This window comes from Amblyomma americanum, chromosome 6, assembly GCF_052857255.1.
Source record: "Amblyomma americanum isolate KBUSLIRL-KWMA chromosome 6, ASM5285725v1, whole genome shotgun sequence".
Lineage (NCBI taxonomy): Eukaryota > Metazoa > Arthropoda > Arachnida > Ixodida > Ixodidae > Amblyomma > Amblyomma americanum.
In genome coordinates, this window is record NC_135502.1 from 38,991,230 (window position 1) to 39,135,408 (window position 144,179).

General features: G+C 45.6%; 1 protein-coding gene across 1 annotated transcript; it reads left to right on the forward strand.

The window, feature by feature from the left end:
• The first annotated feature begins 19,378 nt into the window (after window positions 1-19,378).
• Window positions 19,379-118,114, forward strand: LOC144136644 (uncharacterized). Its single transcript, XM_077669154.1, has 8 exons — window positions 19,379-19,598; window positions 80,698-80,906; window positions 105,131-105,266; window positions 109,554-109,687; window positions 110,272-110,473; window positions 111,946-112,079; window positions 112,798-113,071; window positions 114,100-118,114. The coding sequence occupies exons 1-8, from the start codon at window positions 19,517-19,519 to the stop codon at window positions 114,189-114,191; spliced, it is 1,263 nt and encodes a 420-aa protein (XP_077525280.1). The 5' UTR covers window positions 19,379-19,516; the 3' UTR covers window positions 114,192-118,114.
• The last annotated feature ends 26,065 nt before the right edge of the window (window positions 118,115-144,179 follow it).

Genomic DNA, 144,179 nt, shown 5'->3' on the forward strand with positions numbered 1-144,179 from the left:
ACAAAAATTTCATTCAAGAATTTTCCTTCAAAGCATCTTCAAATACGCCCACAAAGAGGTTATCCATTTATTCCCCTATGTATGTGTTGTGTGTATTTGCCTCCCTGCTCTTGTCCTGCGTCTGTTTCGCTGGTTGCACCATTGCGCACTTCGTTAACGTGGCAATAACGGCAATTGTGCGAATTTAGAAAACGTGGTTGCCCCCACCTCTGTGGCCCAACAAATTTTGGCTATTTCGACGAGTCACGTGCAATGGAGAGGTTGCTTTGCCTGCAAGCTTCTCGAAAAGGCATGTATTTTGGCGAGATATGTAGCCAAAATTTGTTGGGCCACAGCACCGAGGGTAACCGCGTTTTCGAAATTCTAAAAACTGGCATTGATATTACTTACGATGGGCTACACGCCTCTCAATAGTTAAGTAGCCTCACAGTAATAGTTAAAAAGTATATTATTCAATATAGTTAACCAGCCTGCTAGTTAGCACAGATTAGCTGTGTACTGATGCACTACACCGCTGAAAATGTTATGCCGAAAAAAGCGCTATTTTAACTCAAAAAGCCTATTTTTAAATATTGTGTGAAGTCTTAGGTGAAACACCCTGTATACAAAAAGCCATCGGGGATGTTCCAGTTCTTCGCTAACTCGTGTCCGGCAATGCACCGACTTCTGGAGCACCGGCGCGTTTCAGAAACCATTTAGACGCTTCCGAACGCAAGTTTCTTAGGGGGCTGCCGTTACTCGTTTGCTTAACGCCTAGTACAAATATTTTACTGTCAATTCTGCTTTTGAACGTCTTGGCTTCCGTGCACGATGTCACGCTTAATTGAGCTCTTAGCAGCGCCACGTTAACTTTTGCGACAGCTGCATTCCACGTCGTCAAGCTGTTGTTTGTGTTTCCTTAACTGCAAGACGGACAAAAACTGCAAGCAGGTACGAAACGCTTGGCCTTTTTTTCCGCTTTGTAGAAAAGACCTGTCCGACGCAAAATCCAAGAGAAAGTTTCAGCTCCAAACTTCTCGGTTTTCTATAACGCCTTAAGCCTTTTTTTTTTTTTTGTAATGCAACTTTCCCAACTAGCCCAGTTTACTACATTTTCCCGATGTAGAAAGGCTCTGACGAAACACGTGCCGCATAAATTTGAATGAAACCGTTTTTATTAAATCTGCATATACCAACAGTTTCAACACAAACATTTAGGTTTAGAACCTTGAAGTTTTGTATACTGGGAATTTCTGAAAAGCGCAATTTCAACATTTTAATGCTGTCTTTTCGAACTGACGGCCAACTTTAACAAAAATAGATATCAATGCCTTTTAAAACGCAACTATTTATGGCGCATTAAATAAGGCAAAACACACATCTTTAACTACATTCTATGTGAAGCGTAACGTCAGTCGCCTGAGCTTTGCAAAAAAGCCGCATTTCTAAACGTATGGCAGTATGAAATACTAGTATTAGCTTACAGTAGCTGATATTCAGATGTTGTTTATCTCCTGTAATCTAGACAGGTTCACTCCACAAACCCACTAAGCCTATATTTCGGAGAACTCCGTAAAATATTTATACGAGCGCCGTGCCATATTGATTTGCACTTTTGTATCTCCCTCTGCATGTGGTGCGCCGTTCCGTTCGTTGCACCTGTCATTAGTGGTAGGAATTGTGTTCCCTCAACTGACAGCAGCACTAGACGAAGGCATCCATTCTGTGGTTTCCAGCGCACTTTATTACCGTGCATATCAGTAGCCGAGCGGGCAGCATGGATAAGGACAGCCAAGAGCAGCGCTAGACGACCTGGTTCTTGTGGAAGAAGAGTTTGAGCTCTCTGGAGATTCACCGGCGACTTGCGGAAGCGTGTGGCGAGAAGGCAGCATTCCGAAGAACCGTCTTCTACTAGGTGGAACGCTGGAAAGCCCTCCGCGTGTAAACAGCGGAAGGAGCCAGTTCTGGACGGCCGCCTAATGTGATAACGCCCGCCAATATCGCTGCAGGACTGCTAGTCTCCTACCCAGTGGAAGACTGCTCTTCGGGATGCTGCCTTCTCAGCACACGCCGCCACAAGTCGCCGGGGAATTTCCATATAGCTCACACCCTCCATCTACAAGAACCGTGTCGCCCGGCACTTGCCTCACCGGTCACTCACTGTCCATGCTGTCCGCTCGGCTGCTGACATGCACGGCAGTAAAGTGCGCTGGCAACCATAAAATAAGTTCCACCGACTCGTGCCGCCGTCTGGTGGTGAAAAATAATCCCCACTACTAATGACAGGCGCAACCTATAATACGTCATACCACGTGCTGCGGGAGATACGAAAGTGAAAATCAATGTGGTACAGCCCTCTAATATCATACTTTATTTTTAATTAATTTAGGCGCCAAACATTCAAGCACGGGGCACTAAATACATTTTTTAAATATGCACTGAAAGAAAAAAGTAAAAATGCAAACTCTCGGGCATTCAGTAGATGGCGCGCATTACAAATGCAGACTGGACAAAAACGGCGAAAATAGAAGACTGGATCGAAGTAACTCAAACAACACGTGCGTCTACCTTCTTCGTTCCTTGTCTCGACTATTGTTCATTTTCGCCGTATTTGCTTAGTGTGTTGAATTGCCAAGTCACCCAGCATCGAATACAGTCACAAATGTATATCGGGCATAGTCTGCTGACAAAAACCAGGCGCGCCAGATCGATTCTCCCGCCACTATGGAGCCAACAAAAAACTCTGCTTCATTTAAATGATAATTGGAGTCCTCGTGCACAACGGCACTGCGCACGTTCGCCTGTCGAAGCGTCTAAGGACGCCAGAGGGCTGCACATGTCAGCTTGCAAAGCGATTCGACAGCCATGGTTCAGCCACCGACGCCTTTCACGCGAACTCTAGCGAATATTTTTTTCAAATATCTGGTCCCAGACGTAGACAAACTGTTGGGCCACGCCAGTGTGCGCGCGTGTATGCGTGCGCTCGTGTGGCATAACACATGCAGGTCACGTGAGGTGGGTATAAGGTAACTAAACTACATGTAAGCGAAATTAAAAGGGAAACTATGCATTAAAAGGTAGGAGTCTTATTTAAGTTGGAATACGAAAGTGTTGCAGAGCTGCAAACACAGCTTACCCTAGCTGCGCCTCTCATGGTTGGCGTAGACTCAGCACCTCCGTGCGTGTTAGCTTCGTTGATAAAAACGACATATTCCAAAAAATGAACAAAAAATAATATGACTGATGCATTCAGAACGCTGAGCTTATTAAGATATATATCAAGTTCTACAGCTTTGTTGCTTGTGTTAGTAAATCGTGCTCTCAATTCTTGCCAAAAGTAGCAGCTTTTTTTTTTTTTGTAAACCTGGCCGAACAGCAAAAATGCACTCACCACTAAAACCCATCAAACCATTTCCTTTCGAGATGGAGTTGGTCAATGTCTCAAACTCTTAAAAAGCTCTTGCGGCCGACGGTTTCTTTCTTCTTGCATAATGAGCTGTAGATCTGAATACTGCAATCAAATTTGGTAGCTATCTTTGCTCCCATCTGGTTACTGGACTACATGCCATATCTAACCCTCGGTCAGCTGCTTGCACAATATTTCCTCGCAAACTCAACCTGCTCTCCCCACTAATACTTTCCCAATGGCCGAGTATATTATCAAAACAAAAGAAGAGAATTTACTGCGTTAACAAGATGCATAACCGATCAGCACTTATGACTTTGAGGGTCGCCACTTTGGATACGATACAATCTAATCGAATGCGGTCCGTGTTTCTTTTCTTTCCTGCACACTAACGTCTACCACTGAAAAGTAAAATTAAAATAGCGACTTTGCAGGTATTCAACTTTCGCTTCAAGCAGCGTTAGATTTTTTGCACGGTACTAAACGGCACTGCTCCAAGAACCCAACAGTATCTTCTGGGACTTGTCACACAATACCGCTGCTGCTAGTTTATCACGACGCATACTCGGTGACAGGTGATGAAATATTCCACCATATCTGGCTATATGAGAAAAAAAAAATGAGCGAAGAACAGACAGGCTCGAAACGGCAACGACAGAGCAAAGGACGCCTGAAAGGGCGCAGTGGGGAGGTACAGGACGATTTCCGCACCGTATGTAAATTACGAATCGATCGATTTCATTCGTCCGGGGCTATTGCTTATGTTCCATCGATCGTACCGTGGGGCACCATGACATTGCTTAACTTCATATACGGCAATATTGTACGCATATATTGAGGACTAACGAGAGATATCGCTTCCAGCTGAGCAAAACGGTGGCTTAAAGGAAACAATTTCGCTTCACTACATTGCGGGTGCATTCTGGTGTTTTGAGGACTACGGCGTACAAAATGGTGTGTTGTGGACTATCGGTACTGCAAATCAACCACAAACTTGCAGCGATGGATATGTTTGTTCTTTTCCTTCGAGGAGTGCATTATTTTTGTTGTCCAGTTAATGAAACCCATATGCACACTTCTATAAAGCAGCCACTCGAATGTAATGAAACTAAGAGCAGGAATAGTTTTTTTCTTGAGACTCACTTCTGTCGCTCAGTTGGTTGGGCCCACTCACGCACTCCTTAGAGCCATTCATTCTTTTCTTAAAATAAAGTTGTGCCTCCTCCTCCTTAGATTATGCGCGGTGTCAATCTTTACTTCGTTCCTTCTCTCTTTCTTCTTTCTCACCTCTTCTTTATTTTCATTTCATTGGCTCCTCCCCTGACGTTGCACGAGTCCACCTTTAGTGAGAAAGCTAATGCACATTACATTTCTTCACGACCTGTTCCGTCGAGACATGTGTACTATGTACAGCCAACCAGATTAGCTCGTATGAACTAATATTTTCCCAAGAAACACACACACAAAGTGCGCAGCTTTGAATGTCGTCCCGTTTTCTAGACAGAGAGTTTTGTTTTCAGGGAAAGCACTAACGAACAATACTCTTAGACACGCATGCAATTAAGCACATACACACACGCATACGACGTACACAGTAGCATGGACTGAACGCACACGTACACAAAATACAATTTCGTCGTCTTCACTATATTTACGCAGCCGTGCGCGCAGGTTGTCCTTTAAAAAAATCTTTGAGAATCAAAACTTGGCAAATCAACTGAGCACGTCGTTAATCACGAATGGGATCGATGTGCGCACTTTCCCGCAAAGCAGGAGCGGGCTGGAAGTTTGGCTTTCTTCTTCCCCCATGGGCACGCCGAGTGAGTCCGGCGGACAAGAGACGGATCCCAGTTTGGAAAACACTCGAGCCGGGACAATCTTGTCGTCTTGGTGGGCTCCGAGTGTTTGCTTTTCTCCGCTTCGTCTTTTTGTTTTTTGTTTTCTTCTTTCTGTCAAGCCCGAGCGTTCGTCTCACGGCTCGGCCTCTCGCTTGGCTCCCGAAGGTGCCGGCCGACCAGGGAAATACAGCAAGAATCGGTGCGCTGCGATTCACTCGAATGCGGAGTCGGTCTGAGGTTGAGTGGTGTCGGCGCTCGCTCCAAGTGGTGTCCGCCTTTCGCAGCGTGTCCCTGCGGACAGCGCACTACACGCACAAAGAGCAGCGTGATAAGGCTTTCGCAAGCCGCAAGGAAAGCATGTCTTGAAACTGCAAACGGAGGGGAGCCCTTGCTCACCAAGTGGAAGGGGAAAAAATATGGTCACGTTCTCTTCGATATAACCTGGAGTTTTACTAATAAATTCTCTTTATTCCGTGTTTTCTAATCAGTGCCAACTGGAGAAGGTCCTCAGAGGACTGCAGTTTTTAACCATCGAACCTCATCAAAGTCTTAACTCTTCGAACGTATTTTTTAAATTTTTATGTAAGTTATAATTGATTTTGACTGATTTTAAACCTGGTTTCTTTATCTTTACCAGAGATGATAAGACTATATACCAGCAGCATAGAGCTCATGATTAATGTTTACGTTTCTTAACAAACAGGCAGGCCTTGTTTCAGAAAAAAACAACTTGTGAACACACGCCGTCTGGGATGTGTACTAACAAAGTAGCACTGTGTATTGCGTGAAAGTGCCGTTTACAATGCTTTATTTCAGCGAAACACACTGTAGGATTACTTAGTTATTTCTAATCCGGTGTTCGACGATAAAAGCCGACGTGTAGTAATCCTTTTGTTTCATGTTTGAAATCAAAAAATCGCGCTGACCTAGACTACTAGTCCACTAGACTACGTGCTTACTACATAGATTAGCACATTTGTTTACGGATTAGTTTTATTCAAAAATTAAAAAAACACGTTTAACTTCAGGAGTGCTTGCGTTACACTGCGTATTCTCAGTTCAGTCACGACAGAAATGCATATTTCTTTAACGCGCGACGTAAGAAGGTCTATGACGTGACATTACCTACAATAAAGCTTCTTACCCGCTGGCTGGCACCACGCGCAAACCGTCGACTCCAATGCATCTCACCGCCGTTCCCAACCCACAACATCCGTGGCATGTTGGGAGGTCAATGGTAGAAACATTGCTAGAGCGCCGAACTTGGCGTTGAAAAAAAAATGTATACTCTGGTTCCATCTGCTTTTGTTTGACTAAAAGCATTCGCCACCACAGCTAGAACAGAATATTTTGACTTCACATTTCAGGCACTTTCATGAATATTTTTGTTTTTGTTTTTTGGCTGGACTTTGGAAGTTCGGGCTAACTTTTTGGGGAACAGCACTGCCACTCCTGCTGCAGTGAAAATCGATCGCACATCCGCTCCGCCTGCGTGGCGCGCTTACACATCCTCGGCTCGGCTCACGGCTCACAGAAAGGGGGGCGACGGAAAATAAAATACGACGCGGACGCTGGACACGGGTCTCCGGGGGTGCGCGCGTCCTCCTTTTCACAGGAAGCCATGGCCGGGAAGCGGAAGTTGGGGAACGGGGTTTCCGGTTGAGTCGGCCCTTTTCTTCCTGTCACTGGAGTGATCAGCACGGTGTGTGGGGACAGGAACAGGAGCGCCGAAATGGCCCCCCATTCGCCGGGCTGTCGCCGGTATGGGCCACTTCTCGCGGCTACCTCTTACGACCCTCCTGACGCTCCATGTCCGCTTTCATTTCCTGCGGCCCCAAGTGTTCGAGTATTCAGGCCTGCGCGATTCCCGCTCAGATCGAATTTTCTGTACCTCATCTTTCCCTTTTCTCGTGGTCGGTATAAACATCACTATAATCGCAACTATGATTGGGACTTGGATTTTCAAGAGCTCACAGACAGCCTGCAGTAATGGTTTCATGGCATTAAATGAAATAAGCGTAAGAAAGAACCACAGAACACAATTTCGTTCACGCTCTGCAGTTTTATATTTGTCTTCTAATTTCCCACGGAAGTAGAAAGATTTGGAAATGGTGGGCGGCGTTCATCCCGTGTCTAGGTACTCAAAAGCGAGCTGATAATTTACAATTCATTTTTTAAAATTTCAATTCCCTCCCCTCGTTGCGACGTCTGGTGCCGGTTTCTTCCGAGAATCCTGCCGTTCGAAGTCATGCAGCTCGGGTGACATCGGTTCAAAGGAGCTGGCATTGGTTTGTCAAGAAATGTCGCAGCCTCTCATTTCGAGAAAAAAAATGCAACGACGTCGGAAGACGTAACTTGCGAATCAGGCATGCGGGCGAAAGGCCAGTTTATTGGCGGTGGCTAGTTGCTATCTATCAGTCCAGCCGTGGCGGGGGAGCGATTAAGGCACAATCAGAGTAAACAACCGAGCTGGGCGACGTGTTCACTGGCAGAGCCTTGTCCCAGCTTATAAAAGAAGCTGTAGGCTGCGTCATGTTAGAGGCTGGGTAGAAAACCATCTGACATTCTACAAAGAAAAAAACGACACCGTTGCAGGTGTTACCTTGCGTGCCACGCGGACTCTATATATGTACCAATTGTGAAATTAGCAGCAGCAGCTGGAACATTGTACAGATAGTAGATGAATCCGAGATAAGAGTACTCCCCTCTCCACACAGGTTCAGGTGGAGAAGAGAACCTCGGCCGCACCACTTATGTATCGCGGGTTATGTAGTAAAACATTGCTAATCCGACCCAACTATATAAACGTTTATTCCTACTCAACACCCGTCAATAATCCGGACTGCCACCAGAGTCCCTTAAAACGCCCGTGCGCTGGTTATTCAGACGCACAGGCGCTGGCATCAGTCAATTCGGACCGACTCCCGAAGTGGTGCTGTGTCGCGGTATGACCTGCTCGACAAACTGATTGCCCAAATATCAGTCCCCAGGCCTGAACTGCATGCTACATAGCTTCTGGCGCTCCTCTGACATGCGTGCAACTGCAGGTGTTTTGACGAAAAGCAGGCCCCCGGCGATAGGCCGGCCGATAGTGTCTGGCCGCGTAGTTTCGTTTTCGGAGCTTCGCCGCCAGCCCGGAGCGGAGGAGGCTATCGGCCGCGCTTGTTATAGCCGCTCAGCGCTTGTCAGCCAGCCAGCCGAGTTACTCGCCGTTTAGAAGGATGATTACGTTGTTTCGGACATTTTTGTTCGTTTGTTTGTTTATCGAAGGCGTCTTAATTGCCGCTTCGGCAAGGCTCTGAAACCATTGCGCGCATCCCTCGAGACTGGCCGCGTGATACCTCCGTTCTTCCAGCGCGCCGAAATTCCGCGCTCGTCACGTGCTGTTCGCCGTTTGTGCATTTACTCACGTGCGACGCCACGCTAGAGCGTCGTACACTGAAAGAAGTTACGCAACGCGACATTTTGCTTAAAAAAAAGTGTGCTGGCTACACCCCCCCCCCCCCCCCCTCCTTGTTGTGAAGCTATTACGAAGTAGAAAGCCATCAGGTTGGCAGTTATGCGAATCTCAGCGATGAACTTGATGCAGAGATAGCTCGCATTTAGTTCTCTCTCCATCCTTGAGATGCGTGATATTTCATGCCGTCTTTCAAATCGCAATTTCCCTGTTATAAATATTCGTTCCAGGCCTCTTTCACGCCCTTTGTTGTGTCCTTGTGACTTCGAGCGAACGCAGCAGATTGAAAGGGGCTACATCTCAATGACAACTTCGCCAATTCATGCCGCCAATCATTAATCAACAATGACGAGATCGATCAGGAGGAAGTGAAATCAGCCCGATCCTGCCGAAGATTGTTTGCTCTCTTTTCATGATGTAATGAAACAAAAAAAGAACAATTCACCCCCCCCCCCAACTTCTGTTCCTCCTAATAACTATTCCGCACATTGTACAGAGTTCGCCAAAAGTCTCGGGCCACGGGGTCTGCGCCTTGTAGGGCGCACTTACGACAGGGGCGAATGCCAAAATTTCTGGAGGGAGAGCAGGAGCTTTATACTCACCCCTGAGAGGCTATAGATGGCTCCATAGGCGCTCCACGCGTCCAACTATACTGCTCAAAAGCATACCATGTGGTCTTGAGACTTTTGAGCAAAACTGTACTTTTAAAAATATACCTGTATGAGCAATAATACTAAATACTGGCCCATCATGCACGTCAGTGAGTCGCAGCTAAAAGCGCTAAGCATTGTGCTCTAGTATTCCGCGATGTAACACGGCAACGTTAAAGCGACGTTGCGAAAGGCAGAGAGGTGTCGACGCACGTGCTTTGCGCTCCGCCCTTAGGGAGCAATCGAAAGCCCCAGAGAGTATGACAGGCCACGTTTCTATTCGAATGAGGCACTCTTCCGAGCTGGAAGTTTGGTCACGTACCGAAAAGCTGCGAGCAATTCTTCAAAGCAAGCTGGCCGGCCATATGCTCGCTTTGCTCTTTTCTCCGTGTACATTCATTCGTGGCTGCCTTTTTTTTTTCAGTCAGTGTTGTGCGCCCATGGCGATTTTTTTTCCGGCATACTTCATCACTATCTAAAGTGAGCTCGTTTTTTTCGCTCGTGTCCATTCTGTTATGCGATTCGCACATCATCAGTCACTTCAGTTCTGCTTGTTCATGCTATGCGTTTTGCAGAACGAAAAGTCTAACTAAAAGTTGGGTTGAACGCGCGTGTCCAACCTCCTCCGATAGCGTGATCGAAGAGTAGCAGTTTTGGGTGGTGCTACCACGCCGTTTCCGTGTTATGATGCTTTCGTCCACCGGTTTGTCGAAATACACATTCTTATTGAGGTGACGGACGACATGTTGCATGTGCGCCCCATAAATGCACCCCTCAAAATGTTTGGGCCCGTTACCTATAGCTTCGAGTGAAGAGACTCTTCTTCGGAGGCACTTGTGATATATGTCCTTTCGACAAGATTAACAATTTTTACTCTATATAGTCCTTTAATAGTATCGCCCAGTACAAGAAAATTCTTCACACCGGACAGCTCTGCATGGCATCATCCAAATAGTATTATTCGCAATGCCGGACTAAACTCTAGCGAAAATGAAAAAAATGTGCGTGAAAATGAAAAAAAAAAGGAAAAGAAGACACCGAACACTTGTATAACTGCCGAGTTATGTGGTTTGTCTGAATTAGCGCATTTCCGCCACAGGTGCAAAATAAATTATTTCCTCAGCGCAACGGGACTAAATCCTCTGAGGTGTCGTCTGCCTGGTCAACACTGTGCGGTGAACTTATCATTAAATGATTGAGAGAATAACTCACGGTCCAGATAGAGTTAAGGCACTTTACCGAACACTGCGGGGCATTTAATTTATTAGCAAGATTAAATGCAACTCAAGTCACAAAACTCCAAATAGAATCCAACCTACTGTTTAATTTAGCCCCTATCATGAAAAAGGGTTCCTTTTAATTTAGCCCCTATCATGAAAAAGGGCTCTTCAAGAAGCCGGGAGATATCGGAAAGAAGCCAACAGTCTTTAATGCCAAGGAAAGGACAGATTAATGAAACTTTTGTGTAGTGGTGTTGAATAATGCAGAAAATGAACTCAGTAATGACGTCAGATGGTAGATAATTTTATTATTCTATAATTTATCTCCTGTCTGAAGCGATTAACACCCTCTCGGTGTCTCAGTGTCTTTGAAATGTTGCAACAAAGTTCAAAACTGCGAAATCGAATCTCGGCCACGGCTGTCGCATTTCGATGCAGGTGAGATGCAAAAACGCTGATATGTGGTGCAATTTTAGTGCAAATTTTTATAAACCCAGCATGTAGAAATTTATCATGATTTCTACCATGACGATGACCACGCACTTTTATGGCGCGAGGCATATATGGCGAAAGAGCGCCATTGCACAAGATGCTTTCGTGTGCTCCAGGGAGGGAGGGGGGGGGGGATCAGAAACCTATTTCTCAGGCATTTAAGCCTAAATAAACCGAGCACCACATCAATGAAATGCTTGTACGCATTGTAACACCGGTGGGTACCCGGCGACACTGGGGACTGAACCCCGCACATCCCGCACATGAATTGGATGCTCAAACCGCAAGGCCACCGCTCCAGTGGGTAGTCGCAATTAATCTGGCTCTACTTCTAACCCCTGATTCCACACACAACAAAACGATTGCCGTTAAATTTGCTTTATAACCAACACAGTCACAAACAAGCGGCATTCCTCTCTCCCATTCATGGCTAGCCGGAGTGTAGGGTTCTTCTCTCGAATTAATAACGGCCCGATTGACGCGCTAGACAGGGAGCGCTGCGGTCGCCGCACGGAACGGACGCGTTCGTATCGAGCTCCGCTTCTTAACCGCAAATCCACTGGCGTGCAAGAAAACGGGCAAGCTGCATCGCGTCGCTTGCATGGCCACGGCGGAGCCCTCCCAGGGAACGACCGGAAGGGTCGCGGTGGCCCAAGAGAAACAAACTGGCTCTGGGTTCGCCGCCCGGCCGACACCCGGCTCATCCGCACCAACCGCGCCCGCCAGCGACGCCTTTTCCCCCGAACGCACGGGCGGCCCGCTCCACCTCCTCCTCCAAGGGCCAACGACGAGAGGGAAACAGGGCTGCCAGTCACGCTCACACGGGTTACCGACTCTTCTCGCGTATACGGGGCATGTGCATACGACCATATCGAGTGAGCATTGCGAAAGAATTTCTTGTTAGCTTTCTGTCACAAATATATGTATATAATGAAAAAATTGGCTGGTGTTTTAGCATTGCTAAGCACTGCATATTGTGTGAAAGCACCGTTTTTTGCAGGTGGACACCACCGCCACGTATCTGAAAGCGCTATTGAGGTGTTCATTGAACCAGGGAGCCAGTTATGCGCGTCTTAACTATTTCATCGCCAATGCCAGTTGACCCAACGTAGCCACCCGCCACGGCGGCTCAGTGGTTAGGGCGCTCGGTACTGATCCGGAGTTCCCGGGCCCGAACCCGACCGCGGCGGCCGTGTTTCGATGAGGCGAAACGCAAAAGGCGCCCACGTGCTGTGCGATGTCAGTGCACGTTAACGATCCTCAGGTGGCCAAACTATTCCGGAGCCCTCCACTACGCAACCTCTTTCTTTTTTTTCTTCTCTCAGTCCCTGCTTTATCCCTTCCCTTATGGCGCGGTTGAGGTGTATGCCGAGATGTGAGACATATACTGCGCCATTCCCGTTTCCTAAAAACCAATTTAATTTTAATTTAATGTACGCCGGTGGCCTCTGCTCCAGTGCCGCGTTTCTGCAGCAGTGTTGTTAACGCCAACGCGTATTGCTCTAGTGACGTGTTTCTGCCACAACATTATCCACAGCAACGCATGCAGCGCACATCTCTTTGTCACTACCACAAAGCTCAAAGCGTGAATATTAGTTTGATAGTAGTAGTCGACGAAGAAGAAGATGTTCAATGCACAGCATAAGAGTGTGCTGCTGTTTAACATGAGGCGTGATCAGCCTAGTTGCGGCGAGTATATCCTGCCTTGGAAGAGCCACCTAGCTGGCTCCCCTACCTGTATGCATGTGTGGGCCTCCCAGACTTTTGATGTTTAGTAGGGGGGGGGGGGGGGGGGGGTTGTGCACGGTTATGGTAGCCTGGGTGTTTTGTGGCATAAGTATGCTTCGATTTTTCTTTTCGGCACTATTTCCATGCAAGAATGAAAAAAAAAACTGCGGCGATAGCCTAGCCAGCGTAGCTGATCTGTTCGCAATGCCGCAGGTTCGAATCCCAGTCTCAGATATTTATTTGATTTATTTTTAATTATTTATTTCACCTTGCACAAAGCCACAAACATCGCAAGATCTCGCTCGGGGTTTACCCATCCCAATAATTCTTTCACACTAATAACCTTCACAGCAATCTAACTTCCACTAAAGGAAGGTTAAATTGCGCACGACTAAAAGATGCCGAACAAGCGCTGCGCCTGACATCCTGAAAAGCGGTGGTACGATGAAAGTGACCAAGAATTAAAGAAAAATGCACACGTCCTCGACGTCCTCGTCTGTCATAATTGCTTCATCTTAATCTTCCCCGCGCAATGCATAATAGGCGGTGCTTTCTCTTTGCCTGTACATGTATTTCAAGCACCGGTGTAACATATCTGGAGATCTCGTGCCATTACAGAGATCCCGGTCACGTCTCTTATTAGTACTTATACCGGTATATAACTGCGCAGAGACGAGGATACGATATTCAATACCTGAGCTCTGATGCATTGCCCGAACCCGAAGCGCTTCGCATGCGCTGTATAACGCGGGTGCTTGCCGATTCGACCTTTGTATTTCCACAACGCAAGCTGTGCGCAAAAACCTCCACCGTAGACTGCCTGCGGATTTGTTTGTCTAAAGAGCCAGCTTCACAAATGTTTGGACCGTTTTAAAATTATAACAAAGTTCGCACAGACACCGCGTGTTTGCAATGACTTATTTGAGGCTGTCGACTGAAAAAAAAAACTTATCAGAAAAAATAATTTTCTTCAGTTTGAAGACAAACAACTTCGCATACGAAAACAGGAAAAGAAAATGGCAAGAAAAATCGTCAAGTCTACTGCTTAGATCTTATCGCGATTAAGGCAACACACAAATTCTAGCGTTCGGTGTCCGCTCTTGCTGTGTTGTGATTTCACGGATTCTGTCGTTTTAAAATGGTATATACAAAGCCACCATCATCTTCATATTTACATTTATGACATGTGGCTTAGTGAAATTCAATTATATTTGTCCAGTATAATATCGTTGTTTTCACTTAATAATGTTTTGACATGTTTTTATCAAAGGACTAAAAGGTATTTGCGGATCGGTTAGAAATCCCTATCAGTTCATAACATTCTATTAATTAAGCTATATTTTGTAAATCGTACACTCCTTCTATTATTTGGCGATTCTTCATATTCATTTTTTATTTTCCTTCCCCCTCGTCTCGTTTTGGCGATTATTAATAGTTCTGCCACATAACTTTTACACAAAGTAATTTAGCTGTTTCATGATTTTATAACTATCGGCGGGCTCATATGAGGTTTCCAATTTTCTTGTTGATAATAATGTTGCACATATTTATGCTCACTGCTCCACACATATACATATTTTGTTATTGTAATAGGCTACGTGGTTTTCTCTATAATATCTTGGAGAAGTGTTGCTGTGTACGATCATGCCAGAGGAATATTACTGGGTTTTTTTTTTTTCAAGTCGTTATGCCATTTTGCATTCCTCCACTTTCTCCCGCCAACTGATATCATATCTCTGCTTCCCTCTTCTCGAGATAAAAAAATTGGACGTTTGAAAGAATCTCACCATACTTTCATTATGCAACGCTTGTTATATTGCTTTATCAGGTATCTAATAATGGCTATTCTCGACCATATTACTCAACCCGTCACTACCCCCAAGAGTCATGTAAATATCAGTTAGAGCTCGACTGGTCATTTTAGGGACATTGGCAATTTTTGGGAATACAGAAATTTTTGTCCATCTCCGATGTCTTGCCGCTAGAACTCTACAAAACCTGCTCAAGACAAAACCTGCTGCCCTACAGTGGGATGAATTTACCAAGATTATTTTCGCTGATATTACTTTGTCTTCTCAACATCAGTCAGCCTTGTCTTTGTTGCCATGGCCGGCGGATGACATTGCTTTCTGGCTGCAAACGCTTATCTCAAAAGCGACAGCTACCAGTAATAAAGGAGTAGAACAAATCGGCAAATAAATAGCTTCAAAGTGCCGCCGAGGTTGTGTTCTCTTTCTACTAAGATGAAGGTTAGTACGGAACTGCCGACACGATAGTAAAAACACAGAGCAAATGCATAGTATCTTTGTTCAGTTTTAATGCCCCTTTTTATCGCGAAGAACTTGTAAAATCTATTTGTAACAGCATCTCTTTAATACATACAGAATTATATTCACATGCCGCGCAGGTAAGAACGAATCGAAAGCGACTGCGTCTTTCGAGGAGTTTCGCATAAAGACAGCGAGCGCGAAATACTAGGTAACTATTAAGTATACAGAACGCAATAGGAAATTACCGCAGCGGCAGTATGACCTGTGCGAAAGGAGGAATTCTCTATACAGAAACGATACAAGCGGTTCCCAACCACAACTCGCTTCACTTCAACTGCCCACAGCAAACGTTCATCGATCCGGTTATAGAAAGCGGTAGCGATCGTTTCCCGTAAAGAATCCTTTCGTAATGTTATCCTTGTCTATAAATTTATGGCGCTCTGTGGAACTAAATTTTCTACTGATTTCCCAGTCGGCTTCACTGATACTTTTCAGCCATCTGCTTTGTAACGAGCGACTCATTTGTCTTGACTTCGTCTATTTTTTTTTTATTTCTCCATAGAGTGCCTATTTCTGAAGCTCAATTTTTGCGCGCGTGACAGCCAAGTGAAATCGATGACACCCGGTCTATGTAGTAAATGCCTAGTTCGACCATTACTCGAATGTCAAATGGAGGTTTCGCTTTTTTGCATACTTATAACTTAGGTTGCGGAAGCATTTTTTTATGATAGCGTGTTAGCCGTTCCGGTCTTCTAAGGAGAAACAGGGGCCGCGTATGTAGTCCAATGCGATCTCTCGTCTATTCTGAGTCTAATGCTTCAGCTGTGCGCTGCAGAACAAAGTAGAATTAGCCAGCCCCTTCACAGTCTGATGCGAGGCTCTGTACAGCCTATGCTTGTAACTTAACTGTCTGCAATAATTCGTGAGCGATTCGTCCACTTCCTTTCCCACACAGCGTACGGCTCAAGGGATCTACACAGAGTCGAATCCATCATACGTACGTGTTACACAAGCACTGCCCAAAGACGATGTTCAGAAACTACAAGCTGAGACTAATTCTCTTAACGGGAGGCTTCTTATGCGAGCTGATGACAGTATTATTCTGCAACTGCCTGGGAGTAGTCGCCTCAATTGCTGTAGCTGAACACACTGAGCACGTTGTCTCCCCTGTAGGGTCCTTGTACCCTCCCCTTTCTCGCTTAAGCCTACGAGACCTCGTGCCATCCCCGTGAGATCAATATCGATCATCTCCCTTTGTAGGCGTCTAGGAAACAAGGCTGCTAGTCAATTTGAATCGTTTTGAACAATGAAGATAATCGCTTCCAGGTATATAATTCATGCACACGTGCACCAAAGTTATACATTTATTCGTTGCGAGCTTGCTTTGGCTGATTGATATTCCTCGACTCGCATTTCTTTTTTCTGCTCTTGTGACTTGATGATGATATTTGGCATACAACGTAATATTTAAGGAAAAACATGGCGCTAGGTGCCCTAATATGACAATATGGCAATAACTTTTCATCGCATAGTTCCCTGATAACCCTAGTTATGGCAAGAGTGGCGTTAGCCATAGTTTCCTCCAGAAGTATCGTCCAAGAATGGGATAAAAAAAATTTAAGTGTTGCTGACAAACCAAGCAAGTTTTGAGGGGACAGGTGCTTATGGTTACCTCGCAAATGACAGAAAATGCCAAAGCACGAGGTGGCAGACTAGCCAAAAAAAAAGAAGCCATTAGACAATTACAAACCAGGGCATTTCACTTCGTTCTCGTACAAAGGAAAGGCTGGCGGTAGCGGTTTCAAATTCCATTACAAAGGCAAACACGCAACTGAAATCATTCCGCAAAGCTTACCGCGCTATTGGGTCGTCGTGGCTACAGAACTTTACTCTTCCTTTTTTCGTCCTTATCTAACGTGCATTTAAAGCCGCAAATGTTTGGGATAAGCCGTGGACAACAAAAAACACATGCGTCCACAACTTCTCGGGCAACTCGGTGGTCTGCCTCACGCTGCAACGTGGTCCCGACACCCACACTGATGGGTTTCCGATATAATCTTCTTCTCCGCGGACATCGATCCTTCTTGAATGCAAGAGTCGCACTTGGAACTTGGCTGGCTGCAGACAATGGCTTCTCTCATTTCGCCAAGTTTCGTCCACGAAACCGGCTTGACTCCCAACCCTTTCGCAACGCGTCGCTTAGCAAGCGATAGGACGCGCGGTGAACCCGTATATGTTGTTCAACGTTAATGAATTCGAGCCGAGAGAGTACAGTGGTAATGCGAGGCAGGTAGACGATTCCGATCTGATAAAATTCCACGCACGTCCAACCGTGGAGCCGTAATGGAGCTCATAGCCCTGTCATTCCAGGTTAATGACTTTGCCAACAGTCGCGTCTATCGTCTACAGGATGCAAACAACACTTTTGCAGAGCTAGGTTTTGTCACGTTAGACACCAGAGATGCTTTAATGCTGAATGACGATTAACTCAACACTGTCCTTAAATAACACTACAACAAACCAAGTAGGAAAGGTAAAAAACAGCGCCGTCCTGTCGTATTCGTTTCAGAGTGTCATCATGATCGAACTACGTTGAAATACCTTCGTCGACTGCATTCTTCATTGGCCTATAGCACAATGTTGCAAAGAAGTCATTCTAGCTATTAAGTCATATTTTTTTAGTTTAATTTTTTTTCGGATAGCCCACCAGAATTTTTACCCGCTATTAATGTTGTGCCCAATCCCCGGCACATTTATTTCCTTCTACTGAAAAAATCATTTGGTTGTGGTCATTACCATATTGTTTTTATATACATAAACTCTTCCACTTAGCAGCTGTTACTTAAGTGGTGGGCTAGTTAGTGCTTGTACACAAAACCCTCATCGGTCCTGCCCTCAAAGGCGACTTGCTTGCTATTTGGAGGGTACTGCTCCAAACAAAGCAGCGTCAACCATATAAAGAACCCCCGCCACATCTAATTTGGGAGGATCACAGTTAATTCAGAATTCCATATTGGGTAGATGGCTCGAGGCCACTGAGAATCAGGGGATGGTGGTTAATAGTGGCTGGCTATGGCCACCTCGCATACGAAGCGATACAATGCGCATAGTGTCTCTGAATGCCACCCGCGCGTCCAAATTCATTCTTCATAGACCAGAATACAAGTTTAATGATGCTGTCAAAGGCAAGTGTCCAGGCCCTCGACACGGAACTCACTGGTGGCATCTGCTATACGTGCGACAACAGTTAAATTCCATCTTCTTTGGGAGTACAGAAGTCTGCAATCACAAATGGGCCCACCGCTGCACCACGTACAGTATCTGGTCCGGTAGACTGGATCGTACCAAAGAACGCCGCATGCGCTGAGTCACAGCTGTGTCTGCGGGCGCTCCACCGATATCGACCGCCGGAGGGGGATACACTCAACCAAAACACCTTGGAAGAAGGCTAGGAAGCCTCCCTAGCCTAGACAAAATTCATTCATTCATTCATTCATTCATTCATTCATTCATTCATTCATTCATTCATTCATTTTTTAAAGTAGGCTGCTACGCCATCTTGTAATATTAACTGAGGTTTTTTTTTATTAAACTTTCTTCCCGGAAGAAAAATGCGAAAGTAGTTGCTCGAATAGATGATCGGTTGAGATTTGTGGTGAGACGTGTGGGCCATGTATTTGATGGAAGTTGGCTGACCTTGAGAGCTCTGGCAAAAGTTTGCAACAAAATAATCTAGTGATGCGACAACAAAATGCAGTTTAAGTATATTGGGATTCTGACATCATAAGAATGAGTGGCAGATCGGGCTAGTTGGTAATTTTCCATAATGCGATACAGCGCGAATAAAGACGGGGACGAAGCGAAGGGCGCCCTTATAAAACGGTGCCATTAAACGAGTTCCCAGACGCATCTGTTAAGAGTTTCATCAATCTAAGCACTCTTGCGTCGCAGTTCTGAACAAAAAACTAGCACCATCTTTTTTTAGCTGTCGACAAAAATTAAAAAACTATTTCATTCTGCTTAGTGATGTTAGTGCTCGTGGAATGAACCGTAGGTTGTCAACATTAATCCGGATCCTTTCACTACAGCGTCTCCTATAGACCGCGTGCGTCTTCAGCATGCTTAACCATGGTGCGTTATCTTGCCAGGCGATAGACTGAAACTTCAGTAAACACCTCAGTAATTATTGTTTAGTGAGGACGCCGAACCGAGAGGGCCGAACTCGAGAGAGCCGGTCGAGCTTCGAAAGCGGAGTTCTCGCCTTCGCCGCGAGGGGCAGCAGGAGCGCGTCGGCGCGCCCAGAGCACCCAGAGCGAGCGCCCGCGGCCGGGAAGCGGCACTCGGGCTGAAGCGAAGGGGGCATCGGCTCGCACGGTGTGGGCGCTGTGTGCCAGTGCGCCTCCGCTGTGGTCGAACACCCGTGGATAAAAACACGCCGGCGCACGCGTGGCGCATCGGAGCCGTGTCTCGCGCGCGATGGCTCGCAGCGGCTGTCTTCAGCAGGGCTCGTGTTGGACCTTCTCAGTGATTGTTCTCTGCCTTGTCATCGGACTCGCCGGTGAGTTTTGCCACCAACTCAGTTCTGGGAATGCGCGGAATGTTATAACACGTGGTATCGGTGCTCTCCGCGCGTGTCTGTAGCGTGGTATGTTCTGCGATAGGAACGAAGCGAGAATGCTTGGTACCGCTGGCCTTGTCTTGGAAGGGGCTTTCTATCTTCAGTACCTTCCGAGCCTTTTTTTTGGTGTTGTTTTTGTTGCCCACCAAGAATCACCCGATCCTCCGAAAAGGAGAGAGGAAGTGATGAAATTAACATTCGCTCACGTCTTGCGGTGAGTTAAATTTCTACAAAATAAAAGTTTTTTTTTCCCTCTCTTTTCGCGTAATCCCATGAATAAATAAAGAAAACATGCGCATATCTTAGTAACGCCGAAAAGAGATGACACGCGAAATTGGAGTGACCTACCTACTCGACATCAGCTAATTTCTTTTGGAGACATGGCATTGGTGTCTTTTGTGCCCGGTTACGAAGTTATAAAAAAAAAACGGAGCTGTATAGGAGCCCACTTTTAAAAGGCCTTCACGTAACGGTAGTGCCAGAATTTTTGCTGTGGTAGATTAGTGATACAAATTCGATTTTTCTGTGTGTTAGGCGTGCGTTATGCACTTTGAAAGGCAGTCATTGCTCGACGTTTAGAAAATGCTGAGGGGTGTTACAATTGGCATGAAGCGACAATAGGTCGGAATTCAATAGTGTCAAGGCATTGTCTATGGACCAGCGTTATTGTGGAATGCGATGCGCTGTCCACTGCAGCTTTGCGTAACTAAAGCCCGCATAAGTATGTATTAATGCATGATACGGTAAAGTTATCAGCATTTTCACGTGCATTTTTCTTCATTTCATTTTCCTTGTTTTTTTTCTTTTCGTTTTAGGGAAAAAACTATTCTTGAAGTACGACGCTCTGAAGAACGCCCTGTATTTTCGGTGCCTCGATTTCTTTTATAATGCTTCCCTGAGTTCAGTAAGCCGTATGAATTCATACAGTTCAATTTTTAGGGTTCCAGATGATGATTTTCCTCACTTTTTTTCGGGAATATAAAGCTAAAACTGCTACTTTTTTACTCAGCGTCGTCAGCAAAAGCGGAAGGTGCTGCTTTTCTGAAAGCTGCTGCATGTACTACTTGGAAAAGAGATATAAGAATTTATACCTCGCCGTACTACGAATACAAGTTTTCGCACAGAAGCTAGATGTTGGTAGTGCTCTTGCCAGTACTGGTCACAAAAGAAGCTCATTAGCGAACTTCACCGATTCCTGCAAAAGCCCTGCCTCTTTTCCCGCTCTTCGGATACCGATTTAATGCAACAGTGATGAACATTACGAAAATATTTTATCAAGTTTCCCTGCATTACACTGGCTCGACTTCGCCGCAGTTGCTTTCCTTGTAAAATCTCTCTTTTTTTTGCATTTTTGATGAGAAGTTATTTTCGCTCACAGTTGTTTAAAATTTGTGGCGCTGAAAACTTCGTTTTAAACATTCTTTTTACATTCGTATCTTCACTTTTCATTATTCTGCGCGTTTTAGTGTACCTGTTTTTTTTTTTCGTTCGCTTACTTTCTCATGGTCTTCAGCGAAAAGCCTATGGGCACATACATCTTGTTTCAACTTTCATTACAGGGCATAATAAAGCTGGTTACTTGCATTCAATTCTCAATTTATCTAAAGAAAACCTTCACTTCTGGTTCTATTTTTTTTTAACTATCTCACTCCATAAAGTGACTGGACACGTGTTTCAATCAGCTTGGTTCCTTTGACGCACGCTAACGTCGCATTGTCCATAGCATTCCACACCCACCTTTGCCACTGAGACGTCATGGCGACTGGCCAGTTACTGTGAACATCATCGTTTCCTTGAGGTTTTATTGACGACACTAAACATTACTACACTGAATAACCTGCTCGCCACAAGCTGTGCATAATATGCGAGTCATTTTTTTCCTCGTTTGTGTATCCGTGTGTTTACTATGTGCACTCTTTTACTCGGGTGCAATCCCTAAGGTCTGGTTCCACGAAAGCCGTCAAAGCAAAAGTTACCGCAAAGCTGCTCTATAAAGAGGTACATGAGTCGTAGTACTAAGAAGCCACTCAGAACAAAGCTAAGAATATAGCAAAGTTATTTTAATCATCCTCAAAGCCTAACTCGGTGCTGTACGTCTCGAAGTGTTCTTCTTAAGAGAACATGACTCGCGACAAATTATGCGTACATGTCTAACAACATTCGAATAAGCTCAGAGAAAACGCTGAGCAGGAGCCTCCGCAGAAAATTTCACGTCTTTCCACAATAAAACCTGCCATCTACAATCCCGTAGAGCCACCTGCTCAAAAAAATTGGACGAATACGCAATTCGTTTAGCGTGTGAGCACCAGTGGATGTGCTCACACTAGGGACTGGCTAGCTTCTGTTAACATAATCATTTTCATGAGGTTTTATTGACGACACTAAACATTACTACACTGAATAATCATCCATCTACAACCCTGCCATCTACAATCCCGTAGAGCCACCTGCTCAAAATATTGGACCAATACGTAATTCGTTTAGCGTGTGAGCACCAGTGGATGTGCTCACACTGGCGACTGGCTAGCTTCTGTGAACATCATCGTTTCCATGAGGTTTTATTGACGACACTGAACGTTACTACACTGAATAACCTGCTCACCACAAGCTGTGCATAATATGCGAGTTATTTTTTTTCTCGTTTGTTTATCCGTGTTTTTACGCTTGTGCACTCTTTTACTCGGGCGCAATCCCTAAGGTCTGGTTCCACGAAAGCAGTAAAGGCAAAAGTTACCGCAAAAGTCTTCCAACGCTCAGCTCGGAAAGCTTCAGTGCGGCGTAGGAGGATTGTGCTTTGCGTGCCCCTGTTGTCTCTCGTTCCACCAGTTGTCTTAATGCGCCTATAGGTCAGTTCTGACAACCGTAAAGTACTAGAAGCCATAGTAACTTTAAATCAAACTTATTTGACTTTGGCGAATGGCCACAAATTATTACCCTGGCGTCTTGCATAATCTCTACAGTTTTGTCTTTCAAGCCAAAGTAGGTCCTCCATACATGCGTATTTTATAGTCGCTTTCATTACTGACCATTCAGCACGTCACAGAAATTTCTGAGGGCAGGACAAGCCAATGCGTTTCACACTAAAATAACTAACCACGAGGTCGTTGCCACGGGTTTTTGTATCTAGAAACCCCCGAGCGCCCGAAAAAAACGAAACAAAAAAAGCTTTCTCAAAAGCTCCTTTTTTTTTAGCTCGTCATCGGCTCAAAATAGAATAAAATTTGTGTGACTGAAGAGAGATGCAGGGCTAGTTAGCACTGACACAAGCATCTTGAATCTAAGCTAAGGTCATTTCTTGTGAGATCTGATCCTTAGCCGATGTCAAGACTGTCCTAACTGCATCGTTATAGACAGGCAGTATGATGAAAAGGAGAGTATTGCTTCTTACTGCTCATTGCTTATTACTGCTGGTAGTGTTTTACATTTTTTTTAATGACATGCCCAAACAGTCGGATATAAGCTTCGGTAATCTCCGCAGAATGAGCTTGAGTTCTGATATATCACTGAATAATTCTCCTATACTTTTTTCTTTCTTTCTTTCTTTATTTATTTCTTTTTTCGTTCCTTGTTTTTTTTTCTTTTATTTCTTAATCACTTGATCCAGCTGAAGATTACAGTATGGCTTTGAGTGTTGATGGCTCTGCAATGATAAAATTTAACAAAATAGTACACAATTGACTTAATATTGAATTCCTGGCGGTTTTATCACTTCATTTTGTAGATGGCAATGCCTCCTCACGAAGGGACTTTGAACTCGGAAGGCATTTTTGACGTCAGAAGTACAGCGCGCGCACACATCATGCGCTGCTATGGTTAGGAAAATGACCCCAGCTCTGGATATTAAGACACTTGCGGCCTTACCCAAAGAAATCGTTCTCGAACATAAGCACCATGAAACCCTTCCGCGCTCAATTATGATGTATTATAGGAGTTTGAGCTTTCGGCTCAAGTTAAAAAAAAAGAACAATAAAATGACACCGAATTCAATTTTCTAAATCTGGTTTTAACCGAAAAAGGTCAGTACAAATGATATGAATGCAGCAGATAGCTGGATAATGAGCCGGAGCTACACTGATCCTAAGGATAAAGTTAACGAAGTGCTGCATCCATGGATGTAGTGAGACGGTATAGCGTTGAATTATGAATCGCAGTTGTACGGTTTCAGGTATTGCTCCTCTGCTTCACACGCCTCTGCTGCCAAATGAAAGGCTCCACATTGTTGCCAGACACAGTCGGCTAGCGTGGCGCCGATCACTGTCATTTCGCCCTAACGGCAGTTAATTACTTGGTTAAGCTACATTAAGCAGGTTTCTCCACTGCATGAAAGTTTCTGGAAAATATGCATAGGTGTCGTAAAAAAGTTTTTTGTTCTGGCTACCGCGACGGTTCAGAGGCAGTTTCACTGCTGTCTTCAAAACGCAGACCATCTCACGTCCTTCCGACTCGCTTGACCTAGCGCAACAACCAAGCGATAATAGGCTACTCACCTTTTAAAAATAGGCTTCTACTTGTGTTTTTATCTAATGGCTCCATACTTAAGCTTCCACTACATTTTTTTACTAGCGATAGCATTTCCTTCTACGTGCACAGTTATGAGTCTTCACCAGTAATTAATGACAACTTGCGCGTTAATTGCAACTAAATGGAATGCTGGGGTTGACAATAAAGCCAATACATACTCTTAGTGTCTTTGGACGGAACAGGAATGCTGCAATTCATCAGCGGAAGAAACTGGTAATTTATTCCCAGAAAATAGCATTCACCGCAAAAAAACTAAAAGTGCGTTCGGAAATAAACACTGACAAAATTCCACCGAATTATAAAAAATAACACCTAAAAGTCCAACCCCTAGATGAATATAAAGGCACCAAAAAGACTAATCAAGAGATGCGGTCAGGGTCTCAAGCCTGAGAAAAAAAAAATAAAAAAAGATATGTTAGAGCGATAGTTGCATAAGGGACCCTTTCTAAGGTCAACGGCATCAGTGTCGTATGTCGCAAGGAAAACTACCTCATACAGTTACCACAGACACTTAGAATGCTACGCAGGCGGGCATGTGTAACGAGGGTCACACCGACTCACACGTAATGGGCGCAGCGCTCTCTAGAAAATGGGCAATTTTTGATCACGTGACACACGTTGACTGTGGAACGGGTGCTCCTGCCTGAAGTGTACGTGGTACACCCCCCTTCCCTCTTTTGTTTTGTCCCCTCGGAGAATCACGGAGAGTAGCAACAGTAAACAAACTACTTGCACCTACCTCAGTGGATGAAAGTTCCGTTTTTACTAGGAAATCACTGATAGTCTAACACCTGCGCCCCCCCCCCCCCGGAGATTTGATGTCTGTTGAAGTGAGCTGGCCAGCTCAAGCGAGGAACCATCCCTCTCCAAAAGCACAACACACCAGCTACCTCTTCACCGCACCCCTTATTAGGGTACAGCACACCCTCACTGCCAGCCTTGATCCGCTACCCCACCCCACACCAACGCCAACCTGCACCCTTCACAAGGCCCCCACCCAATAGAAGCCCACGCAGCACCGCCACCCTCCACTCACCTCTGCCCACCTCACCCCCAACAAAAATTCTGTCGCGTGAGCGAAGCCCGCGTTGAGAGTAAGCGCATTCACTAGAGCAACAGTATCAAAGTAATCATCCAGAGTAAATCCAACTGCTTTCGCAGAATTGCCCCGTCACATGTCTCATTGTCCCGTAAACTTCGAACCTCGAGCGCAGCTCAAACACACGGAGAATATCCCAGCAGACATAAGGAACAAAGTCAGAATCCCACCACTCCCAAGGAACATGCATCTGGTACACCATGAGGGAAGACGAAGGGAAAGAGCGAAAGCTCTACAAAAAAAAAAAACTAGCCAACAGACAGGACGTGGTTTACACCGACGCGGCGGAATACGAAGGCAGAACGGGTTTCGTAGCCCCCCGCAACCAGGGAGGGCGGAGACCGAGTCTCGTGCTTCAGCATCCGACAGAGGGACGCAACAGCGGCTGAGGAGGTAGCCATTGCGCTGTCCCTAACTCAACAGAATGTCAGGGTGATTATAACGGATTCCAAATCTGCTATCCGCAACTACAACGCAGGCAGCGTATCCGCCCAAGCAGTCCAAATTCTGACTGCCGGCCCGACACCGGCAGAGCTAATTAACCTTGTATGGACTCCGGCCCACGACGGCCTCCGAGGAAACGAGACAGCGCACGCATTGGCCCGAGGACTCACACACCTGGATCTCAATGCGGTCTCGTCGAGCAGAGATCCCCTTCAGACGGAGGAGGAGCTGAACACGTACCAACATATTCTTAGCCATTACAGATTAGGAAGACAGACAGTACCTGTAGCATGCAAAGGCATCAGCAGAAAGGAAGAGGTCATATGGAGAAAGTTACAGGCGGGGTTTTTTGCCCAACCAACTAGCACTAAGCAGATGGCATCCGGCAATCCATGACCCGAGGTGTAAACAGTGTAATGAAATTGCAGACATGATCCACATGGTGTGGACGTGCCCTAGCCACAACGAACCAGACAGAAATATAGAGTCCTGGGAGGCTTTAATGGTCAGCCAGAAAGAAGAAGAACAAAAAAAAACCATCCCTCTGACCCTGGACACCACTGAATCCCAAGGGATCCCAGCCTGCTGTAAGGGGAGGAAGACAACGGTAGTCAAGACTCAAGTCTTCATCGCCCTCTAATTCCTTGACGGGTGCAAATAAAGTTATTTCATCATCATCATCGCCATTAGTAAAGGAGAAAGAGAAAGCATTTATTTACTGACGGATCAATTAGCTTTCCGTGATTTCAGTTCAGCGGAAAAGGCACAGAACCTTCCTCTGCTCAGTGGTCTCCTTGCGTTTCGTTATATGTGGGCTTGCGCTGATCAGGTCATCAGCGCACCAACACAATATTAGCTCGGTTTACTTGCATGCTACGTAAACCCGGAGGGCAACAAAACAGCAACACTCATTGCCAAACACCTAGTCGCTATAGCACACGACAGCATAGCCGACACGGACGTGGAACACGTCATTACTAAAATTATTCCAAAGAAGAAAAGGCAGGGTAGCAGCACCTTCGTGGTCAACATCTACAGCTCCCCGAAGCAGAAAACTGCAAAATTCCAAGAACTCTTTCACGGTGTTAGCAGACTAGCGCGAGGAAACAAACTAGTTGTGGTGGGAGATTTCAATGCCAAGGACCCAAGCTGGGGGTACAAGGTATCTGAAAAAAAGGGGCAAACACATAAAGGAAGCGGCGGAGGTATTGGGATGTCAGCTAGTGACAGACCCCAGCACCCCCACCAGAACCGGGAACAGCGTCAGCATGGACACCTGCCCAGACTTAAGCTACGTCAAAAGAACAGGACGGGCGACATGGGAAAACCTCTTTGAAAATTTAGGGAGCGATCACTACATTATTCGCACGCAAATCACATCGGCAAAACTTCAACGCCGAATTGTAACCACGGAAATTACGGACTGGAACGCGTTCAGAGAGGCATGCAAAGAGAGCCAGCGCGAGAGCATAGACTCAATTGAGGCATGGGGGAGCATGCTCAAAGAGAAGCAACGCAAATACACCAAAGAAATAGACAGAACAGAGCAGACATCCGAGGTAGACTCCAGGCTCCTCAAATTATGGGAAGTACACAGAGGCCTAACCAAACGGTGGAAAAGACAGAGGTGCAATAGGAAACTCAAAATAAAAATAGCAGAAATAACAAAGAAAGCGGAGGCCTACGCGGAACAGTTGGCTAGAGCAAATTGGCAGCAGTTCAGCAATTCCCTTAGCGAAACACTGCGTACAGCCAAAACATGGCGCATACTGAAAGCTCTCCTGGACCCAACGAAAACGAAAAGCGAAAACAACAAGGCCATACATAGACTGGTCCATCAGTTCCAGGGACCGGACTCGGAGCTCATAAAACAAGTCAAGTGTAAACGTTTCGGAGACGACAACCCAGCAGCCTACACGGGCCATTACCAAGGACAAGAAAATCTTGAGTTAGACAGGCCAATAACAAGGGAGGAAGTCTACGCGGCCATAAGAAGCTCGACCAGAAACATGGCTGCGGGAGCAGACAAAATCAATAACGCAATCATCCGCAACCAAAGCGACGGGATGTCGAGGAATTAACAGAATACCTAAATAAGCTATGGGACAATGAGACTGTCCCGGATGACTGGAAACACGCGGAGATAGTAATGATCCCAAAACCAGGGAAAAAGTTGAAGGTCGAAAATCTCAGACCGATACCCCTTACATCGTGCCTTGGCAAACTATATGAAAGGATAATAACGAGACGCCTACAAGACCATATGGAAGACAACGAGCTACACCCACATAGCATGTTTGGCTTTAGAAGCAAGTTATCAGCGCAAGACGTACTACTCCAAATTAGAGACTAGGTTTTAACCGACGTCCCGAGACGAGGAGAGCACGTAATCATGGCGCTAGACATTAAAGGGGCGTTCGACGTCAGCCATAAGACAATACTAACAGGCCTCAGCAACTTGGATTGCGGCAAGAAAATATACGGGTATGTCAAGGCATTTCTAACAAACCGCACAGCAACAATAGAACTGGGTGAAATTCGCTCCGAGCGTTTCCACACGCTCAATAAAGGAACGCCGCAGGGATCAGTAATATCCCCAATCCTCTTCAACATCTCGATGATTGGCTTAGCAAAACAGTTATGTAGGAGGCGTACGACACGCAATATATGCCGACGACATCACAGTGTGGGTCACGAAGGGCTCGCTCGGTGAGATAGAGGGAAAGTTACAGGAAGCAGCCACATGCGTAGAGAACTATGTCAGAGATAGAGGCCTTGCCTGCTCAACAGAAAAATCAGAGCTCTTAAGAATCTGGAGAAGCAGACAAAATCACACAGTACCGGAGGAGGAGGAACTCAGGATAAACGTCTATCTAGAAGGACAACCGATTCCGGGAAAAAACGATCATTAGAATACTGGGAATGTGGATCCAATCGAACCAAAGATGCACACACACCCTAAAATTAATCAAAGCCTCGGCGACGCAAGTGGCGCGCATGATCTCCAGAAGGAGGCACGGCCTGCGGGAAAATGACACTTTAACACTCGTCAGAAGCCTCGTAGTAAGCAGAATAACATACAGCCTCGCATACTACAACTGCACTAAGGGAGAAATACTTCAGGCAGACACAATAATAAGGAAAGCATATAAGTTAGCGCTCCACCTACCGCAAGCAACCTCAACGGAGAAACTCCTAGCCCTGGGTTTCCATAACACCTTTGAAGAGCTGAGAGAAGCCCAACTTGCGGCGCAGCTACAAAGGCTAAAACAAACCAAAGCTGGGATAGCGCTCCTAAATAGGTGTGGCTACGAAGGTGCGCTGCAAGAAACAAGAAGAACAGAGCGGATACCTGACGAATATCGCAACACACTCAGGATAGCCTCGATACCGAAAAACATGGATCCAAACCTGCATAAAGGACGCAGGGAAGCTAGGGCAAAATACGTTCAACAAATCCTAGCCGAAAAAGAAAACACACTGTACACAGACGCGGCTGCGTACCCGAGAGATTCTCGAGAAATCAGAAACAGAATGGTAGCAACGGCAATAAACTCTGCACACAGGGAAATAGCCAGCGCATCATTCAAGGACTGTGCGGCCGAGGAAGCCGAAGAGGCTGCCATCGCCCTGTTAATATTGTTAGAGACCGTATCCGAAGGTCTCTAACAATATTAACAGACTCGCAAGCAGCATGCCGAAATTACATGAATGGCAAAATAGGACGGAAAGCTCTACATATCCTTAAATCGGCCAAAATGCCGCAAACCGAGGAACAACAACTGCAACGCGTAATCATGGGGGTACCAGGACACACCGGGATCGCCGGGAACGTAGAGGCAGATAGGATTGCGCGAGAGCACACAAACCGAGCCTCCACTCAAACTGAACTCGACAACCCAGCATCAGACCCGGTACCCCTGAGCTACTCAGACATTCTAAACTATCACAGGGGAACGCGACTCAAACATCCGCCACCACATAACAGCCTACACCAACAAGATGCAGTAGGCTGGAGGCTGCTGCAAACGGGGACTTTCCCCAATCTAAATACCTTGAGTAGAATCTACCCCACGCAATACAGCAGCAAAACCCACGTTAATGCACATAACGTGGGTGTGTCAGAAAAACAAGGATCTAGCTGCAATAAACAAAAACCCGAGTGCGGAACAGTGGGTGGGGATGCTCTCCAGCGAGGACCCGGCCGTCCATCGCGGATTGGTGCGGAGAGCCTACCTGGCGGCATACCTCAGTGGAGCCCTGGACCAGGGGCCCCAACAATGTTAAGACGGGCTGCAATAACTCATCGGAAGATGAAGAAGACAGCCCGCGACCGCTAATAACACATTTTAATATCAAATATAAATAAAGTTTTTCCTCCTCCTCCTCGGTTTTCTTGCAAAGCATTCCATACTAAGAGCAGTTTGTATTGAGACGACCTGAAACGTTTGCTGTTGCTAATTCACCTGTGAGATAACAGCAGCACGAGAAACTCTCCATTCCTCTTTCTGGCACATAGTTAATAAGTTAATTATTTTGCGCAGCAATTTGTGATGTCGGCTTCTACGTGTGTGCCTAAAGCCTTAGTCATTTCTCCAACTCGGAATGCTCACGCCCGCAAATTTAACTAATATGATAGTACATACAGCCTTAAAAAAAAGAAAAAAAAAGGACCAGGAAGCACACGTGAACAGAGGTGTTTGTTTTGAGGTGTTATTTCCTCTTCCTCCGCTTGCATCCTCGGGCCACGATGATATTTGCTCCGCTGAGCCGAGCCGCTTTTCCAAGACACGACGTACACGACTGCGCACTCAGTTTGACTCGTTTCCGTGCAGCACAGGGCAAGCTGGAAGTCCGCACTTGTCCCCTTGAACGGCGGAAACATGGAAATATTGCGTCCCTAAACCACTTATCGCTTCGTTGATTGAGCACACTGCAGCTCACTTTCGCGAATGTGGTTATCAAACGACACGCGCCTTGTGTTTGCACAGACCCCCGGTAGAGTCTCTATCACCTGACTCACTGACTTACACTGGATATGTACTAGGCGGAGGATGAAGCCTGCGTTAGCGGAAGATGCACCCGCGCTATGGCTATAGTGCTGCACGTAATTCGGTAGCTCCACGCATTGTATAGGTGGCGAGTTCTAACGGCTGGTAATTAGCCGTGGGTGCTCTTACAGCTTCGCCTAGTGCGCGAACGAGAGATAGTAGGACGGGGAGAAACCAAAAAGCTCGCGCCATTCCAACGTTCGCAGGCACTAAAGCACGCCGCCTTCACCGCCCAAGCGGCTTCGCTTTGGCGCATTGGAGCGTGAAGCAACGCGGTCAGTAATTACTCGCCTCGCGTCACGTCTGTCTTTTCTTTTTCTTTTTGTTTTCCGCTGGTCGTTGTATATGGGTACTTGTAACTCCCGTTTTGTTAGAATGTTTTGAGAAAAACAAGAAAAAAAAAAGACGCAAAGTCGACGGCACGAAGTTATGAAGCGGAAGAAAAAACAAAACTGCATGTAATGTAACCAGAAATAACTAAGAACAATGCGGTTCCTGCGAGGAACTGCAAGAATGTGCGCGACATCGGGGACAAAGTGAAATAAAGTTTGTAGCAGAGAGAGCAAAAAGGGTGGAGGGGGGGGAGGGAGAAGGTCCTGCAATGTTTCATTTCTTCTGGCTCTGTGTTTACGCACCATCACCTCGTTTCCTATCCCCGGAGGGTCGCAACGAAGTTTATGTACGTCAGAGAACGAACGACAGAAGAAAGAGGCACTCTTTCTTTGCAGTCATAAAAAGTAATACACTCCCCTGCCGGGCTTGGGTGTTTTCTTCTTTTTTTTTTTTTTTCCTGCTAACTCGGACGGGACACTCCAGTGATACGAAGCGTGAGGCAGTAGAGGCGCGCGGTATTTCATTAGCACGCTCGCATAACCACCGTTGTGCAGTGACTGCTTCAGGAACAAAAAAAAAACAAGAAAACAGATGCACGGACGCTCCATTTTCTCTGGATTTCGCGTCGGTTGTATTACATTGTCACTCGCAGGAATGGCGGTCAACTCACCTCGTGAAGGCCGTGGATGAGGTCCGACCGTAAAATTCGGGCGTAAATTACATTTCCCGCTGTTTAACACGTTAGGGTGGAGACACAGAGCGCACCACGCTATGCTGCATAATTTCGAATTTGAAGCATGAAATGCTTTCACCTTACATTCTGGACAAACTCAGGCCAACATAGTCCTGAAACGAGAGGAAGTTGACACCGAAACTGAAGCAGAAGTGAATAGAAGCAGAATAGTGTCATGATGGCTTCATTATTATACGACTCATGCGAAAAGGCCTTCGTCCTGAAGATTTTGGTTTATGGGCTTGATTTATGGCGTTTTAACGTCCCAAAGCGACTCAGGCTAGGAGGGACGCCGTAGTGAAAGGCTCCGGAAATTTCGGTCGCCCGAGGTTCTTTAACCTGCACTGACATCGCACAGGTCTCTAGAATTTCGCCTCCATCGAAATTCGACCGCCGCGGCCGGGATCGAACCCACGTCTTTCGGGTCAGCAGCCGAGCGCCATAACCACTGAGCCACCACCGCGGCTGCTGAAGACTTTTGATCAGGACTGTTCATTCAGTGAGATAAATGGAAATTTTGTATGAGCGCCTCACACCACGCAGTAAGCGGATTACATTACAAGAGCACTTAGAGATTTTAGTGAATACAGGAGAAGTCTGCCTGGTTGTTAACCTGTCATGAACACTTAGTTAATTACTGTCGCTAGTTGACATTAAAATAATGCAAAATAATCAGCGTAACCGACAATTAAAATAGAGAGCAATCAAAGCAAAATGAAAAAATTCAGAACCAGCAACTCCACATATATGAGCGCATAGGCAGAACCAAGGCGTAAGAGAAGGTGCATATGCGCGGGAGTCATCTCTAATGCAATCGCATAATAATAATAATAATAATAATAATAATAATAATAATAATAATAATAATAATAATAATAATAATAATAATAATAATAATAATAATATTTGGTTTCGGGGGAAAGGAAATGGCGCAGTATCTGCCTCATATATCGTTGGACACCTGAACTGCGCCGTAAGGGAACGGATAAAGGAGGGAGTGAAAGTAGAAAGGAAGAAAGAGGTGCCGTAGTGGAGGGCTCCGGAATAATGTCAACCACCTGGGGATCTTTAACGTGCACTGACATCGCACAGCACACGGGCGCCTTAGCGTTTTTCCTCCATAAAAACGCAGCCGCCGCGGTCGGGTTCGAACCCAGGAACTCCGGATCAGTAGTCGAGCGCCCTAACCACTGAGCCACCGCGGCGGGTCGGACCAACTTAACCATCTTGCAATTTTTTTCCGAAGCGGTATTCATCAAACTTGTTAAGGCATATGCACAGAGTTGTCATCAGGTATACACACAGGCTATTCGCTAATGACGTGTGCAGCCCTAGACGCCTAGAGACGCTAGACTAATCAGTAGTATCAGCGTTATACGGCCACACGAAACCCGCGTATGCGGCCAAACGCTATTGAACAATAGGCTAATGAAAAACGGGTAAATGCTCGCCCATGCACCCCTGCACCCCCTTCCAAGAAGCCTAGTTTTTTTTTTTTAAATTCATTCATTTATTCATTCAGTGAGTACGCCTAGCAGTATTTACGAGCTGTCCTATAGTTTTAGCTAAGTGGGCTCTGTAAAGGATTTCATGCTGGCGTCAACCGCCGCCGACCAGATGGATTGAAAATGTTTGTTACTTTTCCTGGAAAATTTTGTACTCTCATTCCGTTATGCGACGAATGATAGTGTGTTGAGTTGAGGAAAGCAGGACCAGCGGCCGGTTTATTGTCCGAGCAGGCGAACACATTGCATGTGGCTAGGCTATTGCCTACAGCATAGAGGGCGACTGTAAGCGATATTAAAAACTCTATGAATATTCCCACAGAAAGCGCAACTATGCAAAACATTAAATATGTGAAGAAAAAAAATGTAGGTGGAAAGCGGAGCAGGCAGTCTTGAGAGGTTTGTGATAATTTTAAGTGGTAGGATACAGAGAATCGGCATTTAATTCAACAGATTTCAACAAAGATATCAACGATTGAAGCTTTTCAGTTATTTTGCAGTGCCAGCACAGTGGACGCGCGTCTACCTGTACTTTATTTTCACCTATTTTAATTTATATAAAAAATAGACAATAAATCGCGAAAAGGCACTGGTGTGCAATAAGTGCTGAAGGGATAGTTTGGCTCCTCCCGAATGCGCTGTGGTGTAGGTAGTTACAAGGAAAGTCGCGGTAACAGACCTACAGCGAGGTGACATATGGATCGTTCCGTGAAAGAGGGGGATTCAGACTGGGTGAAAGGGGCAGAGATTTTCAAGACACAACGTTTACGCTTGCTTTCGCTGTTTCACGACTTAAACAGCGAAGCTTAAGCAAAGACAATTTTGATGGTTTAGCATTACTACCATCCTTGTTAACCAATTTTGTCCGTTTTATGTTTGTTAATGCCGTCACCCTCCAGAAGGCCCCCGCCTACTACCCGCCCACCTATGCACTTCACCTACGCAACACGCACCTTACCCACCATAAGCTTTTCCCATCGCCTCCACCTCCACCCTCCGAAAGACCCTACCGACCACATGGCGATCATTCTCGCACAAAAATGTACAGCTGACTCAGATTTGTCGCATCATCTTGTACAATCGCGTGGTCTCTTTTCGTTTTTTTTTTATTCTTACAGAGAAACCGGGCTTCAATAACTGAGGTTATATGCCTTTTCCGAATCCTTCAAAACACTTTATACGTTAGTAAGGATTTGCCTCCTCTTTTCGTGCAACAGTCATTTCTTTTTTTAGCTCGCAACTGGAGTTTTCCTTCCTTAACCAGTGAACTTTCTTTCTGGACAGTCGATATGACGATAGTGATTGGGCCTCTATTATAAAAATCGCTTCCTTAATCTGCCACTTAAATCTCACACCTAGCTCTTTGAAGTGCTCCTTTATTTTTTTTTATGCTGCATGTTACCGTTATTACTGGGATTCTAAATCCCATCAGCTATACACGAGACAATCGTCTGGGTTTCCGACCGGCACTCATCCTTCGGCTTAAAACCTCCCAATTTCATTTTCCCTTTCCAAGCCCATTTGTGTCAAGCTGCGGACTGCGCTGTCAGCACGAAATCAAATTAACGGAGATGAAAAATACAATCCTCACAACGGCCCCTTCAAAACGACGCCCGAAATACGAGTCCACCTAAAGACGGCGCGAGCACAGCGCTCTAATAAAGGAGCGCCGTTCGCAGAGAGAAGTAAAGTGGCGGGGATCATCAAGATTGCGGCGAAGTACGAAATAAATCGTGCCGGCTTACAAAGGAGCAAGAAAGAGCAAAACAAAAATCGAATGACGTAATTTTTTAGTAGTACCGCGCACACGAACTCACAATTATCCATACACCACGAGGAACGGCCAAGCAACGAGAGGGTTTAACAAAAACAAAATAAAGAGCGCTTCGCTTAAATGTCGTCGTTCTTGCAGCTATACGAGATTAAAGCCTGAGTTTTTCCCTCGTAAAAGAGGCTTGCTCCGAAGCAGGGCTCAGAAGCACTCGTTATATGCCTCAGCCGAGGAGAGGACGTTGAGAGAGACGGAAGCAGAGGAGGGGGGTGGGGGAGGCTGGAACGGAGAGTGTGCGAGGGGGGGGGGGGGGGGGAAGGGGGGAGGGGACAGCGGCGTACACTGGCAGACAGATACTCGCCCGTGCTGCCCAGCCAAGAAAATGAAGTGGAGAAAAAAAAAAGAAAGACTGGAAGCCGCAGACGAAACGGTCCGCCTTCAAGCGCGTTCACGAAGCAACGACCATTGAGAGGCGGATAGACAACGCCGCGGCGCGGACACGCGAGAAAATCCGCGTCGACGCCCGCGTCCAAAACGTACTTCCCCTCGAGCACCCTTTATGGAAGGCAGGCTGTATAAACGCCGAGCCGTATTCAATCTGCACGCATCCCCGAATGCTCTACGGGAAAGCAAAGAAAAAAACACAAAACAAAAAAGTAAGACGAAGGAGGCGGAAAGGGGAGGAGGTGAGGCGAGAAGGTACGGCTGCTTTCTGGCTCCTCTCGCCTCAAGGCAGCCGACGAACGACGATTTGAAAAGTGTTAGCGTTAGGGTTCATCGTGCTATTGAAGCGAGCAGCGCGCAGACAGAGATCGTCTCATGTTTTTTTGCGAAATGGCAAATGCAGTATTTGGTACGTGTAAGAAGTGCGACGAAAGAGCGGCTTGGCAGTCTATTCAGCCTGGGGCTGGGCCCTGGAGCATTGTTTGGCTCAACGTCTGCGGCAGACATGTCTATCGTTAACGCATGCAGGACGTTGGGTGCTGAGTCTGCTCAACTCTTCAGCGAATGCAGTGGAAGCATGCCGGTGGTTTTGCTAGCTGACGAATGCAGTTCTCTTAATTATATCGCATGATAATGAGAATGCGCTTGGCGCGTACAATATAAGGAAACAAGACCGCGCTACGTAGCGCTACAGTTGAAGCAGTAATCGGAAAGAGGGGGTAGCCTCAGCTAGAAGGCCGCCTTCGCGTGTATGTACAAGTTGTCTTCCATAAACATCACAGTCTTGTGGAAATTAGTTAGTGTCAGCCATCGGCCGAACGTATTCACGAAGCCTTCTAGTGAGTCATCTGAACGGCTCACTGACAGCTGTCTAGTTGATTGGACAGCGCACAAACCGCGGCGACTTACGTAACAATCGCGCGCTCAAGCAGCTTCGTCAGTTATCTGCCTAATTGCTCCACACCAGCTGTAGTTTCCACGAGAATTCACGGCTTGAGTAAGAGAGTTCATGTTGGCGTGAATGTAGGTGGAAGGAATAAGCGAAACGCAGGATTCGCTAACCACGTGTATTTACGCACAGAAACAAAAAGAAAAAAAAGACGTGGTACGATTCACGTTATTCACAACAGCACGCTGAAGAGAACGACCTTATAAAAAAAATGCCTTTGCTCTTCTTTTTTCAAGATGCCCCTGGGCGGCTTTAAGGCTCAGGACTGCAAGAGCCTTTCCTTCAAGGCATGGCGGCGCAGTTTCAGCTGACCGACATTTTCGTCAGTGTTCACGAAGCACTATATCTGGCGCCAGGTGTCGTTCCTTGGCGAAAAATACGCCCCGAAATAATTAACTTTTGCTTGTTAACGAAGCCGAAAATTGCAGGCCGTTACAAACTCGATTTCGCACCCCCCCCCCCCCCCCCCCGCTTTCGTTACCGCACATGAATGACTAAAATTTTTTGTACGTATAGAGCACCTGTTTTTCGCAGATTTGGTTGATAAATCGTTTTGAACACTTTTATCTCTTGCGCTCTTCGCGGTAAGTTTTTTATATTTGTATTTAGAAAAACACTGTGCTCAGCAAAGAAAGAGAATATTGATCCTCAGCCAGAAGAATGTCATCGGTAATCGTTATCAATTTCGAAGTCAAGTTGACGCCAATGCCGAGCTGTTTGCATCACCTGGGCCTGAATAATAAAAAAATTTTACGGGACTTATGCTTTCACGCTCCCGCTACCGCTAGGATTGTCCACTCGGTGATGCGAATGATTAGAATCAAGCAAAACGTTAACGAAGAGGTCATTAAGTATACTCTCCCTGATTTTTCCTAGCCGCCGTGGCTGAATAAAGAAAACGCAGCGGGGAGCTTTTTACATCAGAAAAATAGTGCTTTCTTTACTGAATTTTCACAAGCAAAAAATTACAAATAGGCTTACAGTCTTACTCATAAGTCTTATGGCCGACGGCTTTTCTCTTCAGCCGCTTAACAGAGCCATTACGGCACTATTAAAGACTGAATGACCTTGAAATGCTAGCAGAAGGTTTCTTCTTGCGGTAGAGAAGCTTCGTGCTTGACTTGTGTTTTGAATGATCCGCTACACGGAGCATTCTAGGAACAGTCATGTCGCTGCAGCTGAACGCTGTGGCCTTAAGGCTTTTGACCAAGATTATACATATACGAGCTCCGTTAGTAATTTTTGTTTAAAATGCTGAGCACATATAGATTTCATTATTAACAAACAAAATATAAACGCGATTTCTGTTCACACTTTAGAAAGGAAACAGCATGATCTTAAGATTGCGACAGGCACCTATATGTTTACTGCAAACATTGAAGACAACAAGGTACGGAAACAGATATATGCTGCGAAGAAGTGATGTATATACAAGAAGTGCAGAACACCGATGTGTGAAGCAAATAAATATATTAGCGGAAAAACTGCTATCGATCATTGTAGAAAGTGGAATTATGTATGCGTGAACATCCACCAAATGTCTTTCTGATCACGCTCAAACCGGGGTGTAGGCATAAATTTACGGGTACAGACGAGCGCAAATGTATGCCGCTCTGAATACAGTAAAGTGTTTACAAGTTGAGGAAGACCTTGGTCCATTCTCCCTAGCACAGTCTTCACTTTGCCGCTTTGACTCCACCTGAGCTCAGTTGCTCCAGTTATCAGGTTCGGGTTGATTATTCGTAGAAAGGCTGGATCGGAGCAACCGACAACTGGAAGTATATAGAATCTCAGCTCGCTGAAATTTACATATAGTTACTCTTACTGAGTACTATCTTGTGGCTATTTTTTCTTCGATCTTAAAACATCCTTTTTAATTTAAACACTCTTTCTTCTTTAAATATTTTTTTTTCCTTTATGACTTCATGGATCGTACATGCCCGTAGCATGGGAACCTCCCTAATTTCAGCACATCCGTTCACTCCCATTGATTCATTGTCATTATCACTAATAGTGTGACGTCGCCTTCATTCAAAAGTACATCATTATATCCGTAATCCCATCAGCAACGCCGGCAAAATTCTCATCTCAAACGTAAAGATCGACGCTGCAAGATGTGTATAGCAAACTCGGTCCTTTAGGCAACGTTTATGGTGATGCAAGTGCCCGATCGCGTTCAGTCTTGCACAACGGTCGTCGCGCCAATGTAATACTGTGGCTCATGAGCAACCAAACTGATCTCTCCTGAAAGCCATTTCGCAATCACTAAACGGAAGCGGCCTTCGGTGTGGACCGGTGTTTATTAACGCAGGGCTGATATTCGACCACCAAAAGTACTGTTTCTACCCGACTTGCGCAGTAAAAACAAAAATCAGAGGAAAAAAACAGATAGCGGAGAGAAGAGATAGAGGATGAAAGCTGTTGAGGTCAATTGCCGAAGCTAAAGCGCAATCCTGACGAAGCTACAAGTAGAGATAAAGACAGGACTAAAGCACGCGGTGGGTGTTTTTTTTTTTCTTCGTTCAGTTTCCACCATACCTACATTCATGAACCAAATCTAACTCGGAAGCTTTTCGTTTTGTAGTTCGGTTAACTAGGCATGAGGTCCGGCTGACTACCCTACACCAGAAGGGGGGGGGGGGGGGGTAGTAGCCTTCTTGCCTTATCTTGCCTTAAGTAAAGAATAAGGTTTCGAACAATAGTCCAAATGACCCAGAGTTGCCTCAAGAAAAACTTTTTCAGTCTGTCTCATACTGGAGGCATCAGCAAAGGAAGGGCTCAGTTGTTTCTTCGCATCTGCAGTGGCAGCTGGCTGTGCAGTCAGCCATTCCATTTAGAAAAGAACGCATGGTCATAAAGGCAATAATTGATGATAGCAGAGACAAAACCATCGCATCGAAGAGGGAGAAGCCGGGCGGTAGTTGGAATTGTAGAGACGGAAAAAGTCCTATCTAGTCATTTGTTTGAGACAACGGATCTAACATGCGAAAGTTTAGGTGAATCCCCCAAGGTGGAGTAGATTTGTAATCAAGGAGTAATTACTCATTGACATCCACCCGAACGCCGCCATGCGACTACAAAGGCTTTCCTCTGTAGCCGTGTGGCTGCGCTCGGGTGGATGCCATTGAGTAATTACTCCCTTATTACTAACATGCGAAAGCCACGTAGTGAGCTCCTTAAACTCTCAGAGATAACACGTGGTACCTTAGGCTATCGATAATGTATCACATTCACTGTATTTTCCAGAAACAAATCCGGGAATCTAACCAACGCGCCGGTCTTTTCTCCACTGTCAGTGTCACCGTTATCGCCCCACCCATATACCATGATCCGTAAACACGCTCACCAAGGAACTCCAACAGGTCACTTCCTAATAACAAAAGAAGAAGGGCCAACTAAGCCTTCTTAAAGTGTCTGCAGGTACTTTGCTTCGAAAATGCTGGACTGTTATCTCCAGGATGCGTAGCGCATTGCGGAGACTGAACATCTTTCCACCCCTACGAACAGTACAGATCAGTGCATACAGGAGCCAATAGGCAGCCACAGCCGAGAAGCCGTGGTGCGTCGAGGGCGAATATTTATCGGCCCGACGCCAGAGTGAGCTCGGACTCGTCATTATTCATGCGCACAGAGCACTAAGCTGGAGCACGTGGCAAGGTTCCAGCGCAGCGCCGGACATTCCATCGGAGGATACCGGCTTCCTTAATGAATGACGCCAGGTTGCACAATGTTCCTCTGAGCGCCGAAGACATGTAGGGACATCCACATCTTTCATTTGGTGCAGCGGCAATACTTGGTGACTATGCAACTGTTGTTTAGGTGCCTTCGTGTCTGGCAAGCACGCACCTTGCTCGCTCCAGAAGCAGCTTGAGCAATAGGAACCACGTTGCTGAAATTGGTTAAGCAGGAAGGCCGAGCCGAGAACCGAATGCTGCACCTCGACATTCCGCAGCATATGTACATTTAGCTCTGCCGTGAGCTATTCCGTGTCAGCATGCATGCGAAACAGATAGCACTTCTTTCGTTAGTTTTCGTTAGGTCTCGATGGTTTTGTTTCGTTCGCTAGTTATTTATTGGGGGTTCGACGGAAATCCGTCTGCCCAGGCATAGTGATCCGATGAAGGGAAGAAGCAGTCACTGACCATTTTCGAACGTCTTTCCTCTTTTCGGCTAAAGTGCCAGTGACCGCTTCTTCACTTCAGTTCTACTAAATTGAGCCCAAATATATCAAACCCCGATATTTCTAATTATCGGTTATATCGAACACACTGGTTATCCCCTCGAAAATCCTCTGTGAACGTATAGGAAAGTGTCGCAGTATATAGAACTCCAATTTCGCAGGTCATTCGATGCATAGAACTGTTTGCCACGCCCCTACATGTGGTGCTTCTCCTAACAGCGCTTTCGATCACTTTTCGCGCGCAGAGACGTGTCGGCTGCGCGACCTTGGGCACCTGCTGAAAGCGCTAGCGATGTGAAACCGCGCGACAAGGTGAACGTGGGCTTCGCTCGACGATAAAGAAGTTTAAATGAAGAAGTATAAATAAAACCGATAAAATGTCAAAATTAACATGCAAGGGATAAAAACATACACCCAAAGACTCGGTTCATCTACCGATTAATCGTTGCACATCAATTCCAAGAGTATCAATTTCTTTCGCGATATAAAAAACGACATGCAGACCAAATACTTCTTCCAAGGCTGGACTGTTGCCCGTAACAGTCAAGTATGTTGACATTGATGACACACGACACGTATCCACAGTTATTTAACTGCTGGCAAAAGTCGCTCTCTCCTTCCTTACTGACTAGCCTGGAGCGTTCTCGTGGTCTGTCGTTCACAGTGTACCCGCCTGACCTGCAGCCCGGCTGCTAACGTAAGAGAGCAGAGTCTTGTAAACGACCCCTTGGGCGTAATCTACGTACAACTCGCTATGTTTCGTAGTGCGGCCTTCCTTGTCGATGACGATGGGGATGACGGCGATGGACACGCGGCGGTAGTATCGAGTCGTTCGATGCTTATATTCCTCTCACATCTTGCAGTGCAATGAAAGTTGTGGAGACCATTTCCATACATGTGTGGTTACCTCGTGGTCGCGTGAGAATCAAACACATCTTGTCGTTGTTGCCTCTGAAGCGAGGGCACATACAGAACAAATGTCGAACCAGCTGACATGTGGAACCAGTCTCGCATGAAGTGTACAGTCTAGAGCGATTTGATGGTTATCACTTTCGTTCAGAACAACCTTTTTTTTTTTCCTGGAGTGACGGTCACTTAGTCAGCAACAAACATAACGGCGCAAGATAAAGGAATCCTTCGGCTAGCTAAGCTCAAGTATTCGTAGCAGCCTTCTTGCGAAAATAAACCGTGTCAGAGCAGCTTATTCTCATTGGGTTAGCCGGGCTGAAGTGATCGCCTTCAAATCGCGTTAGACGCTACATCAGGTAGACGCGGTATTACTTACTTATTTTATGTTTAGTCATGCATTCGCTGTGATTTCCTTCAGTGCGCGTCCGAGTTTTGCTTCAGTTATGAGTATGCGCGCACTATACAGCTGGATGAAAACTGCTTAGTTGCGTCAGTACTTCCTCATTGCGGATAATGTTCTGCGATGTGCGTAGCACAGTTTGTGTTATAGACCGTTTACAGTGTGCGGTTCTTCCGTTTGATACCAGATGGCGCCACGGGTGCGCTAGGAACACGGCGCCATTACGGGCCTCGTAAGTCGCCAGCCTGTACGCCTCGACGTAGCAGTGGAAACACTGCGGGTGGCTACCGAATGTGTTCTTTCTACGAATATGTGGAAAGGCAGATGAAATATGTGCTCTGTTGTGGATTTCAAGAACTGTGAGAGAGAGTTAAAGAGGCGGGATGCGATCGACAGCGATCATCACGAAATCGAACTGCACAATGACGTACTGCCCCTGTCGCGCCCGTTCGGCATGCACGTGCACGCTTTCCAAACGGGCGAACGCAACAAACACGTTCGCCAGCGCTAGACAGCCAATATAGGAAGGTTCCGATCTTGGAAAATCTGCGAGGGTAAGAGCACAACATAGCCGCATGAACAAGCTGTTCCGCCGCCGAAACCATCACTTCGTGCTTTCAGACGCTGTGCAGTTGCGTCTGCGTGTAGCGAGACCCGATTGCTCGTAAGTTTGTGCGGCCATGAGTAACAGGAGCGCCCGAGGACGAATTAGGAACGGAAAAGAAAGATGACTTACGCTCCTACATACCGCTACTGCAGATTATGCAGTGCACAGCCGCGCGAGCGGGCAACGCTTACCGTCAGTCCGTGTATAACATGACGTTTTGATGCTACTGTTGAACTTCGGTCCAAGTAGCGCGATTTTCGTGGACCATATTCGGAATAAAGCATTTCCGTTACGGCTGCTGTGCTGGGTGGTTGTCACTTTTTCGCGCTCCATGCAAGGCAGTCACTATAAGTGACTCCGCAGGCCTGCGCTCAGACTGAAGCTGATTACTTGCCACCAACGAGACGTCGAGCATTTTCATGTCCGCATATCGAGCGTATAGAGCGTACCACAATTTTATATGTGAGGCTGACATAATTGTGAACTTCGTGTAGTATTATCGCGTTGCCATGCGTGCGTTCTAACAATAATATCGCGAAATCCTTCGAAACGCACGCCAGCTCGTGAAGACTGCTTTATAGTGCATGGTACTGCTACCATGATAGTTAAAATTTGTGTGTCTATTTACTTCTGTCGCCTTTCTGCGTTTAACAAACCAGTAGAAAATATTTTATGTTTCTTAAGCACCGCTAACATGTTGTAAACAAATGCTCACGACGTGCATTTGAGCGTTTTACAGCGGTGTCTATATGCATGTGCTCAGCACGACAACGACCTGCGCTGCCGCAGCGGCATTAAACCTTGCCGTTTTAGATAGTAACAATAATAAACATTCAGCAAAGCCTTCAGCGGATGCAAAGACAAGCATTCAGGCGATCCATCCCTTGGCTCGAAGAGGGAGAGCTGAGCGGCTCTCCGCGACATGAAGTAATAATAATAATAATTGGTTTTTTGGGGAAAGGAAATGGCGCAGTATCTGTCTCATATATCTTTGGACACCTGAACCGCGCCGTAAGGGAAGGGATATAGGAGGGAGTGAAAGAAGAAAGGAAGAATAGGTGCCGTAGTGGAGGGCTCCGGAATAATTTTGACCACCTAGGGATCTTTAACGTGCACTGACAACGCACAGCACACGGGCGCCTTAGCGTTTTTCCTCTATAAAAACGCAGCCGCCGCGGTCGGGTTCGAACCCGGGAACTTCGGATCAGTAGTCGAGCGCCCTAACCACTGAGCCACCGCGACGGCTGCGACATGAAGCCCGATCACATTTTCACACCACAAGGGATCATATTAGGGCTCTCACGTGTCCTTTGTAACTGTAGCCAAACCGTAGTGTCGTCTGCCCACTACTTTACAACCGTAGCAGCCGAAACACAGCCTCTCGGAACCGAACCGTCAGGCGCAGCAGCCGTCGCGAAGAGGCGCGCGCCAAGCAGTCAGGAGGCTTGAAATGGAGGCGTGATCACGTGATCAAAGATGGCAGCCCCCATGATGCGGCGCTGTAAAGCCTGTACACACTCTTGCGGGAGCATATACAGACAGTGGCTCAGTGAGACTCGGCAGGTACAGGGGCTTCGTCGGCACGCCGTTGTTTCGTTGCGTGTTGGCTCTCCAATGCCACCAAGCAGCTGAATTCAGAGACCGCTGGGGTACGGGACAACGAACAAACGCAATGCGTAATTTGCTGGCTGAAAGGAATTCTCAAGTGCTGCAGCATCTCCCGTCGTAATATGTGGTGTACAAAGGAAGAACGCATTGATGCGAGCGTGTGTAGCGCGCGCCTATCAAATTGGCCGTGAGCTCATTATCGACCGTTTCCCGCGGTACCTGCGTCTCCGGAATGCTGCCTGGGAGCCGTGGGTGTGATTGCGCTGCGGCCTTTGTGCCGGAATGCAAGCGATGCAGTTTGCAATGAAAACCGTATCTCCAGTGCCCTTTTTATCCTGTCGGCTACAGTGCGATTGCACAAACTACAGTACAAAATACAATGAACCCTGTTGCTACCCAAACAGCACATTTCATAGAAAACGAGAGGCTGAAGTGATAAGCAAATTTGCCAGTTTGAATACGTTTGAATGGCGCATGGCAGACTGGCACCAGTTCACATTATAGTTAGCACCTGGGGCGAGATTTTTCACTTTCTAATGATATGTTTTAGTTTTCACACGTCATAAGTTTTATTTATAGCCACGCATTCGCGAACGACGCCTATTTTCAGCCCAGGTTACGTCAATATGGTGTATCGCATAGTTCTGTTAGTCGTCATACGTTCCTTTTCCCTTAGCTGTTTCAGATGAAAATAGCAACTCGCCTAACAGTTCACCATACACAGCTATATGATAGCAGATACTGCAGCCGCTGATTGCAGTATACAGAGTATACAGAGCCACAATGACAGCCGGTCATGGCACGTTCTAAACTATTCAACTCCTCCGTAAATTATAGCTCACAACAGCTTGGTGTTGACAGGAATTCATAGCTGGCTTTATTAGTCACTAGCAGTAGCCTCGAAATAAATTTCGACCCTTTTGTTTATAATTTAGGCACCACTTTCATCGAAACTCATAGCACATCAAGCGGCAGTTGAAATCAGTAACGTCCAGTCTCCTCTACGATTCTGAAGCTGTGGCATAGCAACCTAAATTTTAGGTATCCTGATTTTTGAGCAGTAAAGTTTGCACGAACGGTTATTTTTGAAAAGTATTATTTCATTTTAAGTCTCTAATAATTGACTATAGCAGTTATGGCTTCACGTGGCATAGACAAAAACATTAAGTTATAAGAACGAAGAGACCACTCGTGGACTTATCTAAGGCGCCTTCAAGCTTTTGGCTCTTCTCAGCCAATAATTTATCTTGCACCTACATTTTCGGGAAAGTGAAAAATAATTCGTTGCATAACGAAATGGGCTCACTATTTTACTCCATGGTTACGCATTCGGCAGGTTTTTTGAACATCGCGGAAGGATGTCAAGAACTAATTAACCGCTTCTAGTGGTTCCGAAGTGTTTGGTCCTTCATTATAGTCCCACAATAGGGAACGATAAAAACCCGGATCTTGAGAGAACGACACGTCTCGGAGCTTTTATTAGTCAATACAAATGCACAGTTTATGTTCATGTTTGTAAATACAATATAAAGCGATGGTAGTTTTCCAGATCACTCTAGTGCTAAATATAGATTCCGGTTATTGTCACTCGATGGTGACGGCAGTCCAGCAGTCAGGAAGATGGTGAAAGGCTTCCAAAAGAAAAAGAGTTACGGCTGCTTTCGGCCACGCTCAATTTAGAGCCTACAGATAACTTTCGAGAAAAGGCGCGGAAAATTTTTCAACCAGCTCGAACATCAGAGAAGTAGTTGCGCAGGGCTACAGCAATCCAGATAAGTCCGGTCACGAAGAAAGTGATAAAGCCGCGTCCGGTAGCTTTGACCACGAACAAAGAAACATTACAAAGCTTCGCGCCAATGTGGTTTTGCCATTTTTTCCTTCACTTTCAGTTCCATAGGTTTTACCTTTGCACCACTGCGCCCTAACACGCTGCGGTTTATGCTTATCACCTTACTTGCAAAAAAAAAAAAGTAGGTTCTCGCTTCCCGTCTTAGATCAAACTGAAATCGGCGGTCTGCCCATGCTTCCATTTATTTACGCTAATGTGGTGTGCGCCTCAAGTATCTCAATCGCACCCCTAAACAAAATAAGCGCGTGTTAGAGGAGACCTAAGGTTTGTTGTTTCGTCTGCTTATCTGAGTTTGTTTCAATTTTGACACCTTTAAAAACGTTTACTGGTATTATCGGTATGTGCTCATAGTGCTTTATTTCATTCTAAAGTAATATTTTATTAAGTAATGAGGGACAAAGGCAGTGGATGATTGATCTGACCTTATCGGATAGCCGTCCCTTCAACAAGAAACAACTAAACCGTATCCTGGAGCTGTTGATGACACTGGTATGCTTAACGAGCTCGTGTGAGGACACCAGATCATTCATCAAGCGTCATTCAAACATTTTCTATTTTTTTAAGTTCGATATTACGGTGAAAGTCAAATAGGCGTTTTACATTAATAGCCACATGGCGCACTCTTTTTGCAGGTTCAATATAAAACTTTAGGAAAAGATTGCAATTTCGATCACACTTAGGCCATTGCACATTGCTTTCATTTTTGGGATTCCTAGGACTTCGGTACTATTTAGTCTGAAAGTAGAAGCGCTTTTGTTGGTGGTGCACGTTATTATTCACAAAAAGATGACAGGAAATATCGGAGCAATAACAAAATGTCCAAAGAATCCTATGTAAAATTAAAAAAAAAAGTCTTGAAAAGTGTGCCACATGCTGTATGGTGGGAGGTACAAAAAACATTTACGCTCGGGGACCATCTGGTATTCGTCAAGTTCCATGTTGGAATTCACGTCTAGTTTACATGAAATTGAGTAGTCATTAATTAAACTTTTGTTGTTCTGAGCGGAAGTTCACGTCTCGTCAAGAACAAAAATTCCATGTGTGTCAAAATCTTGGCTTGGGCTAGTCTTAAGTAAAAACCGTGCAGCGCAAAAACAAGGACAGAAGAGGAAAACATAAACAGCGCCAGTCCTGTTGTCCTGTTGTTTGTCTCCCTCTTCTGTCCATGTGTGTGCCTGGATGCATTGAACCATTTCATCGTAATCCCTTTTATTTAACTTCCCAACGTGGCCAAGTCGTTACGAGGTGCCTGCAAAGAGATGATTTAAAATACAGAAAACCGTAGACAAAAATAAAAATACTTAATTTAATATTCCGAAAAGCAACCGCGTGCTATCTATTACTTGACGGTGCACAATTTATCGAGGAGTCTGCTAGGCATCCGCACGCGGCGATCAATGAAGCCAAGCGGTATAACGGCCGAGGCACTGAATGCCTCCGGGCTAGGTTTGTTCGATAATGAAAAAAAAAGAAAAGCGCGCCTGTTTAAGACGTGCGCGAAAATTGAGATTCGTAGCGGATGGCAAAGTGAGCATCAAGCAAGGCGAAAACAAAAGGGCACGTGCCACGCTCCGCTGTTGAAATCGACCACAGTTTTTCATGCGGACTCCTAATAACGCATTCAACTTGCTTTCATCTGTTCTGTTTCGCATATTGAAACAACGCCGGGACTAGTTGCAAGCGGCTTTATACTTGGTGTTTTCGTTGGTGAATCTAATCAATTTAAAGCAGTCATAATCCCCTTATTGATTCAAGTTTCAGAACATAGGACTCGGTTTTTGGGTCCTTACTTAAAAACAAATAATAGTGCATAAAAAAAGAAAACACCTTCTTTTATACGCTGTTATTTATTTTTAAGTATTAACCACCAACGTGCCCAAACTTGCTTCCTTTTGGTACTTAGCTGCTCTGACTGGATATGAGCCCAGACGGCAGCGAAACAACGGGCCAAGGTCGATTTTCTCTTGGCTAAACCATGAACCAACGTTGGATTTGCAGGCAAGGAAACAGTGCTGGTGACACTGGCCGAGCATCGGCAGTGCATTGGTTGTTATACATTTTCTCAACTTTAAATTTGGTAACAATATGGTGCAATGCCTCTTATGTGCCGACGTATGTTCTATCTGCTACCAGTGATGTGCGGGTTTCGATACAACGCATTCCTACTGCCTGGGAAAGCTTAACTTTACATGACTGCACTAATTGAAGTATCGGCAAGGTAATATTTTCATAATGCAATTTTGCCTACTACAGTGTTTCCCAAAAGCACAGACAAGATTGCTCCGAATTTTGAAAGGAGGTTATGGGGCTTTTAATGTAGGAAGTGAAACCGGTTTTCACTGATTTCCACGCATAAAGCTTTTTTGTTAACATATATCAGAGACTTTTTACCATGCCCGTTTCATGATACTTAAAATATGATTTGTTATCTCGCAAGTTTTAATGAATGTTTAAGTTTTAATATTCAATTCAATTCACACCTTTTAGGGGATCGATAATCGGGCGTTGAAGGCTTTCTTAAGCTGCATTGTGCTGGTCAGAAAGCAGTTGCGGTACCTCCTCTGAAAACCATTTCTGTCAGGTACAAGCGCCTCTCTCATCATTCCACAGTCCACTTTTTCTCTCGTTTCCTTTGAGAATACCCCGTACTATATATATATATATATATATATATATATATATATATATATATATATATATATATATATATATATATATATATATATATATATATATATATATATATATATATATATATATATATATATATATATATATTAACAGACGAGGTAAAGGAAATGAGGGGCTCGTTTGACAAACATATTAAGGAAGCCAACAGTCGCGGAAACCAAGGGGCATAGGGGAATGTTTTTAATCTTTTTTTTAATTTGTAGTGCCAATCAATCACTTTAAAGAAAATTACTTATAAAGCAGCAGAAAAAACAACCATGCCGCCGGTGGGATCCGAACCCACGACCTCCGAATATCGCGTCCGGTGCTCTTACCAACTGAGCTACGGCGACGGCTGTCCAGTCTGCTGCTCTCGTGGGTATTTATGTTTACTGCGTGTAAGCGAACCTCGAGAGTGTTCACCAGCGCCACCCTCGACCATAGCGGTGGACGTAGCACGTCCTGTTATACCGCGAGTGTGACGTAGAACGTCATCTACCGGCGACGGCGGAAACTGTGCGAGAGCCCTCTTATGCTACCTATGGCAACAAGACTGCCAGAACCGAGACCCCCGTTAAGCTATTAACAGACAAGGTAAAGGAAATGAGGGGCTCGTTTCACAAACATATTAAGGAAGCCAACAGTCGCGGAAACCAAGGGGCATAGGGGAATGTTTTTAATCTTTTTTTTAATTTGTAGTGCCAATCAATCAGTTTAAAAAAAATTACTTATAAAGCAGCAGAAAAAACAACCATGCCGCCGGTGATTATATATATATATATATATATATATATATATATATATATATATATATATATATATATATATATATATATCTGTTGCATGAAAACGCACAGTTAGTTCTTATTGATAGCCGTTATTTGATGACTGTCACATTATGTTCCAACGCTTTTTTGAGGTGCTACTCATCTTTATTTGTATCAAAGTAATAAGACGCCAAATAGTAACCAAATGTTCTTTTTTTTCAGAGTTAGTTTGAGGCAGAAAAATGAAAAATAATAAAATTCGAATGTGAGACATTATCGCACCTGCAACAACAGAACTTCCGTCTATGAGAATCATAGTAGTAAAGGTGCTGTGTCAAAATGATGTGGGAAGTTTGGTAAGCTACTATGTTCTGAAGTTCAAAGTTCATTGGGTCTCATTTTGGGTGCCTCACTATGGAACTACCTCTGAATGTTTCTTTTAAGCTATACATACGTTGATAGGACCTGCGGTTTTTTTTTTCTTTTAAAACGGTGAGAAACGTATGACGGGCCGAAATGAAAATTAAGTCGAATTGTTTAGCCCTCGCTCTTTTTCTGTTATTACGTGACCCCGTATTATGGAGAGAAAAAAAAGAGAAACCTTCGACTTCGCTCAATTTATTCGTGAACGCTGATTTTGTTCTTCGCTCAGCTTTGTTGCCACCGAATGAACACTCCATCATGGGTTGACGAAAGCATGCACGCGTTAAAAACATCAAAATAACGCCGGGCGAATAATCTCGAACAGGAACAAAAATTGGAGGAATCAGAAAGGGAAGGCATGGAAGTCTGAAAGTCGGCTCCCAGCCTGATTATTATTTGCGTTCCCACGCAAAACTTGTTGCGCGCGGGCACGTCCCTGGGGTTCATAATTACCACTCTGCTTTCACATCAAATTGCAAGTTCCCTCCCTCTCCGCCTACTCATTTTTATTTCCTTCTCCTGCATGCGTATAAATAGGCAACTGCGGGGGCTAACAATCCGTGCTCCTTCCCTCCCGCATGTCGTTAATTAAAACGCTTTCTCCACTGTCAGGGGAAAAGCTTGTTTGCTCAACGCGGCGTCTTCCTGAGCGACGCAACAAAAAAAGGAGCATTCCTCGCTTCTGCCGTCCTTACTTTCCTGCTAATACGCGTTCGCGAAACAAAATTAGGCGCGCTGAGTGTACTTTACCGCCTTGCCGAACTACGCTAATTAAAGCAACCGCAGTTCTTCTCCTCCTCCTCAGCTGCGCAGAGTCGCAAACAAACGCAAAGTAAATACACCTGCGCAAGAGGGCCGTTCATCATTCCTTCTTGCTATGGCAACGAGCTTAAGCTGCCACGATGTACGTTAGCCCTTTTTTCCCCCACTCAAGCTTTCTTTTCCAATCACCATCATCGTCGTCCTGATTTGCTGGCTTGGAGTGCTTGTGTTTTTTTTTTAATCCTTAGCCTTATTTTTCTCTTAGCTCTGCGGGCAATCAGTTCCAGCTCTTCCTTCGTCCCAACTTGGGGAGCAGCGGCTTTCGGCACGCGATCCCTGCTTGTTCCGTTCCACCTTTGTTTACTGGGACTCCCTAAAGGCGAACACGCTAGCAAACGGAGACCTGACTCTCGCATAGCGCGTTTCAGTTAAAACACGAGACGGTGCTTCTCCACAGCGCAAACGGAGTTTCGGGTGAAGCGGAAGCCAGAAAGTAAGCGAAACAAAAAAAAAAGTGGTAGGAACTCTGAACGCAGATCAGCGCCTCGTAGTACCAATACATAGCGCTTTGAATACACACTGATCGCGAACCGACTCGGGCGATGGTAGTTTATCAAAACTTTCAAATAGTCGGCACTTCGCGTGCCACTGTGTTAAGGCGTTTACAGCTTGATGGAGAAGTGTATATTAAGGAACGGTGTATTTAAAACGCATCTAGAGATGTGCCTAGTGATTCGTGTGGGTAAAAATATGTAATACACGTGAATTAGTTTAAATGCTGAAGCGTTCTTCCCGCCATGAGGTGAAGCACTCAGGCGCTGGCTTGGCTTTTTAGATGGTGACTACCAGCGCACAGGATCAGTCGAAAGCACAGCTCACATTCTAAAATGATCGCAAAACTACCAAGTTACCTTGCTCGCAAGAGCTCGGCCCGTCTCCGTCACTACGGCGATCGTGATAAACTTGCGCGCGACAACAGAAGTGCCTGCCAATCAGGTACCGTTCTGGTACTCGAAGAGCCTTGGTAATTGGGTCTGTGATTTGTTCCTGCGCTGTTGGGGCTCTCTGTGGCTAGCAAGGTGCGGTGAAATCTACTACAGAGCCATTATAATGCTATAACTGTTCTATTTCTATTCTATTTTATTTATTTTATCAACCGTCTGCCATTGGCTGAACGGACTCGATGCCCCTCATTCCGTCTTGGTTATTGGCTCAAGTCCTGCGGTAGCGAGGCCGCTTCAGCCAATCGCAAAGAGCGAGGAACGAAACAAAATAGGTATAATCCGAAGAGATGCATTACATTATTGCATAGGGTCAGCCGCCACTCTGTAGGTGTATACGTGTGACTTTAATGTGAATAAAAGTCAAAGGGCTCTTCTCCCTCTGTTATACCTTTTCCCGATATACTCTTTTAGCTGCTTCTGTAACTGTCCTCCCAAAAAAATTAATTCAGAAAGCGCAGCAGACATTTAGTGGTTTCAGCGTCCGCCTCGCATTTGATCCCCAATGTCATCGGATACCCACCGGTGATACAATGGGTGCAACTTTTCCTCTCGCCTGATTCTCAGCTTATGTGGGGTTAAATACTTGGGAAATTGGTCTTTGGCCCCACCTTGAGAAGACAAAAACACCTTGTGCCATGGCGCTGTTTGACCTAAAACTGCCCCTCGCGCCATTAGAATTCACCATCGCCAATTAATTCTAGACAGCGGTTCCTCACTTTTGTTACCCTTTAGAGCTTGTTCAGTGTGTTACCACGCATCCTGCAGGTTCCACAGCCTTGTACCGTTCTCACTTGGGATTATTCCTGTTTCTTGTGGTTACCTCTACTGCCCTCAGGCTGCTTTAGGAATAGTCAGAAAGTCGCTTGCAGTTTTTTTTCCCATTATATCCTCCATAAAACTGAATCTCGTTGCTTCATTCATCCGTACGCACTGGCTCTGTCTAATGAGGACTCGGCCCGCAGACATCGGAAACTTCACGCGAGAAGCCATTGGCTGCATAACGACCTCAACTTTACGTCCTGACCTTGTAAGAAAGAGGAACCACGTCCTCCAGTCTCTGCGAGCAAGAAAGCTCGAAAAATCAAAGACAAACATTGGGCGAAGGAAACGCTTCGTATACTGGCCGCTTTCCAAAGGGAAAGTTGCAGCTCGCGTTGCTTCAAGCACGCGACGCTGCGCGCGCGCCATTTTGCGGCGACGAACGCCGCACGTGAATGCAACGGCAGCGACGCTTCAGTGCCCTGAGAGGATTAGCGTATGCCAGCGCGCCGTTCGCTCGCGCCCCCTAGCGGTCATTACGCTCATCGCTGACTCTGGGGTTCTGGGAACGCGTTTCCCGGCTGTGACTTGCAACTGCGCGTGCACCAACCTTGCCAGCACGATGCGCTGCCGATGTTGCAAAGCCTTCGCGGGGAGGGAAGGCAAGGAGGTAGAGGGAGAGGGGAGAGGGGAAGCAGAGAAGTGGTGCCGGCGGCAGCTGGCGTTGTTGGTCCCACGCAGTGCGTTGTGCATCTGCGTTTGGTTTTGACGATGGTTTTAGGGGGCGCTCCTTTCGGTAGATCACGTCGGCTAGCGGATGCGTAGCGTTGGGATCGACGTGTCGAGACGCCAGCAGCTCGAAATGCGATCTCGTTCTCCGACGGAATTGGATATTCGGGCCTTGTTCCCTCGTCGTTTGACCTCCGGCGTTTGACGCGACAGTTTATATCGTCGCTGTCGAAATATTTCCGGTCGGAAGCGACGTGCGCTTCGGAAAAAGTGGCGCATGTATAGACAATGAATATAACGGGGGAATATGACGAGAAAACATAAAATTAAAGTTTGCAAGCCCATGCCACTAAATGCAGCGGTCATGAAGCAGTGAAAATAAAAATAAATAGAACAGCGTAAAACTCCAGATAAAATAAATAAAAATTACAAAGAAAGAGTTATCACACCCGGAGAGAGACTCGCCTGTCTAGGCAGAGGAACTGCGAGCAGCGCTAACTTGTGACGAACTTTTCGAAAAGAATCTCCTTTGTATCCACTATGTTTTCCCTGCTGCATTTATTTTCGCTTTATGAGTGCTGGAAGTTATTTTGTACACAGTGAGGCAAGAATTTCCTTAACAGTAACCGAGCCCATACAACATAAAAATCGCATTCTATTGTCACAGCCTCGATCTCTGTGTCAACATTTTCGCCTACATTGGCTAGTTGGTGTAAAAACGATGAGAATACAATAGAGTTACACTAAAGAGTTGTTGGTTTTTGTGTTATTAGATCCCCTTACAAAAATGTTGGCAGTCTATAGACTGTCCATAGACTTCTGTCCATAAAGTCTATAGACTCTCTATAGACAAATCCTAGAGAACAGTCTATAGGCAATAGAAATGTCACAGGCATTCTATAGACAATTTATATATTTATGGCCATACACTTTTAGTAAACCTTTGTCGATAGACGGAGAATAGACGAAATGAAATATCTATAGGGAGGCAATAAAATCTATAAGAAGTCTATAGACTGTGTATAGACCATTTTTACAAGGGTCACTTATTACTGCTTACTGGTCACTTATCAGCTCACTTGGTTACTGCTTATTAGATAAGTAAGAGGAGACTTGTGATCCAAAATAACACGTTTTCGTCGCTCACTTCAACTTGATTTTTAACACAGTCACCCGGTCATTGTAACACACGAGAAAGGCAACGTTCGCTTCCCTCCGTTCACATTGCTTTGTGGGCGCCGCTACTTTAAAGCACACAGGCAGCGCTGTGACAGGAAACCCAGCAATGCGAATCCCTGACGGTCGAAAAAAGAGCCCGGGGAGTAAGCCGCCATAATGCCTCGAGCGATTATTCCGGCGTTTTCACGATACCGTTTCCAGCGATCGATCGGCTGCGGCAAATGCAAACGATTTCCGCGAACCCCACACCTAAGTATATACAAACGTCATCATTCGGCCTGTTACGGAGGCGCCTCGATTGGGACGAAAGCGCGCGGGCGCGTTAAATTCTTCGGTCATTTTGCAGCGTGTATCATAATTTCCACATGAATAACAGGAACGGCCGCTGTTACCATTATTACAACCGCAATCTTGCGTAACGGCGCTCTAATGCGTCGTTCGTATTTCTCAAAGCACTTTGTGAACTTTTGTATTCGGCGTTCGCTCACTGTCTGCCGCCATTTCAGGCGAATCGCTTCTGCGTTTGCATTCAGAGTTCAGTTTTCATTATTATAGCTTATATATGTGTTGACAGGTAGGCAAAACGCATCTAAATACTGAAAGCCTTTTTTAATGGCAATAGTAGACATTAGTCGAATGACGTCAATGAATAAAATTGTTGAAAAATAAATCACATTTCTCTTGCCGTATTCCTAAAAAGAATCACGTAAAAGAGGATCGCAGAAGAAAATTTCCTCGCTATACCAAAGTATTCATTTCTTTACTTCCAGGGCTTTTGGCATCGAACGAGGCCATTTCTGTCGCATTTGTCCAGGTTGTTCACTTATTTCTGACTACTTATGTGATATTTATCAGTGATATTTTATGTTACATGCAATTCTGGCATACCAACTGAACTGGAATTTGGTTAGACTTGCGCAGAGGAATATTCTCTCCGGAAAGCCGCCCAGGAAAGCCATAGGTACAGGACACTGAAAGAAAAAAAATGTCAGTCGATTTGGGTAATTAGGCCAAATGCGGATACGTTCGCTAGCATGACGTCAATTGTAGGTTGGAGCCACGACCTATTACGTGGTACCAGGCTACCACTTAATTACCACCCCCAAATTCTTCCGTTTAGCTACTCTGCAAGCATCATTCGAATCACGTTCTCCTCCTAACCGCCGCTGCTAATCCCGCTTGGCTCGATGCGCTTACCACCTAATAGCACCCCAGGTTCTCTCCTGGTTACCACCGGCTACCCCTTGGCAAGTAAACACACCACCGGCTACCCCTTGGCAAGTAAGCCACTCGGTGGGCAGGTGAGCAGTGGCGCAGTGGCACAAGGCAGGCGCTATGGGAGGCGTCGCCATCGGTGGGACTTGAGTTGCTTGGGTTGGGTTGCGACCCAGGTTGCTTTTTGCGAGTAGCCTCTCGCGATTACATGGAGTGCCGCCTAACCCGGTGCCCACCACCCAGTGGGCAGGTGAGTAGCTGCCACAAAACCGTCTTCAGACAAACATACAAACACATAACGCCCAAACACTGGGAATGGCCACTATATAAGTGCTAGCGCACTAAAAAAAACACAGCCTTAGGCTGAAGGAAAAGCAAAACCTCGACTCTTTCCGGATAAAATACGCGCATGGCTGACTTTCCCGTAACTATCAGGAAACTCCGCAAGAGCCTACTTTGTGCAATGGTTTCGTCGCTAGCAGCAGCAAGAGTAGCGCCAGAAGAGCGAATAAGAGCAGCCAGACGGAATGAAGCTCGCGCATCGTTGAACAAATGCCCAAGAACATAAGGTGAGCAAAAAAGAAAAAAAAAAGAAAACTCCAACAACGAATAGCGGCGACGCAAAGTGACTTCTCCCAAGGAGCAGGTCTGCAAAGCCAGCGAATGTCTCAATATGGCGTGTTTATTGCACGCAATCGACAGGTCGAAGCAATACGCCAGAATGGCAAGAGGAATGGTGCATTGTATCAGATCGACACACTGAACGTATATCACATTTGCTCTATTCGATGACTGCGTGGAGCTATAGAACTGGACTGGCTGACTGGGCTTCCGGCTGCTGTTTGTTTGTTCTTTAACTTCTCGTAGTCCTGCCTCTTTCACTACGCTTTCTTGCGTGACCAACGTCGAACAGTTTCCCGTGGCCGACCGCTATATCGAAGGGGTTTCGCCACTTCTGGCCAACCGTAGCTGCATTGCCGGTGTCGCATTTCGCCATTCACGTGCATTGTGCAACGGGCGAATGCACGCCGCGCAGCTCAATTTGCAAAAGTGGAGCGGCGCACACGTCAACCAGCGAACGGACGGGCCGTCTTCCGAGACCCGTTCGTTCGACAGCAGGGAAAGAGTGAAATAAACAAACAAAAACACGACTGCCTCTGTCGCAAGTACTTGCCCTTACCAGTGCCGGCATGAAGATTCCATTTTTTATCTCTCTCTACGTATTTTTGTTACCGAGCTGTGTACTAACGACGTGCTAGGAATGATGGCTAGTGCTTAAGCCAGTCAGTGCTATGTCTGACCACTGGCTTTTGCCCTTTTTTCTTCCGTCTTCCCCCGATTTCTTTGCTTTTTTTACTGTAGGTCTCTTTCCTTTTGTTTTATTTTTAATATACACACCGCGACGCTCGTTTGTAGGACAGAGGGGTGTTTCAGCCCTGTGTTCTTCGCCACATATAGAGTAAGGGCCGTGCAGCTGTCCCCGGTTCGTAAGTGACGCAATACGTCGCGCGGAACGCATGCTAATTCCTCGGCCTCGCAACCTCGTACGCTAACTGCCTTTGTGAACTCAACCTCTTTGCCGCTCAGTAAAGGCGAACATCTCCGCTTGGTGGCGCAGCGGTGCGCTGTATCTGGCGAATCAGCCTCAACCTGCGCTACGTGCGGAGCTGTGTCTGCTCGCCACTATCGTCTTTATTAAGTTAAGCCTTCCTCAGTCGCGGGATCACGTTCACCAGTGTATTGTTGCTGTTTTCTTTTCTTAAATTTGGCGTTAAATTCTTTTCCTGTAGTCGTTTATAAAACAAACGAATATCCTTTTTTTCTGTTTCAAAGAAAGTAATCAAAATAGGGGACCCACATGGAACACGTAAATAGAAATTTTCCTGAAATGGTTCCCTTTAACATTACGGAGGCTACACTGCGTTGGTAGGCCTATTAAACTACAGTACAATCATCCAGAAATGACCCCGACAACCCTAGTAGAACTTTCTGACGGGCTAGTTGGTACATCTCTATTAAACAGCGTGCGCTAACAGGACGTACACAGGAAACTTGGAGACAGAGGCAATAAGCGCTTCTTTCCTCTGTCTCCAAGTTTCCTGTGTACGTCCTGTAAGCGCACGCTGTTTAATAGTGACAACCCTAACGCCGCACTTATGGCAGTAGCGAGGTCCAGGCATTATGACGATTTCTTGCCGCTGCACAGTTTGATAATAAAAATAAATAAATAAATAAATAAATAAATAAATAAATAAATGAAACCAGCAACCAAAACTTTTTATTTCTTATAGCATATAATATACTCCTTCACTAAACTAAGCCAACCCTCTATCTTTTCGAATCAGATATCCAAGGCGCCGTAGACATCGAACGAGCTAACGTTGAACGCACAGAAAACGAGCACGTTTCTAAACTTAGAGCCCTTTACCTTTTTTTTTCTTCTATTTTTGACGAGTACAATCGGCTAGGGAAACGCAAACACAATCGCCCCTGTAGCGCACGCGGAAACCGTAAAGGGAGACTCGCCGGGCTCCAACGGAAGGCTTCTTCCAGTGCCGCCGATACCACGCGGGGACTGCAGCTCGGTCGTCCTGGCGGGCTCTAATCAATGCGGGGAGCGAGGGAGGGCAGTCCGGAAGAACTGACGAACGTGCCGCTGAGAACGATACGTGACATGTATTTCACTTTTGCGAGGATGGGTCACGAGAAAGAGCGAAGAAGCGCGCCAACAAAACAATGCTACGTTCCAAAACGTGGCATACAGTCATGACAAAAAACAGATGAGAGGAGAGAGAATGGTAGGACGAGGGGACGACGAAAAACCTGCTGGCGTACGTAGCGAATCGCACAGAGCTATCGGGCCGAGTCGATTGGGGCGCGTCGACCTGGCCGATGGGGGTTTTACGCACTTCTGCAGCTGCCATGAATCATCTGCCGCCCGCGAAGGAAGGCACCACGCCCGCGGCAACAGCTGCCCATTGTTGCGAGCCTGTCTGGCTGCTGCGGCGCGCGCGGTGGTTGCCGCTTCCCGCTCCTTTTCCTTCCCCTACTGTCTCGCTGTGCGGGCTTACGGTATCAGAAGAAAGTGCGCGCCGCTATGGCGGGAGCGTAGATAGAAATAGGAAGGGGGCTCCGGATGATACGGGCGGTTTGTTGTCTTCGCTCTTGTGTTGTGTTTTTCTTTTGTACGAGAGCGGGCAATAGGCAGCGTGGCTCAGGAGGTTGGCTGGGGACGCAGGTGGTATTGTCGGTTCGATGCAGTCAGATGACCAATGAGAAATATGAGAAAAAAGATACAAGAATATAAGAAGCGGTCGTCCTGCGCTTTCTGAAGGAAAGAATCCGAAGTGAAGAATAACCATGGTGGATGGCGACGGGTGGAAAAAGATAGCAAACTGGCAATTTAGAGCTTTAAAAAGAATGGAAACAAGGCAGTGCTTCGCGTTCGTCCCTACTGTTCTGAGTCGTTTGCCTCATTCTCTCGTGTTTTTTTTTTTTCATAACTTTAGCGCCAAACTCAAAGAATCCCAGCGCAATTATCATTGTACTAGAGCGTCTTCATTTGTGATACATGCGTAATGATGATGAACAGCTCGATTAGCGGACGGTTGAAAGAACGACAGGCTATACAGTGCACGAAATTTGTCTATCTTTATCAACCTATTATTTCGCTGTTCATTTTTTTAAGGCCTTTGGTAGAATACCTCAGGTTAAAACATAAATATCAAGGAAGCCAACAGCCATTGAACCTATAGGAAAGCAAAGGCGAATGTTTTTTTTATTTTTTATTTTGGGTGGTTATCAGTGGGACATTAGAGGGAAATCAACATTTTCCTGGGAGCTAACTGATGAGAAAGTATAATAAAGAAAACAACCACATGCCACCGGTGGGATCCGAGCCCACGACCTCCGCATTTCGTGTATGGTAGTCTTTTTCGCGAATGGTACGCGAAACGCATAGATCGAGGGCTTTGATCCCTCCGGTGTTATGCTGTTCTTCTTTTCTTTTAGTTCCCTATCAATCATTTTTCAAATAAAATATTGATTACACTCCAATTTTCCACTGAACAACACCAGATAAAAAAAATAACATTCCCCTATGTTTTCCTAGGTGGCTGCTGGCTTCCTTGTTATGTATGTATTCACTTCCCGCGAACGAGCCCTTCATTTCCCTACCCTTGTCCCGATGAAGTATTATAGTCACAGTCATGCAGTTAAAAAAGGAAGAATTTTACCGCAATCCTAAGCTGCTTATCCATGCTAAGATTTCAAACCATGCTGAGGGATGCAAGAGCAAATCTCATACGCAGATTGTTTTTAATAAACGATGAGAATAGTAAGAAGACTGTGTATTCGCTGACTGTAAGCGCTAGATTAAAGTAATGTGGATTCAAAGGAAATATATAATGTGACCCTCGCGTACCCTAAATCTGCAGAAGAAAGCTTAATGTTATCATTAAATCAAATAGTCATGTTACGGCGGCAGAGCATTCTTCTAGTCACAATTAAGGACATTCAACTAGGCGGCCTGCATTTTGTCTCCATAAAATGTAAACTGAATATAAATCACAGTGAGCTTTCCGCTAAGCGCCCTGGTCTTCTATTATCATGCTCAATGCTGTTATTGTGGACCGCGAGGAGCGGGCATTTTTATGCAGCTTACTTAAATACCGCTTACTTTCACTCAAGCTCGCAAGTAGTTCAACATTCATGCAGTGCCCACAGTTAGAGTGATTTTAATTTTGATATTGGTATTATTTAGAGAGTCCCTCCTGTTCTTTCGCGTAACACTACTTAGTAAGGTCACCCTTACTGCTAAAATAACATTTCGGTAATGCTGTTATTAATAGCCGCGGTTTCATCAACCTCTTGTTTTATTTGAGCATTAAAAAACAACCCATGCCACGCCAAACACGAAAAGAAAGCAACACAGACCTAGATCGCGTGTTTTCAAGCGCTGCAGTTTGATGTAATATACGATTGGTCAGAGACATCCAAGTTGTCACTAATATTTCACGGACGCTAGAAAGGCGCAGAAATGCAGCGAACGCGAAGAGACACCGAGCAAAGCAGCGACTGGTGGCGTCGTTTTCGGTAATTTACACGCCCTCTGGGAGGACGCCACTACTTCAAAGCAATCTGAAAGAAAAACAAATTCCAATAACAGACGCTGGAGAGCCCACTTGAGACAAAGGCGTAGATGAACAGTTTTCAATTTTTCGCCTTTTCTTGTTCCTCTCTTCCCTTTGGTTTTACTTCATGAACCGGTTTTATTTTCTTAACGTTTTGCCTCAGTCGTTTGTTACGTGAGGCGTTGAAAAGCTGCGGGCCAGCGCCAAATGACGCGGCTTGAGTAAACGAAGCACAAATGGCAAGGAGCCGTGGTTGCTGCGTGCATCGTGACACAGCATGCACCAAGCGTCACCGCTTCCTCTCGTCTCCAGAAACTGTAGACAGCGAACTGAACGCAAAGCAAATGGCGACTATAGAAGCACGCGGGACGTTGTCAGGACAATCAATCAATCAATCAATCAATCGGTAGGTCAATCAACTGATCAATAAATCCCGTTATTCCATCCAACATCACGTACAGATGCCATGGGCCGATGACAAAAGGCCACTGAATAGGGCTTGAAGATATCCACGACCCTTTGTACAACATGATCGCATGTGCATAGTTCACAGCAACTATTTGGCGCGAGCGCAGCCGGTGCTCTTCAATGAAAGAAACTAGAGCGCATCACATTTGCAGCATAACTACCAATAGCAGCAATGCGTAGCATAAATACGAATACAGCAATTCAATTCCTATACCATTACATTGTTGTTTTGCCCTGTCTTTATGAGCGGCTCAAGCGATGCCACGCCCCCGCTATCGCCAGGGTTGAGCCAATCGCGAAGAGCGAACGTGGGGCGTGGATGTCGCTTCAGCCAATCACAAAGCGGCAAAAGCATATAGATGTACCGTTATTTCCCTCCCCGTTTCTAGCCTTAATGAGCGTACATCTGCCTCGTCGATGACGACGCAGTTTCAGAAAATAAATTAACAGTTGTGTACAAAATGTTCTCGTAGCTTTTCCAGAGGGTCTGATTTCTTTGTTTGGAGTGGATTCAGCATCGTTCACGTCACAGATAGAATGATTTTTCATGCCATCTAGCGAACCGAGTAAACAATATTTTGCAGAACAGTAAGCTTGCTAGCACGTCGTCCACCATTTTAATGGAGATAGGTTTTGCCAAGAATAATATTATCAATTTTTTTTTCTTAATTTCGAGCATCATCTGCATCGTCGAAATAAAGTGATTCCACGATCCCTCCGGTGTTTGTTTTAAAAATCGTGGCATATCGAAGTTTTAACTAGGGTAGGAATTCGTATGAAATTTCGCGCATACCTCTCAAAGAAAGAAAAAAAACTGTAGGTGTTTTGCGTTGTAACATTTACGAACTGACTTCCTTGAGGCCCAGATAAACTACTTAGACGAGAAAGTGTTCGTTTTGAATTCAAATAATCAGCGCATCCTGACACGATTAAAACATAGCTCCCATAATTTTAAAACTAGGATTTTTATAGAGTGCTTCAAGCAGCAATCACTGCATAAAGTGGGAGTACTGGAACAGTAATAAAATTCCTAGCTATTGAATGGAAAGAAAGCTTTTTTTTTGCGCGCGTTGAGTTACAAATGCGTGTGAGCGCAACCGCCTCAGGAAGGGCTTCAGCAAACAGCTTCAGGTTAGAAAAGGCCTTCCCTACTTCTCCCTAGACTTCAACGCTTGAAAGGCCATCGACCGCTGATCAATAATTCATTCGCATCCAGATCTCCTTTATGCACAGACCCTTTCCCCTACCGCAGTCCGTCACTGTGGCTGTCCGTCGAGATATCTGAAGAGGAATGTAGCACGCGACCAGAGGGCTTTCAAGAGTGCTAGCTCCATAGCGGACCTTGACGGCTAGATAAAGCGACATCGGTAAAGTTACTTCGCTCGCCAAAGTAAGTCGGGCTTTGGAGCAAGGGAGAAAGTGGAGAAAAGAAGACAGCAGAACAGTCCACAACAAAGCGCTCTTCCACATATTGAAGGCTTTTGAGCTCGTAGTCTTCTACTCTCCAATACTGAACATCGATTTCCTCGCTACACCCGCCATTCGGCAAGCCCTTTCGCTTTTCAAGCGTCTAGTGGGCGTATTTCGGACATTTAGTGAACAGCAGCGGCGCTCGTGAAGCATGAAGACTTCCGTTCTGTTGAATATCGTCTTGCACGCTGCTCAAAAATAGCAAGAAATGCAACTTTACGCATGGACTTTTTTTAATGAGATATTTGTGCGCAAGTCTAACCGCTTGCAGCACGTGACATCTGGTGGAACGTCTTCATGAACGCCTACTCCTCTGCGATACAACGTCTCTTCGGAATAGACTTCAAGATTTAATTAAAATTTATTTTAAATTTGGGCTGTGTCTATCTCCACCGTTCCTAGTCGACAACGAGAGGAAGAAATGGGCTTGGACAGGGGCACGTAATGCGAAGGCAAGATAACCGCTGGTCATCAAGGGGAACGCAGTGGATTCCAAGGGAAGCCAAGCGTAGCAGTTAGCCAGGATACGGTGGTCGCAGATGTCAAAGTGCAAGCTTAATTGCAGAGAGAGATAGAGAGATAAGGTTATTTATTGAAAGGAAAGGTGGAGAGGCCTTTGTCCTGAAGTGGGCGCAGTCATTCTGATGATGATAATGATGATGATGATGGTGATGATGATGATAACCATGAAAAGGGGCTGTTTTAATTATTGTTTCTTTTTAAAACTTCCTGTTCTATTCCGGTTCTTTTCTATTCTAAGGTATTTTCTTCTTTTGTTCTCAGCTATATTATTTTGATTTTTGCGACGTTGTAAGGACCAGACTTGCGCCCATTTATGAGGCAGAAGGCGAGCCCGGAAGTTTTCAAGTGTGAGATTCAACAGTGCCGATTGCTGCGCAGTTTGCTGAGGAGAAAGTCCTTCATGCTCTTGACACATTAAAGAAACGCATAGCATAAATGTACGAAGCACGGCAGCTCTCGTCCTTGTTTTGCAGCGTAGCTGTCTTACTGGCGCTCACGGTACTCTTGTTGTGGACGAAGTTTGTACCGGAACGAAGCCTAACGATGCCCATGACAAATTACTTGAGTCGCGAAAGAACGGAGAGCTGCTCATTAATATGGAACACGCCCCCCCCCCCCCCCCCCCCCCATGCTTCGTATCTGGTTAAGCGCTTTCGGCAAGCTTTTTTTTCTTTCTTGTTCTGGAGTGCTCGTTAGTCGTGGTTTGGAACTGCGAGTATGACGACAGGGAGCGAGAAAATGTAGACAACATCATAGCACACTTTTTTTTCGAGCACTTACTGTGCGGCAAAAAAATGGGACTACCGATTTGATACGGAAGGTCATGGAGGCTACTCTCATTCAAAAGCCTGAACAGGCTCCAGCTCTTGGTGTTGTCCGTCATCTACACGGAGAGCTCTTCATCCCTTATAACTGGAACTACAATTTCTTGTGGAAGCCTTGCTCTTGAATTATTTGTTCCGGTGCGCGTCCACAGCAATTGGCGAGTATCCTCAGCATCGGGTGGAGCGGAGCATTTCGGGAATGTGTTGGATACTGCATATCTTCTTGATAGACCCATCGGCACGTTACTGAAGGAGAAAAGGCATCCCCATCCTTAATCCTTCCAAGAGATTCCGCCAATATCGTGAACCTGTGAGTGAGGGGAAAGTGCACGGGGGAATCTAAGATTGCGTAGTGACGCATGTGTATAAGTTTGGCAGACTGGGTCCGAGATCAAAAGAGAGGCTGGTGAGGGAGGCATTCGTGTTTAAGACACGGTTTGTAAGAGCGACTGCAGTCGTCTAGTCAACACCTGTTACACCTTCTAGTCACCAGTGCATCTGGATGCGTTTCGTTATTTTCACATTGAGAGCATGCATCTCCTGAAAGATGCTTAGTGTCTTTGTAACTTTTTGAGCTGCTTAATGGAAGCTAAGGAGCCCGTGTATATATCGGTTTTCTTACAAACTGAATTATTTATAGCACCCATAACATCATGGGTAATGTAAAAGCTACATCACATGCGGGTCCAGATGATCCAAAACGTCTTCGCGATGTGTGGTTATTTTAGAGTTTAGAGCACTTCTACTGCGCGTAGAAGGCATGGTTCTTGTTCCAGCCCACTTCATCTGGAGGCGAATGTAATACAGCGAGGTTTCATAATATCATCACCACCATAATCAGCATTATCAGCTTATCTACGTCCACTGCAAGGCAAGAGCCCCGAAAAGTTCCTAACCTCTCCTTCGCACCTGAGTCTCTGCCGTCCCATGCTACCCAGCTTCCCTTGAAATCCGCTCCTTTCCCCTTCAGAACCATAGGGTGTTTTGCCTTCGCACTGCAAGTCCTACCAATGCCGATTTCCAATACTTGATTTGACCTTCTTGATTTCCTCATGGTATCGCTAACTACCGTGCCCTCCTTAACGCACTCTGCTGTCGGCGTTGTCCGTGTCACGAGGAAGACCCAATGGTAGAGAGGGCCATGACGTAGTCGTGACGTCAGTGCAGCGTCACTGACCGAGAGGGTCGTGACATCACCCTGCCACCATTTCGAAATATCTCGGAAGAAATGAAAGCATTTTCTGCGGAAAGAAACGAGTAATCGAGCGGGAATCGAGCCGCTGCCCTTTGGCTCTTGAGCCAGGCGCCACATGTATACCACTGAGGTGCGTTCGTTCAGTACGATAGTTTGGAGGTCCTTTGCGACAACCTCATATCGCAGAGTAAGCACCAATCACTTAGTTAATTGAAGCCACCAAATAGAGGCAGCAATTAGCGTCACCAGATAAACACAGCCTGTGCGCATTGAACAACCTGAGGCGACATGTGTGACGTGTCATGCAATGGCATTGTACTCTTAAGGGTGGGTTAAGCTTCGTCTAAGTTTTTCGTTTCGTTTCGAGTACATCGCTTCCCTTTTGCCTGTGCTCTGTGCCTGCAAATGGCTACACAGGTGTATATAGCTTGCCGCTGTGTAAGCCATTGTGAGGTCCAGCACCAAGTACAGCAAAGCTAAGATCAGCAGTTCCTGGCGCAGACAGGCAAGAAAACAGAGCCGTGCGGTTTTCTCCGCTGTTTGCGCACAGTATCAGCGGCGGCTCCCGTTACCCCCTGTCACAGCCGACCCACCCATGTCAGTTAATCACCGTCTCGTCTTGGAGCCCAATCCGGCGCTGTCACACTGGCCCAAGCGGGTGTCCCGTTTTTTTTTTATACTGTAATCTTGCCATTTCTTCTTGCTGACCCAAGCCTGCTAACCTCCAACATGTTCAGGTGCCCGGCGAGGTTCTCGGAACACAAAAGCTATGAGGTAGGGCTTGATTCCCCTCGCTGGTTGAAAGCACGGCCTCACAGTGAGGGCTGCAACGGAGCAAGTCGTGCGCGAAAATGCAGAGTACTCCCTTCGGTTCGTGGTTTAATGCTTTGACTCCAAGAAATTAAGCTTCTACGTTTTTGTGTGTGTGGTCTCTGTTCCCAAACATCTATAGACACCTGCACTTATGTTCATAGCAGTTGGAAAACAATAGTTGATTGCGGACGCCCTAAGCAAAAGCTGTAAATACACCGAGCGACAAACAGTAACTAGTGTTGGTAGGTACCGTCCACTAGTAGTGTTTCTTCTCTACTCTGAATTACAGCTTCTGGTAAAAAAAAAAAAAGAGACGCATGCGCACGCAAGCAGTTAAATGTAATTGAAAGCCAGACATACTGGGATAGATCAGAGTGCCCCCTCCTCGGTGAGCCGGCCATCCTATCAACTAAACCATGGCGTTCAACGGCGGCGACGCTGTCACCGTAGCGAGTCCGCGTCGCGGCAGCCTACGAAAGAGGCCTCCGAGACCACATTATAGCCCTCATCTTTTAAACGACGGAGACCCTCCATTTGACAGCGGGCGCCGCGACGCTTCTTTCGAAGGAACTCCCTCGCCCACACAGGGCGGCAGGGAGAGTACGGTGTGGGTTCAACGCTGTCAAACCCCGCATCGTTCTTCATGAAAGCGGTCGCGCCCCACCCTTCCAAAGCCCCATACCGCCGACTTTGAGACGGCGCTAGCGGGGCCGATGTGGCCCGGCCGTCTCGACTCGACCGAATTGGAACAAAATCTGGGCAGGTATGACGGTGCTGTGTATACGTTAATGACGTCAAGTGCTCCTCCGATCGTAAGTTGCTTAGAGCAAAGGTGAAATAGTTTTTTTTCTTCAGAATTTTAGGTTATTAAAGAAATCGAACCTATGAGGCTTCTAGATAAAGCATGCGTAGTTTTCCGCTAGCATTAAAATGGTGATGTAATCACCGATTGAAACCACGACAATGTTCAGGCTTCTCCTCACTGCGTCGGAGGATTGCGGAAAAACTCGTGGTGACGTCATTGTTGCCGAAATTTCAGATGTACTCTGCCTTCGTCTACATGCCGCAAGGCGTCATCCGATGCCGCCAAAGAAAGAGAGAGAGAGTAAAACGTTCAATGCATAGCTTCACCTTCAACGGTATTCTATTTCTTCTTTGAAACAACCTCTTCTTCGCTGGAAACTTAGCCCCGCCGTAGTACGTGACATCATCGTCGCGGCCTCTGCCTGCCGCTGTGCTCTGCAGAGAAGCCTGAACGTCGACGCTGCTTTAGTCGGTGATTACATCAGCATTTCAAATGATGGCGCAAAAAGATTTCGCATGCCTCACCTGCAAGTTTCACGTACTCGGCTCGTTTACACTCATCTAATTCTAAAACCTCTTCAGTGCCACAGGTGCGGATTCAGTGGCATTGACCACCATGCGGCCGCTGGTGGCACTGGAGGGGGCTTAACTGGAGGTCATCGGCACACACCCTTGTCTTGAACTGGATTCCTCTCGACTGATGATGATGATCTTGGTGTTGGTTCTAATGACTCTGAACACGGTGATGATGGCTGAACGCCACGCTAATAACAGGACCCACTGACAAGTGTGAACTATTGTGAAGGCACCTGTTAGAGGGGCATTGAGGGGAATTGTAAGTTGGCCTGTATTGATAGGCGACCCCATCTTAATAACTCAGGCACTTTTTTCACTGAAAATGGAGCTTTTACTAGTAAGCTATACAAAGCGAAGAAATGAAATGTAGATGTCGCCACCTGCTGCCAATTTCGCGAACACGCTGCGGTGTGTTGGCAAAGATTTTTTACGTGGATCTCAGAGACAATAATGCACCGCCATTCACTTCAATATGGTAATAACGCAGTACTTTTCGGTACAGGCGTCGCCAGTTTGAATCGAGCAGCGTCAAAAATTTTAAACGCAGTTTTCTCAGGGGTAAGCGCATTTTTTGCTGCAGTACAATCATAAACATACCCTGAGAGAGCCAAAGAATTGATTTTTACTAATAACTAAAACTGGGTTAAGCTGTTATCAGTGTCCCTTAACAAGAAGCCACTTTATTAGGCAGTAAAGGTATAGAGTAAACTCATACCCAACAAGTCTGGTCAAAAGCATTTTTGAACGGGAAATAATTTATGAATGCAATTTTTTTTCATATATTGGAAGATTTCACTAAAATAATCAATATATCCGCAGGCCTTCCGTCGGCAAGCTTTTATTTTTGTTTTTCTATTAACGTTTTTGCGACCATCAAAAGTGTTCCCCATTGGTTTTCTATGGCAGTCTTAACTGCTCGATGTGAGTGATGGAGAAACTTTAAAAGATAGATTTTTGCTACACACCGGAATAATGGACTATTATACCTTCAGTATTTCTATATCAATACCTTGCAATATTTCAATAGTCAAATTTTTTGTCCAAGAAGGTTGGACATGGTAATAGCTATCACCAATTTAATTTGATGGAGTGTTTTTAAGCTGTAGCTTTAAGGAAACTTATGGATCTCTGTTAGTGCCACGTTCATTACTGCCTAGGCGGCAGTTGTCACGTCTGTAATACCAGTATTAGCAGACGTCGACTACCACAGAAAGCAAGCACATTGCCACGCTAGAAAATTCCGTTTTATATTTTTTCTACCGTGTTTCTCATTCCCACATTTGGGTTTACACTTTTGTTTTTGTTTTTTAGGCATGCCGCTTTCGATTGCCGCAAAGAAAATATGGTCGATAAAAGTCAGCTTACGGCCGCCTTAACGTTGTCGGAGGTTAATATTAACCCCAACAAATATAATACATAGAAAAAAATAAATGTAGAAGTGACAAGGCATAGCATGAGAGAATCTGCGAGAAAAAATAATTGAGACTAGCACGAAACTTGAACGGCGCGCACAAGTACGTCGCAACTAACAGAACATAAATTTCCACCCGCGTAGTTCGCGGGAAACTTTCTCGCTACGTCGAACCGATGCAGTTCAATCATAGCCGCTTTCAGATGACGCAGGCGAAACTATTAGTAATTAAATTAACTTCTTTTTTTTTGCGCATGCACTGGCCCAGAGCTAATTATTCCGAGATTTCTTGCAAGTTACGTGCAGAAGTTGATATTTGGAAGAAAAAATTACTTTTGTACTCAGTTTCCCTCGCAGCTAATCATCGTAACTTCTGCCCATTCTGCAACTATAACGTGCACTTTCATGGACGCACTTCTAGCGCTGCAACACAGCAGGGAAATATTACGAGTGGAGTTTCTACATTCGCATTTCCCACTGCGGTCCTGACGCCTATAAAAGAGAAAGCATCATGTTTACGTCAAGCGCCCTCAAGCTGCAAATTAGCACAACTTGTACGAGCATTGGTTAAACTATATTTCAGATCGTTGTTACGTTGCCGTGGCCACTCGCGCGCGCGTTTTCCAAGCCTCGTGGCTGGTTTACGCGCGCAGCAGCTACCTGCTAGGCTTCACAGCGCGTTCGCGTATAAATGGTTAACGGCCTCAGCAGGCGTCGTCATCGTAAAATCCCGCTGCCGCGGATTTACAGCCTGTTTACGCCCGCTGCGTTCGGCTCACAGGCGGGTCGAGCCGAATTTTGTTTCTTTTTCTTTCTGTCTGTGCACACACATGCATCCGGGGAGCGGTTCTGGTCATTGGGACCACGTAATTTGGTGTTTAGGTTGCCGAGACATTAAAAGCAAGGAACGCTTTTAACGCGGCACATGGTTTTGGTGTACACACACCAGGGCCCGTTTGCTCGTACATTTGGACAGACAAATGTTTTTAAGAGAGAGGAAACAAAAAGGGAACTTAGAGAGGTTACCCAGCCTTTTATGCTCGGTTCGCTTCCTCATACTGGGAGAGGGGATGAAGTGTGTGGAAGAGGAGGAATAGAAAGAAGGAACGTGGAGTTCTTGGAATTCATTGGACTCTCTTCACTGAAACCTGGCCAATCCAGCGTAGTGGGTTTGTGCCATATCCTTAAGGCAACAACAACAGCAACAAGTGTAGATGTTCTTCGTGATCATGGTCATGGGTCCTTTGTGGTTTATAAGTACAAAGAATGTTCACGAATATGCTCAAGGTGAAGAAGACACATTTTACACGGCCCCTAACTGACTCCTATTTGGCACCTAGCCAAAAGAAAACGCAGAGATCCTCCGGGTACTTCCAGCTTTGCCACATTCATGTGATGCTACAAACATTTGCCTTGTAGTCACCGTCGCTTGTATCCCAAAGTGAAATCAGAGGCAGCCCACTAGCCTCAATCGTACCGTCACCATGTCCACAGCTCGTCGGTCTTGCAGAAATGGACGAGTCGCTAGACACCCTTAAAGGCAGGAAATGTTTACCGTTCATTCTTCGTGGGCCGCCACGGTGGCTGAGTGGTTATGGCGCTCGGCGGATGGCCCGAAAGACGTGGGTTCGATCCTGGCCGCGGCGGTTGAATTTCGATGGAGGCAAAATTCCAGAGCCCCGTATACTGTGCGATGTCAGTGCAGGTTAAGAAACCCCAGGTGGTCGAAATTTCCGGAGCCCTTTACTACGGCGTCTCTCATAGCCTGATTCGCTTTGGGACGTTAAGCACCCGTAAACCATAAGCAATTCTCCGTGGTTCATGGGAGCTACGATGAAGCAAACTTTTCAATGCCCCTTTCGCTACCAACTAGCATGTCAGACAACGGAGAAGCCACTGTGAATAAACCCTGAAACGAGTGACCTTGATTTGAAAAAGTTTCGCCATGCTGCGGAACCAGAGGTGCACAGAGGATGTCGCGTCTATTGGCTAGGTACGAATTAGAAGCCACGAAATGAGTTTCTGCTTAATTGTGTACTCATTTTACTGCTTCGATCATGTATGAACGAAAAAGCCCACGCGTTTTTTTTGTTTTTTTTTCCAGGGAGACCAGACCAAGCAGCCGTCTCACGAAAACATTACCACAAACACGAAACTATCGTTAATGCATTGACTGAGCCTTTAATCACATTTAGCGCTGCCCTGACGGTTTTCAGAGGCACATATGATCGCTACATTGTAATTCCGGCAAACTTTATCACAGGTATAATCATTGCAGCGCACAAGACATCGTTCTTCAGAACTCCGAGTAGATGCACACCTCGCTTCAGCCTCGCTCGTTGCACTCCAAACGGAATGGGAGACTTGTGCTGAGATTTCGAATTATATCAGAGCGGCGCACTCAGCGCTATCGCAAATTATTCCGGCCCTACATGAACGCTCAATGCCTGCCGTTTTATTCGTCTCATTAATAGCGGGGTGTGCGATTCGAATCGCAAATTCGAGCTCCTCGCGCGTAAATTTCTTCGTGCTCATTTATTCGCTGACGTCAGCACTCTCCTGTCTAAGTCAGCGTTGCTGTTCAGGCTTTTTCTCTTTTTTTGCTGAATTCCTTTTGCGTCCCTCTTTCTGCCGCTTATACTCATGCCCTTAGTGTCACTTACAACCTTTCTTTTTTTTTTACCTACGCTCTTTCCTGAGAATTGCCTATTGAGCGATATGCTGATTCTGCTTCGCTTTCGCGTCTGTCTCGTTTCGCACAGGGCTCTTCGATTTAAAAGCCAGAGATGGCCTCATAACACCCGGAGGGTGAAAAACGCTGTCGAATTCTTCGAAATTTCAACTTCGGGAATATAACAAAAAGGCAACTGTCCCTCGTTTCAAATCGCGGATCCGGAAGACCACGTTCTCTAATACCAAAGCGAGAACCTTCAAGGGTGTTCGAAAAGTTTCCTTATCTGTAGTCCTCTTTCCACCCAACCACCACTCGCCTCGCTCGTTTCTCTAAATTTCTTTCTTGCAATTCATTCTCTTCGGCTGTTTTCTTTCTTTTTCTTTTTTTGTCTTTTTCTTTTTTTGTTTGCTCCCGAGCTGAAATAGTGTTCCTGTTCACGGCGTCCCAAGAACGAGAAACAGATACGTTATCCCCGGGAGACGTCAAGTTAGCAAACGGGCTTCAGCATCTCTTTCTCTACGCTAAATTCATTTTAGAAGTAACGTTAGGATCGCTCAGGAACGACCCCAGAGAGAAAGAGAGAGAGAGAGAGAAAAAAAGAAACAGCGACGTCAGGCTCACGGAGATGGTCACGGTAAATTGGGCCTGTGAAGTCCAGCATCCTGATCGAACCGAAATAAATAAGCTTCGCGAGTTTACAGAGCGATACAGATGAGAAAAGAACACTCAGAAGGTGAGAAAGAGGAGGGGGGGGGGGGGGGGTCTTGCTGCAAGTAAATACCTCTTTCACTGTGGAGAGAGTATATCTCATTGTTTGCGTTCTGCCATCATCCCTGGACGTCCACCCCACTCCTTCTTGTCGCCTTACCGTCGTCTGAAGGGTCCCTGTCTAGAACGCGGCTTGGCGCATGCAATCCATCACCTATGACACGCCAACTGGTGGTGCAGGGAGGAAGACAGGGGCCGTTTACATATGTGTGCCTCACGTATCTCTATCGACGTCAGCTTTGTCACCACGAAGCACTCACACAGCGCGGGCTACGGGCGGACCTAAGTAATTCTTGCTTCTAGTGTCGCCGTTGTTCACAACGCCGTGTGTGTTTGGGTGTTTGCCGAACGTAGAGACGTTTCATGCTTGGAACGGATGGCAGTGACATGGAGCTACAAATCAGACATAAGTCGCAACGAAGACGTATCGGTAACGTCTATACAGCATTGCGGAAAACACGAGACCATTAACAGCGCTCGTAAGAACCGTTGTCAGCCATTCCAGCACGGTGAGATATGGAAAGCTGAGAACCGCGTTGATAATGGAGGCACACAAACCATAGAGGCTTTCTGGCGGGATAGTCGAAGTATTATGAGCACGTTGTAATGAAGTTGCGACATTGTAGATCGTTTTGTTCAGGGTTGCCTTATTTAGCACTTTCTCCTCTGCGGTCTTTGCATGACGCCTCTCGCACATTGACGAGAAGTGGTGCGGATCGGCGAATCTACACTTATTTTCCTCCTTGGCGTTAATGACTGTCGTGCAAAATTGCATCACTGCGCCAGTACTTCGACTGGAGCACCTACAAACGTCTGACGGTAATCAAAAAACAAATCACAAAATGACATGAGCAACTGGACGAAGAAGCACAGTGTAAATGTTTCAATGGTCTCGGTGAGAAGAATCAGACTGTAAGCGAATCTGTGTAGACAGAAAACATATCATACGTCACGTGACCAAGCTATAAAAGCGCTGGACCGCGCAGATGCATTTAATAGGTGTGACTTGCGCCATAGCAGGAGTTAAAGGAGCTGCTTAGCGGACAGCTATTTTGATTCAACACATGTCATATTGATTAATCAGTGAAAGCCCAGCTGAAAGCTTTAGTGCACAGTGAGGGACTGACAGGCGCCAGGCTTCACGGTATTATCTGTAGTGCTACATTCGTACGCACCGTTGCCTTCAGCGAAACACCGCGCTTTAGGGGCTTGTCACATACTGGAGCTGCGAGCAGAGAGAGCTCTTTTTAGGCTCAGGGGAACTCCAGTTCATAACGCTTCCTGGCTACCTGTTGTTCAGGCAGGCGCAGTGAGCTGCAAAGAAATTTTCTGCCGCCGCGCAAGCCTTTGATAATTGACGCACCAGTACAGAACGCGCCGGTCGCTGCCTATATGTTTTATTTCTCCGTTTCCTAAGGACGATAGAGAACATTTCTTTTTTTTCTATTTGAATTCCTGCAGCGGGGAAGGTTACGCAGGAAAGATTGCTTCAGATTTGATTTTATTTGCAGGAGTGCACTGACTTCTAAACAAAGAACTGGACAAGGTGAAAAAGCAACTCGGAACTTTTGAGCGCAAATCTTCACTTGACGTTTATTTTCGTCAGTGCAATTTATGCATCTCCTTCTGATAACTACAGAAGAAAGAATTAGCCTAGGCAGAAAAATCTATAAACCTTCGAGCAACAACACCATGGCACACTGCCACCCATGAACACGAGTCTTCTCTTTTTGAGTGATAGCCAGCATGTCAACAATTTCTTGTCTTGCTCTGCAGTTGAAACCTTTAGATCGTTGAAGCACACGTCGTGCATTGCTGAGGGGTGTCGCAAAGTGACAACAGAATTCTGGGAAGTGTTTCCGATGGGCTAAGATATGAACACAGTATATATCGGTGATCCGCCGGGCCGGCCTACAGCGAAAGAAGTCGAAATTCATAACATGTTGACTGCCACTCAAAAAGGGAACACAGGTGTGCATGGGATGCAATGCGTCAACGTTGTATTGCTTGATGTTTTACAGATTTTCCTGCCTTCCTTGCCTCTATCTTTCGTCTACAGTCCTCATAAAAAGATGTGCAAATCTGCCCTGAAAAAAATAAACACCGGTTGAAAATTATGCAAGCAAAGCCTTAAACGTTTTATGGAGAACACAAAACGTGGTCACACCACAAAAAGCCCGCACTGACAAATGATTTTAATGGGTGGTGAAGTTGTCAATTCCTGCAGTTCGTGGTATGTCTTAGTTTTGATTTGAAGTTTAACGCGTTGCTGCCATCATCGTGTCCAGTCCCTCGTTAAGAAGTTAGCACACTACTGTGACTAAATACACAAAAAAACCCTCCCCTTTCAGGCACTCCTGACGTCCACCCATTTCAAGTCAGTCACATCGAGTGCTTTTTTGGTTTCGGGACCTGGTGACCATGAGTGCAGGGACGTAATGTAAGAAAATAAGCTTCTCCGAGCAGTAAAAATGTTTAAGATTAGCGATACTGTTACAGAGTCTAAGCCGATGGAACCAAAAATTGCACAAAAAAATCTGCCACGGTAAGCACGCCGACCTGTCATACGAAATGTATCTTGCGTTCGCACAACACCGGACTTGAAACGTTGGTCATTTCGCTGAACATACTCAAATTCCAACAGGCCAAACAAATTCATTTTCACGGCCGTAATTCTCGCACTGTTGCATTGTGGTTTCTGCCGTGGCCTTGAATTTACCAGGAAGACAATACGAAGCAAATCGTGGTTGAAACACGTTAAAAATATATAAATTTAGCACTATTCCTAATGAAACCTCGGCTATTTAAATACAGTTTTATCTTCACGCGCCAGCATAAGACTTACTCATTTCACCAACATACATAATGATAAAGGAAGCTCGCAGAGAGTAAATAGTCCTTGATAAACAAACTTCTCTTTGCTCATGCGCACCGTTTCGTTATCCGTCAATTTTCTTTACCATTTCTCTGTAAACTGTCCTGAAGTAGAAGTCTTAATTATCCTTGCTATTGTAATATTTGGCAGAAGAAAAAACGACATATTTTTTCGCTGTCGCTGGCACACGCCTTGAAAACGGGAAATACACTTCCATCGTTATTCATTTTATGGCCACTAGACCAATAAATTATTTTGTTCTCCTTCCTTTATTCTGCCATTCGCTTTAATATCTAATCTATAAGTTGGTTTAGTTAACGTAAATTGCCGTACCATTCTCGTTTAGGAGGTAATCGTCTACGCAGGTTAGTTTTATCCTTCAATCTTTTCAACCACACTATAGAGAAACATTTGGCAGATTTTAAAGCACCGTCTTTTGAAATCTGTCCCCTTATTGTGAAAGCGTCTAAAATATGAAAATTCAACTCTAGTGACAGTTAACTGAGCACAGTGCTTGCTTTCTCGCTTACATCAGATCTATGTAAATCCCCAGTAAAGTTTTCCTTGCTACCTCACGCTAAAACCGTCAGACATCCTGTCTAGTTGCTGCAAATAATTCCTCGCGCTGAGCCAAGCTCTTAATATGTATTGCTCATGGCATCTTGGTCTGACATTTCCCTAAGAGCCTGGCTTGAAGCACGCTTAACGGATCACGGAATGGCTTAACGGTCACATTGTGTGAAATACCTCGTTATTTTTAGCCGCCACGGTGGCTCAGTTGTTATGGTGACCGGCTGCTGACCCGAAAGACGCGGGCTCGATCCCTGTTGCGGCGGTCGCATTTCGACGGGGACGAAGTGCTAGAGATCCGTGTGCTCTGCGATTTTAGTGCACTTTAAAGAAACCCCAGGTGGTCGAAATTATCTGGAACCCTCCACTACGGCGTCCCTCATAGCCTGAGCTGTTTTGAGACGTTGAACTCCCATAAACCATGAAGCCAAAATTTCTTACTGCATATATATAAAATCATATCGCATATTTATTTGTGTTCATCCAAAATGCGGAAAGGAGGGCGGGGATAGAAGTCGAGAGATAAAACCTTTACTAATAAGCAACATCTGCCTTTCTGAGATAGCTTCCGAATGTGCTCTTCCAAAGCGCTGTCCCCCCAATACAGCAGGGAAACCTTACGCCTGTGCAGCTGGAACAGCTTTTGAAAGAAGCGCAGCTCTTCTGTCGTTCTCTTAGCTTTAAACTCTCTTAAGTGAACGTACTTCTACAGCTTCCTCCTGGTGCTTAAACGGATTTGTCGCGCATATTATGCAACTCTCGCTGCTCTCCGAGACAACGACCTGATAACTAGCGGTGACAACAGTATTAGGTCTTAAAGGTCGCGCGCGCGTGTGTGTGTGTGTGTGTGTGTGTGTGTGTGTGTGTGTGTGTGTGTGTGTGTGTGTGTGTGTGTGTGTGTGTGTGTGTGTGTGTGTGTGTGTGTGTGTGTGTGTGTGTGTGTGTGTGTGTGTGTGTGTGTGTGTGTGTGTGTGTGTGTGTGTGTGTGTGTGTGTGTGTGTGTGTGTGTGTGTGTGTGTGTGTGTGTGTGTGTGTGTGTGTGTGTGTGTGTGTGTGTGTGTGTGTGTGTGTGTGTGTGTGTGTGTGTGTGTGTGTGTGTGTGTGTGTGTGTGTGTGTGTGTGTGTGTGTGTGTGCGTGTGTGTGTGTGTGTGTGTGGGTGTGTGCGTGCGTGCGTGCGTGCGTGCGTGCGTGCGTGCGTGCGTGCGTGTGTGTGTGTGTGTGTGTGTGTGTGTGTGTGTGTGTGTGTGTGTGTGTGTGTGTGTGTGTGTGTGTGTGTGTGTGTGTGTGTGTGTGTGTGTGTGTGTGTGTGTGTGTGTGTGTGTGTGTGCACATAACAGTATCATGTACTGCACTACAGTAATTTAACGTCACGCCTGCCACAAGATTTCACGCTTGTCTTAAGTTCCGATGAATGCCAGCAAAGTATGCACAAAAAGAAAAGGATAAAACCGAACGTGCTGCTGCATGACCGCATTACTGCTTGGGACCGTAACAAAGACCCCAAAAGATAAAGGCAAAATTGATTTCAAATATAGTCCCTATGTTAGGCCGACTGATTGGAAATGTGGCAATCCAATTCAATTTTTATTTCAACAGTGATGTTGCAAGCTTTGGACCAAAAGCCCCAAAATAAGACTTGACAGCGTCTACTGACCGTCTACTTCACATTGACACAGCAGTGCAAATAAATATACAAATAAAATACCAAAATGAGGAACAGAAAAGACACAAAGAAAAGATGGGTGACGCCTTACACACAAGAAATCATAACAGAGAAGCAACAACATTATCACACTGGAAGGCAAATCTGTACGAACAGCCAATAAATATATGCGAAGTAGCTTACGTACAGAAGCCAAAATATGATAAAATGTATAAAAATAAATAGGTATGTATAACTAATGATTAAGAAAGTTTGAAAGTTTAAACCACAGCTTCTGATCATCATAGTTCGTGCGACTACGGGGAACTTTTTAAATGTCATAAAAGCGAGGCGCACGCCCAAAGGTTTTTATTTCTTTTAAGACAGGATATAGTCTAAAGCGAGTTGTTTTGCTCTCTGATCTCAGTCTCATAACGCTTTCTTACAGAATGCTGATAAAGTTCAGGGAGCGGCACTAATTTTAATTCCCTGGTAAGGCTTTCTTAGATAATGCTGATAAAGCTCAGGAAGCGGCAATAATTTTTATTATCTGAAAAGTGGCACAGAATCCTTTCCCCAAAAACCAAATATTATTATTATTATTAATGAGTCAGGCATGGAAGATTCATGATTGCTCGCACGACCTTTTTTGTATTATATATGTAATGAATTTATGTTTTTTTAAGTGGACGTCCCCAGGATTAAACAACGGTAACTGACTATCGACATAAAGAACTAGTTATTACCGGTTTTACGCTTCTAGGGAGGCACTGCCTCAATTTGGAAAGTGCTCCGGATACTCGGCATATTTTTTCTCTTATCGTGTCTACTTGCAGTTCAAAAGACTTGTGATGTTCAAAGAGCACTCCGAAACGTTTAAAAACAGACACAATTTCAATTATCAAGGTTTCGCATTGCAACTCATATTGCAAATGGATTTTGCGATTTTTAGGTCGAAAAAGGACAACTCTTGTTTTGGCTGCATTCACTACAAGACAAGGAAAACTGCCAAGGCCTTTTGATACTCAGTTCGAACGGCAGTTGCAAAGTGCCTCTTGAAAAAAAGAAGTCGAATCCAGGGGAAAGACAGGCGTGGAAATTATCTTATTTTGAGTGCGCAACTCAAAACCGCTATGGGAAGGACTGCAGGTGTTGAGGGAAAATAGAGATAAAGCATAACAATCAAACAGCATCGCGTCTGATGTTACTATACATTGCACGGGAGCTGACTCTAATGAATAAATTCATGAATAAATGAATAAATAAATCCATTAGATTTCATGCAAATTGGTTTTTGTTTGCGTACGCGGACCGATTCATTTCTGTCTAAAAGCGTTTATACACTGGACTAGCTGGTATCGTGTACATATCACAATGTTCGCTTCTGTTCCTATATGAGAATTCAACGGGTGTTTCGTGACCAGTAGAAAATACAGGGCCCTGTATTTTAAAGCTCTTTTAAAGCATGTAATTGTTTTCATTGCTATCATGCCCTTCGCGTTACGTAACTTGCTGGAACACTTAGCGAAAATATTTTAAACTACGTCCGCCATTACTTCCAATGGGCCCGCATATGCTGTGTAGAGTGCTTCAACGGCGTCAAAATTTGTTTTTCTCCTTGTATTTAGAAATCATTTGCGACAAATGATAACAACTGGCGTCGCTAATAAACCAAACTTGAAATGCTAAATGTTGGCCTTGTAGTGCATTTAGCAGAAATAGAGCCACTGGACTGACTCTTTAACAGAAACCATGCACAGCGTATTAAGTGCGCTTAACTGTAGCGCCCTCTAGGAAAGAGGAAGAACAGAGAGGAGGAAAAGGAAGAAAGTATCCCCTATTCGATTATCTTGGTACTCATGGTTCCCTCATGGAAAGCTGTTGCTTGACAGAAGCCCCAATGCGGAACGCTGCTTTTTTGCGGTGACAAACGTATGTTCGTTCTGACCGCTTTGGAGCTCGCTTTGCAGTGACAAGCTCGTGTTCATCCTGACCACTTTGGAGTCACCAAAGACGAGTTTCCCTCTTTTTTTGCGACAGCAGCGCGCAATTCTAACAGCCCAGTCGGCGCCAGCCGGATTTGAGATCCTCTGTTCCCTTCGGCTTTGGCTGGGGTATTTAAGCTCGCGCAGACTCCACTCTGGTGCTTCTGGAAACCTTTGAGGTGAACTGACTTGCCTAACCTTGAAGCTTAACGGAAACGGTATTTATTGCTTTGCTGTGTATATTGCTGCGTATTTTTTTCTACACCTGTCTCTCTATCCTTGCTCTTTCAACTACATTTAGTGCCTTTCTGGTTTCAGTTATTCTTTGTACTTTTGTTTTGTAGCGCTGCCAATGAAGGTCACGTAGTCGTGAAAACTCTCTATACAAAAGCGCCGCGGGCATAACAGAAAGACGAAACATAGACTAGATCTCCAACCAGCTTTATTCGGGTACGATTATTAGTTGTTTCAAATATTTTATTAAATACAGTTATCACTGCGAAAATCTAAGCTGTTACAAGTACCTGAACGTCGTGTTGATCTGCTCTGAACAAGACCTTTATAGCATTGGAACCGTTTTCACGCGTTGCGTGCCTTTAGCTCATGCACATACAAATGTCTTAATTGAATTGAAATTGAATTCAATATTTTCAATGTTTGAATTTAAAGTATTGAAATCTTTGAGAGTGGTCTTATCGGAGCTTTACAACCATACATGCATAAAAACTACACCAAAACTGAAACGAGCGTGGTTAGAAGAAGATGGAGCAATTATCGCTTATATTGACTACCCCATACACGCACACTTTGAGTTATTAAAAAATAGCACTGATGCGCCTAAGGCGCCAAGTCACACAAGTCGATCTGAGGATATCTAAGGCGCTGGACGGCAATAAATTTCACGAAAATAGGTGCCCCACCCGGAAACGCTCAGAAAATAGAAAAAATCTAAATTTTAAGCAGGGTTAAAAATGTCACCCGCTCCTCATTGGCTATTAAGATACACATCTCGACCTAAGACGATTATAATGTAAAAAAAGCTGAATTTCTTTCAGCTACAGCGGTTCGGTAATTTTCTGTCTTTGGTGTCTATACCGCCGGGAGAGCGACGGAAACGCCACTTAGCGATAATTCTCTTCACTCAACAAGTCAACCTGCCAGTTCTCGAAGGACAAACATGACATGGATCTCAATCTAAATAAACAAATTGTGGCATAAGTGCGCCAAGTGCCCAATGAGGCACTTACACTTGCGTTCTTCGGTCAAAACTCGTGCATGTGGAAATCTGATAAGGCTTATGAATAGGGCAAACGCCCATCAATGCTTCTTATCTACACTTGACCTGACGCGGCGTGAGCCACACCTGAGTGACCACTGCTTGCTCCTTTACCATCCCAGGGCTGAGCGCGGGACTGCGGCTGGTGCGACTGGACATGCCGAGCGCCGTGATACGGGGCGACCCTCTCTGGCTCAACTGCTCCTTCGACCTCGAGTCGGACGACCTGTACTCGGTCAAGTGGTACAAGAACCACCGGGAGTTCTTCCGCTACCTGCCCAACGAGAACCCGCCGGGGCAGGCGTACAGACTGTCGGGAGTCTACGTGGACGTGAGTTGGCCGCAGTTATTCGCCATCGTACGAGAGCTTGCCAGCGAAGCTAAGCTACCATCAACAGCTGTGTAGGACATGACCTGCTCAACTGGACTCTTCTAGCTGTTTCATTTAACCCTGGTCTTTATAGACAACCGGAACCCACAAAAACTCGCAGCCCATCCAACGCACCCAACGGTATTGTATGAATCACACTGGATTACGCGGCACTGTAAAATTACGCGGAGGGTTAAGCTGGCTGCACAAGGACTTTCGTATTTGAAACGCACACTAGGTGTCGCCAGAACTGTAGCGTCGGTCTCCTTAGCCGCTCAGTAGAGTCTAGCTGATGTCTATAGTTTTTCGCTCCTCAATTTATTTGTGCCTCTCTTTCTCCATTAGCAGAAGTTCCTCAAAGTTGAAAACATTCCGTTAGCCTTGATTTCTGCGCGATAAAATGACACAAGAGTATGGTGGTGCACATTGCGGTCATACACAAGGCTAGACAAGGGCGCTGGTATAGCATTACAGGCGCTTACGTGTTATATCTTATATGACAGAACAGCTTCAGGGGAAGAGCAAGGTTTTCTTCTGTTATCCGCTCTTCTGGTCATCTGTCACTGGTGTCGCCTACTGCGGCATTCGTCACCAGAAGTCCGCGTCCAATAACAAGAATAAAAAAAAAGAGTCGCAGAGACACCTAACTGCGTTATGTGTTGGAAATGTGACAGCATTAGAAGCTGTGATGTTTTTACCGGAAGTGACGTGAGTTCTGTTGTGATGACGTCGCTTTCCTCCATCCAATCAGCGCATTTAGCTTCCTAAAACACATGTTTTTTTCCCGTTGGGGAACGAGACGGAGCGTTACGAAATACAGCACCCACCACTTCTTTTTCTCTTTAGTATGGTATGGAATGTGGGGCTTAAAATTTCCCAAAGCTGCACATGGACTATGATAGACGCCTTAGTGAAGGACTCCGGATCAATTTCGACTACATGGAGCTCTTTAACGTGCGCTGACGCAGCGCAGCCCACGGGCGTCCTATTGCTTTTCGCTTTCATCTAAATGAGGCCGCCGCGGCCGGGATACGAACCCGCGACCTTGGGATCAGCAACCGAACGCCAAAGCCACTAAGCCACTGCGGGTGCTTCTTTTTAATAAAGCAAGGCTTGTGTCGCTGCGGAAGCAGCTGATAGATCCAGGCATTCAACCACTCGGCCCAGTAATTCTTCAAAGCTATCGTGTTTACTGCAACCGTATTTTGCGTGAGAAGTGGCACAGAGCCTACTTTATTTATAACGCCTGGATATTGTACATACCAGACTCATCAAGCCTGCGTTTTTTTTTTCTGTTTGACGCCCTCATTTTTTCTGCGCATGTTAATACGTCACCAATAAAGAAAGAACCTGTCTAGATCCTTGTTTCCTGGGGTTGTTTTTTTATAGACATTGTTTCGCGCATATACGCCTAATTTGCCTTAAATGTGTGCAGGAACAAAATTTCGGACGCAAACAAACAGCACGATTTATTTCCTGGGCGTAAGGATATGCCTTTTACAAGTTTCTGTCGTATACGTTGCGTGGAACATAATTTAATAGGGTTTTGAGCGTTGTACGAGGAGCCACTCGGCATTTCCACACGCATCAAGTGACGTGAAAGTGCACTTGCCGCTGTTATTTTGACGTCACAAAACTCAGCAGTTGTTCACAGATACAACCAGTGCTTGCTGACAAAGCTGACGTCATCAGGAATTGGTAGTCCGTGTTGGTCGGTCGACCGTGACGTCACGGTGCACTTCAGCGCTTGCGCCAACAGAGACCAGAACTGCCGGTACAACCTCGTTTGTAATTAAATATTAACGCTGTGAACTGGATTTTCAAGCCCATTTTTGTGATTACTAGTCTCATAGGCACTTTTCAAGGCAATGAAGCGGACACGCAAAAACTTTGTGTCCGATCACCTTTAAGAGCAGGCAAAGTTCCTGTAACAGGATACGAATCGGGCTAGTTGGTTATTCACCGCGTTGGAAACAGAATTTTCTCATTCTTTCATGGAATTATTTCTTTTTACATGTCTTCGTCTTTTAGTAACCAATCTGGCGCGGTATCCAGCACAAGGTTTCAGTACCTGCAAATGTACCAGGGAACGAATTCCATTATAGAAAATCTGTGATTCGCACTTTTTTTTTTCTTTTTTCGCAGTTGCTTAAGTGAAGCATCTCATTTTTCTCTCCGCATGCGGATTCAGTGATAACGCGGCCGGCTGGCTTCGGATTATGTGCTTTGTTCACGGCGCCAGCAGCCCCGTCTCCAGATTGCGAAACACAACAGGGCTTCGCTCGGATTACCTGCACAAATCCGGATCAAAGGACAAAGCTACGTTCTCGTTATTTTATCTTTTTTCTACCGCTTGTAGCGATGACGTCATTTTTGCATTCTTATTTCTAAATCCAAGGCTTTGCTCTCTCTCTCTCTCTCCTCTAATCCGCTAGGCCTGGCAGCGGTGGCGAAACATATTATTTAAATGACACGAGTCCACCTTTCTCGGGAAAAAAATTTTGAAAATTGTAAGACACTGTTATGGGAATATTGAAGTCCAGTATTCTGATATGTAGCAAAATCTTTCTTTTATAATGTTTCCAGCGTTCGCATCGGACAGTTAAGACTGCCATAGAAAACCAATGGGCAATGCTTTTTACTATAGCAAAAACGTTAACAGAAAAAAAAAACATACATGACTGCCGTCGGGTGATGTGCGGATATATTGATTGTTGTAATGAAATCTCACATTATATGAAAGAAATTGCGTTCATAAACGGTTTCCCGCTCAAAAATGCCTTTGTCCAGAATTGCTGGGTATGCGTAAAAAAGAAGACTGGCAGCTGACAGAACAGCCACATTATTCTCTAAATGTAGAAGACGAAGAAAACGCAGTCTGTGTGTTGTGTGATCTTTTGCGATGTATGTTCTTAATTCTATTCTGAGACATCCTCTGACAGGTAGATCTAGCATGGTATGAAACCGCGTTTAATGATGAATCTAAATAATGTTCCTTCTGCTCTTGACAAAGGTTGCGGTCTCTTTTTTTTTTTGTACGACGGCCTGAGCCATGTTCTTTACAGACGCTATAATGACAAGCGAACCACATCCGCGTAGAATTCAAACTGAACAGCGCAAAAGACAACAGGACACACGAAGAACACACGACAAGCGCTGACTCGAAACTAAATTTTATTCGATTCACTATGAATCAATATCAACTTGCCCAGTTCGCAGCCTTAATCCGCGTAGAATACGCGGAGACGGTGAGTCAGAAAAGTAACCTTAACATAGGGACAAAAGATCACTCACTTTATGCAAACCGTTCTATTCTAAATATGTTATTTCTGACTCCTACGTGGAGTACTGTGGTGTGGTTCATTAACATAGCAGAAAGGATGGCTCTTGTATATACCATTGAAGATGATCGCTTCTTAATATAGTAGAATTTGATTTCTTTTTTAGAAATTCAAGCTGAAATAAAATTGCCGGTGGTTTAGCTCTGATTAAACCTGGAGTGACGCGATAGCTACAGCTGGCCGAGTGGGACTAGGTCACGTGACCAACCACGTGACGAACCACGTGATCGGCCACGGCGCCGGCAGCTGCTCCGCACCACGTGACCAACCACGTCACAGCATGACGGCGCAGCCACAGGGTTGCGCGCCGCCACGCTGAAGGCTCGAAATGCCACCGTAATGCAGCTATCGCTACAAAACTATCTGGCATTCATTTAAAAAAATTTAGGCACAGCAATGGGCCACCTATGTGTCTCTTCAGCAGGCCTTGTAGTGGCATAAAAACTTGAAAAGTTAACCTGTGAACACTGGGAGGCACAAAACACTCCGGATTCCTATGCACAGCGACTGTGCCGGCCATTCTTGTTGCTGTGGAAGCCGTGATCCAAGACAACTGGCGATTACCTACCAACGAGGTCGCGCATGAACATAGGATTAGTCATTGTACGGTGCCCTAAAAAATTTCTGACTTGAACTAACGCAATGTTTTCACTACGTGGGCACCAACACAACTCACTTTCAATTGAAAAGCGCCACACGGGCGCGTGTGAGGCGCTTTTATGATGTTTTAAATCTGCATAAAATGGCTCCCTACAACATGCCATCACAGGAGGCGATTGCTGGTAACCTCGCTTTCAGCCGGAGACTGAACGAACAAGCAAGGAGTAACGTCATCCATCGTCCCTGAAACCGAACGAAGTTTCGAACAACACGATCAGCTGACAAATAGATACTGACACTTTTGTAGGACCGTAAATGGTTAATCGTTGAACACTACATTCCAATGGAACCTTCCGCGAATCCTGATTCGTACTGTGAGCAGAGCGAGACAACCTGCACCTGAAATCAAGTGAAGGCTCAGCGGCTCACTGAGCTCTATAGTGTTCTCTGGTGTGCTGTTGCAGCACGCTAATGCATGGCCCAGCCCAGCTCGTGCAACTGCGGTGAAGGTGATAGTTCTCCTTCTGGATTGCCTCCCGAGGCAGGCGCAATCCCTCGACCTAGCGCCTAGATTTTCGGAGTTATTAAGGAGTATATATCGGTGGAAGTAATTTCAGCGCGGACGAGAAGATGTGAGAAGCTGTGCACGCATGACTGTAGGACCTACTCGAATATTTTTTTTTCTTCCATCAGTGAAGCGGTGGCGTACCTACGTCTAACGCACTAGGTACTATGCTGAAAAATTGGAATCTACTTTTCTGTCCAACATCCTACTTTTCAAATACAGATGATTAAGGTTGCGCTTTCACTGTACCTTATGATAGCGTAATCCACGCAGCACTAACCGGCTTCGCATTGCATTTACGCTCCAGTTTTTATAAGGTGGCAAGACAAAAGACTCTTTGGGCGCTTTTCATGCTTCCGCAATATATGAGGCTTGTTATTACATGTTTTTCCGCCTTTTCAGCGAACGCTACCACCACCGATCTCGTTATCACGACATAACCTTTGCCCGTAGACAAATTACAATGAATAAGCACTAAATTCTTAACTTTGCGTACAGGTGCTCTCTTCCCGCCTGAATCTGACATTTCTAGCTCTCACAGTCCACATCCGCCCACCCTTCGATCACCTAAGCATAAACATTTCGATGAGTGGACGTTGGCTTCTGTCGCGTTTCGTTAGCGTTAAAGCTACGTTGAGCGTATTTTACGACACCACGTATCAAAAAGTTCACCGACGCAGCTCGTCGCGTCGCAGACTGTAAAAGCGCACCGTCCAGACGACACCAATCATAAGCTTTGTTTCGGTCGGTCTGAACAGCACAAACATCTTCCGCAAGCGTTCGCAGAAAGGTGCTAAAAAGCTCCGCATTCGTCCCCAGTCGACGCTGCTGGGGGTGCTTGCTTCTCGCAACGCGGCACTTCTGCGCGCACGGGAAATGAGCCGGCGAACCCATTACGGATGCTCACCCAGCAGGATTAGTCTGCTTATAGTTCCGCGCGTCTCTTCCCCCCCCCCCTTTCTGCCCGCAACACCTTTCCGCCCAGCCTCTTCCTGAGAGCCAGGATGAAGCAGAATAAGATGAGCAGATGGCGGAACCCCGACCGCCACTTTTCTGATCGCTGGTCGCCGCTCGACAAAGGTGACTGCATGGAGCAATTTGTGCCGTTCGTGTCCCACTCTTATCTGCGTAAAATTGGACGATGGGTTTTTTTTTTTTTTTTTTGCTAGAGCTTAGCGCATTACCGCTTCTACGCGTTGCAGATATTCTGGCAGGCAAGGTGGCGCAAGATGAAAAACAAAAACAAAAAGGAAACGTTGTGGAGAACTGAAAGCAACTTCTCCTGCATGTTTTCGAAGCGCTGAAGGGGCTGTTATATAACAGGTAATGTCGTGCGAAACTTTCAACTGAGCACTTGAATCCTCTGAATCCCATACATCTGCAGCTGTAACATCTGCAGCCGAGACAGTTTCTTTCTTAGTTTTTGAGGGATGCAAACACTGGACTTTTTTTTGGTGTGAATAACGCGCTACACACTAACAAAACGACAACTGGAACGAGGGACACAAGACAAGCGCGCACTAATAACTGAGATTTATTCTGGTACGAGGGTATATAAATAAATTTCATGAACATGCTGAAACAATCAATTCATTGCCAACGGCTGTGTCACACGCTTCTTCGTTTCTTGATTAGATGCACCTCCTCATTTGATAACAACACCGATGGTGTGCTTACGCACTCTTCTTCACCGGCTCCAATATCTCAAAGGCTTCTTTTATTTCTCTTTCTTTCTTTTCCTTTGCCCGAGCTAAAATTGTTGTCTGATCAAAGTACGGTGAACATTTGTGATTTTCTCAATGGGGGGGGGGGGGGGGTGTTTCCAGGATTCGTTATTTGTTATTTTTCCTAAGTTATTACTGTGCTCTTTCAACCTGGTGTTTAGACATCTGCCTGATCAACCTATGTAGCTCATGCCTCATGACAAGAGAATTTTGTAGACTTTACGGGTAGCACATTCTACGAAGTTTTCTTGGTGTGCGATACCACAAGTGTTAGCTAATTTTTTCTTCGACTTATTCATTTCATGACAAAGGCCCACTAATTTCCTGGGTGCGGTAAACACCAGGGGAACGTCATATTGCTTGTCATCGTGCATTGTTCCGGTCATTTCGGATATCTACATGGCAAGAAGAAACCGGGCCTTGAAATCAAGATTGGCACAGTTTGAACTAGCCCACATTGCTGCCTTGCTTACTGGACTCTTCACTGCGAAAAATTATTCGATACATGTTTTCCTTTCATTTCTCGTATTCTTTTGGCGTGTATCGATGTTGTCTTTTTCTAAGAGCGAAGCAGGTGTCCGAGGAGGGGTCTTAGATTTAAATGGAATCTAAATTCTAATGACGTCGCCTTATAGCCACTGTATTACAGAACAATATGTAGAATGAATGAGTTTGTCACAATACCCATACAATAGACACAATGATTCCTGAAGCTAATAGAATTACTCTCCGGCAATTGAGAAGTTAGTAAAGGAACTATTAAAGGCTCAGGGGCTACCAATATATTCAAGCTTTCCTGCCTACATATGTACTTCTCCTTGATTGAGGAGTTAAATCCAAATGGAAAGGAGTAATAACGACAAGCAGCTCTCACCAAACGCGAGAAGGGATCAAGTCGCGTGCACTGACTACTCGAAGCGGCGTATTGCTTGAATTTAGATAAAAACATTAGTGGTTTTGAGAAAAGTAAATGTCGCTGTAACTGTTTCACATTTCGCTGTACACCTCAACCGTGCCTTGAGGGAAGGGAGAAAGATGGGAGTGAAAGAATAAAGACAGAGAAAAAGGTGCCGTAGTGGATGGCTCCGGAATAATTTCGACCATCTGGGGATCATTAACGTGCAGTGACATTGCACAGCACAAGGGCGCCTTTGCGTTCCGCCTGCATCGAAATATTTCAATAATTTATTCTGCAGAGACACTGATAGAGAGGGATGCATTTCCAAAGCAGCTTTCCCGGACGCTGGAAGCAGCATGGAGCAAGGAAAAAAAAGAAGAATCAAGCGATGCGCTCTTCACTGGTAGATTCGCTCCCACTACCCTATTTTCAATATTCAAAAACACGCGAGCCCACGACGCGTTTTACCGCCATGACAAGTAATTGCGTATTTCGCGCCTATAGCGTCGCCGCCGGGGCCTAGAAGGATTATTTGTTGAAAGCGAAGAAATACTGGAAGTATCTTGAGCTTAATATATGGACGGGGGAAAAAAACAAAGGCTGTGATCAGTGGCCTAATGAGTGCTAATAAATTCATCATTACTCCACGTGCACTTTAATCCTTCTCTCATCTTCCTCGGTACTCTCCTCTTCCTGCTCCCTTTTCCTTTTCCCCTGCAACGCAACCGCTTCCACGCTTCGAGGTCCTATCTCGCTTTCAAAAGAAGTCTCCTCATTTATAGGCAGCTTTGCATGGATTATACATGCCTATTAACGACGCATTGATCCCTATCGGACGTTGTTCAGTTCACTACCCACTCTATTTTGGTATGAAGGTAGCAACTGATTCACTTGTTTTCTTTTTTTTAATTGTGTTTAGTTTAGTCTGTTGTCTGTATGCAGCTCAGAAATTAATTCCTGGTGGCGTAGTGTACGCCGAAAAATGCGGAATCTGTGCTACCTTTTCTAATCTCGTTTGCCGCTCTTTACAAAAACATTCTAGTCCTGCAATCACGAGAAAACGAAACAACAGCACCTGACAGTGTCCTTGATATCATGCTAATTAATCCCCGCCAACGGTTGTTCATGAAAAGGCCCCAGGTTCTTGAAATAAGAAAGAGTATAGAAATGCACTGCTTTCTCGCCAACTCTGTGGGACATGTGGTCGAGTCTAACGCTACGTTGTTGTCATTGTGTGGCAAAATTGCAAACCCTCTCGCACTGAAATGGAATGCGAGAAAAGACAATTAGGGACGAACAGCCAAACAAGAAGCTCTTAGCCAGGACAAACTCAATACTAGGTCAGGTTATTTTAACATCGAAGGCACGAAAACTCTCCTTCAGAAGTGTTAATCAACCTAGTTTGTATTTCCTGATATGTTGGTGTTTTTTTGTTGCACCTCAGTTTTATTGTTCGCGTTTCATTTGTTGCTGATAGTATCTGTAATTCAAGAGGCCTGCCTTCTTTACGTATACGAGACTGCAGACATAACAGCTCTTCGTACCCGCCGCGGTGGCTCAGTGGTTAGGGCGCTCGACTACTCATCCGGAGTTCCCGGGTTCGAACCCGACCGCGGCGGCTGCGTTTTTATGGAGGAAAAATGCTAAGGCACCCGTGTGCTGTGCGATGTCAGTGCACGTTAAAGATCCCCCGGTGGTCGAAATTATTCCGGAGCCCTCCACTACGGCACCTCTATCTTAATTTCTTCTTTCACTCCCTCCTTTATCCCTTCCCTTACGGCGCGGTTCAGGTGTCCAACGATATATGAGACAGATACTGCGCCATTTCCTTTCCCTAAAAACCAATTATTATTATTAATATTATTATTATTATTATTATTATTATTATTATTATTATTAACAGCTCTTCGCCATCCCCGGCCTTCTAGATACACATGTGGCACATCTGGTTTATATCAAGTCAATGGTGAACACATCAAATTCTGTCGGGTTAAAAGCTTATTGATGTCAAACGAGTTAACTGTGCGAAACTAGGGATGACTTGTCCGAATAATTTTATTCATTTGCTGAAACCTGCCACGGAGTGTTAAAAGCCCTTCCTCACTCAAATCTGTAGTGGACAGCTCGGAAGCTGCAGCAGAGCAGTGGCGACTACGGGAAGGACGGCACTGCGAGACAACCCTTATTGCTGTGGAAACGACATTTTAACAGACGTCTCGGATAAGCCAATCGGGTTCGCGTCGCATCACTCGCGTTTCGTTGGGGTTTCAGCGAAACCGTGAAATCAAACTGTTTCTATTGCTGCAAATACTATTTATTACGCAATTCTCCATGCGGACGTTACGCTACTGCTGGTTCCTGGAACTGGGTTTCATTCTTGAGTTTTCTTTTTTTTTAATGCACTAAATGAATTATACGGCTACATTCTAACTGCACCTGTTCCCTGTCTCCTGCTCTCCGGTCTTCAGAGTCCGCTCAATATTGGTCCCTACGTTCGTCATATATACCACTCAAGTGTACAGTGTACACCTATGCAAATGTATTCAAATGTACCCTTTATTTGCACCTGTGCTTTCCCGGTGCACAGGCGCACCTATGCACCTGTGCGTCTATGCAGACACTGTATACCGTGAAACAGGCTAACTTACAACTTAGCCAGCCAGCGCTTCGATCTACGGGCGTCAAAGGGAGCCTACGGCAATCTTCAATACAGGTCTCATGTGGACAAAGAACTACGTGTTTACTTACAAGCACAGATGATAGCTTGGAAGAATGACTGAACCTCGATCGGAGCTCCTTAAACAGAAGCGTAACGTGAAGGCGCCATTTGCATAAAGAAATACCCTACTGCATCCCAAGCAGTGGGGCAATTAGACCAAGTTTTACTGGTAAAGGAGTTCTACTGTGAGCACCCCATCCCCGGGAATATGGCGTACGTTGAAGTGAAGCCTCCAGCCCAAGCGACGAGGCTCCTTCCTCAGTATCCACCTTCCAGAAGCACCACCTACCAGACACCTTCCCACCCCACTCCAGGGTCTGCTCGCCCACCCACCGCCACCCTCGACCCACCTTCGCCCGCGTCGAGGGTAAATTCAACTGCTTTCACTGAATCCTCACACTAGATGTCAAATCGTCCAGTAACCCTTTTTTTTTTTTTTTGCTCGCGCTGAAAGTTTCCTCACTTACGCCATAAAGCAACAAGTCAAGTTTTCCTGCAGGTGCCGCCGCTTTAGCTGCTGTACAGAGCAAGGAAGTTTGCGTGCAGACAGTGGTACTCCTGTGTATAATTTTCCGGAACAGCCGAAACAAAAAAAAAAACGAGGGTAAGTGCCGCTAGCTGATAATTATTGTTACTCGAACGCACCAGAAAGCATTTTCAGTGCACCCAACTCTAGCAAGTGTTTTCGTCGATCTAGTCGACAGCTGGGAACAATGCGTACGTGGGGGCCCACCCCACGCGTTCCTCAGGGAAAAAAGATCGATGCAACGCAACGCCGCGTTGTCCGGAGAGGTAACAAATGACGAATCTCTCAGGCCTAAGTGGATGCCCCTAATTGCTTCTCGGACCTGGCGAGTAAACGGAAGTTTTCGTGCCGGAAGTCTCGCTAACTGCGATGCATCACCTTACACATGTCTCGCTGTTGCGCCTCGGTCATTATTTATTCCACACGTCCTCCAAATACCGGTCACTACAGTGCTTCGCTCCTTCGTAACTACGACTCAGCGAAATACCACAAGGCGCCGTAGACACCGCGTCGTTGCGTGAGCCAAAACGTTTATGGCTGACGGATTTTTGCGTCGAAATAGACCGCAGCACTAACCACGAAATGGCCAGGGGCGCACGAAAAGTAAATTTATTTATTTATTTATTTTTTTTTATTTATTTATTTATTTATTTAGTTGTTTATTTATTTATTTGTTTATTTATTTATTTATTTATTTATTTATTTATTTATTTATTTATTTATTTATTTATTTATTTATTTATTTATTTGGAATACTGCCAGTCTCTAGTTGAGACCTTAGCAGGTGGGCATTACATGTGTCATAGCAAAGGATAACATTTCTAAAAGCGGCTGTACAAAAGACAACTATAAACTAGATAATTCATAGCACAGAAAAAAAACTCAAAAGAAGTTGACAGATTTGCACAAGTAACTGAAGGAAAAAACATGCTCGTTCGAAAACGTAAACATCAACATGGGCACAACACATCGTGTACTCCTTAAAATAGACAAAAATGCAGAAAAATCTTTCTAACCACTACACTAGTTTTAATACGCGGCTTCTAGTTCAGTACAAAAATTTGAAAATGAATCAGCGTTAGTTATAGATGCGTCTAGACGGTTCCATTCTCTTGTTACTAGCAGGAAGAAAGAATTTTTCAGTGTCACTATGATAAGGATATTCGGTTAGCGTTTACGCGTGCTGGTTTCTTAATGCACGTTTTTGTGGAAGTGAAATGTACTTTGATGAATCGATCTTAAAATGTTATTGAGGAGCTGATAAAAAATTTTTAGTCGCGCGCGCTTTGCCCTTGTTGATAGTGTTTCAAGCCCGGAGATTTCAGCTAGTTGTGTTGGTTAGTCGGTTTTTTTTTTTATCTATTGTGACTAAACCTCACTGCTTTACGTTGAATTCTTTGAAGTGGTGAAATATTGATTACAGACTCAGGAAACCAAACAGTGTTCGCATATTCTAGTACAGGTCTAACAAACGTTTTATAAGATAAGAGTTTAGTTTGTGTTGGCGCAAGACGAAGAAACCTTTTAAGAAAAACCAGCTTTCGTAATGCAGTTGAAGTGATGTTGTCGATGTGTTTGCCCCATCTAAGATCGTTAGTTAATGTAACTCCTAAGTATTTGTGTTCATTGACGGAGGCCGGTGGAGTACCATTGATTTTGTACAAGAAATTTGATGGTTGATTTTTTCTAGTTATTGCAATTGCTACAGATTTCAACTTGTTAATTGACATTTGCCAATCACTACACCAGTCCGAAAGTTTTTGCAATGATCTGTTAAGTATAGCATGATCTTGATGGCTTCTGATTTCTCTGTAAATTATGCAATCGTCTGCAGAGAGTTTGATGTTACAGGTAATGTCGGTGGTAATGTCATTAATAAATATAAGAAACAGCGGTGTCCCAAGGACAGACCCTTGAGGAACTCCGGATGTGACTGATACCGTTTCAGATTGAATGTTTTTATACAAAACGAGTTGGGAACGTTGCCGCAAGAAATCTTCAATCCAAGCCAAAAGTTCCCCATCACCGATGTAACCCCGTAGTTTTACGATTAGTATGGAATGGCATACGCAGTCGAAGGCTTTAGCAAAGTCGAGTAATATGATGTCAGTTTGGCTGTTATTGTCAATACTTAAAGCCAGGTCATGCACAACTTCTGTTAATTGAGTAACAGTTGATAAGCTACGGCGAAATCTATGCTGATGAGTTGATAATAAGTTATTGTGCTCTAGAAACTCTCTTAGGTGGTTTGAAATTATATGTTCTAGTATTTTACATGCGGTACTAGTGACTAATATGGGCCTGAAGTTGGAAACCGAAGAAGTATTGCCTGACTTATGGATCGGCAATACCTTGGCGATTTTTTAATCGTCTGTTAGTCTGCAAGTGGCAAGGGATTTACGATAGATTAGACCTAGGTACCTGCTGCAGTGTTCGGCATATCGTTTTAAAAAGGAGTTTGTAATTTCATCTGGGCCACTTGCTTTTTTACTGCCCAGACCGAGCAGTAGACAAAACACCAGCGTCGGTAATGTTAAGGGGACCAATTTTTGAAGCACTGCATAATTCTGCTGTGGCTATAACACAGTTATCTACAGTAAAAACTGAACGAAAGTAATCATTATAAGCATTTGCTTTTTTAATATTTTCTTCAACTGGCAAGTGTGAGGTATTATATTTGTTGGTGCTAAAATGTTTCCAGAACCGTCGCGGATTATTCGTGAGGAAATTAGGAAGTGTAACCTGAAAGTAGTGTTGTTTGGCCATTTTTGCTTTCTGCTTGAAGTCTGAAGCAGCATGCGCCAGTTTACTTGTTTCAAGTGCGGTTACTCCTTTGGATTTCCTGTTCTATCTGAGCCGTTGAGCTCGTCGTTTTGTATGAATAACCTCACGTGTAATCCAAGGCTTTTTCGTTCTACGGCGTTTTGTTTACAGCGGTACATAATGAGATATACAGTGACCTACAGTGTTCTTAAACATATGACAGAGAGCATTAATATCTGTATCTGTATTGCATGAAAGTGCGGAAAAAGAATGAAATTCATGTTCGAGGTAAGTGAGTATGCTAGCATCGTCAGCTATGTCAAAATTACGCACCGTTGTTAATTCAGTTCGAAGCGTGATAGTGATTCTTAGGGGTAGTACGCATATGGGAATATCATGGTCAGACATCCCTTTGATGATATCAGTCTGGGACTGGTCCAGCGGAATATTATCGCTGAGAAATATAAGATCAAGTATTGTTTTCGTTGTATCTTGCGTGCGTGTTGCACGTGATACAGTTTGGCGAAGGTTATAGTTCGACATTAAATCAACGATTCACTACCACTTAGCTCCATGGAGTACAGGTGCAGCAAAGTTGAAGAAACATGCGAGCTGCGAACGAACTGCTTCCCAGCGCGTACTGCTGCGGAAGTGCATGCGGACATTGAGGTACAGGGTTTGTCAAAAATTCCAGACCACAGGGTGTATCCTGCCACTTATGATAGCGATAAAGCTATCAAGGTTCTCACAGGTGGGAATGATACCTCTCCTTTCCTCTGTAGAGATTTTGGGCTTCTGGGGCTTCGCTCGAAAGCATACCTTGTGGTCTGGGAACTGTTGACTGACCCTGTCATCCTGCAGTTTTGATCCCAACTATAACGCAGGCATGGGTGCAGCCGCGCTTCTTCCATCGGTGCTCGTCAGTGGGCGTTTTTAATGCTTCATCAAGGGATTCATCGTTGGCACGCATTGGGCCGAAATAGCGGGTCTTTGGCGGCCCGCGCGTTCTGCTTCGTCATGAATGCGGCCATTTTCAGAATGCATGCTGTCTTGCCCACCGCGGTTCGCGCTTCACTTAGCGGTTTTTCTTCAACCAAAAGATCGAAGCATGCCATCCGTAAATCATTTCATGAAGCATTAAAAGTGCCCCTGGCGAGCACTGCTAGAAGCACCGCGGTAAAGCATCCATTCAATTGCCATTTTATAAAGAAACCAAGCCAGAAGTCTGTAATAACAAAAATCTTCGCCAAAACTGCTACACCTAGAATAACTATTGTATATAATGTTCAAGTAAAATTAAGTAAATGATTTCTACATCTTGCAGCGCCCATAACTATTGTATAATCATATAGTCAAAGTCAATATACTCTATGTCACATTTCGTGTCATTTTCATTCAATAACTATTATATAATTGTATAACAAGCATTTTGATTTTTATATTCAACTTGACTACACATACGGCTCTAAACTACAGCACGGCATGGCATATATGCTGACCGGTTTCAGACATCGTGTCGCATGTTGCGAACATTATAAGAGGGAACGTTAGCAGCCCTTGGTAAACGTTCCGTGTCAGCAGCGTTTCCTGTCGTTAAGGTTTCCTGTTACAACAAAGCGCGGCAAGAGACGGGTGGTGTCGATCCTTATAAATTTTACCAAAGCCCCGCCCCTTTTGTGCACGGTGTTTTGCTGCGCTTGACATCTCGCTCCGCCCACTGCTTTCTAAGAAGCCAGGGCTTCTCATGACCATGAATGATCATCAAGAATACACCGGCTTTCTTAAATGTTTGGTTGCGGGTTGCCGCGAAACTGCATTTTTCAACGACTTCAGCAAGCTGACGATAGTACGGTCCCTTTATTGTCCTCAGCTGCCTGAATCGATAATGTGACGTCCGTAACGCTCCTTCCCATGTTTACTTTGAGCCGAAGCAACATGCTGCGGATGTCTGTCGACTTTTGTCGAGTCGCGGCGAAAATGTCAGCGTGCTTGTCCAAACTTTCTGGGTCAGCAGTGCTTTCTGCGGTGCTTGTCGTTGCCGTTAATGACATGCTTTCTTTCTCGGCTCGAGCAGAAAAGAGGAAACATGATCCGTGACAAGAGTGGAATGCCGCCTACATCGCTGCCTCGGTGATTGGCTATGTATAGAATTATATAAGAGGACCCAACAAAAGCGAGGATATTCTTTGCCTAGGCATGAAAAGGGCGATCGTTACAGTTTCCAACTGTTGTGCCTGCAGATGGTAGTGCGAGGCACAAGAATACTATCCAAGGCTCCTTAGTCGCAGTCTGAGGTTCCGTGAGACTAAATATGATTACTCCGTTACTACTGGAACCGCGCAATAGATTTGGTGGCATTACGAAGTGGGTAGTTGATGCCTTTACACTTTTAAAACATTTACTTCACGACAGTATAATATTTACAAAATTTTTAAAGTCGATGATGTAGGCCTTCTTTCTCGATATTCATTTTGTTTACATGCCAGAACAACACCAAAGCAGCCTAAAGCATTTGAGGGTTTACGGGAGTAGAGGCAGCTTAAAAGCTGCTTTTTCTTTGCTACCCCTTCTGATTATTTTAAAATTCTAAATCCATTTTATTATGCAGCAAAACTGCCCTTTCAAAAGCTGCAGAAACACTGTTTGCAAAAATTAAATTCCGAAAAAAATTTCATTCATAGGATTTCAAGCCTCTGCGTATCCACTAACCTGACAAAACGCACTGTGTAATGTCTCTTCTGCTGAACTAATGCAATTTTTTCTTTCTCCTCTGACATCGCACTAGTGTGTATGTCATTTCTGCAATCTCAGGTAATTTTCATTCATATTATATGCCTGCTGCTGTTAAAACGACTGGGTTAGCAGGCCAGTCAAGCTGCCAAAGCGCAGCTTTTTTCCAGCAGCCGTTTCATGTACCTGGGCATAGATGAAAAATAAACATTTGGTTTGACTGAAATAAGCTAGTGTTAAAGATACACGTAGCAAGTCATTTTGTGAAGCCATGCCTTTTAGGTCCCACTCTCTATAGTACGGTGACGAAAAGCTTTTGTAAGCCATGGCGCGACGTGGCATTTCATGAGCCTTTTCGCACACGCAACAAATATGCAAGCAAAGAAGCCCCAGCTGAACAGCGCGTACAGTTAAGGGCAGTATTAAATGAAACAGCTTCTAAACTAAATTTATTTTTTTTGTGTATTTCGTACTTATAAAAGACTTGTGAGGGATGACGTGCCTACAGAAAAACTCCGCAAAAAAAAAGTGTTATCTATGCTTTTCACTGATACTTTTGGAGCATAGGATTCAATTTCGCATCGCTTCAATGTGTACATCCGCTTGAGGAGCACTCTACGCATCAGCCTTAAAACTAAGCATGTCCGTGTCGGTATATTAGAAAAACATACACACCATTGTCTTCGCTGAGAAGACAGAACCATGGTTTTTTTTTCCTTTTGGTTCTGCTCAACTCGAGTTCTTTCACCCTCCATTCTTCCTCCGCGCTCGAGGACTTAACGGCTCAGCGCTTTTTCATTTCTCCGTCCCTTTCCAACGCCTCGCTGTGTCACGTCCGCAGCACCGAAGAAATCCTATCCCTTTGTTTTTAGCACGTATCGCCCGGCGGCGACACGCTTGAAAGGGACCGACGTACGGCATTTTTTTTCCCCGTCTGACTTCTGACACACTGTCCATGCCTGCTGCCCCCAAGTTTTACTTTCCATTTCTCTCTATCATTTCTTACCTTATTGTTCCTTCTCCACCAAGTTTCAAGGTGTTCTTCTGAGTCCGCACGAAAAACTGGGTCACGTATCCCAGCCCGCTGTCGAGAGGAGCGTACGAAGCTCGCAGAGTTTGAAAAAAAGAGGCGACGCGCGGAAATCCTGCGCTCAAGAAGTAACAATAAGATGAAGCAGGTAATGAACCCGAGCCCAGGCGACGCAGCTATGCAGTAACATCAGCTTCTTTGCGGCGTTACATCGTCATCTGGTCAGAATGAGATCAGAGGCCGAGCGCGTGATAAATGAAAACAGCACCACTTTTCACTGTTCGTGTCCCCATTCTTGTGTAACATTAGATAAGAACGATGATGATATTAAAAAGTTAATAAACTAACGATCGCACTCGCGCACTCCCAAACAACTCATTATTAGTTACTGTATTCCTCGGGATCTTGGGGAGAGACATCAATGTTTGATTTTCTGCGCAGCTCGCTGACCAGATATCATCGTTCTGCTGCTTTTTTTTTACGTAATAATCATATTGATCCGTACAATTCTGATAGCAATCTGTCCTTGTGATTTTTTTTTTACTACCACCCGAGGCATTTTTATGTTTTTCCTATCGTCATACGGCGTGAGTTATGGCGCACGGCGTTTATTATTGAAGACGCATGCAACTCATTATAATCATTTTAAGTTAAGCTCAACTGCCAGTGGCCAAGAGGCAATTAATTACAATCTTCAAACTGCCGCATTAGCGTGTTGCTACAGTCGCCATCAAGCTGTTTACTTTTTTCTAATTCTACACTTCCGTTATACACTACTTGACGTTAGCTCACGATGTCTACTAAGAAACTGTACTTGGTATAACTCTAACATCGTCTAATCAATTTAACAGATTCAATTTCGCTTACCCCAGCATCGTACTAAGCTTTCGTTGAGGAGAACTCTTAAAAAGTTGAAAAGCAATCTCCTAGTACGTTGCTCGTTTAAAACTAATAGTTACCGAAGGAAATAGTGGTTTCAGTGTTATCACACCATTCACAACGACATACCTTGCTTGAGCCACCAGTCTCAGTGCTCTGCAATGTCGAAAAGCGCTGTGATAAGGCCAATGGTTTACGTATTTCTTTTGCTCCGAACAACGCCGGCGGCGGATATGTTCTGCTGGTTCCTGACAAGGCACTATTCTCAAGAGTGTCTTTTTATCAAAACAGGCTCTACTATTTTCATTATTTCCAGGATATCTTGCCCTCTATTGGTGCACTATTTCCTTCTCCGCTGTTATCTTTCCTCTATAAGGAATTTTTTTGCAGTTTCAGTCCGTCTTTTTGCAGGACACAATCCGCGCACTAAAAAACGGATCCACCAAAGCGTGGGACATCAATGACGTTATCATTGCTTCGGGCATACTACCGTACCTCTACGCTCCTGTGTGGCTTAATGCAGAACATTTCTCTTTTTTTAAACAATTTTTATTTCTTTTTGTAGTCGGCACGTTGGTATCCCTGCGATAGCGTATGCCGCCAAAGGGCACTGCAACACCCCCCTCCCCCCCCCAAAGGCACCTACCAATGTCCTTTTCAGGTAATTTTGTTCTGAGAACCTCTTAGTCTGAGAAAGCATCGTCTACAGTGAAGTGAAATGTTTTTTTGTTTATTGCTAGCGGGAAGGAAAATAATATTGCATTTTGCTTTCTAAACCGTTGAATGACATTTATCAGGAGAGTAGCATTCTTGTCACTTTTGCACAAAGTAATTTCATTTTCTCCCGCGTGTTCCAGTTTTTCAAAAAGTTCCTTACTTTTTTAATATGGGTTTTCCCTTTGCGGGAAAGCGAATAAAAAGAAAGCTGCGTTGACTGGTGCGTGACACTTATCTTAAAAGTCTTTTATAATCTCTCTTTCAATGTGTGTGTGTGTGCGTGTGTGTGTGCATGTGGGGGGGGGGGCGTAAGTACACAGCAGTGTATACAAAGAAACAGTGTAACTGTACTGAAGTGAAGTGAAGTAGCGAAATAGAGCAGTCGAAGGTGTAGAGTAAAGAAGATGGCGAAGACCTCGATAAGCACACTGATTCAGTGATGTCGGGCGCCCGCGTAAATGCGCGACCGGCAATGCTTTCCCTGTAGTACTACAACTACTGTTCGCGATGAGCCGACGCGTCGTGCAAATGCAAGAACTCATCGCGGTCCAGTACGATCACTTCGATCACTTCGTGCTGTGCTTCCAATTTACGAAGGACGACATGTAAGTAACGCGGGGCACCGAAGAAGCGCTGCCTCTGTCTCCCTCTTGTGTATTTCGTCAGCAATGCGCACAGTGCAAAAATCAACGGAAACCGGCTAGCCAAGTGCGCTGCCTTATTGATGCGATAGCATTACAAGCCTGACTGAGGGGGGGGAAAAAAAGCGGCGTCACATGATACTCAGGTAACAGGTCGTGTCACCTTCCAACCGTAGCAGAAGGCAGGTTGCCTACGGGAATATTTCGGGAAGAGAACTGAACAGAAAGAGCAACCTAGGTCACACAAGGCCCTGCCGTCGGGTTCGCCAAAGGCATCAAATGGCTTCGAATACTTCCGCATTGCCGACACAGTGTAGTTAGGTGTTCCTGTGAATTTTTTAACCACTTTGGTGGCCCGCTATCAGTGCTTTGTTTACTATACAACTAAGGGATTCTTATTCATCTCGATAGCAGTTCGATCCAGAAGGACCGTTGTAATTCGTAGCGTGCCTTTTATTTTTTATGATAGTGCATATCGCGATAACAAGAGCTATCTGCGCCTGCTTAGCGTAACAAGGCCCTAGCGGTGCCCTAGCGCACCGTTCAGATACCGCGACTAACCAATCACGATAGCGATTCTATTTGATTCCAACCGTATAATTTGTTATCCTAATGGATAATCATGATAGCACACGGCACACTAACCAAAGCACCGCTGTCAATCGCAAGCTGCCCTTTTCTCTGAGATTTTTACCGAATTCAGTTCCTGATTGGCTCACGCCATCTGCAAGCTCCCCAGCGCTGCTCGCTTTTAACGCGATAGCGTTAAAGCTCCTGTTCTGTAGAAAATCTGGCGTTGGCGTTGTCGCGGGCGTTGAGGACGAATAATCTCCGGAGAAGCAACCGAGGTGGGCCACCCAGGTCACGTGACCTTGTGGCGTCATCACAACATGCCCACCGGATTGTGAGCAATCTGGCCACCCTGGCAGGTGGCAGCTAAATTAATGATCGTTCGCGAGTGGCTGCTCGGGAAGAGCATGCTGGGTCACACAATCCCCACCGGTGGAAGCACCTGCCACGGCAGGGCAGTGGTGCATCGCTTAACCGCTGCACCACTGCGCCAGGAGTGGTATGATGACTCGCAGGAATATAATGCAAAGTTGAGAACGAAAAGTTCCGCATATATCGGCATTAACGCATTAACCATACCACGTCATACCATTAAGGCGGAGCTTAAGTGTGGCCCTCGATTTTTCGTATGACGCGCTTTTACAATCAGATATAGCACTACAAGATCGCAGCGGCAAATGGCCGTCAAAAGACGAGTTTCAACCAATAGCGTCGACCTAATTTCATAACGTCGCGGTCAACTGCCTTGCATATGCTAATGTGGCATTGCCGGTGGCTGAAATGTACAAAGCAATTGATCATGACGTCAAGGCAGTAAGTAAGTCGACACCATTGGCTGGAGGGCCTCCTTCAAGATTTCCGCGTTTTTTAGTTGCAATGGTAGAAAATCTCAGGACGGGACCCACGCTTTCTTTAATTTAGTACCGTAAACTCACCCGCCCAGTTGGGTCAGAGTGACGAACGCACCTCACACGCACTTACAGAATGTAGTAGTTCTTGACGCTCGCCCACACATTCCGACCAGCGAAGAACGGGGCTGGGCGCGCAGACCGAACCCAGCCTCTCCGTCCACGCCAGCTCGCTCGCCCACTTACGCTGGGAGCCCTCGGAGACCCAGACCCCCGCGAGAGCAGCGTGCACCCGTCCGAGGGTCCCCAGCGTTTCAGCTTTCCGCTGGCTCGCGCCTTTGTTCTCAGCCGCGGCGCTCGAAACCCGGGCTCTGAATCTCTCCGACGCATTCGTGTGGGCCACTTTCCCCTTGGCGAAACGACGGCGCCAAAGAAGAGGGGGCCGACTCTCGCATTGTGCGGCGCGAGGCACGGAAAGGCATGAATTTCCCTCGGCGGCGCGCCTTTTCGCGTTCTGCGATGTCTATAGCGAGCGCCAGCGAAGACAGCGAAGCGCGTGCCTCTTCTATACGACGGCACTGCACTTATAGCTCGCCGGTGAATCGTCGCCACCTTCTTTCCCCCAACCTCCTCCTTTTGCGTGAGCTTGCCTTTGTTCTCGCGTGTTCTCGCGAATGCGTCCGCGTGTGTGCGAGTGCGCGCAAATGGCGGCGGTCCCTTCTTGCCCTGCGCCCAAGCACCTCGGCCTATTTTCTTTTATTCTTCGCGTTCGTGCAGAACGAACATTTCTCCTGCGACGGTATTCGTGGTTCTTTTATTTTCTCCATTCGCCGCTATATAGGCTCAGGACATTCGTTCACACTTGACTGCCCACGGTGGAAAACACAGGGCTGCGCAGGGTTTAAGCTCTACAGATGCATCGCCACCGTGTTTTCTGCCGTACTGTCTGGTGTTGATGTAACGCGCCTTTCCCGTAATATTACGCCTAATTTTCGAGACCTGTGGGAAATCAGTGAGGCCCCACGATGCAACGACAAGCAACGTTTATTTATTTATTTTTTGCGAGCTTCTTAAAAGCAACGTTTGTGCCACGCACGACCTCTGAATAAGACCGGAAGAAGAGCTATAAGAAACACAACGCAGGAAATCAAAAAGATAGAAACTGTTGCAACTATGGAGCTTCGTAAAATGTGCCTCAGCTTTGAAGAACGCCGATGTGCCTCCGAAGTTGTGCAGGAGGTATAGGCAGGAAGGGCTGCACTACTTAATAATAATAATAATAATAATAATAATAATAATAATAATAATAATAATAATAATAATAATATGGGGAAAGGAAATGGCGCAGTATCTGTCTCATATATCGTTGGACGCCCGAACCGCGCCGTAAGGGAAGGGATAAAGGAGGGAGTGAAAGAAGAAAGGAAGAGGAGGTGCCGTAGTGGAGGGCTCCGGAATAATTTCGACCACCTGGGGATCTTTAACGTGCACTGACATCGCACAGCACACGAGCGCCTTAGCGTTTTTCCTCCATAAAAACGCAGCCGCCGCGCACGACTTCGCAGAACACCTAAGTATATATAGTGCAGGTAGAATGAATAACGTAGCGTTAGTAGGAATAACATTTTGATTACTGCTTTTCGGTTAGAACAACCAAAAACAACGCATAAACACAGTGCCTACAAATGCTTTTTATTGCTATTGCAAGCAACAGATGAAGAAACACTGCTGCGCTGAACAGGCCAAGGGATGTTATCGTGCGCGGTGATGATTTCCGGTTTACCCATCAATCCTTAGCTTCTTCTTTGTCTTCCTCTATTTTTGGAATGACGTCGTAGAGAGGTCGTCAAACGCATCAGTGAAAACATATGGACAGTTCCTTGGCTTGACAGGGCGCCAATTTCGCCGTTGCCTTCGGCTTGCCCCTAGAGTACCGAGTCAGTTAATGACCGGGGCAGCAGAATTAAAGGACAAGGCGCCGTAATGGGGCGCCGTCTGTGCACCACGCAGCTGCTGCAAATTGGACTATGATTGCCGCCCTTGATCTGCCCCCCCCCCCCCCCTCCCTCCCTTTGCTCGACTTCCTTTCATTCTCGTCGTATATGAGACGAGACGAAGGCTTTAACCCAAGACGCAGCTCGTGGCACTTCTGGAGGATATCGTCGTCAGGGCACGGGGACACGGAGCGAATCCCAAGTTTCGGCCGGAGTCCCGTCGAGGGGTCGCGTTGTGTAGACGGAGCCAATTAAGCTTGACTAGTCGCATATTAATGGCGGCGAAACAGTTCGCGCAAACCCGTGTGACCCGCTGCGAAGCTGGGTGCTGTCCTTGGCCGATGCAGGCTGCGTGACGCCTTTCTGGTAGAGATACTACTACGCTGTGCTGCCTTCCGACGACTAAGCGAAAAACAGTTGGATGACGAAACCAGCCTGATGTCTCTGTCAACCACCAGTGTTGAGTGACTCATTCAGTGAAAAAAAAAGGGGGGGGGGGGGAGAAGACATATTTTGTGGATTGTATTATGTACTGCGTGCGGTAGCCTAGCTGTACTCTGCACTGTCCTCGGTTCTTGTGGAATTATATGAAAGAAGCCAACAGCCACAGAAGCCAATCTCCATGGTTCCTATGGCTGTTGGCTTCTTTCGTATGTATAACGAGCCCCTCGTTTCCCTTCTCTTCTCTTCTTATAGAATTATGGAATTTCTTCTCTTTTGTGGGAAGGAACCGCAGGTCCCCGTGTAAATTTCTAACGTATCCTTATCTCTCCATGTAAATAAAAAAAAATGTGTAGGTTGTTGGTTGGCGTGGGGTGCAAATGGTTGTGGCTTTCTAGAATTAAGCCACAATATTGGAAATGCTTTCAGAGCTACCAACGGCCAAATGGAGAGAGTGTTTAGCTGCAGGTTGCCGCTGTTCAACTTCTAGGTTTAATGAAAACTCCCCAATTATTCTACCCCTCTCCCCACCCACCCCAACCAGGGATGAAAAAGGCCAGCGATGGCAGTAATGTCTTCGCCTCGCTCCCTTTACAAACGATTCTAGCACTCGCAAGCCCACATGATCTTATCTGAACTTTGTTACGTAGAGCCAACACTCGTCAATAGGAGAAATCGAAAGTTTTCAGCTAGGATGTAAGGCGTCAAAAATCACAAAACTCCGGAGAAACCTGTGGAAAGTCGCTCAAATGTCCGTCGCCGTAAATATCAAAAAGAGAACTCCTGTTCGTGTCGAGATGGTTTGTCGCAGATAGCGCGTATATTCCCGCAAACAGCGTTAATTTCTTTCTCGACACACAGCAAATACACGCAATAGGTTTGCTGCACAGCATATGCTAATAATTCAAAACGAAAGCTTTGAATTTGCATACCAGGGCATACATGTTCAGCCGGAAGCAAATAGCCCCCCCCCCCCAATTTTCTAATAAATACAGAAATTGTCCATGGTCCTCCTGACCTCCACTGACTCCATTGACCTCCAGTTCTATTAACGACAAAAATGCCCACAAAATGCAATCTGCGAATAGGAACCTACCAAACCGTTTCTTCCTCTAAATGCCTTCTCCAATTTTTCTTTCTTAACTCACAACCTGTGAAGCGCGCGCAACAAACAGTGACCGAAAACTGCATGTGTGCAGACAAGCCGCACCTCCGTCGGGAGTCTGTACCTGAAGGAGACGGACCTGAAGTCGGAGGGTCTCTACGCCTGCGAAGTGTCTGCAGATGCCCCCTCCTTCCAGACTGTGCGCTCCGAGAAAGAGCTCAAGGTTTACGGTAAGTAAACAGTCTGCATCGAGGAGTAAGTAGGCGGCCGAAGAAGATGAGTCGATCAGAGAAGAAATTATTCTTGCACATGACAGAGAGACATGCGATTTGCATACAACGAAAAAAAAGTTACTTTCATTGCGGTTTTCCAAGACTGTCATTATTATCTAACAGCAGAGAGGAATATCATGCATAAGCGGAAAAGGGCGCGAATATTTTTAGGCGAAAAAAGGCATGAACGTAAGTTCCCAGAGGTTGAGGTTGAGGTTGAGGTGTTGAATGCTACAGGTGGGGTTAGCCTTGCTTTGTCTGCCGGCAATTGCTCCACCGCAGCATCCCTTCGATATTAACAATGCCGCATCTACCCCGCTAAGCGCACAGTCTCTGATAATAGCACCCATTCTCTCCCGCAGTCACCATCTATGCACACAATCAATCCACACAATTCACATCACAGACCACTCCAGAAGTCACCATCTATGGACATATTCAGTCACACTAGAACATAGGCCATTCTAGTGCCACACTCCATACACACATGCACTCACAGTATAAAATAGTCCACTCCGGAAGACACCATCTACGCAAACATTCAATCACAGTAGGCCATAGTCCGTTCCTGCTGTCACCATTTAAAAACAAGATCCGTGTTCTACAGAAATGTGAAAAAGAAGGCGTGAAGCCTCCCTTCTGCAAGTTCCCAGACTCTTCGTCTTGTGCTGCGATGAAGAAGAGACATCTATACAGTTGAACCGGCCTTCGAGTTGTACACCGAGCATTCGCTTTCGCCTAGAGACTTAGCCGGTCTGCACGCACGTGATGAGGTGCCTGACTTATAATCTTTTGTACTTTTTCTAAAACCCTCCGTCTGCCACATTGTTTTGATTCCCTTTCACTAGAGGAAGGCAGCCAATATCACCAAAGTTACACATCTAGCACTGAAAAGGCAAGCAGAAGTAATAGGAGTAGAAAGTCGGGAGAGACTGGAAAAGACCATTTCGCGCAGTCTCAGAGGAGTTCACAGATGCTGAAACTAAGTTTTCACTCAGTTTCTTTGGCCCGCATTGTTTCTATCTCCTCGCCTTTGTTTACTGTCATTCCTTCTTCCTTCTTTTCTCCTTTCTTCTTTTCTTCTTTTGCGCTATTTGACACGGCGTGTTGCCGGAAGTACATTTCCAGAACGAGGTGACCGGGCGACTCGGATCTTGGCTCGAAAGAGAGAAAAAGCGGCAAATCCGATCCCAGCTTCTGTTGAGCACCCGCATCGCAGCGTTCAAAAAGTTCCCGTCCAACTTCTTTTGTGGAGGCAGTGAACGGTTGTTAACTCAGGTGCTCGTCTTGAAACCCAAATGCGAAGGTTGAAATGTTTTTTTTTTCCGCTCCAAGGTATTCTTCATGTTACGGATACCACTTTTCAGCCGTATTTTACCCCCACCAAACTTGCTAAAGCCGGAGTTTGTCGCCAGTATTATCTGTAATTCTTCCAGAATCTTCAGAAGCGACGCTACGCCATGAAATTGTAGGTTTATCTATTTGTATCTATCGCTGTATTGAGAAATGGATAGCCTCCTGACAGTCGTTTCTAGTTGATGCTTTCGCTTTCTCAGCGCATGTGTACCACTTTAGTTGCAACATTTCGCCACCTGTGGCCAGAACTCGCGCAACAACTCGGTGTTAAAGAGCTTAATTTCGATGCTTATTAATCGATTCCTGTCGCCATTTCTTTCCTTCGGGTGGCAAACAACGACGCATTTTTCTTGTTACGAACTTCTCCAACAAATCTTCGAACGTGACTTATATGCGTAATTCAGGATACTCCAAAGTGACTTCAAAAATTTTTCGTGTATAAAAATTTAAAAAAAAATTCTTGCATGCAATTTTCTGCTTACTATCAGGCTACACATGTAACAAAAGGTTTGATACCACTCTAAGTTGTAGATCGGTATTAGAAGAATCATGTGAGAAAAGTGTTCGATGTGCTCTGCAGTCTATTTTTTTTCTTTTTAAAGCACCAAAAAATTAGTGTTAAATTAAAGCGATTTCGTATAGAAAAAGTACCGAAAAAAAACGAAAAACGAGCAATGCCAGATATGGGATTACGCTGAAGTACGCCTAAAACGTCTCGCTGTGTTGAAACCGCAATACATTCGCTCCACATTGTTGAACCCCCCCCCCCCTCTGTTTTTCCGACGGTTACCTATCACCACATTCTTCTTCTAGATCTACCAATCATATAGAATAACTTCACTCACAAGTTCGTTCTTTACTTTTTCTTAATTTTTTGTTTACTCTTTCCGTAGAAAAATACCACAATGTTTAACAAAGTTCCTAGCTTATATTTCAGAAATGAGAGTGTTACGGTTCAAAGAGTGTTACGGTTTAGTATTTTAATCGTAGAGCCCTTATCAAATTTTTTACAGAATTTGCATAAGAACAGGTGCAGGCTTCACTAAGTCACTAATGGCGGGTCGTAAAGTTCAATTTTAATTGTAATTGTATTTCCTGACGAAAAGCACCAAGTTACATTGTTTTATATGCTTAAACGTCAGATCAGTTTACATTATCTTGTTTTCGCAAGTTGCATCGTTCGTGAAGGTGCTTGTTTGGCTGCGAGAAAAAGCCTCGCTCAGGAGCTTCTTCAACAGACGTTCATCTTCGCTTGCACCGCTCACAGCGTTGTGTCTACTCTTCCAGGGTTCACGGGTCTGCTAAAATAAACAAACAAATAAGCTAGTTTGTGAACAAAGTCCTTCAGCGCGAACGGTATTTCATGGGGTACAAGCAGCAAGGTTGTTATCACGAAACTTCTTACCGTCTATAAAATAAGAAGAGCCTGTTTCGTGTTTTGTTGTACGAGGGGGCACGAACCCCTTACTAGATTCAAAACACAACCAAATCCTTCGTCCCTCCCAAAATGCACAGCGACGTTGCAAGCAACGTGCCTCTGATGCTTGCTTTTCTCATCGCGACATGAGGGCCTGTTCGTTACATAAACACCATATCGGCACGGCGGCTTCGTTACAAGTAAGCTTTCCTCATTTTCATTGAAAACGTCTTCGAGAAAAAGCAAACGTGTATTATGGGAGGATCGACACGATTAGGAGCTCTTCCAGGGCCCACGCTCCCTCGAGCCCCGTTTGGTAAGGCTAAACACAACGTGCGACAAACGCAAACAGGTGAGATAAAAAGGAACTGAACTTGCGGTTCAGCAGGAACCGCAAGAACCTTCGATACAGGATCCTTGTTTACTATGAGCCCGACACAGTGTTGTTACCGGTTCAGCTGCATAACTTGCATAACCTGCGGGTGGTGTGTGCAAGCACGTGAGAAAACATTCACGCGCATAATATTGATTTAGATAAATATTGCTAATGTTGATTAAAGTTCGCCGTAGTTTCAACAGGTAAATACTTGAGGTGAAATCACAGCGAAAATTTGTAAATTTCTTCTACGAAATTCGTGTCATCGCACTTATTGGGGGTAAAATTCTCTGAAGTGTGTAACATTAGCGTAACGCGCTGTGTGGTCGTATTTTGCGTAATTACGGTAGTGAGCTTGGAAACTAGTTAGCTGCACCTCAACATTCAAGCAAAAGCTAAGTCTGATCCCAGAAATCTCAGATAATAAGTGTCGGGCAAATCACAGTGCCAGCGGGCCATGTTAAGTTCTTTCTGCGACGCGAAGAAAACACAGAGCTCTACCTAGGCAACGCCGGCAGGCCCGATCGCTTCATGAAAACCTAGAAGCATAGGCACTAAGGATAGAGGAGACTGTAATGGCTGCCGGTACAGGAAAGTGGAACTGTCTAAACCCTTTAATAAAAAAAAACTGCATGGTGCTGAGTTTCTAGGATGCATAAAACACTCACTGGTATGTGCTCAGTTCGAGGACATTCTAAAGTCGACAAATGAAGGAAGGAACTTGCGTGTCTATTTAGACAGTTTTACTGCTACGTCTTTCATTTCGCTACTCATCTACTTTCCCATTCTCTCACTTATAACGGCTATCTTTGGCTGCAATTCGCAACGACTATTGCAGGCATTTGAAAGTGATCGCGGCCGAGTAATTTTATACGTCAGCCGCTCTAGCGGTAATCTTGAGATGCACGCGTCATTCAGTTTATTAATGCAAGGAAAGACAAGGGGTAAACTCAAGACCAGAGCACGTGAACTAGACTGTGCACATACGGCCGCTGACTAGGTGCGTATAGAAATTCACGGCAACTGTTGAGATCAATCTTTGACTCGCGTTCATTCTTTCTTTTTTGCTTACTTTTTCGTATTGTGCTCAATGCAGTGTTACCCAAAAAGGGCCCCGAGATTCGCGGTACCAAGCCCCACTACAGAGTCGGCGACGTGGTCAACGTTACGTGCCACGCGGGAGCGACGAAGCCACCAGCAGTTCTTACGTGGTACATCAACGGTGAAGAGGTCAGTGTGTGTGGGCCACTTAATCTGTCACTACCTATTATAACCCTGGAAATGTTGACGGCAGATGACCTGGCATTTTACCTAGTCAAACGGAAAGCCAGGCCTTCTGTGACTCCCTCACCGTTACTTCGGTGGCAAAATACGGTTTCATTAACGAGAATATTGGAGTTAAAATTTGAACATTTTTGTTTTGTAATTACTCCTATTCAAACTTATAACGTTAGCGATGTCGTCTGGAGACATAAGGTCGCTTCGATTTATTTCCTGCTTTCAGTTTTCATCTTCGTTATGCGATAAAAAAAACTAGAAATAGTGATGAAAAAGTTATTGAATATCAGGGCGCGTAATCCTCCTTTCTGCGTTCTCTTCGACAGAGGATTTACCCTGACATCACCGAAATGTACTTGTAGAAACAGTCGGTGGTGGCGACACCTGTCTGTCATTTTTCGCCCTGTTTTCTAAGAAAGTCTTCACTTTGTCGTAAGAAGGTGGGAATCTAACAGTGTAGATACGCTTCAATTCGTCCTTAGTGTCCCTTAAGGCTTCCCCCCTACATCTCCTCTCCTCTGACGTCAATGCCACAGGTGCCTCCGCAGTACGAGAAGATGTACCCCATCTTCCGTGACCGGGACCAGCTGTACCACTCGTCCCTGGGGATGACCTTCACAGCCGAGTCTCGCCACTTCACCTACGGCATCATGAAGCTCAAGTGCACGGCCACCGTGTCCGAGGCGTACTCGCTCTCCAGCGAGGAGATCGTGGCCGCGCAGGATGCCAAGAGCACGGGTACGACCGAGCGCACGTTTTGTCCATGTGTTCGGCCAAATTCAGCGCGAACGAAGGTTGTGCATAGAACACGTACGCATTGTGTCCCAGTTTTACCATGGTCTACCTTCTTTCTTTCTTTCTTTCTTCCTTTCTTTCTTTCTTTCTTTCTTTCTTTCTTTCTTTCTTTCTTTCTTTCTTCCTTTCTCTCTTTCTTTCTTTCTTTCTTTCTTTTATTTATTTTTTTCTTAGACATTTATCTAAGAGAGGGCTGAGACTAAAGGCTTGGTATCCCCTGACGAGGCCTCAGCCCCCTTGTACTGCCACCGTCAAATGCAACGCTAACATAATAACTAGCGCAAGCACAAGAGTACAAACACGTAAGCTACCAAACGAATAAACGAACACCTTTTGTGGCGCTGCCCTGCTTTCGACGTGGTGCGGGAGCGAGCACTTCAGTCCCTGGGCGGGCACCGACCTGGCACCTTGCAGGAATGGGTCCATCCACCATTACACATCGGATCATCGGACGCACTCCGGCTCTGGCGGGCTTTTCTCCTATACTTCAAGGAAGAAGAAGGGCCTGGCCGTTTCTTCGCAGAGCCGACCACAGGACCACCCCACTTCGAAGAAGAAGTGGAGACCGGCCCTCCTCCCCCTCCCCGACCTCCACCCCCATGAAGCCCCTCATTTCTGCCGCAAGGCTAGGCCTATTTTATGCAGAAATAAAGACGTATAAAAAAAATATCGGCACGGTGTATTGCTACTTCTACGCAACAGTCATCGCTCCCTGGAAGTGAATATCAAGTGTGGTAATATTCAGTTTCCCTAGAGAAAAAAACCTTCGCCTTTAGCTGTTCCGCTTTCAGTAGCCTTGTTCGCGTTTCGTATCACGCTTACAGTGCTTACAACATAAATGTGGAAATGCAGCATGCCAGTGCTCACAGCTCAGTAAAGCGAGCTTACAGTTGACACCATAAAAGTACCGGCGTTTAGTTTATTCATTACTTTTGATTTGTGCCAGCACATGGTGCAAGTCTCCGCTTTCTTGGTCCTGCTCATCGTTTAATGCTATTTACAGGTCATTACGTGGCGCAGAGTAATTTCGCCACTCTAAACAAATTCAAATTTGTGCTTTTGAGCGGGCAGTACGTCTCTTAAAGGTGGTCGTATTATCCCTGTCCGTTTTGATACACAGGTCTATTTTTGCCCTTTAAATTAAAACTAATAACGCGCCTCACACCGTGTCCTGAAATCCATCGGTACCCAAACTCCGCAGAGGTGCAATGAAACCAGGTAATAGCCGGCTTTTGTTTATCGCTAAATACGTCCTCATCACGCTTAACCTTTTGTCCATTTTCTCGTGACGTTACCACCTACGAAAACTAGAATACCTGCAGGCAGCAACCGCCGGAAATTTTAGTAATTTCACCATTTAGCCTGCAGATGGCGCCACTTTCTTGTGATCTGTTTCTTCCCTTCAAACTCTGCAGGCACGGACGACGACAAGCCCTCTATAACGGGTGGCCAGGCGAGCTATCACGTGGGTGATCTGGTGAACGTCACCTGCAGTTACTCGCGTTACGGGCGCCCCGTCGAGCTTCAGTGGCACCTAAACGACAAAGAGGTTCGTAATACCAACCCCTTAATTCCTCGCTCCCGTTGGAGCAATGAGAGCCACTCTGTTTATCAATAAACTCGGCACAATATGAGCCCAATTCCACTTTAACTTTTTTTGCGTTTGTGTGTGACGCAGAAGCACGTCGGACAGAACATTCCTGCAGTGAAAATTATGAAGCAGCAATGAATTTATGCAGGTTAAAATAAAACAGCCGCAGTGTTACGACGGGGAAAAGTAATAGGGGAATTAATGGGCACATGTTGACTGTCATGCCTGCCGGAGTATGTTTTTGGTCAGTAAGCGTGTGCAGTTACAAAAAGCCGCTGCCAAAAGGCATGCCGCTTTTAGTCGGCCTTCTCCATAGATGTCTGGTAGGCGCTCGCCTTCAAGTTATCTATAACATAGTCCTCTGTGAAAGCTACTCGTAGCAGGCAAGTTTCTTGAGTTAAAGAAACGGCCGAATGTCTTACAACTGAACACAAAACAGTAGAGAGTGCAGTATCAACCTCTTAAGGGTTACGTTGTCGCGCATACAGGAAACTAGGCAGTTGTATAACAGTATACTGTGCGCTGCCTCCGGGCTAACGGGATACATTAAAAAAATGAAGCAACAAGATAAGCTGCACGCCAACATAAAGCGTGCCGAGTGACCCAACCATTGGCGGCACAACTGATGCAAAGCTGCGCAGATAGCGAGGAGGAATCGTATACGTGGGGCGCGCAGGTGTCGAACCGGTACCTGGTGCACTACCCGCTCCAGCGGCTCGATTCCGGTCGCCTGGTGACGTCACTGGGCCTGCGGTTCACGGTGCGGCCCAGCCACTTCTTGCACGACGAGATGCGCATCAAATGCACCGCCACGCTGCAGAACGGCGGAAGGGGCCCTCCCACTTCGTCTTCTTCGCCAGGGGGCGACTCGTACTCCGAAAAGGAGTTCGTGCTGGGCAGCAGCCACCGCTCCTCGTCGGGGCTGCACGTTCCCGGACACTACGGGGCCGGTGCGTGGCGGATCCCCTGCTCCAGATGCAGCTCGCATGTTTTGAGGGGAATATAGATATTACGAAGAAAGGAAAGGCGCGGTAACTGCCTCACTCTGGCTGGTTACCTGCATAGCTTTGTCAGGGAAGGGATGAAGGAGTTGAAAGGCTCCGGAGAGAACAGTATGGCGAAAACTATAGGATAACAAGAAGATATGAGTAAAAAGCAAGGATAGAAACTGAAAAGTGCAGAGTACCTTGGTGTGATATGCAGTTTTTCCTTCGGGGACAAGTACACGCTATCGACGGTGCCGTACCCTAGAGGTGACAAATAGCAGAGACAAAATATGTTATCGCATGCGGTCGGGTTTCGATGGAGGCGAAACGCTAAGGCGCCCGTGTGCTGTGCGATGTCAGTGTACGTTAAAGATTCCCTAGGTGGTTGAAATTATTCCGGAACCCTCTACTAGGGCACCTCTTTCTTCCTTTCTTCTCTCAGTCCCTCAATCATTTATCCCTTCCCTTACGGCGCGGTTCACGTGTCCGCCGATATGTGAGACAGATACTGCGCCATTTCCTTTACCCAAAAACCAACTTCCAATTTTCATAATATCTCTTCACATTGCAGTGCTGAAGGCCCTGTTGGAAATCATTTATTATTATTTTTCACTGCGGCACGCTAATCTCAGGCAATTTTCAGCCATTTTCACGTATTCTAGTCACGCGTTTTTGTTTTAGAGAACTGAGAGTCAAGCAATGCACGTTTTATTGCGCTAGATATGCCCTAAAGCGAGTGATCAGAGTGTGGTAAGCGTACAGTCTATTCCAGAAGTTTACGGTCCACCGCACCGCTCCGCGGGCCTATAGAAGCGCGGTGGGCCGTAAACTTTTTGAACCGACGGTGCGCCGATGTGGCCAGCAAAAATGTATTCGATGAAACTCCTCATGCTTGTGTAGAACTATAGACTCACTGTTTACCTCCATTTCTGCTCCTTCCTGTTGCCATTGCGCTTTAAAAAAATTCTGCATTTTCCTCTTCGCTTTTGCAGTTGCCGGCTCCAACAGCTCGCCGCCATCTGCGTCCGTGGTCATCCTTCTCCGAAGCACAGCAATCGCTCTCCTCTTCATGTGTGTTCGATGAGCATGGACTGAAAATTCACACGTTGTCTCCCGTGCAGCTATGCTTGGTTACTGTCTTCGATAATCATGCATCTGCGCCCGACAAGTTTCTTTCACGCGTCAACTTCATTCGCGGCCGTTGTTTTGGGGGACTGAGCAATCATGTACATAATTCAGTGCCTTTGATTCATGTCCTGACTCGCATTGTTGACAAGGAGATCGACCTATGTGGTTGTTACACTGCTCGGGTTCGTGTGTAAGCGAAGTGTGATCGTCGGTGTGACTGCAGTTATTGATATTTGAACAAACTATAAATCTCGTTGAGATAGTGCGTAGAGCCTGACTTCGTGTGACAGTGATACTGCTCCCCTTTTTTTGTAGCTTAGTATAGTGAATTTCTTCCCACGTGCATGGTATATTAGTCTTGTAAATGTGCGATAATAACCTTTGAAAACTGGGGCATAGGGAATTCGAAAAGTTTTTGTTCCTTAATTTTTTCAAAGTTCGTAAGCAACAAGCAACACTGGACGCGAACGACACTATGATCTGGTTTGTATTTGTATATAAAAAGTTTTCACGCAAACATAAAGAATGAGTCAGAATTGCTATGTGTGTTATAACACAGGCTTCTCGGAGTGGGGTGACCGATCTGGTTACTACTTTATAAGCACAGCACGGCTATGCGACTGTATCAAAGATAGGCGAAGAGTTCTACAATGATATCGGCGTGTTTTACGATAAATTAAGTGTTCTTTCACATATCCACTTACGATGCGTTAAGCGAAGATGTACAAATTCTGTTTACAAACCGATGCACAAGCTAGAACTTCTGATGTCATAACTGGTAATATGATGGCACGTATATAATGTTAGTTGCACGAGTGGTCATTGTTTTACCGACGTTGCAAAGCTCACCTTATTAAGTGGAGAGTGAAATATTTGTAGTTTTCCCAAGCATATATTGTTCAAGTGCGCAGATACTAATGGTCACAAGTGGTTATGTACTGCTATGAAATGCATGCGGTCTTGCTGTATTCAGTCCAGTGTGTGAAAGAGATTACGGAGAAGCCAGATCAAGAAACCTGTCGTAGTATGATGGCCGGTACGTCAAGCCGTTTCCTGTCGATATTTTTTCTCACTGTTTCGTAACACTGCCTGTACACGATTTCTGTTACCGTCCTTGTAACTTCCGTTTTATCAAGAGGCGAAAATTTTTTTCACGTGAAGTAATGAGGATAGGGCATCGGGTGTTTTTCGTACTTGCTTTAATCGCTGTAAACTACGTGTTGGTGGGGAGAGCAGTACAGCACGGAAGTACCAACTCAACAGGAAAGCTCAACAGGAAAGTACGCACAAAAACACTGCTTCATAAAACGAGCTTCAGAGTCAAACAGCGAAGTAAATTATTTCGAAAAAGCCAAAGATTTATTACAAAACGATGCTTTCAGTGGTCTGCCTCCTCGCGAGCATGAAGATCCCGGCTCAGTTTGAACGCGTTTTCTGTCAACCAATTTCGACCTCTATCGAGGTCTCATAAGAGAGTCAGCATACAAGCACGAATTTAACAGCGTGGATATCGATTCGCAATAGCGTCTAACTGCATAACTCGACCTACCTCGGTAACTGAGGGGTTAGTTCTTCTATCGCGGCAAGGCAGCACAATTGGACACTTCCGGTGTAATGTTTGTGAGGGGGGGGAGTGACATTTACAGCAAGGTCCAGATGAATGTCCACCACTTATTTAGCTTTTCATCGCACAAGTGTCAAACAAACACATTTGCTGCGCGTCAAAGGGCGTCCGCAGACACAAGCCCACAATGTTCTATGTGAAAATACATATTTGCCCGGCTTCTTGCTTTGGGGGCATTGTGTTTTCTAGTTTGCATTGCACCTCTCACTGGCTCGTCGTTTCATTTATATTTAATTGCGTCGAAAGGTTGTTCTAGCCCATAATAGGAAACGTTTACTGGGCATTAATGCTGCGATGCCAACGGTGATGTTTGTATATAGAGATCAAGAAACAGTAGCGTGTCGCTACGAAATGAGTGAGTGATACCCATGTACGTATCTTCCTTCAAGCAACCTTCCATCGTGGGGGTCTAGTCGTTGAATAAGGCTAACTGTTGGTTCGAACATTGTATATCATTTTTGTCGTGTTTTTTTTTTCTTTTGTATTTTCCCAAAGGTTGAAACGCGCCTACATTTTCTGTAGACCAAATCGATTTTTTTTCTTCTCATTATCTGACGAAGTCTTTGAAAAGTACACAAAATTATGGTGCTAACCCTACGCTGAAACATTGAAAATTAGGGTGGTAAACGGTACTCACAGCGGCAATTGTTCCAAATGATATTTATGTACAAAAAAGTGTTACACCACATTAGCGATGCAAAAATCACACTTTAGCAAATAGAAATTGAACAGGCGAGCTGCTTGCTTCAAACGAAATTATATTTTCTGTTTTAATTTGTATGTTCCCAAATGACGAGATCATACATGCATACGCTGTGGTGATTATCTACTTAATCATTCCTGCCTTGCAATACTACCGTGCCCAACTGTCTCGTAAACCCAATTTACCAGTGATATTGCTGCAGTGGTACATGGGTGAGCATGGGTGAGCGCGAATGCCTCTTGAGAACAAATGAAAAAATTCAGTGAAAACGTACCGTACTAACGTCCATTTGACAGTTACTTGTTTTCAAATTACGACCTTTTGTCATTAAGAATCTAGACGCGCTTTGATTCGCCTCCTTGTAAATGCGTGACGCTTGAACTTGAATTAGTAGGGTGCTTGATCACTATGGTTTAGTTCTTGTAAACCTTTCTTCCATCAATCGTGTCATGTGTCATGGTGCTTTTCCTTGACCGAATGTAATTAATTAAGCCATTGAGACTGCTTGTATGTTCGTTCAAGAGATATATAATGATTCCCGCAAGTGTTTGTGAAATCGCTCGCACCTGTGCGAGCATCATATGTCCCGAAGAACGCCGCTTCACCAGTTCAAGTCCCAGTGCCACACACTGATAGTGATGGTTGTACATACACGCACAGTTGTAAATACACTTTTACTCATCGCCGCGAACTACATAGGGATGTTGAAGATGATAAATATTTCCTGTTAGCAACTCTTTTTCGCATGTGCTCCCCAATTATTGCCTTTCGTTAGCCTAACAGCCAGTTCGTGAGAGTGTAACAAAGGTATAGCTTTAATGTTGTATTTAAAAGATATCTAGTGGCATTCGCAGATTAGACGCGAGAGCAACTGTTTATTCGATAGACTGAACGATTCGCTCGTAATGTCTTTTCCTTAATGTGTGTCTACATTACCAGTTATTTTACATTTGATTCCCCAAAACCAGTACATAAGCTACCGTTTCTTTCTTCGTGTTGGAATAGTTTTCTTAACAGCGTTTGATTTGGTGTTTTTCGCGTATACCGCCATTCGCTTCAGAACTCCTCCAAGAAATTACCAAAAGCGATATTTCACTTCGGCCGTGTTGTATTTAAAAAGGCACAACAATCACCTTTACGAAATTTGTAGAAGGTATTTTTTTCTAACCTTCTTGGTATCTCTATCAAAATACACCTCCGAAGCACTCTGCTGCAGTGCATTCTGTCGAAAAGAGTGACAGCTGAGGGTAGCCGGTGATATTCTACTACCTGCCTTTATGCGCTACGAGTGATAATGATGCCCCTCCCTAGCGTCGGTTCACCACGCCACCAGAAACATATGCCATAGTGCAAGGCATCACTTCTTGATTTTACAGCGCGAACCACTATCACTCACTTCCCAGTGTTGTAAGTAGACAAAGTTGCTTTTACATGAGCCTATTGTCTTGGACACTGTGACCGCCAGAGCCACTAAGTTCGTATGACTGTGAACGCCAAAAGAATGCATGTATGGACGTGGTCAAAAAGAGTGAATAAATATCTTATTACCTCACCTTTCGTTAATGTATTGCTTCATCGGGCATGTGTGCCAAAGACTGTTCGCAGGCGAAACCATCTTTTCTTGCAAGATTTGCGCACTACTCATAAGCATGTAAAAGTGAGAAAACTACATGTCTAGCCCTATTTTAGGCATTTTAGGCCTACTTCTGTCATGGAACCACACCTGGGCGAAGCACGCTACAACGATTGCTGCAATTTGCGCCCCGAGCGGGGACAAAGACAGTGTTTTCCCCTTCGCTAGAAGTATTTCGTGAAACTGCACACTTTTCCATTGTTATGCTAAGGCAAATAATAAAACTGTACTTTGTCGTTAAGGTGTGTTCATCCCAGTTAGGGCGACGGCGCAACTGTATGCCCAGAGGTTTGTTTCTTCGCAAACTGAACGCCCTGAGGTGTCAGCAAGCCAGGACACAGACGCCGACTCAGCTGAGGCCGGCGGGGATCAGCCCACCGCCAAAGCACGCCATCGCGCCGAGCCAAAGCCGAGGTGGGCGCGTCCGCCGACTTCTCCTCGCGCTGTGATCGCGCGTTCGAACGCAGCGGTCGCCGGGGGGAATGACATCATTATCGACAGGCTGCCCGCTGTCACGCGACCAGCGTCCCTTCCAGCCGCCTGAACAATATTGTCCGGGTGCACCTACCACGGATCGACGCTTATCCTGCAGGCGGCCATCGCGATGCACAATGCACACGTCAGCGACAACTACCAACAAGCTGCAATGTCCACATAAGTTTGGGGCTTGGTATGGCGGTGTATTCCACTTCTACAAAGGGCAGATGGCAATATGGCCGCTGTCAGCGCTTTGAAGGTCGTATTAAGCTACTGTGGAGCCGGCAGCAAAAGTTTACGGGATGCGTGTGGTCAGGAACAAATTGACTGTAGCGCTGCCTCGCGACCAAGCCGTCGGGTAGTGACATCAACTAAGAATGCATGTTTCTTCATGCTTTCAGGCCATTGAGTCGATTTATTAGCGTGACAGCGCCGAAATATTCTTTCTTCCGCATAATTGCTTTCAGCGAACTTTGATGCCAACTGTAGACACAAGAGATATTTGTTTATACTGACTGCCATGTTAAATGGAAGTGTTGAAGAGCCACTTCAGCCAGATTTTGACGGCACAACAGTTGTTTAGTTTATTAGCAAATGACAAATGAATGGCGATTACAAATGGCCACGTTATCATCACCGCGCAGGGGTTTTCTAATAGTACAAACACGACTCTGGGCTTATATCTAATTATTACCTGTTTCTATCCTTCCGGTCAATGACATGGCAGGTGCCTTTAAGGCTAGAAAGCACTCATTTCACATAATTATACAATTCATCGTACTGAAATTTAATTAAAAAATTCATTTGGTTATGTTGTAATAATCAGTTGCTGCTCGCTCACAGTGGCATAACAAAAGGAAGGCGTCAGTGGGCGCTGTTGAAAACCGAATGGTGGCGTGTGGACGTTTTTTTTTTTGTGCAAAATAACTTTTTGTTAAATATTCTTGTTCAGAGTACCTTGTAGAGCTCAGTCACTGTTTAAAAATGTGTATTACAGACGCAGGCACTATGTTAAACTCAAAAAGATATAGAGGGGCAATGAAGCGCCATGTATTCAGCGTAAGCGAAAGGCAGAGAGAGGGGAAATGCTATAGTTGACGAATTTCATTTTGTGGTGCACAAAACTTTCACTTCTTTAACCCCATGCGCGAACACGTTTAAATTATTTTAAAGCAGTTTAGACAACAGGAGTGTGAAGCAAGTATAAAAAAAAACGAGTTCTATTCTGACGCGCGTCAGGCGTTCTCCAATGGTACTAACAAAACATTGCCGCCTCCTTTAGCATTTGTAAGGTAATTTCTGATCATTTCTGGAGTAAATTAAATCCCCTTTTGTTGTTACACTGCGCCCTGATGACATGCTTCCACCAACTCGCTTACCTGTGTTACCTATTTGCAGCCAAGGCGCCGAGATGAAGCCGGTTTGCTAAATCCCAAGAAGTGGCTGTTCTGCTGTCTTCCTGCTCTGGCTCATTTCATCCTGTTCGTGCTGCTTTGCCGTATACAGCAGTTGTGCCTTATTTAGCGCTGACTGATCATCCTGGGAAAGAGAGGAAATACTTTTGGGGCCCAACAAATCTTTTTACGATTAAACATAACAGCACACACGAATTCGCGAAGACTCATTCAAATCTCCGAAATTCCTCCACGACGTGCACCCTCTTTCCCTCGAGCAGCCAACGCGACGTGCATGCCAGAAGTGGCGAAACGCAATTCGAGATTCTTTCGGGCCGAGCTGTCCAATTTGTCCTCGCGCCGAGGAAGCAGCTCGTCGACACAGTGCGCTCATTAGGAATGTCTTGGGTTTCTTTTCCCCCTTTTTTTTCTTCCCTTTTTTCTCCCTGACGTGGCATTTCTTCTTGCGCGTTCCTTCTCCCTGCTCGCACAGGCCCCCCCGACTCCGTCCGTGTGGCGTACCTACTCTTGCTAGGCGACGGGATGTCGCGAGCAGAGGAGAGGCAATACATCACCCTCAGCGCCGGAATACGAGGCACGAAAACTGTGTGCCAAGGAAATTAGGGCACAATACGCGGGTGCGGATGACACAAGGAAACGATGTACTCAAGCTCCCCCTGTAGAAGCTCCTGTCTTTTCTTTTTTATTATTATTCCAGGGCCAATTTTATATAGATATAGCTGCGGGTACGCAAACCTTGAAGCTAAGTGTTGATGCGTGTGTGGATGCATGGCTTCAGGCATATAATGCTTCTCATCGTTTGACAATCTCCGATTTCCCTGTCTCTTTACCAACAGTGCCTATGACTCACAAGGCGAAAGTGTTTTGGATCTACAGTGACACGTGCCAGGGTTCTGCGTTCATATTTGCGCTGTTTTTGCTAATCTTCCGGCCAGTTGACGGCTCCAGTGGTTGTCAGATTTGCAATCACGCCATGATTCACAGCGAATCACTCCCTATGCTCAGGACTAAAGTTACCAAGAAATGATTTCTAGGGACGTTTTGGCGTTGCTTGCTTAGCAGTCAGTGCGTATAGAGAAATGCATCGAGGACTGTTCTTGCTCTCATTGGAGGCCAAGTTATAACGTCGAGAAGGCTTGTTACTTTAAATATTGCAGTAGATGACTCAACGTATTTTCTTTCTTCCCTGGAGTTTTGAATGAATGCAGCACTTATTAATAACAATCTACGGTTGTGATGTGCTGCTGACGGCGGTAATGTCCTGTCCGGCCGATTAAGACTATTGAGCGAAAAATCTACGATGGCGGTGGAAATGTCATCAATGGCATGAGACGAATTTACATAAAAAGTAACTACGAACGCGAGTCGGCTGGCAACAAAAACACACAAAAAAAATCTTTAAACTCTATACACAAACGTTATCGGTATGGTGCACACCGAATTATAACGTTGTTTCTCTCTTCGCGACAGGTTCTGGCCATGCGAGCAACAACTCCGAATTTTCGGAGGAACTCGTGCGCGCAAACGTTAATAGATTACTAGGGGGCAACATCCTCCCGTACTAGTAGATGTCTCTCTTTTCCCACTCCGTGATGACTTTTAGTCGCGTAGGAACACATTCTCGTGACAAACAGCGTATACGCACTCAATGCTCGCAAACGCGTCACCGAGCACCCCGCGCAAAGCCCAAAAGGCGGCTAATTAATCTAGACGACGCGCGAGCAGCGGGCGGCAGTAATGAGCTTAGCGTGCACGCGTAAACGTCGACGCTGAAAGGCGGTCGCTGCGGCGCTGAGAGCTCTGGAGCAGATGAACCCGGTGTATGCGCGGTGAAATCCGTTTCGCTTCGGGGTAACATGCCAGCACAGAAGACGAGAAAAAGTATTATTTTGATCCCGGAGGTCACGGCAGAATGACTACTGCATTTTAGAGTACCAGCTGATCTATGCGGATCTTTCTCTGGTACTGTCTTCGGCGTCGTCGTAAAAGGTCTTAACCGATGGCCCTACGCCATGTTTAATCGTGAGCAATGGCCTCTGTGACCTGAACAAGGGCGCTGAATGTCCTTTGGCGAGCGCAAAATCTTTATTCTATTTAAAGCGACAGCTGTTAAGAGCACGTTCGCCAGTTATGTGGCGCCGGCGTTATTGGCGTAACACCACGCCGTAGTGATTGGTCCTTATATAGTGACGTCACCCACGTTTTCATTACAACGATCCACACTGAGTGCTGCGAGCACAGTGAGGCCGTGAATGACGGCACAGTGACGTAACCTATATTCTGGGTAAGAATAGGACGAATAATAACGATGAAAGATACTATTTTCACCACCACAAACAGCTATCACTAGCCGCCTCTATCCAAGTCCCACAAACGTCCCAATCACATCTCTCATCCTGAGCCTTATTCGCCCACTGTTACACCTACTGGGACTCAGGATTACCTGTATGCGCGATTGAAAAGGACACGCCGCCATCTTTTAATGCTAAGAAAAATGAGAACTTTCTTACAGCAAACTACACCGATTAGAAGATGTTCGCAGTTTCCCTGCGCAAATTTTAACAAAATTTCTCGGTATCGTTTTTATTTCTTTGTAATCCATGCTGCCAACTCTGTTCCTCTCATCAAACATCAGGTTAATCCTCCTCGAAAACACCTTTCTCTCGGGCTAGACGTCCTCAGTATAGGAACCAATGCCCGTAATCCTCAGCAAAAGGTTTTGTTGTTTTTCATCATCCTTTACTCCTTCCAAAACATTCGAAGTGGATGAGCTCACTTCTAGGATTGGTGTATATATTCCGCGTATTACCTTGCTCAGTAAAGTCTGATGGCGATTATTTCTCACCGTGCAGTGCTTTCACGAGCGCTTAAAATGCTGAAATTGCAGCTTCAAAATACGTCCAGGTAAACAGCGATACAAGGTCTTAAAGAGAACAAAAATGAGTGGCGCTTTCTACGCCACAACAACAATTGCAAACAGCTACCTGACTGCCTCTCTGTTTCCGTGCGCGCAAGGGGAAACTTTAGCGTGGGACTCGTAAGCCTCCGGCATCGTCCATTAGGCGGATCAGGAGAGCCCCCGGAACAACAGGGTGGCGACAAAAGGCAATGCCCGAAGCGGCGTCGGCGGTGAGTGTCGCTATTCGCTGCTGCATTGTTGCCCGCGTACGCGCCCTGGACAGCCCACTCTGGCGTGTGCACTCTGGGCGAAGGCAGCGCCGGAACAGCCGCTTTAGCCGGAAAAGCCGCGTCGGCGACGGCAACCGCGGCTTTGCAGGGTGATGAATGGCACAGACGTGGAAAGAGATTACGCGCCGTCAGCCTACGAATAAGCGGCGCAGCTGCGCTCGGTGAGAAGCACTTTTCATGGCATCGTACCGGTGAACGAGATTATCAGCGACTACGCCGCGAAAAAAAAAGATGCAACTGCAATCACTCGACTGTCGTCGAGTAATGAATGCAATGAAAGGCGGTACCTTCCTTAAACCAGCTCTGGCAGACAGGGCTTTCAGATTTGTAGGCTTGGGAGTGGAATAGCGACCGCCATGAAAGCATGCAGGCCTCACGAAATCCCTTTGAGTGAGTGAGTGAGTGAGTGAGTGAGTGAGTGAGTGAGTGAGTGAGTGAGTGAGTGAGTGAGTGAGTGAGTGAGTGAGTGAGTGAGTGAGTGAGTGAGTGAGTGAGTGAGTGAGTGAGTGAGTGAGTGAGTGAGTGAGTGAGTGAGTGAGTGAGTGAGTGAGTGATGCACTGCTGCGGTGCATTAATTTTTGTAATAACAACAAATTTCCTGCAGTATTGTGCGGTCACTTGTCGTAGCGATAGAACAACGGGATTATACTACAGAAAAATACTACTATACCGCAAAAACGTCCTTCGTTAAGACATAACAATGGGTCGTTATTTGGGCAAACTTCTGTCGTTTTCAACTGGCTTCAACACCTTTATATTCTCGATTTTATGTTATCTCTGGTCACTGGTCATGACAAAAGCAAGTGTCAGCATGACTGACGTTGTCACCATCAGCTGCTGCAGCTAAATTCGACCCACTGCTAGACAAAGACGTCTTCAATGCTGGACTCTCTCTTACGCCAGCCGCGTCTATCCAAATCGCGCAAACTTCCCGATCACATCTCTCAAATTAATCCTTTTTCACCGTCTGTTACACCTACTAGGCCTCAGGTTTACCTGTATGCGCGATTTAAAAGCACATTCCAGCAACTACCCGTGTTTTAACGCGAAGAAAAATGAGTGCGAATTCTCGGAACCCATAACGAACAAAGTAGGCAGAGAGCCCTCAGACTTTTCGGCCCCTTCAGGAGACGAAAGGTTGACGCTAGCAGACTAACCTGGGTATTATCCTTTGATATGTAAGGCGCGATATCGTAAAGTGCGGTACCGTGAAGGCTCGAACCTCATTAATGATTTCGAATGGCTGAAACGTCTCGCCCGTCGCAAGCATGTCTAGTCGACTTAAAAATCCAACGCGATCCAAGCCGGTGATTTCATTATCGTCGCATATGAAAAAGATCAATAAGCCCGCAACAGGATATATTGCATACATCACTTAAAGGTACGTCACGCGTGTTAACAAGCGGAGATATAGAAGGCAGTGATCAACGGAATTACATAGGTTAGTTTTCCACCGCCGCATTGCCTCAACAGCGTGGAGAAAGGAGGCGTTTTAAGCCATGCCATCTTTTTTTTCCGGCAAAGACAAATTTTTTATTACTCTGGCATGGTGCGGCGGAGAGCTGTTTTCATCATTTAGAGAAGGTTTAAAACGCTTCAGGCAAGGATTCGTTTCGCAGTCTTGAAAAACGGAACCCTCCTTCGCTTAAAACAAACATCTTTAACCGCCTCCATGTTTGTTTTACTTTCGCGTCTGGCTTTCCAGTTTCACTTATATATAAATCTAGGTATATGCACTGCAGACTCAATCAAGACGAATACGAACTCATCTGCATGGACACATCCGGAGCAGTTCTAGCTACAGCGTATAAGAGGACCGCTTCGGTTATTCGTATGCGTGTGCGGGCGTGTGTGTTTACGTGTGTGCGTATGTGCCTTTAATTATTCATCAAACTCTATTTGTTAGTCCGTTACTTTCGTAGCATCATGAAGTAATAAACCGTCAAGGCAAGGATGACGTATTTGTCTTTGTTACTTGCCTTATCGTCTAGTTACTTGACGCTGCTAAGATAGTAACGTGTCAAAGCAACTAGCCCGAGAGCATATTTTACTTGGTTGCTTACAGCCGTTGAGAAAAAAATGGGATAAGAATGAAGACAATAGTGAACCTAGCTATCAGGCTAAGCTACTACTCTTCGCTGTTTCTCCTCTTTTTTCCCGTTATGGGCTGTACTTGACAGACTGCAAGGACACGCCACTCCCTACTTAAGGACTCCGAGATTGCAGCAGAAAACGCGTAACGTTTTCCGCACAAATATCATTGCTGTAAAAAACCAATGTGTATAGCACTTCTGTTCATCATCATCACCATAATTTATTATACCCATAAAATCACAAAGTGTGCTACATAGTGGGGCTGATAGAAAACACAGGAGATTACACATGAACACCACCCAACGTCGCACAGTTCGTAGCACACAAATATAACAGATATAATAATTTTCTCCTCCCCTTGATTAAAAGGACTTTTGTGCGCGTCACAGTAATGTCGAAATCTGTTCTATACATTATAAGCTTCATCTTAAATTCTCTGGGAAGCAAGCTATAGTTTATTACCAAGATCCCTGACTACTTTTCGACGAAAAGAAAATAAACTTGACTTGACTTCATTAGTGCATGCAATGCGCTGACGCTTTCGTCGCGGTTACTTAACGTCATCGCTTTGGCACCGGCACCAAAAATTAATGTTTTTCTGTTTTAACATACTGCTAGACATGCATTTCTATAAATATATCCCTTACTTACATCCTCTAGCTAGTTTGTAATCCTCATACACAATTGCGCGGCAACAAAATAACGTTTTATTCATCAAAGACATGCAGTGCTTCGCGCCTCAAACTTTCGTATCATGTAGAGTTAAATTGGTGTATCATATTATATCCTTCATCGACTTCTTTCTTTTTTTTATATAGCGATAACCGCTAGGTGCTCGTCCCTGGCTTTGCTCGTAGCCGTCGACGTCGGCGTAACCGCTGGGTGCTAGCACACCCGCCGTGGTTGCGCCGGTCAACCAGGGTCGCATAAGCCTACGGGCGGCTCTGTTTGGAACAGCCTCCTGCCAGTGCAGGGGTGCACCACGTCACCACTACACCAGTGGTCACGTGACTAGACGCCTGAACAGCTATCGCCGAATCTCGCGTTACATAGTCGGAACCGCCCTGTGAGTTTTTTGTTTTTTTCTTGACGCAGCACTTAAAATACAAATACCGTCCTAAATACCAATCTTAGCGTCGACACTTGAGTAATTTGCTTGGCCCGGTCCCATATTGCCATTAGGAAGCTGTAGCTAAAAGTGTAGCTGAGTAGTAACGCTGACCCGTCACTGCTGCTCCGTATTCTGTACAAGTGGCGGCGCATGTCTTTTGCGCGCTTAGATGTAGTGATTAGCTGCAATGCATGTCATCAATATAGGCCAGGTGCACTGCAGGACTAAAGGCCTCTCCCATTAATTTCCAAACAATCGTGTCCGGCGCAATCCGCGGTCACCAGATGCCGGAAATGCTTCCAATCACACCGTCCCATATGCACCATTTCGGAAAAATAGTTTTCTTTCTTTCTCTCTATTTCTATCTCTCTCTTTCCGCCAGCCCTAGATGCTTTTCTCTGGTTTATGGGTTTATGAGGATATAACGTCTCAAAGCTACTCAGGCTATGAGGAACGCCGTAGTGCAGGGCTCCGGAAATTTCGACCACCTGGGGTTCTTTAACTTGCACCGACATCGCACAGCACACGGGCCTCTAGCATATCGCCTCCATCGAAATTCGACCGCCGTGGCAGGGATCGAAGCCGCGTCTTTCGAGTCAGCAGCCAAGCGCCATAAGCACTGAGCCACCACGGCGGCCTTTTCCATTTATTCGTTATCCGCTCTGATACCTTTCCAAACCACTGGTTGTATGTGCTCTGCGATATACATACCGTCCGAGTCTATTTTCTGCTCTTGTTTTCAGCTAGGTTATGATTACCCTTCTTTCTCTACTCCACGCTGTCCTCTTTCACCTAACCTAACCATGTCATCACCGTTTCTAAAGCTCTTGGTGCTGTCCCCAGACTAGTTTTTCGTGTTTTTTTTTTGTTATCCTCTATGCATCGGCGCCATTGATGAGCGCTGGAAAGACGCATCTACTGCGTCCTTTCCGCCCGATCCCAGCAAGTTTTTTTTATCACACTGCCACTACAGCGTTAATTCCTTTCTACCGATCATCCCAGCTAAAAGTATAACCAAGATTTTAAAAAATACCGAGTGTCCTAGGCGAGTGAGACGAATTGAGTGCTGTTTAGAGTCACGCGGCCTAATCAGAAGTAATTTCTTCATTCTGGAAACTCAACTAAACTGCTTATATATTTATTAGACAATCTTTAAATTACTGGTGAAAAGTATAAAGTGTCAATGCAAAAGCTGTAGATTGCCTTGAAAAATAGGCGGCTTTAATGCTTCCACCACGGTACCATTCGCGTAGCTTGTTTTGTTGGCCTCAAAAGAAAACCTGGAAGATGCGAACACTACCACGTGACAGTGGTGCCATACTCGGGGACAACTTTCTGTGGCTTTGTAGTGGAAGGTACGAGCGCGCGCCGCCAGCTCAAACGCGTATATCTCTCTCTCGTGAGTGCGTGATAAGAGCGCGCATATGAAAGCCTCGCGCCTCGCACTCGTAGCTTCCACTCCATAGCCACAGAAAGTTGTCCGCGAGTATAGTTCGGCTTCACAGGGCACGTCTCAGAGACCAAATTCCACTTTTATTCAAAGTGCTGAATTTTTTTTTACTGAATTTATATAAACTTAATATAAACGAAAACTGAATTTTCTAGCAGTGAGCTTTCTGAAAAATCGCCTTTATGCTACAATATAAACTGTTGGGCAGTGCATGTTTTTCTAAAGTCCTCCGAAAATACTTAAGTAAAATTAAACGCCTTGCATGCTCAACAATCACAGATTCCTCATTATGGCAGCAACTGGTGGTTACTAAGATTGCCGCCTGGAAATGGCACATGCCATTACTTTCTTCAAAGTGAAATTGCTTCTCCGCTACATGAATATATCTACAGTACATCAAAACGTTCCGATCAGGAGGTAACGAAAAAAGAAGCGCTGTGATTTTACAAACTCCGTTGAAGAAAATGTGTGAAACAAGTCGTTAAAGAAGAGCTTCGGCTTCCATGGAACCGCCTGATCACCTCTTTTCCGGGCCACGGCAATCAATCCCGAAGGCTTTAAGTTTTATCTTACTTTTCATTTTTATTTTTTCTCATAGAGGTTTGCTGCCGTTGCATCTTTTTCGTGTAGCTTGGGAAGCGCCTGTCCCATTCTGTGCAGACCTCGTACCATAATTTCCAGTTTCTCCGTACCATTTGCTGTCCTTACTTAGGTTTTCCGGACGAGAACCATGCCGAAAATATACAGACCGCTCTACCCTAAACTGTTGAGTAGATTAATAAGAAAAAAAGACCGGCGAACATGCTCTAAATTATGAACATTTCTATATTTTCTCCTATTCTTCTCCTTATTTCCTTTTACTTCCCTTCTTTATTATTTCTTGGCGTCTTATAATGCGTGGCTCACGTCAAGCGGAGTGTAGGGATGAAAAAAAAATGGGAATGGCTTTATTGCCTCTTCAAGATCGTTTACAACGTCTTCTCAATTTCACATCTGTGCGCCTGAATTATTCGATGAAATCTTACCACTGCAATGCTGCGCGATGTCGACAGGCCTGGCATAGAAGTGGCTCGCGAAACAAAACAGTCGTACAAAAAAAATACGTGCAAAAAACTACGAATAATTCCAGGCATCCGTCTTGGCAATCTTCGTTACCAGGAGCAAGCGAACGACAGCGATATAATCGCACATGCGGTTCAATACTGCTGCTGTCTCGCCGGAAGCTTGTTAAAAGGTAAAAACAATAAATGTATTTGAATGCGTTGTATTATTCTACGCTTCTTTAACCTCCCCACCCCCCCTCGTTTTTCATCTTCAACTGTGCATGTGACAGTGCAATTGTGGCTAAGAGGTCAGATGGATGAGGATGAAAGGCCGATGAAAGAGCGAACAATTGTTTCGGGAAAAACCTTTCGTCCTGAGCCAGCAAATCCAAGTTCATGATACATTCTGTTGCAATGTTCGCATTTCGTCACCAACCTCAGCCACTGTCAACGTTCTGCGGGCCTCACGATGACGTTGTGCACTGTATGTTACAATGTTCCGAAATGTTTCGTTGCACAGCCGTGAACCGCGCAAGGAACCTGTACGGGATTCCGAAACGTTTTGAACTTCTTGACTTGGTCAGTGACCGCATTCTTTCTTCCTTTAATCCAATGCCTGACGAGACGAATTTTCGTCGCACCATTGATTAGGATTAGGGGTGGGGGATTAATATGGGCCTCCTATGACTGCGTCAAACACGGAGCCCCACAACGCGCCCATGTGTCCCTCTGTGCCGCCGCAGCGGCCGAATACATTCTTCATAAGTCTGTTTGCATAGGTCGATCATTCTTCACAGGCCCTTCGACTGACTGATCGATCGACTGAATAACTGACTGATCGACTGAATAACCGACCGACCTTTACGTATCTATTTATTTGTTTATTTATTTATTTATTTATTTATTTATTTATTGATTGATTGATTGATTGATTGATTGATTGATTGATTGATTGATTGACTGATTGATTGATTGATTAATTGATTGATTGATTGATTGATTGATTGATTGGTTGATTGATTGATTGATTGATTGATTGATTGACCAAACTCGTTTTTTTACTTCCTTATGACTTACTGTTCATGGCTGCCTGTACAGTGGGGTGCTTCCAATAACACTACCCTTTCTCCATTATTTCGAATACCACACACGTTCCAATTTGGGCTTAATTCCTGCACTTTTGTGCTGAACCTGCAGTTCAGACATGTGCTTTTCACAAGATCACGTTTTAATCACAGGTCTTCACACAGGCGCTCACGCTTCCCAGGCGCAGTTCTCCGAAAAACGCAACCTTAGTTGCGCCGAGATGGCGCAATATTAGCTGTAGCGAGATGGCGCCTACATTCCGACATGCGAGCAGAAATCGCTGCCTATGCGGGAATGCACGCGGGAAATGAAACCACCCCCCAGAGAGGGGAGCGCTTCGTTTCCTAGACAGCGCCGAATTTCCATTGCCAAACACCCAAAGACCCACGTGACGACAAAAGGAGCTGGGTGAACAAAGCGCGTTGCATACGTCTCATTTCGTCCCGGCGGATTGCTGGCGGCGATTCGGCGCCGCTATAGCTCCGCCCCGGCCGGCATTGCTGCTGTCGTCCGACGGAGAAATCTAATAAAGCGCAGCGCTACATTTCCACGGTCACCTCCCAACCCCCGCTACACCGTGGATACGCGGCGGTGCTCCCAGGGTGCCATTTGCCTGCCGCGATTCCTACCGCGAGGCGTCGGCTCTGCAATACACGGCAAATGTGAGGTTCTGCTGAGACTCTGAATTCTTTTCGTGGCGCCAATTTCAGCCCCGCCCCCATTTCGTATATAGCTGGTGGCTAGACGACATGGCAGAGCCCTGTGCATCGTTCTTGCTGAGGCGACGGAGTGCTCTGAATGGCTGCGAGATATTTTCTGAGAAGGAGGCGTTTAAGAAAGAACTTACGGATAGGCTAAAACGCTTTGTTCCTGATGTTTCCTGGCCAGGTGTACATCTTAGTGATTTCGCTGTACGCGTGTGCTACGAGGATGGAATCTATTTCCGTCGACTGCGTCTGTTAATTGCCATTCTCGGAGTAAATACTTAATAATAATAAGGTTTGGTTTGTAGGGGTTTAAGGTCCCAAAGCGACTCAGAGTATGAGGGGCACCGTAGTGGAGGGCTCCGGAAATTTCGATCACCTGAGGTTCTTTAACGTTCGCTGACATCGCACATACAAAGGCCTCTAGAATTTCGCCCTCATCGAAATTCGACCACCGCGTCCGGGATCGAACCCGCGTCTTTCGGGTAAGCAGCCGAGCGCCATAACCACTGCACTAAATAGACGACTTACTGTAATTAAGTATATCTAATTCAAGTTAAGCGTGCAGCGTCACATTCTTAAGGAAACAGCCTATTCTAATTAAGTATGCAGCACCGACTAGAGCGGCGACGTACTTTATTAGAGGAAGTACGCCCGGAGAATGCCGTTTCTTCACTCGAATGCTAGTGACCTGTGATATCGCGAAGTCTTTAGACTGCTAGCGAATAAAAAACCCATCAATTTCGAGGGCAATTTCGGGGATATTTACACAACTTATCTGTACTGGATATATCTCAAATTACTGATAACCTAAGTCTCCTTTTTAGATATGAACAACTGAGTTAAGCCAAAAGTATAGTGGCCCCTTCACACCTCGGAATAAAACTTTTTAGCGCTCTCTCTCGCTCTTTCCTCAAAGTTTCCTTTTCTCCACAGTGCCAGAGTTATTAGCCCGGTACAAGGCCTCCTTCTTGCATCGGTGCTTATAATAGTGGTTGCCATCCACTTCACATTGTAAGCGTCGTTCGATGATCTTGCTGGGTAAGCCACTGACTTCGTCTGTGCGACTGTACAGCCACGCAATTTTCATGGTGCGTTTACAGAAATATTGCGGACATTCTGTAAGTGATACTGCACGGCACGCCAATTTTAAACTAAGTAAAACAATTTCTTGAAATTTCCTTCTATTCTTTGCTGCGTATGATTGTGCACATAATATTAGCGTCATTGTGAACCCTAGATGACGTTCTCATTATGCTTGGTGATTCATTGTGTTGTTTCTTTCATGACGCAAGTTGTTTTGTGTCAAATTATATATACCTGCGAGCTCCTTGTCAATACGAGGTTTATCTCTCCCTCTCGCCAACACACTTGATCTTTCCGTCAGAATGTCCCCGCAGGAAACACTGTATCTAGACCTATAACTCGTTTATTTATTGTTCAATAATCGTCTTCAGAGAACCGAGGGTTCAGCGATGTTGTGCCAGTATCATTCTCGCGAAATATGACCCCGTGTGTTCGGAGTGAATTGCAAACGGTCATTCTTTCCGACTGCAATAAGCATCAAGACTGGGAGATTTATTGCCACACACGAGTAGAAAGGAATTCTATGGACCATAATGTACCATAAAACGTAGATTTTTTTTAGCCATCCAGGCCAACGCTGGGCACAGCAAAATTGGGAGTAAACACCTGCCTCTTCTTGAGTACTGTGGCTCGTCAACACTAGAAGCGACGAAACTGCTGGGCTGCATTACGTGCTCACGCAAATGACAGCAACGAATCGCATACCCAAGCATGTCTACCAAACGTAGACACGGGCATATTACAGTCTGACCTCTGCTTGTCTTTCACTGAAAGCAGATAGCACTAAATAAATAAAAACAACTTTTCCCGCGGTCAGTCTTGCACAGCCATAACAAGAGAGCCGCCGTAGCAGCAGCAGCTCGGAACGGACCATCAGTATCGCACAAGTGCTAGCCGGAGTACTGCAGAGCACGGCCGCGGGCACGGGTACGCGCGATAAGTGCGCTACCATTAATCAACGCTGGTCGTACGTCAGCCGCCACCAGTTGTCGTCAAGGCCATCGATGCGGGTCGGCTTCGATGATAGCGAGGCCTCGTGTGGGCCCCGTCTTCGGGGTCGCAACGTTCGTCCCATCGCTTGCGAGCGCGAGACAAGGACCGGAAGTAGGCAGAGTTGGCGGGCGGCCTCACCCCTGAGCGGCAATCATAGCCTAATTTGCAGCGGCCGAGTGCTCAATGAGAGCACCCATTAGAGAGCAGGGGGGAGGGTCTGGTTCGTCTTTAATTTCCGCCGCTCGTTAACGCCAGGCATGGCAGGCCGCGAGAGAACGCGGTGACGGTGCTGACACACCGTGGCGCAGAGACGAGTTTGCTCGGAGACAACACTGGGCAGGCTACGATAGGGGTCAGTTTTTAACTTTTTTTTTTCGGCCAGATCGAGTTCAGTTCGTCGATCACGCACTGCAAAAGGAGAGCAGGAAGTATCATCATCATCATCATCATTATCATTATCATCAAAACCAGGCGCGCAAAAAGGAAAATATTAATTTAACCAAGGCCTATAGGAATTAGGTAGCCAGAAATTAATAACATATACACCCATACACCACGACCTTCAATTACTGCCCACGCTACATGTGGAAAAACAACTTTTGTTTCTTTGTATCTTTCTTTTTTCATTCATTCTTTTTTTCTTTCTTTCTTGCTTCATTTCTCTTTCTTTCTATTTCTTTGCGAGTCCCACAATCTTGTTTCGTCCCTCAAAGTTTCTCACCTCCCCCCCCCCCCCCCAGTTACCTGCAAAAAAGCCACCTGCACAAAGGAGGGGGGGGGGGGGGGGGGGTTCTCTCGCACGGTGTCCACTAAGGGGTGCCAAGAATGGGACGCCGCTTAATGTGGATGATAAATTTACATGCTGCTTGAAAGCTTGCCTTTCGTCGGTAACACATTTGCGGTTGCAAGCGTTATATAGCTAAAAAACTGACTAAGGCAGCAGTGTGGTATCAGAAAAACAGTATATCTTATTCATATATAGAGATGAGCGTCACAAGTATTTCTTTCGATGTATAATAAAGCACGCTGCCAGACATCCAAAATATCTTAAGAGGCTTGCGGTCATCACGAGTACTGTAGCGAGACAAGCTCCAGGTTATGTACACCAACGGAGCCTTTCTTAGTGCTGCAAACTAAACGAGAACAAATAATACTGCAAAACTACTTTTCGTTGCAATTCTCGCCGTCTAGTGATTTAATCATTAGTGGTTTTCATGGGCAACAAACAAATTCTCCTTCTTCCAAGGCGATGCTATAAAGCAAAGCGATGGGTCCTTTTTTTTTGCGTATGCGATAGCCGACAAGAATCCCACTCGTTATTTTAAAACTCTGCTCCCAGCGCAATAAACCATGACACAGAGCTCAAACGTCCTGACAAGCATCATACAAGCTGTTACAACAGACACACGATTTCCCGCAAGGAAATTTGAGCCGTCGACCACAAACAACGCGTCTTTTAAAGGGTAACTTTGAAATCGAATCCGAGCTCCATAAACATTTACGGTCGGTTCGGTCGTTCCGAGTTATTGCGAGAGGTAAAAAAAAAAACCCTGGACACAAGTTAGAGCCATTTGCTGGCCGCTGCCGGCAGACTGAACATCACCGTCCAATCATTTTTGAGCGCCGCTCATTTTTACGAGCCGTATCGGCGAAAATCGGTCGCGGACCGCGATCTGATCCCCACAGTAACGAAGATGACGGTGTTCAAGGAATAAAACAAGAAGAACACTTTAAGGAATAGAGCTGCGCCAAGAATCAAAGTGTATACAGACAGCGAGGCGAAAGGAATCGAGTGACTGTTCGACACGGGACGGGACCGATCACGTAATCTTCTCGGAGACCGCTTCCTCCGCGCTCGCCTCAGTGTCGTCGATGGCGATCGATAAACTCATTCTCGCCCGAAGAGGAGCGGGACATCGAACTCGTCTTTTAGCGCCGACCCGTTCTGCGAAGCGATTTCGCTTCCGCTCGACTTCTTCGTCTCGCGGAGAGGTGCAGTCGTGTTCTCTCTTTCGTTTAGACCGTTTCTTTTCGGCCGACTGCAGTGCGGCTCTGTTCCGCCTTTTTCGACTTCTTTCAGGAGCGTTTCATTTAAAGGCGTACATCACCGTCCTTCCTCCGGTATGACTTTTTTTCCTCCTTTTACCACAAAAATTTTGTGTTCCTATTTTGCTTCCGGTGATTTTTCTTCAGTACTCACCGCGTTTCCCCCAGTGTTCCCGCTGCATCGTCTCGCCGTGGCCACACAGAATGTGAATGCAAAAAAAAGGTAAAAATAGCTACATGCAGTGAGTTGAAACCAGGGCGATTTGTTTAAATGAGCTCGCCGGCGCCGAAGCCGGCCGTGGCAGATGCCACGGTAGTTCGGCGGGCCAGAGTTTTAGTCAGCGAGAGCTTGGGTGCCGTTAAAGTACCGTTGCGCTCAATAAAAAGATGCAGTTTGGGCTAGTTGGTAGTCTATTTCTCCAATCAAGGACAGAGAATCGAAAAAGAAAGGTAAACGAAGACAAGCGCTATCTTCGTCTACCTGTCTTTCGTTTCTCTGTGTTTAGCTGCACTGTTCTTCATTAGAAAAACCCTTACACTCACGGCCATGGTAATTTGCCCCGCCGTCGAGGTTCGGTGGTGATGACGCTCAGCTGCCGACAGCAAGGGTACAGAAGCGAATTCAGGAAGGGTGTGGCGGGTTCATTTCGGTGGAGGCGAACCGCTAAAGGCGCCCGTGGGCTGTGCGATGTCAGGGCACGTTAAAGATCCCCAGGTAGTCGAAATTATTCCGGAGCTCTCCACTACGGCATATCGTTCTCTCTTCTTGAACTCGCTACTTCATCCCTTCCCTCACGGCGCGGTTGAGGTGTCCACCGAGAAGTGAGACAGTTACTGCGCCAGTTCCTTTCATCAGAGCGCTCGGCTACTGATCCGGAAGTTCCCGGGTTCGAACCCGACCGCGGCGGCTGCGTTTTTATGGAGGAAAAACGCTAAGGCGCCCGTGTGCTGTGTGATGTCAGTGCACGTTAAAAGATCCCCAAGTGGTCGAAATTATTCCGGAGCCCTCCACTACGGCACCTCTTTCTTCCTTTCTTCTTTCACTCCCTCATTTATCCCTTCCCTTACGGCGTGGTTCAGGTGTTCAATGATATATGAGGCAGATACTGCTCCATTTCCTTTCCCCAAAAAACCAATTATTATTATTATTATTATTATTATTATTATTATTATTATTATTATTATTATTATTATTATTATTATTATTATTATTATTATCATCATCATTCATCCGCCCTCCTGTTTCTCTCTTGCGTCTTTCACCCTCTCCCTCATCTCTTTCCGCGTGGCTCGGTTCAGGTGGAACAATATACTGAGCATTTCTTTGCTCATAAAGGATTTTCAGTTCTGATATACTTTCTTCACCGGACTGTACCCAAGTGGCAAGATGATGTAGATTTTTGCGGGACCCGAACTCAAGGTAGTTGAGTACACGGCTAAAAGTAATTCATAAGCAGCACTTGGCGGGTGCCTCATACCGTGTCGGTATCTATGGCGTGATAGGGTTGTGCAAAACAGACTCCGTCCGCATTTATATCCGCCTGCGAAAGTCAGCATTTCAATCATGTAGCAGTAAAAAGAAGACAGAGAAGGTCTGTGCATAGGCCGAATGGCGGACAGAGTCCTTCTCAAAATGCCTTTGTTTATGATAAGACCGAAAAAACTCAGCACGATTACGGTACGCAGTAATGCGCTATTACAGCCAGCTATTGTGGGTGACTTCTGGGACTAAACGGCGATGTTTTATTGCTATTTATGTATTCTTATTTTAAATCCAAGTACTAAAGCGCCTTTCACCGCTGCGTTCCTGTGCGGGTGCGGCTCTTCAATTTCGGTAGCTTCCACAGCTGTGTCTTGGCGGCTGCGGTGGCTGAGCTTCTGCACGAGAGGCGCGTTTTACGATTACGACGGCCGAGTAGCGCAATCGTTTTGTGAGCTTTTTGCAACAGCAAAGTAATACCGCGTAACCGGCCATAGTAATCACGCCCCTTTCTGCTCTTCCTTAATCTTTTCCCTCACGGTGCTGTCCAGGAGTCCCTCCCGTTGTATGGCTGCTATCGCGCATTTACTTAAAACTGCTTGCACCTCCTACGCAGGTGCTGTTCCAGGTGCTGTGTGTTGCGGTGCAAGCCATGGCTGTGAAGGAGTGCTCTGAAAAAGTTTGGCCATGTTTTTTCAGTGGTGGCAACCTATTCCAATCCAACTGTCCTTCGAGGGCTGATGAAATGCAGGTGTAGGGGATTCTTGACAAGCGTTGTTGTTCTAAATTAGAGGCCATTGCGATTGTTAAGGAAAGGGCACATGGTTACTCTGGTGTAGCAGCGTGGCAGACCACTGTGGCGGATTTCAGCTTTCCTGATGCTATAGCAGGAGCGGTTAGAGAAGGCTATGGCGAAGGTCATGAACCGTTTGATGGAATCTGTCACTGCAAGCATCACTCAGGGAATTGTGGTCACGGATGACCATTTTAATGCTTAACCCCACGCCTCCCCTGTGTCATCGTGCATCCTGCTGCAGCTCCCGCTCAGAGTAGAGACATGTCTGCCATTTCTACAATGCAAACGAAAAAAAAAAGCGTCCGTCACCAACTTTTGCCGCAAAAGTCCTCAACAGGGGCACCTTTTGAGTGTGTTGTCGCAGTAGGGCTCGATTCTCGAGCCCAGAAACGTAGCTGGTCCTCCTTTTGGGCCTTCGCAGGATCGTCTAGCCTTCAATCTAAACCCGAAAATAATAACTCAGGTACAAACTTTAAGCGTAGCATTTTGGAAAATGCAGTTGCTGCTGCAGATTTCTTGGCAGAATAGGGTCTCGGATTTTCAGATTTTCGGATTTTACTCGACGTTATAATACTTCAATAATAATAATTGGTTTTTTTGAGGAAAGGAAATGGCGCAGTATCTGTCTCATATATCTTTGGACACCTGAACCGCGCCGTAAGGGAAGGGATAAATGAGGGAGTGAAAGAAGAAAGGAAGAATAGGTGCCGTAGTGGAGGGCTCCAGAATAATTTCGACCACCTGGGGATCTTTAACGTGCACTGACATCGCACAGCACACGGGCGCCTTATATAGTACTTCAAAAAAACGTGGTTATCTAAATCAACGAAATTTCGTATGAAAAAATGCTGTCTATCGTGGAGAGGTTGTTTGCTGTTGTTGGTCTCGTCGAAATTTTATCATAGGGGTAAGTTTAGTGCTTCAATGTACGGATGTCCACCGCGCAATTCAGCCTGTGGATCTTTCCATACCTGGATTTCAGCCAATAACAATTGGTAATGTTTATTTCTCATATGGAGCTCATGACACGCGTCCTCTAGATTATTTGCTCACAACCTGAAGATCGCGTGTGTTGCGGGTCGGAGATTTCAATTCTCATCGCCCCACTCGGGTATTTCGAGCAGATAAGTGCGGGGTCTCGTTTATCGGACTGGGCACGTGCAAACAACCTAATCTGTATGCAAAGGGGTTTCCCAACTTTTCTCTGAGGCCAACGTTTTCCACCCCAGGGGTAACAGTCTCCTCCTGGACTCCTGTTGACTCTGCAACAATCGGGATCACTTTTCAATCAGTTCCGAAATTGCGTGTCCGGTGAGCTCGGCCGGCGCACTGAGTTGCTCCCTCCACAGTTTTAACGGTTTCAAAAGCTCACTCAGTACAGAACTCAAAACTGTGCCGAATTTGTCTGGTGAGTGCAGGGCGTTTGCGCACTTGCTCCGCTGTAGATCGAGCGCGGCATAATAATAATAATAATAATAATAATAATAATAATAATAATAATAATAATAATAATAATAATAATAATAATAATAATAATAATAATAATAATAATTGGTTTTTGGGGAAGGAAATGGCGCAGTATATGTCTCATGTATCGTTGGACACTGAACCGCGCCGTAAGGGAAGAGATAAAGGAGGGAGTAAAAGATGAAAGGAAGAAAGTGCCGTAGTGGAGAGCTCCGGAATAATTTCGACCACTTAGGGATATTTAACGTGCACTGGACATCGCACAGCACACGGGCGCCTTAGCGTTTTTCCTCCATAAAGACGCGGCCGCCGCGGTCGGGTTCGAACCCGGGAACTCCGGCAGCAATCGAAATTTATAGTGCGGGGTTGGTAAAGGAATTTCTCTGAATTCTTGGTGGAACGCATACCAGAGATTAAAGGCAGCGAAATGCAGCCTGGCAGGAACTATTCCATAACCACTGCCCCCGAAACTGGACAGATTACAAATTTACCGCAGCTACCTTTAAGCGCAGAGGCGTTTTCGTGCAAAGGAAGCACATGTTGAAAAGCATTATGATTACCTTCTCGATCAATAATTTGTAATGGACAGCATGCATCAAAGGGGTTTAGATTATTAGGCCCCATTACCACCTTCAAACACCTCTGTCACTGAATCTGAGTTGCTCCTCTTATCTGATCTTAATCTCGGTTTCTGCTGCATCCAATACCCAAAACTGGAGATCACCGCCTGGTCATCACCAATCCCCCTTGTGGGTGTGCGCCATTATATCTCAAGGGAAACAACGACAAACACAATACGAAACGAATCACAGGGAAGAGCTACCCGTAGTCCATGTGATCAGGTGTTAGTGCGCAACCCACCCGCAGACGACAAAGGTAGCGTGAGGAACTGGCAGGCGGTGGGTCAGATGATTGTTACGGCCACACCGACGTCACTTACAAAACAAGCCACTTACAGTTGAGCAGCAAAAAAGAAATAGAGTGGCTTACTTTTCCGAACCGTGGCAGCTCGCATAAAGAACTCGGTCCTTGAGGGTCCTTAAAATAAGATATTTGAATTTAATATTTGATCCAGCTTCTGCAGCTACCGCTGCGAAAACTGTAACAAAGTATCATTAAATTTGCAGAGCCGGTTGGAAAGGGATAGAACAAAAAAAGAATCGAAATAATTTCTTTTTTTCCCGTCAAGGATGATTTACAGGACCACCGTCTTATTAAAATGACAAAGTACGCGCGGAACGTTTCTCTTTTTTTTTTGCACTTCAAATCTGCCAGTGACTCGTTTTTACATTCTTTGGTTTTCTTAGCCTTCGGTCTCTCGGGTTTCCAGGCTCGATTATCGCTTTTTAAAAATGCTCTCACTATGAATATTTTTTCACCTACGGGGATATTGATTTACTATTTTATTGCTTTGCAACTTCAAAGGACGACCATGACGAACCAGTGGGTGGGCATGGTGCCAGCGTCGTTTCAGACGCCATCCCTCATCGTCCCTGTCACCGTCTCATGCTCCACCGCGTGAGTCATAAGTTATTACGCTTCGGGGACGAATCGGCGCCCACGACGGTGCTGCCAGACCGATTATAAATTGCAGGATATGCGCTACATAGCAATCAAGAACAGGTTCCTCATAAGGTCGGTGTCGCAAACTAGTAAGTGCTAGCAAAAACGTTCGTTGAAGGTGAACACCTTAAGAGCTATTTTCTAGCTAGTTGTGACCTTGTCTGCTTACTTCCTATATCTATCATAAACTTAGAAGGGGGGGGGGGGGGGGGGGGGGGAGACTTTCCCAACTCCCGTCATCACCACTTTAAATAGTTCCCATTATTCATCTTTTCCTGGTGTTCAAAGCGGAAAGCAAGCATTATCAGACATTTTTTATGCTCCTTAAACTGATACTATCCTATTCGAATGTTCGCTTGCATTCACTTTGCCTTTTCGGTAATGCGAAGCAAAATAGGCTGCTTCGCGCTCTAATCCACGCTTTTTTTTGTTTTCGCTTCTACGAAGAGTGCTAAATGCTTTAAGCGTGGAAGCTCAAAATCCTCCTGCGTCCTTCTCATTTCGTGAGGTATCTTTTAAATGCTGCTCGGAAAGAAAGAACTGAAATTAAGTCAAGAAAATAGGGTGATTGCCAGTGAGAGATCTCCTTAAGCCGAACATGTACTGAAATAAATGAGCAGACGAATAGCCCAATAATGCCCCAGTGCCAAGTAGTCTCGTTTCTATGGACGCTCAATCGGCTCGGAATCTGCAGTGCTGTCTACGTCATATTTCTAAAAAGATTTTTTTTAAAGCTTATTGCACGCGTGGAGAAGCAGCAAGAAAGCACAGACGAATAAATAAGTCGAAAAAATGTTTTTTCAAAGCAAAAGTAATCAAATGCAAATAACACAACTCGAGCTAGGTTGGTTGTTCATCACAAAGGAAAACAGCGCAAACTTCCCAAGGACACTGTAAGCGGCAGAGCACCAGGACAACAGCGCCACTGTCTCGTATTCCATTTTCTGTCCTTGTGAAGTTTGCACTGTTTTCCTTTGCGAACCAAAAGCGCCTGCGAAAGGCCGACTTTGTTCACACAGGCCGGCGGTGTTTACTGTGAACGTGTAACATAGCACGCCTCTTCAGAACGTTGTCTATACTCCCTCCATTATGAGGGCGCCTTTGCTCAGGCGTAGAATCGATGACTGGGGCACTTGGTTTGCATTCATGATTTAAGAAATAAAGAACAAAAATGACGGACATTGATAATAACAGCACAGCGCTCGTTCTGTGCTGTACTTTTAATTTTCCACCGTTTTTTGCGTTATTTTTCCCAGCGTACTCTCTTTGCTAAGCTCTAGTTTCAAGTGTGTCAGTTACACACCACGTTACTTCTAACGCTTTGTAAATGTGGATGGCACCTTTGACAGAGCTTAACCATCAAGCGAACCTCATAATTGCAGGAACTATAATTCCTGCAAATTTTTTGCTCCACTCGCGCGTTATCCTTCGTTTTCTTCCTCACCAGAGGGACGCTTGTTTACCCTTGGGAAAGCCGGTGGGTATGCTTGACTGCACTGGGGATCGAACCCTGCACCATCGACATACGAGGTGGAGATTCAGATCTCAAGTCCACCGCTGTGGTTAAGGCCAGACCCACGAAATCATTGAACTGGGCGCTGTCATAAGTTGAGGGTGTGATCCAGCAAGGCGCAAACTCGCTGATCATTGCAAACGGTGCTTTATCAAACGACAACCTGACGACCCTGACCCTATACCTTGTTCACCAATCTCTCAGGAAATATGCGTACTAGCCACGATGAAAAACTCAATCAGAACGAGAAAATTTTTGAAGCTTTAATTGTATAGACAAATGAGGATCAAACTGCGTCACCAGTCTATCTGCCAGTCCATATATATATATATATATATATATATATATATATATATATATATATATATATATATATATATATATATATATATATATATATATATATATTATATATATATATATATATAATATATATATATAAAGCGTACCTAAAGCGTGGCACTACTGCGCCGTGTGTGATTTTTCAGCACCTTGAGAAGAGTTATATTGCATGTTTTTTTGTTTTTTTTACAATAAATTGCATTGGAAGACTAGCGTCTGTCCTATGCGTATGTGTTTCTTTTGTCCCTTGTGTCCAAAAAAGCGCTAGCAAATATTATTGCTTTAAAAAAAGCGCTAGCAAATATTATTGCTTTCTATTGCTACTTCTATTTGGCTATGGCGGAGGCGGGGTTTTCTATGGAAAAGGAGCATTTTTGCCGCTACTCTTAATCTGCCATCACACGCTCGCCTACGCGGTCGCTGCCGGACACACCGTTTGAAAACGAGTTGTCATCGGGTTTCTAGAAAAATAAGAAAAACAAAACTTTATTAACCGCACGCGCTCAGTTTGCGGCATCGAGTTTCATCCCTTCTAGGCAACTGAGGCAGTCGCAATAAGTTCGCTTGCAGCATAAGAGCAGTGACATTTTTCCTTTACTGGCTGCGGAAAAAAGAACAAACTTGTGAAAATATTCGCACATTTGTCGCAGCCAGCAGCAATTTTCTTCCTGCGGCTCCCTGTCCGTGTGTGCCTCATTGCTGTCATTTATTGTCTTTCCGCTATATCATTCCTGTAAGCATAGCACATGCTCTTTGTGGGGATCTGTGCCTTTCCGCTTAACGTTGATCATTTTGCCTTTGCTGAATGTCGTTCTTCCTTTGTTCATATCTCTCCTCTTTGTTTTTCCAACCTGTTTGTCATTCCCTCATTCTCTGTTTCCTTCCTGTGCTGACCCTCAGTCATCAGTCATCTCAGTGACCCTATATCATAAAGGCAATACCTGTCCTTTAGGCTGACTTCCTGTACACTAATTAAAGTGTTTCCTGCTTTGCTTCGCCGTCAGGGAAGATGAAATATTGGCTTGAGTCTGTCTAGTGCTGAAACCTAAAGGAGGTAAAGTGAAAAAAAAAATTAAAGGTGGCAGCGATTCTTACGCAGTTCTTTAAGGGCGAGGCCATTCGATATCCACAAAGCTCATTTCCAATCCGTCGTGATCTCGAAGCAACTTTCCTCCTGTGTGTCCGCAGCGGAAATAAATCCGGCCAACCAGAGCAGCCATGTTTGTCGCAGCCGCAGATGGTTCGAGCGCGTCCCGACAAATCCCTTAATTGGATGCGCGGCGCGAGAACTTCGCTTTAATTCCGCCGCGTTCCGGGAAAGGCGTTGTTCTTTCCGAGAAACAAAAAAAAAAAGACATTAACAGGAGTGCCTCTAGCGGCCCACGTCAAACAAAGGGTTAAAAGCTCTCGTAATGGCACGGAGAACGCCTTGGCATTCAACTGTAGGGCCCACGCATTCTCAAGCACTCGTGTCTGGGGTGCGTGTAAAGCTCTCTTGTCACATTGCTTACTTTTCGAGGGCGACGTGCCAAGCTTCGAGATCCTTGAACGATGTGAATCCGCTCGGTCCGCAAAGCCGCGGGGCCGTGCTGTAGGGTATTTATAGCTCTGCATGGGAGCGTTATGTTAGCCTTACGCCATGCAAGCAAGGGCGAGCGAACAGAGAGCTGTCCCACGCGCGACGAAACATCCCTGCCTCCTGAGCGTCGCGTATACTGCGCGCGAATAGGCATCGCAGGGATCAGCCGAGCCCACTCCGTAGCTAATTAATTATTTAAACTAGAGCAACCAGTTCCGCGCAGCTTTCGCCCGCAGCTTGCGATCCCTGCTTTGTTCTTCGCACCTTTTCAAGTCCTTTGTGATACGTCATGAGGCGCAAGTGCGTGTGCGCGTGCGTGCGAATGACTGTCGTCGGCCTGCATTTATTCGAACTTTCGCTAACAGAGATTGATGAGTGTCCCCTCTGCAGATTTGGCGCTAAAAAGGAGGGGCGAGTGTAGGGAACAAACTAGGGGCGGGCTAAAATATTATTAAGAATAGCTGTAACTTTCTGTTCACACAACTAACCGTAAGGACGCGTCATGGTGGGCTTTCACCCTGTTTACTCTTTTTTTGTTCATCTTCGAGAC

Bases quoted from the DNA above. Each gene is read 5' to 3' on its own strand.
- LOC144136644 (XM_077669154.1), top strand. From the start codon at position 19,517: ATGGCTCGCAGCGGCTGTCTTCAGCAGGGCTCGTGTTGGACCTTCTCA. The intron at 19,599-80,697 runs GTGAGTTTTGCC...TTACCATCCCAG, and splicing joins CCTTGTCATCGGACTCGCCG to GGCTGAGCGCGGGACTGCGG. The intron at 110,474-111,945 runs GTACGACCGAGC...CAAACTCTGCAG, and splicing joins GCAGGATGCCAAGAGCACGG to GCACGGACGACGACAAGCCC.